The sequence below is a fragment of the Sus scrofa genome, chromosome 2 (genome assembly GCF_000003025.6).
Source record: "Sus scrofa isolate TJ Tabasco breed Duroc chromosome 2, Sscrofa11.1, whole genome shotgun sequence".
Lineage (NCBI taxonomy): Eukaryota > Metazoa > Chordata > Mammalia > Artiodactyla > Suidae > Sus > Sus scrofa.
The window spans coordinates 66,640,004-66,783,369 of record NC_010444.4 but is presented as its reverse complement, the minus strand read 5'-3'; the positions used below and the strand labels follow the sequence as shown (position 1 = coordinate 66,783,369).

The 143,366-nt window shown below is 41.4% G+C and overlaps 2 protein-coding genes and 1 pseudogene across 5 annotated transcripts; 1 reads left to right on the top strand and 2 right to left on the bottom strand.

The window, feature by feature from the left end:
* Nucleotides 13,393-26,315, bottom strand: LOC110255283 (zinc finger protein 709-like). The gene is made up of 4 exons (XM_021083745.1): nucleotides 26,127-26,315; nucleotides 17,959-18,085; nucleotides 17,694-17,754; nucleotides 13,393-16,831 (listed from the first exon to the last, which is right to left on the bottom strand). Exons 1-4 carry the CDS (start codon nucleotides 26,127-26,129, stop codon nucleotides 15,697-15,699), a joined length of 1,326 nt encoding a protein of 441 aa, XP_020939404.1. The 5' UTR covers nucleotides 26,130-26,315; the 3' UTR covers nucleotides 13,393-15,696.
* Nucleotides 48,281-65,075, bottom strand: LOC100517213 (annotated as a pseudogene).
* LOC106508100 (zinc finger protein 791-like) lies at nucleotides 72,022-132,927 on the top strand. 4 transcript variants are annotated; one of them, XM_021083744.1, is made up of 5 exons: nucleotides 72,022-72,191; nucleotides 84,798-84,929; nucleotides 130,211-130,337; nucleotides 130,544-130,604; nucleotides 130,957-132,927. In XM_021083744.1, exons 3-5 carry the CDS (start codon nucleotides 130,304-130,306, stop codon nucleotides 132,281-132,283), a joined length of 1,422 nt encoding a protein of 473 aa, XP_020939403.1. In that variant the 5' UTR covers nucleotides 72,022-72,191; nucleotides 84,798-84,929; nucleotides 130,211-130,303; the 3' UTR covers nucleotides 132,284-132,927. The 4 variants fall into 4 exon arrangements, with proteins under 4 accessions (XP_020939403.1, XP_020939400.1, XP_020939402.1 ...); XM_021083741.1 differs by lacking the exons at nucleotides 72,022-72,191; nucleotides 84,798-84,929 and adding exons at nucleotides 108,669-108,869; nucleotides 109,760-109,853; XM_021083742.1 differs by lacking the exons at nucleotides 72,022-72,191; nucleotides 84,798-84,929 and adding exons at nucleotides 108,928-109,215; nucleotides 109,760-109,853.

Here is a 143,366-nt window from a genome sequence, read left to right as displayed (position 1 = left end):
GCTCAATGCCAACAAAGACCTTCTCAGTTTATGATTCCCTGACCAGGAAAGTTGAGAACATAGTGTTTTCAGCCTTCAGATTGGTGGTGTAGGACACTGCCTAAGAGACTCACTAGCCAGGTTCGTGACCTGCTGAGCCACCATGGGAATTCAGGAAACAAGAATTTTTAAGACAATCAAGTAATTCTAGACTATTTTCTTTTTTTCTGATATTCACCTATGTCCTGCCTCTTGGGAAATATTTTATACTATCTTTCAAGCTCTAATGATTATATAAATTTTAAACCTTTGAAAATTGAAGCTCAAAGAAGTGAGTAAATCTTTTCAAAGTAACAAACCCAAGGAGGCGCAGTGCTGGCAGGACAGATCACTAAGGAACATTTCCAAAGAAGCAGCTTCACCCAAAGGACTTCTCACAGGATGTCTGTGCCCAGAAAAAATCTTAGGGGAAGAGGCACAAGCATTTCATACACGTAGCTCCAGGTGGTTATTTCTGCTTTCCCTATTTGGTAGGATATCCAAACACAAAAAAATTAGTCTTGTAAAAAGAGCTATCTGTTACTCTGTGGGAAAAGGATAATCTATATGTGTGTGTATATATATGTATGTGTGTGTGTGTATATATATATATATTTATTTATTTATTTATTTTGCTTTTCAGGGCCACACTCTCGGCATATGGAGGTTCCCAGGCTAGGGGTCCAATTGGAGCTACAGCTGCTGGCCTACACCACAGCCACAGCAACCTGGAATCCAAGCTGAGTCTTCAACCTACACCACAGCTCACAGCAATGCTGGATCTTTAACCCACTGAGTGAGGCCAGGGATTGAACACACAACCATGGTTCCTAGTTGGATTTGTTTCCCCATGTGCCACAACAGGAACTCCAGGATAAGCAATATATTAAATCTGTTTGAAACTTGTCACGGAGGATAAATATTTGATAGGCACTGTGACGCAGAGAGGGGATGCTGGCGTTTAGGAATGCGGGAAAGTTCCAGATATTTAGGAATTTATTCCCAGCCTTAGATTTGAGGCACTGTTCCCCAAACATTTGGACAACTCAGGAGAAAAAGGCGCCCCCCACCCGCACCCCCGGGGGAAAAAGGAGAGACTGGGCATCCCACACAGACCTCAGAGCGTCTAACGCAGGAACCAGGGACACCCAGTCAGGATTAACCTTTGAAGACCCTCCCTGTGCTCACCGCACAATCTGGAGCAGACACACCTGCTAACAGTGAGCAAAGAGGCCGCCCAGGGTCCCCGCTGCACACCAAGACCCCATGCTTCCAGGGGCTACAGACTCCGGAGCTGACCACCTGAGGCCGGGGTCCCGCCACTGCTTGTTCCTACCAACCCCCTGGTCTGTCCTGGGACACCTGGCCTGGCACATGCTCCCCTGCACACTCACCGTTTCCCTATGACCTCTGCAATGGTGCAGGTCACAGCGTGATCGAGGCTCCAGCAGAAACACCTGAGCCCCTTAAGTGTGACCACCAGATCTGGCTTCCACCAGATAAGAAGTGTGGAAAGCAGAGTTCAAGTGATTCCAGAGCGTAGCCCCACCCACCTGCCCCAGATGCACTTCATTAGGCGCAAAACTCGCCCCACCTTTTCCCAGTTACAGCCGTGCACGAGGCCCCATTATTGAGCAGAACCAGCTTTGGCCACAGGGTGGGCACGAGTCCCCTCCGGGTATTTTTTTTCTTTTTTCTTTTTTTTCTTTAGATTCCCCTCACCCACTGGCCCACCCCCACATATGGAAGTTCCCAGGCTACGGGTGGAATTAGAGCTAAGGCTGCAGGCCTAAGCCACAGCTACCCAAGCAGTGTCTGGGGCCTACACCACAGGGCGGAGGCAACACCAGATTCCCAATCCACCCAGTGAGGCCAGGGATGGAACCCGCATCCTCATGGATACTAGTTGGATGTATTTCCATTGCAGCCACAAGGGGAACTCCTCCAGGGAAATTTTCTTTAAAACAAAACTTGTTACTGGTCCTAGACAGGCACTGGTGTTCTCCTGCAGCTCCTTCCAAGCTCAGGAGCACAGGTGTGTGAGGGAAATTCCAGAGTCAGTTTCTAGATGGTGCCATGACCTTGTCAAAAACAGGAAGGTGCCCAAATCAGACCAACTGGGACAAGAGGGTCTGAGGTCCTCCCCGGTCAAGGGTTGGCACAGGCAGCCACTCACAGAACTCTGACCTTTGTTACAAACACCCCTCAAACGACCTCAGCGTGAAGTTCCTGCTGTGGTTCAGCAGCTTAAGAACTCTGTGAGGATGCAGGTTCAATCTCTGGCCTCACTCAGTGGGTTAACGATCTGGCAGTGCCCCACGCCGCAGCCAGATATCTCTCCAATCTGGTGTTGCTGGGGCTGTGGTGTAGGCCGGCAGCTGCAGCTCCAAATCAGCCCCTAGGCTGTGAACTTCCATATGCTGCAGGTGCTATGAAAAAAAAAAAAAAAAAAAGACATACAATGATTAATTATACAATAAAAATACATTAAAATTAGATCTATATTAATTTCACTCAATGTTTTGTAGATTTCAGAGTTTGGGTTTCTCTTTTGTTAATGTTAAATATTTTACTCCTTTTGATACTTTTGTAAATTGATTTTTCTTAACTTCATTTTTAGATTGTGCATTGCAAATACGTAGACATACAATTGATTTTTATGTGTTGATATTGTAACCTACAACTTTGCTGAATTCCACTATCAGTTCTGATAGTTTGGGGTTGGGTTTGTTTGTGTGTGGATTTCTTAGAACTTTCTATACACAAGATATGTCATTTGCAGGTAGAGATTTACAGTATCCTATCCAATCTGAATTAATTTTATAAGGACAGTGTCAGAAATGGTAAAAACAGACATCCTGTATTCTTCCTGATATTCAGGGGAAAGCACCTGGTTCCAACATTAAATATAACATCAGCTGTGGTTTTTTTCACTGATTTTCATTTTCACATGAAGGAGGTTTTCATCCATACCTAGTTTGTGGATGGTTTTCTATCATGAAAAGGGTGTTGGATCTTGTCAAATACTTTCTGTGGGTTTACTGAGATGACCATGCTCTTTATTTTTTTGGCTGTGCCCGAGGTGTGTGGAAGTTCCTGGGCCAGAGACTGAACTCACGCCGCAGCAGTGACCCAAGCTGCTGCAGTGACAATGCTGGATGCTTAACCAGCTGTGTAACAACAGAACTACTATTTCTGCTTATTATTCTAGTAATACGTTGTATTGCATCAGTTAATTTTAAGATATGGACCAGACCTAGCATCCCTGCAACTAAGTCATCATGCCTATTTGTTTTAAGATGTCGCTGGATTAGGTTTTCTATTATTGATGATTTTTTTTGCATCCATTATCATAAATGAAATTGGTCTCGATTTTTAAAAATTTTTTGTCTTTTCGCCTTTTCTAGGGCCGCTCCCACGGCATATGGAGGTTCCCAGGCTAGGGGTCTAATCAGAGCTGTAGCCACCGGCCTACGCCAGAGCCACAGCAACACAGGATCCAAGCTGCGTCTGCAACCTACACCACAGCTCACAGTAACACTGAGCAAGGCCAGGGATCGAACCCGCAACCTCATGGTTCCTAGTCGGATTTGTTAATCACTGTGCCATGATGGGAACTCCGATCTCTTGATTTTTTTATGACAGTTTTTCTGGTTTTGGAATCAGAGTAATACTGGTCCCAAAGAATGAGTTTGAAGTGTTGTGTTCATTCTGTTTTTGAGGAGAATTTCTGAAGAGTTATATTAAACCTTTGAATGTTTTGGAGAATTATGTGGTGAAGCAGTCTGGGTCAGGGTTGGGTTTTTTTTTTTGGTTAGTAATTCAATCACATCACTTCACTTGTTATAGTCAGATTTTCTTTTTTCTTGAGTTAATTTCAGTAGCTTGTTTTTTTTAGGGGTCCAAGTTATCTAATTTGTCATACAGATAGCTATTCATTATATTCCTTTATAATCCTTTTTATTGCTATGAAGTCAGGAGCAATAGTTGCTCTGATTTTAGAAATTTGAGTCTTCCCTTTTTCTCTACATTAATCTAAAGCTTTGTCAATTTTGTTGATCTTTTCATAGAATCATTTTTTGACTTGACTGATGTTCTTATGATGTTTCTATTCTCTCAATAATTCTTTCATCTTATTTTGGGTTTCATTGCTCCTTGTCAAGTGTGTAGGATGGAAAGTGAGGTTATTGATTTGAAATCTTTCTTCTTTATAAGTATAGGCAGTTATACCTATAAATGTTCCTCTAAGTAGCATTTCTGATGCAGCAAGACACACTTGTATATATTGTGTCCTCAATTCCTTTAACACAAACAATTTTCCTCATTTCTATATTGACATCTTCTTCGACACATTAATTAGGAGTGTGTTGTTTAATCTTCTGATATTTGTGAATTTCTCTAGTTTTTCCTAAGTTTGATTTCTTTACTTTTTTTTTTTTTTAATCCTACAGGTTCTGCTGATTCTCTCATTCAGCGGCAGGGCTCAAGTCATTGTTAGAGAATTTTATTTTATTTTTTACTATTATATTTTTTAAAATTCTGTTTTTCTTTTCTTTTTTTTTTTTTTTTTGTCTTTTTGTCTTTTTAGGGCACACCTGCGGCACATGGGGATTCCCAGGCTAGGAGTCGAATTAGAGCTGCAGCTGCCAGCCTACACCACAGCTACAGCAATGCCAGATAAGAGCCACGTCTATGACCTAAACCACAGCCCACGGCAACGCCAGATCCCCAACCCACTGAGCAAGGCCAGGGATCCAACATGAAACCTCATGGTTCCTAGTCGGGTTCATTAACCACTGAGCCACGATGGGAACTGCCTAAGTTTGATTTCTAATTTCATTCTATTGTTATCACAAACTGTTGATTGTTTTTATTCCTAGTGTTTTGTTTCTTTGTTTTTGTTTTGCTTTTTAGGGCCACACCTGTGGCATATGGAAGTTCCCAGGCTAGGGGTCTAATTAGAGCAGCAACTGCTGGCCTACACCACAGCCACAGAAACGTGGGATCCAAACTGCATTTGTAACCTACACCACAACTTGCGACAACGCTGGATCCTTAACCCACTGATTGAGGCCAGGGATCAAACCTGCATCCTCATGGACACTAGTCAGGTTCTTAAACTGCTGAGCCACAATGGGAACTCCCCCTAGTGTTTTAAATGTAATGAAGCTTATATTTTAGCATTTGTTCTACCCTAAAGAAAGTTCCAGGTCCACTTGCAAAGAGTATATATTCTTTGTTGTTGTTGGGTGGAACATTCTGTAGCTATATTAGGTGTACTACACAGTACACAGTAAGAAACGTTTGAATGTTGGAGCTCCCGTCGTGGCGCAGTGGTTAACGAATCCGACTAGGAACCATGAGGTTGCGGGTTCGGTCCCTGCCCTTGCTCAGTGGGTTAACGATCCGGCGTTGCCGTAAGCTGTGGTATAGGTCGCAGACGCGGCTCGGATCCCGCGTTGCTGTGGCTCTGGGGAAGGCTAGTGCTACAGCTCCAATTAGACTCCTAGCCTGGGAACCTCCATATGCTACGGGAGCGGCCCAAGAAATAGCAAAAAGACAAAAAAAAAAAAAAAAAAAAAAAAGTTTGAATGTTTAGATAGTAAGTGAGAAGGAAAAACAGCACTGGCTAACCGGGAGCTGCCTTCCACTTACCAGTAGGGCAATTCCTATATGTTGAAGAGAAAAAGGTCACATACTTCCACCATCAGGCAATGCTGTTTGGCAACCATGATGGATCATAACAAGATCAAGGGAACTCTGTAATCATGTCTGTCAAAATGGTAAAAGAGATCAGAGTCCAAGCCACCAAAATGACCAACTATTCCAAAAGATTATGGTTACTAATCACAGAATTACATTTAACTCCTCACAATGCCCCAAAGACAGCAAGGTCTTGCTTTATTAAATGACAATAAAATCACCTAACACCAAATTCTATATGGAGTCTTTTAGCACGTACTTTTTTTTTTTTTTTTTAGGGTCACACCTTCAGCAATACGGAGGTTCCCAGGCTAGGGGTCAAATCAAAGCTGTAGCTGCCGGCCCATGCCACAGCCACAGCAACTCAGGATCTGAGCTGTGTCCACAAGCTACACTGCAGCTCATGGCAATGCCAGATCCTTGCACTGAGTGAGGCAAAGGATCAAAACCGCACCCTCATGGATGCTAGTCGGGTTCGTCACTGCTGAGCCACGATGGGAATTCCACTTAGAGCATACTTTTACTGATACACCCACAGTCATTTATCACTTACAGTCATGCTTATTACTTCAGGTCAATATACCACTCTTTATGACTACAGGTATGTCGTATGGCCTTTGGCAAGAGTGTATTGAGACAAGCATGATTTAAGGTTTTGGTATTATAAGTGAATAAGTTAGTTTTATGAAAAAAAATTTAAATTAAAAAAAGACACTAAATTTGCCCTAATATAAATTTCCCCAAATTTCTGTGACTTGCTAGTATAATTTCAGAATGTACAGATTAAACGGAGTAAATGACAAAGTGGATCTGCAAATATAGGCATCTCTTGGAAATACTGTGGGTTCAATTCCAGAGGAGAGGCAGAGAGAAGGGGTAACACCTAGTCGGTGGAGCAGTCAGAATACACATATTTATCTGTTAAGTTTGTCATCCTATATGGGCACAGTTCGTGACACCCCAAAACAATTACAATAGTAACATCGAAGATCACCAGTCACACAGGTAACCATTAACAAATATACTAAAAATGAAAAAGTTCGAAATATTGCGACAATTATCAAAACGTAACCAACACAAAGTGAACAGATGCCATTATAAAACTGGCACCAATAAGTTTTCTTGCGGCACAAAAGGTTGTAGATCAGGCACTTTCTCTGTAGCAGTTTGGGTTGCTGCTGTGTTGTGGCACAGGTTTGATCCCTGGCCCCAGTCAAAAAAAAAAAAAAAAATGGCACCAATAAAATTGTTCCACTCAGGGCTGGCACAAACTTTCAATTTGTAAAAAAAATGGCATGTCTGCAAAACACAATAAAATGAAGCACAATAAAACATATGCCTGTACATAACTGAAAAGGAATATTTTATTGGCCACACCCATGATATGCAGAAGTTCCCAGGTCAGGTATCAAACCTGCACCACAGCAGTTAAAATGTTGGATCCTTAACCTGCTGAACCACCAGGGAACTTGAAAAGGATTTTTTTTTTTCCCCCAAGGGCCGCACCCATAGCATATGGAAGTTCCCAGGCCAGGAATCAAATACAACCCACAGCTGTGACCTATGCCACAACTCTGGCAATGCCGGGTCCTTTAGCCCACTGTGCCCAGCCAGGAATCTAACACACACCACCACAGAGACAACACCAGATCCCTAACCTTCTGTAAAGCAGCGAGAACTCCAAAAAGGAGTATTTTAATGTATGCTTTCAGTAAGGGAAAAATAAAGACAATATTTATACTAGTCGTTTGAAAATACAGCTAATAGGAGGAGTCCTCATTGTGACTCAGCGGTAACGAACCCATCCATGAGGATGTGGAATCCCTGACCTAGCTCAGCGGGTTAAGGATCCAGCATTGCCATGGGCTCTGGTGTAGGTCTCAGAAGAGTCTCAGATCCAGCCTTGCTGTGGCTATGGTTAAGGCTGGCAGCTATAGCTCCTATTAGACCCCTAGCCTGGGAACTTCCATATGCCACAGATGCAGCCCTAAAAAGAAAACAAAAATGAAAATAGAGCTAATAGGATATTTCTAAGAAACATCCACATAAAGTTGCACATTGTTGTTTCTTATAAGAGGTTAAATTCAATTATTCTTAAGGATTTTGAATTTTGTCCTTTTTAAAAAAAAATTTATGGCCATACTCAAGGCATATGGAAGTTCCTGGGCCAGGGAGTGAATTGGAGCCACAGCTGCAGCAACATCAGATCCTCTTTAACCCTCTACACCAAGCTGGGGATCAAACCGGCATCTCCACATTGACTGGAGGCACTGCAGTCTCGGTTCTTAACTCACTACACCACATTGGGAACTCCTGAATTTTGCCCTATGTTTTTATTTTTGCAGTTTATCTGTTTAGTGTTTGAAGCATAAAGAAACACATTTTTTCTTCAAATGTGGATGTTCATATAAAGATAACTGTTCTTAATGCTCTCAAATACAACACTTCATTGTTTTCAGCTTGAATTTCCCAAAGATTGGCTAATACCTGACCAGGGACCTTATGACTATGGAAAATATCCAAATTGCTTATGGTTTAAGGAAAAGTGAAACTGAAACAACAACTTTAACCAAAAACTGAAAACAGAGAGCACACAAGTGACTTCATTTCCACATATTTGTGGGTTTTGTTGTTGTTGCTTTTTAGGGCCACACCCGAGGCACATGGAGGGTCCCAGGATAGGGGTTGAATCGGAGCTGCAGCTGCCAGCCTACACCACAGCCACAGCAACTCGGGATCTAAGTCAAGTCTGTGACCTATACCACAGCTCCTGGCCACGCTGCATTCTTAACACACTGAGCGAGGCCAGGGATCAAACCCACACCCTCACAGATCCTAGTTGGGTTCATTAACTACTGAGCCACGACGCGAACTCCCATGTTTGTGATTTGTTTTATCACAGTAAGATTTGCGGTAAATAGACCTTTAGCGTGACATTTCGTGTATTCTTGAACAGGAGTTAGACTGTGTTCAATGTTTGCTGTAGGTGTCAGGGGCTTCAATATCCTCCAGGATACTTGTGTGTGTCTGAATATCCTCAGAAACTCATTAGTAAGTAGAATATCTTCCATTTCTCTGTTAATCCACTGTTTCTTTACTGGAGTCCTGTTGATATGGTGATAGGTATTTAGATGGAAAAAAGCTCTTATGTTATAATTAAACCTGTATATCACCGTGGTTTGTTCACATCAGGTGCACTGGCCAGTTGCTAAGCGGCCATGGCAGAGAAGGGATGGCTCATGAATTCTGCCTACCATTGAGGTTAGAGGCCTCCAAATGCTTATGGATTGTGGGGGCTCACAGGGCCAAGGTAATACCATCAGATCCCAGGTGAGAGTGTGGTCAGAAATTCAAGTCAGTTGATTGCCCTGTACATTGAAATGAGCCTCTGCAGACTGCAGTTTAATACATGGGCAGAGTAAGGACTGGCATTGATTTGTCCTTGGATATTGTGAGGCAAATACCTCAGCGTTCTTATGCCAAAGGGGGCAACCCTGGAAAGGAGCTATTAGTGGAAAAGTCACCTGGATCTTGGCAATGGCCAAAGGACCTATAAATATGCGGGTGAGTTCAACTGGTAGCAGCGCTACCACCTTTGCCTGGAGCTGGATTAATCCCTCTAATGCTTGGGTACAATCTCTCATCCCAGGTGGCCTGCTTGATTTAGGGACAGAATGCAGCACCTCTGCAGTGGACCCTATCAGGGGTGGTAGCAGCACCCTTTACATAAACTATGTGAACTCCGTGGTCTCCCATGTGATCCAAGTGACTCCTCACGTGGCAATGTTTCCAGAAAGAAGGGACCTACTACAGAAGGTTCCTCCAGTAAGTGGGATGTGACAGAGGGACCAATTTTTGCTCTATGCTTCAAGTACCAATGCTTTTTTTTTTTCTTTCTTTCTTGGCTGCACTGATATATGGAATTTCCTGGGCCAGGGATCAAATCCCAAGGCTGGATCCTTAACCCACTGTGCCACAGTGGAAACTCCACCAATGCCTTTTTAATGGGGAGGTCTCTGGGTTAGCAAAACTGGGTTAGCATAACCCAAGGAGAAATGGGAAGTTGGCTGGGGAGGCTCAACTCAGGCCATGGGAGGGACTCCATTTACACAATGACACTTCTCTAATTGTACGCAGTAACAGCTGAGACTAGTTTCCAGTCCAATAATGTCTTGGCCCACTTACGGTCACCATGGGTGGTTTAGAAATACTTGGATGCATAATGGAGACTGTTAAAGCCTCTATGGAAAAGGGGTGGGAGGAGGGAGATAATATTGGAGTAACTATTACTCAAATTATAGAGCATTTGATTTCCCCATGCAAACTCAGTAAAAATTAAAGTATTGTGTGAATTAACAAGCAAGCATATTTGATAAACACGATACAGGAGTTCCCGCTGTGGCACAGTGGGCTAAGAATCAGACTGCAGCAGCTTGGACTGCTGTGGCAGTTTGGGTTTGATCCCTGGCCTGGCACGGTGGGCTAAAGGATCCCATGTTGCCTCAGCTATGGCTTGGATTCAGTTCCTGGCCTGAGAACTTCCATATGCTGCAGGTGTGGCCATAAAAATAAATAAACAAACAAATAAATAAATAAGATGGCTACAGTTTCTGTGGCTGATGGAATGTGCCCATGATATAGGTTCTTCCAACTCATTCTGTCTCCCTTTCAATTCACAGTCACTGTTGTTGCTTCAGAAAATGTTCCAGAGTGGGCTATGCACAGATTATAAAGATGTTTCCAAATTAGCAGGTAAACAGTAGGCTTGAGAGCTGGAGATGGTCTAAGGATGGCCATGGAAAGAAACAATGCTGATTTACATGAAAGACAAATGTCCCCAGATCCCACTTGGGATCCACCTTCACATTTCAGAACTATAGTGTTTCAGTACATCTGTCCGAGGAAGCTGACAAAGTGTCAAAGATGAGTTCCCCTTGTGGTTCAGTGGAAATGAACCCGACTAGTATCCATGAGGATGTGGCTTTGATCCCTGGCCTTGCTCAGTGAGTTAAGGATCTGGTGTTGCTGTGAGCTGTGGTGTAGGTTGCAGACCTGGCTCAGATCCCACACTGCTGTGGATGTGGCATAGGCCGGCAGCTGCAGCTCTGATTCAACCCCTAGCCTCAGAATATCCATATGCTGCAGGTACAGCCCTAAAAACAAACAAACAAAAAGCGTCAGAGAGATCTGGGAGCCTTCTCACTTCCCTCCTAGTTATGGGACCAGATGAGGGCAGGGGCAGCCCTAGAGGGTGTTTTCTCAATGAAGACAGGGTGACAAAAAGGGCCTCTTGGGAACTGAATTCTTCCCTATCCTTCAGTTCTTCCTAAGAAGGACCCCACAGTTGTGGAAAGAAATGCTGAACCCCCAAAAATCAAGGTTCCAGATAGTTTAATGTTCTCCTAGCAAGTGAAAGCTTTTGTTATTCATTTTCTATGAAATACATATGCCCATTTGTGTTAATTCAAGCGTAATTTTGAGTTCTAACATATGTATAATGATACTGCCATTGAAGATGGTAAACATGCCATGACCCAGGAGAGAACACTCTTATGGCGCCCCTTTAAATAAAATCCCTCCAGAAGTTTACTGAACGCTGAAAAACAGAAAAGATTTCATTTCCTGTGCTTGTTAACAAAAATTGAAGTTGTTACTTTTATTTTCCAGTCTTCAGGAAAATCTGCTGGAAGTCTAAGCATACAGAAACGAAACCTATGAACAGCAAAGTGCGCTATGGGCTTTGTGGAACATGGAAACAAAAGGCTTCCAGCTCCTCCTGTTAGAAAAAACATTAAATGTTTTCCATCTTTCCTCTTATTATTATTCAAAATGACACAAAGTACCTGAACTTATAGGCCTCGGCTGAGTCAAAAAAGGAGACGATAAAGTGATCACATCATATACTAAGCAGAAAAAATATATTTTTTTAATATAAAAAATTGTATTTTTTTTAGTCGTGCCCATGGTTTGTGCAAGTTCCCAGGCCAGTCTCTGAACCTGTGCCACAGCTGGGACCCAGGCCATTGCAGTGACAATGCAGAATCCTTAACCCACTGTGCCACAAGGAAACTCCCCAGAAAATTTATATATTTTTAACTAAGGTACTTAATTGTACCTCAGGAAATATATACAGTGTTCAGATAACAAGCAGGAAAGACAAGAGCTGTTGCCTTCAGCTCCTTCAGTTCAGAACTGAACTGCAAGGCCAAGTCTTTTTCTACTGAAGAGAGAAATGCTGCACACCAAACATACTTGGTGACCATGATGGACAAAAACATCTATAGCGACATTTTATAACACTATCTCAAAAAACGGGAAAATATAAAAATGATCAGTATTTTCCTTTTCTTACTAAGATGACGGACTGGAATGTCCTACAAATTAAATTTAGCTTCTATATTCGTTTTGGCCTTCTAGAAAACAACAATTATGATCACCAATGTGAGGATTAAGTTTATCTCCTAAGGCATTCAATACAGAAGAGTGTTTTGCTTGCTGAACTGGCCGTCATATCCTCTACAAAAAGGCAAAATCCAATAAGAAATCCACTTCAGCATCCTGTTTCTCTTTTTTGTTTGTTTTTTTGTCTTTTTAGGCATACGGAGGTTCCCAGGCTAGGGGTCAAATTGAGCTATAGCTGCCAGCCTACGCCAGAGCCACAGCAATGCCAGATCCGAGCCCCATGTGCGACTTATACCACAGCTCATGGCAATGCCGGATCCTTAACCCACTGAACGAGGCCAGGGATAGAACCCATATCCTCATGGATCCTAGTCAGGTTTGTTAACCACTGAGTCATGATGGGAACTCCAGCATCCTGTTTCTATTACACTGCACAGTCCTTTATGGTCAGAGGTTATTCTTACTAACATTCATTGCACTCTCCTCTGACTATTGGTGCAATCCTGTGGGTCAATTCCAAGAGGGCGCTGAAAAAAATTGACTTTTAGGGAGCTCCCTGGTGGTTTAGTGCTTAGGATTCAGCACTTTCACCACTGCAGCCTGGGTTCAATCCCTGGCCTGGGAACTGAGGTCCCATATCAAGCCTCTGTATGCTGTAGCCAAAAATAATAATAAATTTAAGTGTTTGGCATTAAGAGTGAATGAAAAACCCCCTTGTGACATGGCAGGTTAAGGATCTGGCGTTGTCACTGCAGCAGCCAGGGTGCCTACTATGGCGCAGGTTAGATTCCTGATCTGGGAACTTCTACAAGCAGCAGGCATGGTCAAAAAATAAATAGTGAGTGAAAAATTAGATTCATGACAAAAATGATAACTAAAGAAGCATAAAAAGTAAAATTTACCTGAGGGGGGGAAAAAAAACTTTTACACACATAGTATTACTGACTCATAATACATAATGAACATGTGAAGAAAATTGCAAGATTTATCTGAATATCCATAATTATAATGGTTATTTTAATAAATTCTGAGGAAATAAAAACATAATATGAAAGCTTAGAAAAGAGCTGATAAAATACTCTAAAGAAAAAAAGCAGCTTTTGTTTCACAAAAAAAAAAAAAATGAACAAACTTTTGGAATTTTGTTTTCTTTTTTTGTCTTTTCAGGGCCGCAGTGTAGGCTGGCGGCTACAGCTCCGACTAGACCCCTAGGTTGGGAATCTCCATATGCCTCAGGTGTGGCCCTGGAAAAGACAAAAAACAAAAAACTTTTTTTTTAAATGAACATACTTTTAATCACATACAAGCAAACATAATTGAAAGCATATTTAGGGATTATATTCTGCCAAGCAACAGGAAACACAGTCTTCCTGCTATGAAGAAGCAGCTTATTATCATATGGAAACAATGGGTCAAGGCAGCCACTGCCCAATACACCAGAGAAACAAACTCCCATGTCATTTTTTTTTTTTTTAATCCCACACCCATGTGGAAGTTCCGAGGCCAGGGATCATACCTGCGCCAGAACACGAACCCAAGCCAATGCAGTGACAATGCCAATGCCAGATCCTTAACTAGTTGCGTCACAAGAGATCTCCCCATGTCATTCTTTTTGGCTGCACCATTGTGAATTTCATGGTAAACCAGGGAAACATACTCACTAGCGCTGTTAATTGTTAAAGGTGTTTCCTATATATACTGGACATCATATAACCTGCAGAAGATGGTAATTAGACAATACTCCCAACCATGAAAATCTGAATGACTTTCCAACGGGAGGTATTATAGAAAAACTCAAAAAATTCTGACAGATTTTGATGTTGAATTTGTGAAGCTATCAGGGGAAAACTACACTTCTAAGAAAGTGCGTGTCAAACATTTGTTGGTGGTGTTGAGGATACTTTTGACTACAAGGGCACAGAATCTGGAAAAGAAGCTGAAAGACTGTGTCCTCAAACCTCCTATGCACCTGTCCCTCTCCCAGTGTGGTGGATCCAAACACATACATTCTGAAGAATTTATTCTTTGTACTGCCTTTTAATCCGGTTCAAGTGATGCAACTGATGAATTCTAACACAGAATCATGAAGGGTGTGGACTCTGGAAAATCTAGAAGCTAACATTAATCACAGACAAGATATCCCAAATCTACATTTTTTGTGCCATCACAAGTCTCATTTCTTTCTTTTTTTTGGGGGGTGCCAGGTATATGGGGTTCCCAGGCCAGGGATCAGATGTGAGTTGCAATTTGTGATCTACACAGCAGCTGTGGCACTGCCAGATCCTTACCCCACTGTGCCAGGGTAAACATCTGTGCCAGACCAGGGATCAAACTTGCGTCCCAGCACTAGAGACCCACCACTGATCCCACTGAGCCACAGTGGGAACTCCCACCAGTCTCTTTTCCTAATTTAAATTCTATTCACCAAATACCAGTCAGAAGGGAAGACAAAAAGCAAACCGGAAAATCACAATTAACAAAAGTGTACTCAAGACAACTCTACCATACACAAAAATTCATTCTAAGTGTTTAATAGAATGGAAAATGGAAAAACCCACCACCTCCAAAAAAGGATCTTTCTCTGTAAAAACAGTACAATATATGTCACAGATTAGGGACATCTGGGACCTGCCACCCAAAGGCCAATAGGAAAATTCCAACAAATACCAAATTGCTATTTTCCAATGGCCCTTTCAAAAAGAACAGAATATTATAAAAGTTTAAGCCTAACTACACATTAGAAATATACTTTAGGAGTTCCCCTGTGACGCGGTGGGTTAAGGATCCAGTGTTGTCACTGTAGCAACTCAGGTTGTTGCTGTGGTGAGGGTTCAATCCCTGGCCCAGGAACTAGAAGGAAGGAAGGAAGGAAGGAAGGAAGGAAGGGAGGAAGGAAGGAACTTTAATTCACCCATAGATCCAAAAGACTTCAAAATGAAAAGAAAAAAAAAATCATCATTTGATTAAATGAAAAACCACCAACTTTTAACCTTATGAACTATTGTTGAAAGACAACTTACAGAATTAACACAAATTAATACTCATTTCTGAAAATAGTAGAACTCCATGATCCAAGAATACACTTTAAGAAAGATCCTTAGTCTAATGCTGTCACTGTAGTGGCTCTGGTCGCTGCTATGGCATGGGCTTGGTCCCTGGCTTGAGAACTTCTGCATGCTACAGGCACAGCCAGAAAAAAAAAAAAAAAAAAAGACAGAAAAATCTTTAGTAAATACAATATATTTATAAACTTTTAAAACAACTTTTCCATATTGAAGGTTTTTCTGGAACATTATGCAGAGATTACTTTCCATCAAGTTATCTAGTGCTACTTACATTTACACTGCTCCTCCATGGGAGTTTTCACATCTAAGGATGTGGGCCAACTGATGTCTTTCCCAAGAGTTTACAAATAAGAATCTCTGGAGTTCCCTGGGGGGCTCAGTGGGTTAAGGATCTGGTGTTGTCATTGCTGTGGCTTGCGTTGCTGCTGTGATGCAGGTTCCATCCCTGGCACAGGAAATTCCCCATGCCACAGGCACGGCCAAAATAAATAAAACCAAGAGGTTTTATCTAGTGAGTCCTTTCATGCTTTCGTAAAGTACTGAGATCAGAGAAGCCCTTCCCACATTCTTTACATATATACAGTTTCTGTTCAGTGTGCAGTCTCATGTGTCTTCGAATGCTTGAGAGACAAACGTAGGCTTTCCCACATTCCTGACACTCATAGGGCTTCTCTCCAGTGTGAGTTCTTTCATGCACTTGAATATAAGAGGAAGTGAAGGTTTTCCCACAAATTTTACATTCATAGCGTTTTTCTTCAGCATGCAACCTTTCATGTTTTTGAAGATATTTGGGGAAACTAAATGCTTTAGAACATATTTTACACTCATATGGTTTCGCTCTAGTGTGAATCCTTTCATGCTTTTGAAGAGAAATGTGATATCTGAAGGCTTTCTCACAGTGTTGACACTGATAAGGTTTCTCTCCCGTGTGAATTCTCTCATGTATTTGAACACTTTCATGACGTCTAAAGGCTTTTCCACACTGTTTACATTCATAAGGTTTCTCTCCAGTGTGAGTTCTTCCATGTGCTTGTAAGGAGTAGTAATAACTGAAGGCTTTGCCACATTGTTTACATTGATAGGGTTTCTCTCCAGTGTGACTCCTTTCATGTATTTTAAGAGAACTGGGATTAATGAATATTTTCTCACATTCCTTACATTTATAAGGTCCATCTCCAGTGTGTGTTATCATGTGTTTTTGAAAGGTTATGAGCCATGTGAAGGCTTCCCCACATTCCTTACACTCATAGGGTTTTACTAAAGTGTGGGTTCTTTGATGATCTCGAAGAGAACTGGGAGAACTCAATGCTTTAGAACATGTTTTACATTCATACAGTTTCTTTCCAGTGTGGCATCTTTTGTGCATTAGGAAGGAAGTGTAATGATTAAAGGCTTTATCACAGTGCTTACATTTATACAACTTGTCACCACAGTTTTGAAACTCTTCCAGTTTGTGTTCACTGTGATGTCTCGTGTGTCTTTTAAGGGATGAGCGATCCATGAAGACTATTCCACATGCACTGCATCCCCATTGCTTTAACCCAGGAGTTTTCTTGTCCAGATTGAGATTTGGAACAAGGCTGAAGTTTTCTCCACACAGACTATTGTCTTTATACTCAGAGAATCCCTCTTCCAAATGACTTCTGTAAAAAATGAGAAACACATTTCTAATGGTTTCTTTTTTATTTTTTCATTTTTTTGCTTTTTAGGGCCACACTCAGAGCATATGGAGGTTCCCAGGCTAGAGGTCTAATTGGAGCTGTAGCTGCTGGCCTACACCACAGCCACAGCAACATCAGATCTGAGCCACGTCTACGACCTACACCACAGCTCATGGCAATGCCAGATCCTTAACCCACTGAGCAAGCCAGGGATCAAACCAGCAACGTTATGGTTCCTAGTCAGATTAGTTTCCTCTGCACCACAGCAGGAATTTCTTTTATGGTTTCTTTATTGATCTTATATTCATTCTATTTATTATGATTTCTAGGAATACTATAAATCATAATAAATAAGTTTTCCACCTTGTGTAAATTGTTAGGCATTGAAATACTGAATATTCTGCAAGAATATTTCACCCTTTCCACTATTAGAAAGTAATATTCAAATATGGGTTTTTCTTTTATTTATATATTGTTTTTTTTTTTGGTCATGCCCATGGCATGTAGAAGTTCCTGGGCCAGAGACTGAACCTGTGCTACAGCAGCAACCCAAGTCACTGCAGTGAAAATATCAGATCCTTAACCTGTTGCACCACAGGCGAACTACGGGGTTTTGTTTGCTTTTTTAAAAATACAGGGTTTATTAACATTGTTCATTGCAAGGAATTATTTTGCAACCAACTAACATTTATGTCACATTTAAGAAAATGTTTTTTGTAGAAAGTTTCTAAGAAGAACTGAATTTGAAGTAGGTGCTCTTTGTTTTGTTTGCATGTTTTTAATATTTCATAATATACCAGGATTCTCATATGAGATGATGCTTTCTGGTATGGGTGTGACTTACCTTAGTTTTCTCCCCTGGTTTTTGTACTGATCTCCAATGTCGTGATCTTCCCATGTTTTTCCTAAAATGCAGACCCAGAAAAATTATTCCAAATATCAGAAATTATATAAAAATGATTTGATTCTATGTCCTCTGTTGAATATGACTGAATCCAGTTTATATACCAACATCCTCTCTTCCTCAATTCCACATCTTAGAACAAAGTCAATTAGCATGGAGCATTTGTTCTCTAATTGATGAAGTGAAGGAAAGTCATTATCCTTACCTAGTGAGGCCAGGTTCCTAAAGGTTTCCTCCATCACATCTCTGTAGAGTTTCTTCTGTGAAGGATCTAGTAAAGCCCATTCCTCTAGAGTGAAGTTCACGGCCACATCCTCAATGGCCAGCAAGTCCTGAAATACCCAAAATACATGTACAGTAAGATGCATGAATCTGACAACTAGACATATAAACTCCACTTTACAGGAAGGTTATTATGATTCTGTCGTCTGCAAACATTCTATGACTTGATCATGAGAAATTCACTCTCCACACCCGTCCTCATAAATTGAACAGCATCATGAACACATGTAAATTACTGACACATTATTTCTGTGACCACATTATACCATATACCTCATTAATGACAGAGGTCAGAGATTGTTGGGAACTGAAAGAAATGCTACACAAATGAAACAAATTTCACTTTAACATTGATTCCATGAGAGGAAACTTGTTTCATCTTCTTCCTTGTTATCCACCATTTACAGTACTCCAGGAGGCAGGTGGTTAAGGCTGCATGAGATTCCAATGACTGAGTCTCCTGAGAAGACCCAGAACTTTTTTTTATCTAGTCCTACCACCAAACATGAGAGTCCTGGGAGCCTGTAGCTATCCTTTTTTTTTTTTTTTTTTTTTGGCTGTGCCCATGCCATACAAAAGTTCCCCAGCCAGGGATCAAACTCGCACCACAGCAATGGCCTGAGCCACAGCACTGACAATGCCAAATCCTTCACTTCTAAGCCATCAAGGAATTTCAGAAATCAAACTTTTAACAAAGCTCAGCTGACCACACTATTCCGAAGTCCTCCAGGTCAGTAGAAATTATCAGATACACTATTATTGTGAGCAAGCACTGCTTTTAAATTGTGTAATAAGGAGTTCCTGTTGTGGCTCAGTGGGTTAAGAACCTGACATAGTGTCCTATGAGGATGCAAATTCAATCCCTGGTCTCACTCAGTGGGTTAAGGATCTGGTGTTGCTGCAAGCTGCGGTGTAGGCTGCACATGCTGCTCTGATCTGGTGTTGCTGTAGCTGTGGCATAGGCTGGGAGCTGCAGGTCCAATTGGACCAATAGCCTAGGAACTTCCATATGCTACAGGTGAGGGCTTAAAAAGAAAAAAAAATTGTGAAATAATTATCATAGACCCGGTTCTTCTGTTCCCTCTAGATATAATTGCATGGAGCTAGAAAGTTATTCTAAACTTAGAGCTCAGACTCAAGGAAAAATGGAACAACAACTTAGATCACAAAATACCTACACTCAGGGCTTCTTCCAACCAAGTTTTAGAACACACAGTGAGATAATGTTCCAGAATAGCTCTTTCAGGCCAAACTCTGTTCCCTTGAGAAACAGGTTAAGAGCTACAGCTACAAATGCAGGGCAAGTCCATATATGCTGATGGTGAATTTGTCCATGATTAAAAATTATGCAATGGTTTCAACAGTGGTCTCCAAAAACAACATTCAGTCTCCATTTTGCCAACTTCAGAACTTAGTGTTTCATGAGCAGTGACCTTAGCTGTTGCCTGGCCAACTTCCAGTCTAAAATTTATGAAGTTAGCAGCTTTGACTCCCAGTCTCATAAGAAAAGAAAGAAACAATTCAAAATAAATCCTTCTAGAGCCATGAGAGTACTGACTTCAGAGGGGAAACTGATGCCTCCAAAACTGGGAAAGAGAAAATAAAGACGTTTTATGGAGCTCCCATTAAGGCTTAGCAGATTAAGAACCTGACATAGATTCCCTGAGGATGAGGGTTCAATCCCTGGTCTCATTCAGCACGTTAAGGAACCGACAATGCCGCAAGATGCAGTGTAGGCCAAAAAAAAAAAAAAAAATTACCATGCTGAAACTAATGAAGAGAAAGCTGGCACTGGTATATGAATTTCAGACAATACAGATTTCAGACCAGGGAAAACTCAGAGCTAAACACGGGCTTTAAAAATAAATAAATAAAATATCTTAAAGATATGGGAAAAAATAAAAATATAAATAAATAAATAAATAATATGGGCTTTACATAATGACAAAAAGGTCCATTCTCCAAGGAGCCATACGAATCCTTCATGTGTACACACATAGCAACAAAGGGACAAAATACATAAAGCAAGACATGGAAGATGCAAGGAGAAATACATGAACCCATTATTATATCAATATTCTCTTATCACAAGCTATAAAATTCAACAGGCATAAAATCAGAAAGAATAAAGTTGAGCTTAACAAGTACTATTAAACATTTCAATGTAACTGCTACCTGTGGAATGCTTTATGCAACAAGGGTAGAATGCACATTTTTCTCAAGTTCACATGGAACATTCGCCAAGCCAGAACACATTTTAGGATATCAAACATACCTTAACAAATCTGAACAAAAATCATATAAACTATGCTCTTAGACTTCAAAGACATTAATCTAGATGTCAATAATAGCAAGAGAATTGGAAAATACACCACTACATGAAGATTCAACAAGATACTTCTAAGTAATACATAAGGTCAAAGAACTCTGAAGAAAAATAAAATTTATTTTGAACTAAATGAAATGTATCAAAGGATGTGAGATGCAGCAAAAGCAGTGCCTGGAGGGAAATTTATGCCATCAAGTACATACACCAAGATGTATAAGCAGTAACGTTAAGTACCTACCTTAAGAAATGATAAAAAGAGCATAAAAAATGCAAACCAAGAGAATAAAAGAAGTAATAAAAATTAGGATAAAAACTGATGTAATTATGGAATATCAATGGAGAAAAATATTTTAATTCTTGCTCTTTAACAAGATTAATAATACTGATAAATATCTAGCAAGATAACTAAGAAAAGATAGAAGACAAAAAGTACTAATATTCCTGTCGTGGATCAGCAGTAACGAACCCGACTAGTATCATGAGGATGTGCGTTCAATTCCTGGCCTCACTCAGTGGGTCAGGGATCCGGTGTTGCCATGAGCTGTGGTGTAGGTCACAGATGCGGCTCAGATCCTGCATTGCTGTGGTGTAGGCCTGCAGCTGTAGCTCCAATTTAACCCTTAGCCTGGGAACTACCAAATGCTGCAGGTGGGGCACTAAGAAGCCAAAAAAAAAAAAAAAAAGAAAGAAAGAAAGGAAGAAAGAAAGAAAGAAAGAAAGAAAGAAAAGAAAAAGAAAGTACTACTATCAGAAAGGAACAGAGGGGGGGAAATGAAAATTAAAAAGGATTTGATAAAACCCAACATCCCTTTATGAAAACAAACTAGTTACAGAGGGATCTTTCACTTTTTTTTTTCTTTTCAGGGCCACACCCGCAGCATGTGGAAGTTTCCCGGCTAGGGATGGAAGTGGAGCTACAGCTGCTGGCCTATACCACAGCCACAGCAACTGGGAACCAAGCGGAGTATGCTACTACTTGTACCAGGGCTCAGGGCAACACCAGATCCCTAACCCACTGAGTGAGGCCAAGGATTACACCTACATCCTCATGGATCCTAGTCGGGTTTGTTAACCGCAGAGCCACTAAGGGAACTCCCTCTTTCACTTCTTGAGAATGAACATCTTCATGAATCCTGTAGCTAAATCTATAACATTTGTTTACATAACATGATTATCCCTGTGAAACCTCCAAAAGAATCCACAATGACAGAGATTACTCCTGGAATTAGTAAGAGACTGAGATTAAAGGTTAATGAAGTACTTTCCTATAGACCCACACGAATGTACTCAACTGAACTGGACAAAGGAAAAGCAATTCCAGTGAAAAGGAAATCTTTTAAACAAACAGTGCTAGAAATAATGGATAACCACATAAAACACATGCACACACACAGACACACAACTGTAGACAGAGGCCTTACACATTACACAGAAAAAAATTCAAAACACATCACAGACCTCAATGTGAAATGCAAAAGTAATAAACTCCGGAATCAATATAGGAGTAAACGTAGGTGACTCTGGACACACTGATGAATTTTCAAACGTTAACAACAAATGCAATGTCTGAACAAGGAAAAAAAAAGGGTAATTTCACCTCATTGAAATGAGCAAAACCCTGCTCTGAGAAAGACTGATAAGAGAATGAAAAGAAGGAGTCCCTCTGTGGTGCAATGGAATTGATGGTGTCTCTGCAGAGGCAGGAATGCAGGTTCAATTCCTGGCCCGGCACAGTTGGTTAAAGATCTAGTGTTTCCACAGCCGCAGTGTAGATTGCAGCTCCGGTTCAGATTTGATCCCTGGCCCAGGAACTCCGTATGCTGCAGGGCAGCCAAAACAGGAGGGATAAAAGAGAGAGAGCGAGGGAGAGGAAGAATGAAAACCCAAGTCAGAGAGTTGGAGAAAATCATTGCAAAACACTAATCTGATAAATGACCAGCATCTGACAGATGCAAAGAACTCTTAAAGCTCAAGAATAAGAAGAAAAAAAACAACCTACTTAAAAATGGGCAAAATATCTAAACAAATAGCTCGCCAAGGAAGATATACTTGAAAAGAAACAGGCTCTGTGAAAACATACTCAATATCAAATGTCAACGGGAAGTAGAAAATAAAACAACAAAGAGGTATCACTACATACTTTTAAAATTCAGAACACCAAATATTGGTGCAGACATGAAGATAATCCTCATTCATTGCTGAGGAGAAAGGAACTTGGTATCCCAACAATGAGCTCCCAACAGGAGCTTTCTTCCAAAAAAAATATATTCTATATATAGTAAGATCCAGCCATCACAAGCCTTGTTTTTTGTCCACACGAGTTGAAAGGTAGGGAATTTCCTGGTGGCCTAGGGGTCAGGCCTCAGGGCTTTCTCTGCTGTGGCCTGGGTTCAACCTCTGGTCTGGGAACAGAGAAGTGAGATCGCACATCAATGCCAGGGCCCAATTAAAAAAAAAATCCTATGTGGACAGAAAACCAGTACACACATATCTGTAGAGGCTTTATTCATAATTGGGAAGAGTTAAGAGTTAAGCAAGCTATCCTCAACAGTCCAGATAAATAAACAATTAGTGGTACATCTACACACTGAAATATTAAGCAGGGATAAAACAAATGAGATATGAAGCCATAAAACCACATGCAGGAAGCTTAAAACAATATTGCGAAGTAAAAGATGACAATCTAACAAGGTTATATATGGTATGATTCCAAGGACATGATGTTCTGGAAAAGACAAAAGCATGAGACAGTAAGATGATCTTTGGTTTTTTTGGAGGTTTTTTTTTGGTCTTTTTAAGGGCTGAACCCTCAGCACATGGAGGTTCCCAGGCTAGGGGTCTAATCAGAGCTACGGCTGCCAGCCTGTGCCACGGCCACAGCAGTGTCAGACCCGAGCTGCATCTGCGACTTACACCACAGCTCACGGCAACGCTGAATCCTTAACCCACTGAGCGAGGCCAGGGATAGAACCCTGGATTTAAGCTCGAGTTCCTTAAATGTCATGAAAAGGCCTCTGACCCTGCTGGCAGTGATTGCAGGCTCTGTGGAGGAGGGGCCTTAAGTTGTCTATAGGCTTCTAACGCAAGGCACTACCCTAGGTCTTTTCATGACATTTAAGGAACTGGATTCCTTTCTGCTGTGCCTCAACGGGAACTCCGATCTTTGGTTTTTGAAGGATTTGGAGAAAGATGAAACAAAAGGCAAAGTGCACAGTAATTTTAGGGAAGTAAAACTACACATAAAGGATGGACACATATAATACATTTGCCAAATCCGTACCTAATCCCTACATTATGTAATACAGAAAGTCCATGCTAATGCAGTCTGTGCACTTTAATGCATCAGTCTTGGTTCAGCAATTTTAACAAATGAACCAGTCCTACAAGATTTAAAGAACAGTGAATACTGTGGGAATGGAGAAGGGTTATGTGAAAACATGCTATAATTTCTGATGAATTTTTCTGTAAACTTAAAACTGCTCTAAAAGGAGTTCCCGTAGTGGCGCAGTGCTTAACGAATTCGACTGGGAACCATGAGGCTGTAGGTTCGATCCCTGCCCTCACTCAGCGGGTTAAGGATCTGGCGTTGCCGTGAGCTGTGGGGTAGGCCGAAGGTGAGGCTCAGATCCAAGTTGTTGTGGCTCTGGCTAGGCCGGTGGCTATAGCTCCGATTAGACCCCTAGCCTGGGAACCTCCATATGCCATGGGAAGCGGCCCAAGAAATGGCAAAAAAGACAAAAAAAAAATACTAAATTAATTAATTAATTTTTAAAAACTGCTCTAAAAAAGCTTGTCTATACCAAAAAAAAAAAAAAAAAAAAAAAAAAAAGAGAGAGAGAGAGAGAGACAGATCAGGACAACTCCCCTGAGAGGAAGGCCTGACTTTTTCCCTAGGTGTGGTGACCCTTGGGTTTGCTTCTTCATCAAGGATGTCCCAGTCAAGGGATAAAGAGCAGCAACTCTCCACTGAGCCCCATCATGTACCAGGCTGAACTGTCTCCTTGGTCGCTGTTCTCCCTACACCTGTGCCTTCAGTTAATCCCAAGCAAGTACCCAGGGAACCAAGGTGCAGGAGAAGGGTGGCTCCTCCAGCACCAGAGCATTTTTCAAAGGACAGAAGAAAGAAATGCCATCCCTCCACCTGGAGAAATAACCCACAGGCCAAGGTTTGGTTCTCTTGTAGCACAAGTAGATGTAAGGAGCTGAGCTGCTGCGCTGTGGTTTCCAGGACCAAAGTCATAATAGGCACCTCAGTGGAGGCCTCTATCTTTAAGCAATCTCAGAACTCCGGGGATAACAGCAGCTTAAATAACATGTTAATGAGAGACCTAGGGTAGTGCCTTGCGTTAGAAGCCTATAGACAACTTAAGGCCCCTCCTCCACAGAGCCTGCAATCACTGCCAGCAGGGTCAGAGGCCTTTTCATGACATTTAAGGAACTCGACCTTAAGCTGGGTTTGAACTAATTCCTTTGCTCTGCCAAATTGACAATGTGGGTCTTGTCCACTATAATTGAGAGGGTACAAATCTTTATTGCAATAGATGCCAGGTCAAAAGCCCCAGAGATGCTTAAAAGTTTTGGTGAGCCATCTAGAATCTCATCATGTACTGGCTGCCATTTTCTGTCCCTTTTCTTTCACAGTCTCTGAAATAACTGCACTTTAAGTAGTAACTATCTCTTGGGCTCTCCTCAGTCACGGGGTATAATCATTCTCCTACTCCCCTAATCATCCCCCACACTAATGTCTATGCAAACCCAGCCTCAGTCACACCTTCACTCTAAAGACAGGCTCCTGCTGGGACATCAACCCAGGACCACCGTTAGGAGGGCCCCCTTCTCATACTCCTGCTCCCAAAGGACAAGGAACTATGGAAACTGCCAAATCAGAGTCCTCTGTACATAGAACCCAGGCGTGGTGGGGTCACCGATGCCACACAGGGCAGCACAGCACAGGGCAGCACAGCGCAGGGCACAGGGAAAGCTCCCCAGCAAACATCTCACAGAGCAGGAGCCTCCAGGCTTTCTTATCAGCCTGTCCAAGTAAGAAGCACCAGGGAGAAAGGGAGGGGCCAGGCCTGACTTTTTAGCAGTCAAAACATTAAATACGTGGCTCCAAAATAATCGTTATATCACAAGGACAAAAACTGAACGAAAAATAGGCATTGGCACTGGGTTGTTTGTACATAAAGAAACAGTAAAAGCATGATGAAGTAGTACTCAAAACTGGCTATCTCAAGGTGGCTGGAGTTAAGAGCTGAGAAGTGGAGGAGGATGTGCGGGCAGGGAGTCTTGAGTTACTTTTCTCCTTCAGGAATTTATGTTTTTCTACAAAGGAAATTACTGCAAGATCTCATCCTTTAAACAGTAATGGATATTAAGTTGCAATCCATAAAAAATGAAATCCTTTCAAACTAAAAGGACAGGGGGCACTAAGTTTGTCCCAATACCACAGTAAACACAATTGTTCCCTAACGACCCTCCACGCGGTCAACAAACAACCTGGGAGAGACACGGTTGCAGAGCTGCACAGAGGCGCTCCGGGGTCGGGCTGAAAAAGCCAGTCGCGGGGACCAGACAGGAGGCCCAGCATCACAGCTACCGGCTCAGCCCCCAGGCTGCGAACCGGAGGAGACTGAGGTCCGCGCAGCGTCCCGGGTGGACCCGGGTCCGCAGACTCCAGAGTTGCCCCAGAGGAGGCCGCTTACGGCCGGTTCCAACCAGTGCCTCCGCTGGGTCTCCCCACCCCGGGGCAGCACACTCACCATTGCGAGGTTTCCTCGGCTTCTGCGTCCTTCCCTCGAGTCCACCGACCAATGCAAGTTAGAGCACGAAAGAAGAGACTGAAGCGCAACCGGGAACCCTAAAAGGTCAGCAACACACACCACCTGCGCGGTGGGAAAGAGAAAGGACGTCCACCCTTGTGCGGCGCGTCGCTCCGCCCACCTCCCTCAGCGGCGTCCTGGTTGGACAGCTTCCAATACCCCGCCCCCACGTGCCTGAGTGACAACCTACGGGAAGTGGGACTGGACCTAACCACCCCCCCACCCCCCCACCCCCCGCCTGGTCCTTTCGGTTTGTTATCAGAACTTTTTCCTGGACTGGGATTGCCTCTAATGTCTTCCATAACTCCTCGTGTTTGGGATTGCTGACTCATTTTCAAAATGGAGTAAATACAGGTAATGAGGAAGACGCAGGCCACACGTGCCTGGAGCAAGAGGGGCTCGTGTCCTCCAGGGGTCAAAGGCTTGGCATAAGCTTCTGTGGCCAATCCTGGAGCTGTGCTTCTTATTAAGAAATGGTGACACTAAGAGTTCCCGTCCTGGCGCAGTGGTTAATGAATCCGACTAGGAAACATGAGGTTGCAGGTTCGGTCCCTGGCCTTGCTCAGTGGGTTAAGGATCCGTTGTTGCCCATGAGTTGTGGTGTAGACAGAGCTCGGATCCTGCGTTGCTGTGACTCTGACTTAGGCCTGGCATCTACAGGTCCGATTAGACTCCTAGCCTGGGAACCTTCCGCATTCCGAGGGAGCGGCCCTAGAAAAGGCAAACACACACACACACAAAAGTGACACCAAAATGTGAACCCACCCTCTGTAATAAAGAGGCTGGCTCCATTTTCATCTTTGGTCCTTGGACCGCACTCAGCTTTCCTATAGGCCAAGGGGTCCAATCCGAGCTGCAGCTGCTAGCCACAGCCACAGCCACAGCCACAGCCACAGCAACACCAGATCCCAGTCGGCATTTGCAACCTACACCACAACTCTGGGCAACGCAGGATCCTCAACCCACTGAGCAAGGCCAGGGAATTAGCATCATCATAGATACTAGTCAGGTTCTTGAACCTGCTGAGCCACAAGGGGAACTTCTGCATTCACATGCTTTTAATCAAGGAAAGTTCCTGTTCCCATTGAGAGATGGAATAAAGTTGAAGTTTTCTCCATGGGGACTACTGTCTTTATGTCCAGAGAGTCTCTCTACCACATGATTTCTGAAAAATGAGAAGCATATTAGCATTTTGTATTAATTATTTTATATGAATTACATTTATAATTTATATGAATTGTGTGGTTTTGTACCTTTCGTGAACTGCTAAGAATGTTCTGCAAAGGAACTTATCCCTTTCTATTAAAAAGAGATACTCAAGGAGTTCCCGTCGTGGCGCAGTGGTTAACGAATCCGACTAGGAACCATGAGGTTGCGGGTTTGGTCCCTGCCCTTGCTCAGTGGGTTAACGATCCGGCATTGCCGTGAGCTGTGGTGTAGGTTGCAGACGCGGCTCGGATCCCGCGTTGCTGTGGCTCTGGCGTAGGCCAGTGGCTACAGCTCCGATTCAACCCCTAGCCTGGGAACCTCCATATGCCGCGGAAGCGGCCCAAGAGATAGCAACAACAACAACAACAACAAAAAGACAAAAGACAAAAAAAATAAATAAAAAAAAAATAAATAAATAAAAAAAATAAAATAAAAAAAATAAAAAGAGATACTCAAATACAGGGTTCATTTTAATTTTTTATGTAAATAAATATATGTATATTTATATTATATAGTTGATTTACAATGTTGTGCCAATTTCTGCTGTACAGCAAAGTGACCCAGTCATATATTTTTTTTCTCATATTATCTTCCATCATGTTCTATTCCATGAGACTGGATATAGTTCCCTGTGCCATACAGTAGGAACTCATCACTTATCCATTCTAAATGTAATAGTCTGCATCTACTAATCCTGAACTCCCAGTCCATCCCACTCCCAAGCACTTGGCAATCACAAGTCTTTTCTTTACAAATATAGGTTTATTAATACTGCCTGCAAGTACACTATTTTGCAAATACCATATGTTTGTATCGCATTTATTAATACATTTTTTGTAGAAATTTTCTAAGAATAAATAAATTAGAATAAAGAGTTATTTCTTTGGTTTGCTTCTTCCTCTTCTTTTTTTTTTTTTTTTTTTTTTTTTTGCCTTTCTAGGGCTGCATCTGCAGCATATGGAGGTTCCCAGGCTAAGGGTGGAAACAGAGCTGTAGCTGCGACCTGCACCATAGCTCACAGCAACACTGGACTCTTAACCCACTGAGCAAGGCCAGGGATCAAGCCCGTGTCCTCATGGATACTAGTCAGATTTGTTTCCACTGAGCCACAATGGGAACTTCTGGTTTGCTTCTTTTAAAAATTTCATAATAAACACTGTAAACCAGCTATAATGAAAAAAAAAACTTAAAAGAAAAAACAGTACAAACAACCATGAAAAAAAATATTTAATAATATACCAAGATTTTCATGAGTCAATGCTCTCTATTGTGTGGCTTACCTTAGTTTTCCACCCCGGTTTTTGCACTGCTCTTCAATGTCATGAGAGTCCCATTTTGTTCCTAAAAGGCAGACCCAGAGAAATGATTCCAAAGAATTGGAAATAAGAGAAACATTATTCAATTCCATGTACATTTTTAGCTATGACCATGCCCAGTCTATATACTATCATCCTCCCTCCCAACGTTCCACAATGTAGAAGAAGATCAATGAATGAAAAGGATTTGATCTTTACCTGACTAATGTCGTCCTCTCTACCTGAAGGAAAGGCATCATCCTTACTCACCGGGATCAAGTTCCTGAAGTTTTTCTGCATGACATCTCTGTAGTTTCTTCTGTCAAGGATCCAGTAAAGCCTAGTCCTCCAGGGTGAAGTTCATAGCCATATCCTCAGAGGTCACGGAGTCCTAGAATATCTCAAATATGTGTGTAGTAGGATAAGTGAGACTGACTGCGCTGGACATCTATACTCCACTTATGGGAAGGTTATGTATGATTTTATCATTTCCAAACATTTATTCTTTGATTTGAACATCAGAAACCTACCCTCTGTCCACACTGACTTCCTCATAAATTTATCGACAATAAACACATGGAAATTATTTACACATTTTACTGTGATCACATTCTAATGGCAGGTCCAGAGAACATTGGGAAATGACAGAAATGCTATGCAAATGAAATAAACATTATCATTTTAAAACCATCAGTTCCTCATGAGAAAAATTCTTTCATTTCTTTCCTTAGTACGCACCCATTCCAGCACCCCAAGGAGGCTGAGGGTCAAAGCTTCATGAAGTTTCAATGAGTAAAAACACAGTGAAGGCCTATACGCTTATTGTCCTCTTCCCATCACCAAGCATGGGACACAAGGAAGCCTGTGGCATGTAACTTTAACAATGTCCAGCTGGGAGTTCCCACTGTGGCTCAACAGGTTAAGAACCCAACTAGTATCCATGAGGATGCAGTTTCACTCCCTGGCCTAGCTCAGTGGGTTAAGGATCCCGCGTTGCCACAAGCTGCAGTGCAAGTCACAGAGGCACCTCAGATCCCAGGTTGTGTGGCTGTGGCATAGGCTGGTAGCTGCAGCTTCAATATAACCCCTAGCCTGGGAACTTCCATATGCCACAGGAGTGGCCCTAAAAAGACCAAAAAAAAAAAAAAAAAAAAAAGTTACTTGGAACATGAAACTCAGACAAAATAAAGAAGGCTTAACAACTTGAACCACAAGATCCCTATACTTCTGTACCTCAGGGCAGCTTATTGCTAGTTCTGGGCACAGAGAGGCACATACACTGCAATCACTAAATGTCGGAAGAGCCCTTTCTGGCACAACTGTAACTGTATACCCACATCTCTGCTGACATTGAAAAACAAGAGCTGCAGATTGCAAAGGAGCTCACTGAAGTCCACAATGTTTTTGACAGTGAATTTCCCCATGATTATAAAATAGTTAAATCTCTCCACAGTGTTTGCCACCAAAAGAACGTAAAATCACCATTCTCTAATCCCTGACCAGCCACTCTAGAAGCTGCCCTCCCTTCTTCTGCCATTGCCAAGCTCCCCTGGGGAGGAAAGGAGCATAACAGCTCAACCGCTAAGCATAGGAATCCCTCGGCTGATGACACTATACACTGCCAGTAAGCTATAAAAGGGTTAACTCCTCCAGAGTTAAGGTCTCTGGAGAGAGTAAGGCAGGCATCTCAGGAACACATAAAATGGCTTCAAAGAGCAAGGAAAGGGCATGGACTTTTTTTTTTAATTGACCTTTTGTGGAGGAATAAGGTGAAAGTTTACACCCAAAGGCAGAGCAGGTGTGGATTCAGCATTTGTTACAACAAATGTGGGAGCAAAGGCTCTTGAGTTTTTTCCACAATTTTTTAAAATTATAGTTGGTTTACAATGTTCTGTCAATTTCTACTGTACAGCAAAATGACCCAGTTATACATAAAATATATATACACATTCTTTTTTTTAAATTATTTTTTGGGAGTTCCCGTCGTGGCACAGTGGTTAACGAATCTGACTAGGAACCATGAGGTTGCGGGTTGGATCCCTGGCCTTGCTCAGTGGATTAACGATCCAGCATTGCCGGGAGCTGTGGGGTAGGTTGCAGGTGCAGCTCAGATCCCACGTTGCTGTGGCTCTGGTGTAGGCTGGCGGCTCAGCTCTGATTGGACCCCTAGCCTGGGAACCTCCATATGCCGCAGGATCAGCCCAAGAAATGGCAAAAAGACAAAATAAATAAATAAATAAAATTATTTTTTGCTTTTATGGGCCACACCCACAGCATATGGAGGTTCCCAGGCTAGGGGTCGAATCGGAGCTGTAGCCAGTGGCCTACACCACAGCCACAGCAACACAGGATCTGAGCCACATCTGCGAACTACACCACAGCTCACAGCAATGCTGGATCCTGAACCCACTGAGCAAGACCAGGGATCGAACCTGCGTGGATGCTAGTCAGATTTGTTAACCGCTTGGCCACGATGGGAACTCCTATATATACGCTTTTTTTTTTCTCACATTATCCTCCATCACATTCCATCAGAAGTGATTTGATACAGTTCCCTGTGCTATACAGCAGGATCTCATTGCTTATCCACTCCAAATGCTATAGTTCGCATATACTAACCCCAAATTCCCAGTCCATCCACTCCCTTGTTTTTTGTTTTTGTTTTTTGCCATACCTGCAGCATGTGGAAGTTCCCAGGCTAGAGACTGAATCTGAGCCACAGCTGCAGCATTGCCATATCCTTAATCCACTGTGCCACAGTGGTAACTCTGCAAAGGCATTCTTTTTTCCTTAGAAACAAGTGGTCACAAGGGGAAGAAGGAGGGTTGAGGCTCTAGAGCTATAAGCAGTGAATTGTCAAACTTTGGAGTCAGAGGCTTCCCTTCCTTGTCCGGCATTTAAAAACTTAGAAGCAATCATTTCTAACCTCTAAGGAAAAAAAGCAATCATTTCTAACCTCTAAGGAAAAAAAGCAAAATAACTTGATAATCAGAGCACTTACATCACAGGGAAACAGAGGATCTTTCAAATTAGGGAAGAGAATATAATATAAAACATTATATGAATAAGCCCCCAATACTCTGTTCTTACTATGGCCTGTACTCAAGAAATTCTATTTCAGCAGAGCCTAATGAAAAGACAAAGAAGAATGAAAAATACAGAACACAGGAGTTCCTGCTGTGGTGCAGCAGGTTAAGGATCCAATGTTGTCTCTGAGGCAGCACGGGTTCAATCTCCAGCCTGGTGCAGTGCGTTAAGGATCTGACATTGCTGCAGCTCTGGTGGAGGTCAGAGCTATGGCTTGGATTCAATGCCTGGCTCAGGAAATTCCATATGCCATGGGTGCAGCCAAAAAAGAAAAAGAGGAGTTCCCGTCGTGGCGCAGTGGTTAACGAATCCGACTAGGAACCATGAGGTTTCAGGTTTCCATCCCTGCCCTTGCTCAGTGGGTTAAGGACCCGGCGTTGTCATGAGCTGTGGCTCTGGCGTAGGCCGGCGGCTACAGCTCTGATTAGACCCCTAGCCTGGGAACCTCCATATGCCGTGAGAACGGCCCTAGAAAAGGTAAAAAGACAAAAACAAACAAACAAACAAAAACCTTTCTGTTGTGGCTCAGCGAAAACAAACCTGACTACTGTTCACGATGAAGGTTTGATACATGGCCTCACTCAGTGGGTTAAGGAGCCAACATTGCTGTGAGCTATGGTGTAGGCCAGCAGCTGCAGCTCCAATTTGTCCCTAGCCTGGGAACTCCCATATGCTGAGGGTGCAGCCCTACAAAGCAAAAAAAAAAGAAAAAGAAAAAAATATACTCCCAAGAGTCTTGTGTTCACACTAGACAAAAATCATGGACAAAGTGAAGATACTGAAAGAAGACAGAGGAAAAAATACCGAAGTTAGGAGTTCCCGTCGTGGCGCAGTGGTTAACGAATCCGACTAGGAACCATGAGGTTGCGGGTTCGGTCCCTGCCCTTGCTCAGTGGGTTAATGATCCGGCGTTGCCATGAGCTGTGGTGTAGGTCGCAGACGCGGCTCGGATCCCACACTGCTGTGGCTCTGACGTAGGCTGGCAGCTACAGCTCCGATTGGATCCCTAGCCTGGGAACCTCCCATATGCTGTGGGAGCGGCCCAAGAAATGGCAAAAAGACAAAAAAAAAAAAAAAAAAAAAAAAAAAAAAAAAAAAAAAAAAAAGATTAGAACTAAATCAGATTTCTTTTCAGAAGCCATGCAGGAAATAAAAGAGTGGAGTGAAATATTTGAAAGAGAAAAAACACTGTCCTAGAATTTTATATCAACCAAAATCATCTTCCAAAAATATAGGAGGTATGAGGACTTTCTCAGAAAAATTGAGAGACTTTGTCTTAGCACACATATTTGAAAGAAAAGTTCACAACCTCATCAGAAAGAATGTAAATAATGAAGATGGAAGATGAGAAAAAATATGAAAGTAAAGTATATGTTTATGTCATCATAATTAATATAACATAACCACCTTGTTTCAAATATTAGCTACAATGTATTTGGTAATTATAAACTTATGACTAAATAGAATAAATGACAGCTATGTGACAAGGGACAGAGATGGGGGAAGTTGGTATGAGGTACCTGCATGACCAGTGAAGTTGTATAGTGGTACCTGACAAATGATGTGGCTTAGTTGTAAATGAGTACCGAAAACTCAAGGGAAAGCACTAAAAAAGTGAAAAAAGAATCAGATAAAGTGCTCAATTAAAGCCAGAGATGGCAGAAAAAAGAGGAAAGAAAAAAGCAACTAAGGACAAGGGTAACAAATAGAAAGTAACAAAAGGTGTGGTAGATATTAATTCAATTGTGTCACCCATCACTTTAATCATCAATGGTTCTTTTTTTGTTTGTTTGTTTCTTGTTTTTAGGGCCACACCCATGGCATATGGAGGTTCTCAGTCTAGGGGTCCAATTGGAGCTACAGCTGCCAGCCCACACCACAGCCAAAGCAACACAGGATCCAAGCCACGTCTTCGACCTACACCACAGCTCACAGCAATGCCAGATCCTTAACCCACTGAGCAAGGCCAAGAATCAAACCTGAAACCTCATGGTTCCTAGTTGGATTTGTTTCCACTCCGCCATGACAGGAACGTCATCAGTGGTTCTAACACCACTGAAAGATACATACATTAATAACTGATTTTTTAAAAATCACACTTTATCATACATTGTCCACAAGAAATCCACTTAAAACATAAAGACATAGACAGATAAATGTTAAAGGGATGAAGAAAAATGTCCTATGACAAAGCCTGAGAGGGGCAAGGCTGACAGACCAACCAGCAAAGCTTCCAAAGAGGAACCTCAACTGACAGATTTTCAGATAGGATGTCTGTGCCCAGAAAAGATCCTGAGGCAGAGACACAAGCATTCAAACAATAGCTCCATGTGGTTATTCTTGGCTGTAAAATATTCAAAAGAAATATAAATATCTAAAAAGACTATGGCACAAGTGAACCTATATACAAAAGATAAACAGATTCACAGACATAGAAAACAGACTTAGAGTTGCCAAGGGGGATGAGCTGCTGCAGTGGCAATGCCGGGTCCTTAACCTGCTGAGCAACAACTCTCAGGTTGTTCTCAGAACTCCAGGGAACTGTTAACTGAAAGCACCTGCCCTGGCCAGAATAATCATGTGCATAAATTGTCTCACAACAGGATGTCCCAATCAGGAACACGGAACTAACAACCTGCCACCAAACACAACGGAAAAATTCAGGAGGGAGGGACCAAAAAGAGAGGACAGACATCAGCCCATGGTATGTCTTGCCAACCTCCCAGAAATCCTCACATTTAGAATCATTCTTGACTGAGGGATGCCAGCATCACCAGGAAGGGCCCTGAGTGGCACAATCAAGATGATTGGCTGGAGACAACTGGGAAAGCTAACCCCACTGCTGTAAAACCTGAGTCCATGAGCCTCAGGCAAAAGCAGTTGCCCTAGGTTCACTTACCCTACTACTTACTCTCTGCTTGAGTGGTTTGATGCATTTCAAAAGTCTTTTGTCTGTCAGTATGATAGGTCCCCAAGAGGATGGGGACAGACCCCCCTACCCACCTCTAATGTGGCTGTTCAACTTGGGAGACCAGCTGTAGACATGGATATGGCTGCGTGCAAGATTTACACCCTCTCCTGGAATGTGGATACTCAAGTTGGTCGGCAAAAAAGCAATGGTTTGTGGAAAACAACTGCCAGCATAGATTAACCACCTACAAAGACTAAATGCCCTCTGTCATGGGACTGGACCCCCTACCCCTCCCCTGACTTTCCCCTCCTTCTTCACTGTTTCCACAAGTTCCTGCCATAATAAACTCCTGCCACAGACCCAGTTGGCACTGGCACCATCTTGAGCTCAGCCCATCTTTCGAATGCCTTAATAAATCTCTCTTGCTTTACTGACCTGGCCTTGCACATTCCTCCCCTGGCAAACTTAACACAGTGCATATGTCTTCCCTAACAATTCGTTTCCAACTATGAGACAGGCCCCCACTCTTGGGCCCCAGAAGGGGTCCTTCTACAACACAACCATTTGGAAAACTCAGGAGCAAACGGGTCCCACTCTGGAAAGAAAAGCAGGGCTGGGGACTCCATGTAGCTTTTAATAGGCAGGAACCCCAGGGACTTAGTCAATATAGTCCCCTGATGCCCCTCCCCATGGTCACTGCACAGTGTGGGGGAGAAATGAGGCTGAGGTTGCAGAGCTGTCTAGAGGTTCGGGGTCAGGGCTGAAATGGCTGCGAAGAGTGAGGGGACAGGACACTCAAGGTCCCACTGTCAGCCATGCCCCCACACTGCCTGCAGGGGGAACTGAAGCATGAGCATCACTGTGGGAGGACTCAGGTCTACAGACTCCAAAGTTGACCACAGGGATGTATGGGTCATGCCTGGGCTGGTTTCCGCCAATTCCGACCAGTCTATCTGCAGCATCTTCATAACCCCAGGGAGGAACACTCACCACATCATTTTCCTGGGTCTCCTGGAGTCCCACCCATTTTGTGTGGAAGGCATCCACACAAAGGAAGAGTCTAGGTTTATTTTATGGGTGCTTTTTGTTTACCAACTCAACTACTTCACTTTCTATAGTTCTATTCTGATGACTCTATGAATGTGAATACTCCTTTCTCTCTAGATCCGCTTAGCTACAGATACGTCAATTTTGTTAATTTTTCCATTGAACTTGTAAGCAGAGAGGGTAAGGGATTCTTGGAGAAAGAAACCAGGCATGGTACTTTTTTTCCCCACTTGCTGTGTAGCTTCCTACAGAAGTTCCCAGGCCAGGGACTGAACCTATGCCAAAGCAGTGACCCAGCCACTGAAATGCCAACACTGGATCCTTAACCTTCTAGGCCATGAGGGAACCCCAGGCATGGCTCTCTTGATAGAAAATAGCCTAAGCCATTTTGTGACCTACCTGACAGCAATGCTTTCCCTTGAACAGGTCTCAGTAATTAATGATCTTGAAGTAAGTAAGGGAATGCAGAAACAAAGGAAGAGGAGTCAAGTAACAACAGGTCAGTGAGAAAACAGAGTCCTACTTTCTCCTCAAGGAGGATTGTCATGTATATATGACATGTATCATTTCCTCTCCTGATCTTTGGCTTTTTTTTTTTTTTGGTCTTTTGTCCTTTTAGGGCCGCACCCGAGGCATATGGAGGTTCCCAGGCTAGGGGTCTAATCGGAGCTATAGCTGCTGGCCTATACCACAGCCACAGCAACTCGGGATCCAAGCCGCATCTGCGAACTACACCACAACTCACGGCAATGCTGGATCCCTAACCCACTGAAGGAGGCCAGGGATTGAACTGGCAACCTCATGGGTTCTAGTTGGATTGATTTCTGCTGTGCCACAACGGGAACTCCTGATCTTTGGCTTAGATGTGTCTTTTGCTAAAATCCCACCAAGAGGAAAACCAAGTTTCCAGGTAACAAACTCACTTTTGGTTTCATTCTTCTATATGGTTTTACTATTTCCCATTTCATTCATTTCTACATTAGTTTTAATTATTTCCTTTTCTCCTTCTACTGGGTTTGGCTCCTCATCTTTAAAGTCTGTTAAGGGAAACTGGTTACTGACCTGAGATCTTCCTTCTTTGCTATTAGAGGTGAACCAAGAGGGAAGAGGGAAGGACACAATCTTTTTTAAAAAATAACATAGCCATTGAGAACGTGACAAAAACTCATTAAAACCGCTTAGGCCTAAGGTAGTGGAAGTTTTCGCTTCCGGTGGACCTTGGGCTCATTATCTGCACATTGTAATACATTAGCTAAATGGCACACCCTTCATGCATACTAGTTTGCATCTGCCAATTCTCTACTAATATATTTTGTTTTCTAGTCTGTTTTTCCTGATGTTTGTATAATCTCTCCAATTTTCATGTTGTGCTGTTCACAGATGTACTTATCACATGCTTTTAATCTGTTGGTATGTTTGCATTTAAAGTGCACTTCTGGAGTTCCCTGGCAGCAAGTTAAGGGTCCAGTATTGTCACTCTGTGGCTTGGGTTACAGTGATGGAGTGGGTTCAAACCCTGGCCCCAGAATTTCTGCATACCATGGTGTGGCCAATAAAGTATGCTTCTTCTACATAGAACATATTTAGATCATAGGTTGTTTAATCTGAGGTGACAATCTCTTCCTCCTGTTTGGATCATGAAATCCATTCACATCTAGTATTACTGAGATAGCTAGAATTACATATGCCATTTTTTATAATGATTTTTATTTTTTCCATTATAGCTGGTTTACAGTATTCTACCAATTTTCTACTGTCAGCAAGGTGACCCACTTACACATACATGTATACATTCTTTTTTCTCACATTATCATGCTCTATCATGATATCGTAACTATATCATATCACTAGATATAGTTTCCAGTGCTATACAGCAGAATCTCATTGCTTATCCATTCCAAAGGCAATAGTTTGCATCTATTAACCCCAAATTCCCAGTCCCTCCCACTCCCTCCCCCTCCCCCTTGGCAACCACAAGTCTGTTCTTCATGTCCATGATTTTCTTTTCTGTGGAAAGTTTCATTTGTGCCATATGTTAGATTCCATATATAAGTGATATCATATACACATGTCATTTTACTTTTAGTTTTCTACAATTCTCATGTGTTTTGTTTTGGTTTTTGGCCATATTCTGCAGCATGCAGAAATTCCTGGGCCATGGATCGAACCTGAGCCACAGCAGTGACAAATCAAATCCTTAACTGCTGGGCTACTAGGAAAATTCCATTCTCATGTTAAGTACTGAGTCCTCCTTTATAACTTTCTTTGGCATTAAATAAAGATTTTCAAGAATAATACTTTCATTTTTAAATGACTTTGACATTGTATATTCTTTAAAAATATTGGAAGTTGTTCTTTGAACATATACACATTAAATTACTAAAATGAGACTCAGATTTATAACTAGTTTAATTCCAGTGATGCATGAAAACATTATTCATATAAAGCTCTATTCCAATTTGCCTTTTTTTTTTTTTTTTTTGTCTTTTTTTGCTTTTTCTATGGCCGATCCTGCGGCATATGGAGGTTCCCAGGCTAGAGGTCTAATTGGAGCTGTAGCCACCAGCCTACACCACAGCCACAGCAACACAGGATCCAAGCTGCGTCTGCGACCTACACCACAGCTCATGGCAACGCTGGATCCTTAACCCACTGAGCAAGGGCAGGGATCGAACCCGCAACCTCAGGGTTCCTAGTCGGTTTCGTTAACCACTGAGCCACGACGGGAACTCCCAATTTGCCATTTTTGTATTATTTTTGTTATACAGATTATATCAACTGAAGAAATGACCCCCTAAGTATTTTCATACACCTTTTTTTTTTTTTTTTTTTTTTTTTTAACCATCTGTGGTCATTTCCTTAGCCTAGCAGTTTTATTCCAATCTTCTTTGGCTTTTTATTTTATTTTATTTTATTTTTGTCTTTTTGCCATTTCTTGGGCCGCTCCCACGGCATATGGAGGTTCCCAGGCTAGGGGTCCAATCGGACCTTAGTTGCTGGCCTACGCCAGAGCCACAGCAATGCAGGGTCCAAGCAGCGTCGGCGACCTACACCACAGCTCACGGCAACGCCGGATCATTAACCCACTGAGCAAGGGCAGGGATCGAACCTGCAACCTCATGGTTCCTAGTCGGATTTGTTAACCACTGCGCCACGACTGGGACTCCCTTCTTTGGCTTTTTAATGGCAAATGTACAACACAAATATTACATTGCTATATGTTATAATCTAGTAACAGGTTATAAACATAGGATTTATATATTTTCCTTGACATCACTTAAAAGAAGAACAGAAAGGAGTTCTTTTGCTGTGGCACAATGGGATCGGTGGCATCTCTGCAGCACCAGAATACAGGTCCGATGCCCAGACCAGCATGGTGGGTTAAAGGATCCAGCCTTGACAAAGTATGCCCTAGCTGGAGCTCAGATCTGACCCCTGGCCCAGGAACTCCATATGCCACTGGGTGGCCAAAAAAAAGAAGAAAAGGAGAAAATATTTGTATTGATCCTACTTTTTCTACTTACAGAATTACTTGCAGGGTTATTTTTCTTTCCTTTTTCTCCCATCCTTCCTTTCTCCTTTCCTTCCTTCCTTTCTTTCTGGCAGGACCTGTGCCATGTGAAAGTTCCCTGGCCAGGCACTGAACCCCCACATCAGTGACCTCATCTGCTACAGTGACAATTTAATCCTCTATGCCACAAGAGAACTTCATTTTTCTCTCTTTATGTTACCTTCTGCAATCCCTTGCTTATAGCCTGAAAAAGTCCTTCAGTAATTCCTGTGAGGCAGATAGCTCTCAATATACTCTTTCAGTTTTTGTTGATCTAAGAGATTCCTTAGATTTTTTTCCTTCATTTTTTTCCCCGAAGGTAGTTTTGGCGAATATAGGGTTGTTGTTGACAGATTTTTTGTTTTTTGTTGTTTTTTTTTTTTTTTTTTTTTTTGCTTTTTAAGCCCACATATGCAGATATGGAAGTTCCCAGGCTAGGGGTCTATTTGGAGCTGTAGCTGCTGGCCCACACCACAGCTCACAGCAACACCAGATCCCCAACACACCCACAGCATATGGAGGTTCCCAGACTAGGGGTCAAATGGGAGCTACAGCTGCCAGCCTAAGCCACAGCCAGCCAGATCCAAGCCACATCTGCGACCTACACCACAGTTCATGGCAAAGCCAGATCTTTTAACCCATTGAGCAAGGCCAGGGATTGAACCCGCAACTTCATGGTTCCTAGTAGGATTCATTTCCGCTGTGCCATGATAGTAATTCCTCAGTTGTGTTTTAGTACCCATTCAATCAGTGCATGTCTTTTGGTTGGAGTACTTAACCCCTTTATATTTAAAGTAGTTGTCGATATGTATATTCTTATTGCCAATTTGTTCATTATTTTGCATTTGTTTTTGTAGGTCTTTTTTCTTCCTTCCTGTTTTGTTCTCCTGTGTTCATGTTTAGTGTTGTGTTTGGACTGCTTTTTCTTATTTGCATGTGTATCTATCATAGGTTTTTGGTTTGCAGTTACCTTGGGTTTTTGATATAGCAGTCTCTCTCTCTTTCCATATATATATATATATATATATATACACACACATATATATGTATATATACACATATATACATGTGTGTGTGTGTGTGTGTGTGTGTGTGTGTGTGTGTGTGTGTGTGTGTATATATACACACACAAGATTGTTTTAAATTGCTGGTTTCTTAATATCAAATGCCTCCCCAATAGCCTACATTCACTTTCTCCTCTTCTCATGATTGCTGGTTTTGATATCATATTTGTGTGTGGATGATTTCCTACTTTTACTACATGTTTGCCATTACCAATGAGCTATCCCATTCACAATTTTCTTGTTTCTAGTTGTGGCCTTTTTTTTTTCTGCTTAGAAAAGTTTTTTTTGCTTTTGTTTTAAAGCTGGTTTGGTGGTGCTGAGTTCTCTTAGGTTTTGCTTGTCTGTAAAGCTTTTTTTTTTTTTTTTCCTGTCTTTTTGTCTTTTCCAAGGCTGCACCCACGGCATATGGAGATTCCCAGGCTAGGGGTGTAATCGGAGCTGTACCCACCATCCTATACTACAGCCGCAGCAACACAGGATCCGAGCTGTGTCTGCAACACCAGACCCTTAACCCACTGAGCAAGGCCAGGGATCAAACCCGCAACCACATGGCTCCGAGTTAGATTTGTTAACCACTAAGCCGTGACGGGAACTCCTACTTTAATCATTAAATACACAATCTACTCCTAGCTGATTTTCATCATATTTTCCACTTTTTTGCTAGTGTCCTTTGAAGTTCATTTTTCACATCTTAAGAGGTCACATCAATACTTTGGAAAGATAGTCAGAAGTTGCTTGCCCCCCACCCACTCAGCTCCCTGTACTCAGGAAAAATCTCTGTGCCAATCCTGGAACTGTTTGGGGGGCAATAAGAAGCCTGTCAGTATGAAAATCCCAATTAAAGAGCTGAGTGCTCAGTGGAGGGAGGTGGCAGCCTGTGGCCCACTTGATTGTATCTTCTGGCACCTCAGGAATGACTTATGATACAGCCACCTCGTCTACTAGGAAACAGACAATCAACACCCTGTATTGCCAGTGCCCACTCCAAAGGCATTACCTCTGTTCTATGTGTGGGGAATACAAGAAAGGTGTCCCAGCCGTGCAAGCAAAGTCACCCAGTATGTATCAACCCTCAGCAAGATGTAGGAAGGGGTGGGTTTGAAAAGCTGGAAGTCCTATACTTCCCAGGAAGACAGCACTCTGAGTGGGAGCTGGGGTAACAGGGTGCCATGTGTTCTAGGCCACAGTAGCCTAAAGTGAAATCTTCAGCAAACTGAGCTGGGAGGAGCCAGAGAGTATGTAAAATAAAATTTGTATTTTATAGCAAGACAAGAAGAGTTTGAACATAAATTCTTCCCTGCTCTTTGGCCTCCTCTCTCCCCTCACTATGCATTGCGCATCTGTATTATGCATCATCTATACCTCTCCAATCAGCAGAAATACCTGCTCAGCTATAAAGAGCAACAATTTCCTTGGGTCAGCATGATGACTCTTTTTTTTTTAGGTCTGAACCCGTGGCATATGGAGGTTCCCAGGCTAGGAGTCGCATCAGAGCTGTAGCCACCAGCCTATGCCAGAGCCAAAGTAAAACCAGGTCTGAGCCTCGTCTGCAACATACACCACAGCTTGTGGCAACACTGGATCCGTAATCCACTGAACAAGGCCAGGGATCGAACCTGCATCCTCATGGATACTAGTCAGATTCGTTTCCACTGAGCCACGATGGGGACTCCTCAAGACGACTCCTTAAAAGATAACATTCCTTCTTGATTTCTAGGGGTCTCACGACTCACCAGGATTATGCTTACATCTGAACTATGTAAACTGTCAATACTACATCATTTGATGTACAGTCCTCTATCTCGAAAAACTTCCATGTCTGTGCCTTGACTTCTAATGGGTGCAATAGTTCTCAGAGCTTTCTGAAATGCTCTTCCTGGGTTATAATCCTCAAATTGGGCTCAAATAAAATTGTCGAAATTTTTCTTACATCAACAGATTAATTTTTTGACAAGAGGGAGTACTCTTGATTCAAATAACACAGATCACATTTCCTACAAATCTTCATGAGTTTTTTTCTTCTTCTAGTTTTATTGAGATGTATTGCATATAGCACAGTATACATTCTGTGAAATGATTATCACATCAAGTTTAGTAAGCATCCATAATCTCCTATAGACACAAAATTAAGAAATAGAAATGTTTTTTCCTTGTGATGAGAACCATTAGGATTTACTCTCTCAACTACTACCATAAGAACACATATAGCACTGCTAATTTTAATTATCATGTTGTTCATTACATCCCTAGTACTTATTTATCTTTCAACTGGAGTTTGGACCTTTTGACTGCATTCATTCAATTCCCCACTCCACTTCCTGCCTCTGGTAACAACAAATTTCTTTTCTTTTCCTATGAGTTTGTTTTTGAAATATAACTGACCTATACACTGTTAGTTCCTCTTAAACAACAGAATGATTTGATATTTCTACACATTTCAAAATGATCACCATGCTAAGTCCAGTTACCAACAATCACCTTATAAAGATATTACATGGTTACTGACCCTTTCCTAGATTTTTGTGAACAAATGTTCTCCACCTATTATTTTCCTTTAAGACCATTTTCAGCAGCTTGAAATGTCTGTTATTATAACGATTCTCCCCAGCTTTATTGCGGAGAGAGTCAGCAGACTTCCTCACACTGGGCAACCCAATGTATTTAGTATGAAGCCCATTACAATGAACAGAGGATGAAAGCGAAAGCTTTAAAATCACTTGTCATTTTAATATGTGATCAAAATTGAGAAATTCTGGGAGTTCCCATCATTGCTCAGTGGTAAGGAACCCAACTATATCCATGAGTACACAGGTTCAATCCCTGGCCTCTCTCAATGGGTTAAAGATCTGGCATTGCTGTGAGCTATGATGTAGGTTGCATTTGTGGCTTGGATCTGGCATTGCTGTGTCTGTAGTGTAGGCTGACAGCTATAGCTCTGATTTGATCCCTAACCTGGGAACTTTCATATGCTGTGGGTATGGCCCTAAAAAGACAAAAAAAATTTTTTTTGAGAAATTTTATTTTTTATGATTTCCAAAGAGACACTGAACTTTTCACAAAATTCACTGTATAGGAGATTACACAGAAGAAATGGCTTCTCATTTATAAGGCATTATTTGATTTCTAATAGATAAAAATTAAAATATGATGTTAGTCATGATTCTTCACAGACACAGAACCATCATGATACAGGAGGGTAAGTGTTTATACATATACATTACTATTCCTTTACTTTTTTCCTTTTTAAGAAAGTAGCTCATGTGATTATAGAGGAATGGCTAAATAAAAAATATGCAATTTCACATTGTAAATCAACTATACTTGAGTAAAATTAAAACAAACAAACCCATGCAATCTAAATGGACACATTGAAAGCCCAAGGGAATAATTGTAGCTCAAGTCCAAGAACACTCTAGTGCCAGAATTCTTCTGGCTCAGGGAAGATCAGTTTTTGTATTATCAAGAATTACAAGAGTTCCCATTGTGGCTCAGCAGATTAAGAACCCAACTGGTGGAGTTCCCGTCGTGGCGCAGTGGTTAACGAATCCGACTAGGAACCATGAGGTTGCGGGTTTGATCCCTGCCCTTGCTCAGTGGGTTAACGATCCGGCGTTGCTGTGAGCTGTGGTGTAGGTCGCAGACGCGGCTCGGATCCCGTGTTGCTGTGGCTCTGGCGTAGGCCGGCAGCTACAGCTCCAATTGGACCCCTAGCCTGGGAACCTCCATATGCCGTGGGAGCGGCCCAAGAAATGGCAAAAAGACAAAAAAAAAAAAAAAAAAAAAAAAAAAAAAAAGAAGAGCCCAACTGGTATCCATGAGGATGTGGATTTGATCCCTGGGCTTACCCATTAGGTTGAGTATCTGGCATTGCTTCAAGCTTCAGTGTAGGTCGTGGATGAGGCTCAGCTCTGGCATTGCTGTGGCTATGGCCTAGGCCAGCAGCTGTTGCTCCAATTTGACCCCTACCCTAGGAACTTTATGCCACAGCTGTGGCTCTAAAAAAAAAAAAAAAAAAAAAAAAATATATATATATATATATATACACACACACACACACACATATATATATAATTGAAGTTGTACAAGAATTTGTATATAAAGCTTATGATAAAAACCTATGTTGAAAACTAAAAGAAAAAAATCCTACATTAATTAGGTGAGGTGCACCCTCACTAAAGAAAGTAATCAGATTTACTCAACTCCATCCCTTAAAATGGTAATCTTATGCGAAAAACTCTACAGAAAAACATCCAGTAGAATGTTCCACTGGGTACTACGGCTAAGCCAAGAGGTAGTGGCTTGTTTATTTCTTGGACAGTGATGTCTTATATTAGGGAGATCTTGGTCTTGCAAACCGAGTTTGTTTGAGAGCATTCCTTGCACTGCTAGTTTCTGAAATACTTTTTAAAACACTGACATTAATTTTTTGAATTTTTCATTGTTATTTCTTTTGGCCTGTACAGGTATTCTATTTTTAAATTAATCATAGGCCACAAAAGCAGCCTTAGAAATTTTAAAAATTCAAAACATGTCAAACATCTTTCTTTTTGCTTTTTAGGGCTGCACCCGTGGCATATGGAAGTTCCCAGGCTAGGTGTCTAATCGGAGATACAGGAGTTCCCATCGTGGCATAGCAGAAATGAATCCAACTAGGAACCATGAGGTTTCGGGTTCAATACCTGGCCTCACTCAGTGGGTTAAGGATGCAGCATTGCTGTGGGCTGTGGTGTAGGTAGATGATGTGGCTCAGATCTGGCGTTGCTGTGGCTGTGGTGTAGGCTGGCAGCTGTAGCTTCAATTAGACCCCTAGCCTAGGAAATTCCATATGCCACAGGTGTGGCCCTAAAAAGAAAAAAAAAAAATCTGAGCCACAGCTGCCAGCCTATATAAACCACAGCCACAACAACGTGGGATCTGAGCAGAGTCTGTGACCTACACCACAGCTCATGGCAACACCAGATCCCCAACCCACTAAGCAAGGCCAGGGATCAAACCTGCATCCTCATGGATACTAGTCAGATTTGTTTCTACTGAGCCACAATGGGAATTCTTCAAGTATCTTTTCTAACCACAATACTGAGACTGGAAATCAAGAGCAAAACTTCAAAAAACACAAAACACATGGAGGCAAAACAATATGCTACTAAGAAACCAATGAGTCACTGAAGAAATCAAAGCAGAAAGGATAAAATTCCTGGAGACAAGTGAAAATGAGAACACAATGATCTAAGACCTATAGGACACAGAAAAAGCAGTTCTAAGAGAGAAATTTACAGCAATACAAACTTACCCTGGAAAAAAAGAAAAATCACAAATAAACAACATAACCTTAAACCTAAAGAGACTATAAAGCGAAGAACAAACAAAAAATTCAAAGTTAGCACAAGGAAGGAAATCATAAAAATGAGAGCAGAAATAAATGAAATAAAAACAAAACAAAAAAAAAGAATGAAAGACAGAAAAAGAAAATACCAATGAACATAAAAGCTGGTTCTTTGAAAAGATAAAAATATTACTAAACCTTTAGCCTGACTCACCAAGAAAAACAGAGGGCCCAAATCAATAAAATCAGAATGAAGAAAGGGAAAGTTAGAACCAATACCACAGAAATACAAAAGATCACAAAAGACTAGAATGAATAACTATATGTTCATTAAATGGACAACCTAGAAGAAATGAGAAAATTCTTAAAACTGTACAAATGCCCAAGACTGAGTGGAGAATATGGAAAATATAAATAGACCAATTACTGATACTTATATTAGCAATAATTTTAAAACTCCCACTAAACAAAAGATAGGACCATGTGGCTTCACAGGTGAATTGTACTAAAACCGAGAGAAAAGTTAACAGCTATCCTTCTCAAACTATTCCAAAAAAATTGCAAAAGAAGGAATGCTTCTGAATTCATGCTGGGGGGGGCGGGGCTGGTATCATGCTAATAATGAAGCCATACAGAGATATACGCCCCCCCCCAAAAAGAACATATATGCAAAATAACTCAAAAAAATCTTAGCAAACCAAATCCAACAATACACTGAAAGGATTGTATAACATGATAAAGAAGGATTTATCCAAGAGATGCAGGGATTTATCAGCATCTGCAACTCATCAACATGATATACCTGATTAACAAACTGAAGAATAAAACCACATAATGAACTCAATATATGAGAAAAGCTTTTGACAAAATTCAACACCTATTTATGATAAACTCTCCGTAAAGGAAGTTCCCTTGTGGCATAGCAGGATAAGGATCTGGTGTTGTCAGTGCAGCAGCTCAGGTTGCTGTGTGGCACAGGTTCAATTCCTGGCCTAGGAATTCTTACATGCCATGCACCAACCAAAACAACAACAGCAACAACAAAAAAGTCCTCTCCACAAAGTATGTATAGATCCACATAATAAAGGCCATGTATGACAAACACACAAGTAACACAGTCAAGAGTAAAAAGCTAAAAGTATATCTTCTAAGACCAGGAAAAAGTCAAAGATACTCACACTCTTCATGTTTATTCAAAATAATATTGGGGGTCTCACCCACAGTAATTAGACAAGAAAGAAAAGAAATTCACATTGAAAAGGAAAAAGTAAAATTGCCACGACTTGCAGATGATACTACACATACCAAATCATAAAGATACCAAGAAAAACTACTATAGCTCATCAATGAATTTGGTAAAGCTAAGATAAAAAATATATACACAAATCCATTGAGTTACTCTACACTAACAACAGGAATTCCCTTGTGGCAGGTTAAGGATCAGGCATTGTCACTACAGCAGCTTGGGTCACTGCTGTGGTGCATGTTCAGTCCCTGGCCCAGGAATTTACACATAAATTCAGTGTGGCCAAAATGAACAAGCAAACAAAACAAGAAACAAAAAACTATACACTAAACAACAAACTATTGGAAAGATAAATTTAGGAAATAATCCCATTTACCATTACATCAAAAAGAATAAAATAGCTATGAATAAATCTATATAAGTAGCTAAAAGACTTGTACTCAGGAAACTAAAAGAACCTATGAAAGACACTGAACAGAATATACACAGATGCAAACTTATACCATATTCATGAATTGGAAGAATTAATACTGTTAAAATGACCATATTCAAGTTCCCTAGAGGCCTAGCAGTTAAGGATCTGGCACTGTCACTGCTGTGGCTCAGGTTACTGTTGTGGCTAGGTTTCAACCCCTGGCCTGGGAATTTCTGTATGCCATGGGCATAGCTAAAAAAGGAAAAAAAAGAAAAAAAGAAAAAAGACCATATTACACAAGACAATCTACAGATTCAATGCAATTCCTTTCAATATACCAATGTCATACTTCACGGAACCAAAATAAATAATTCTAAAATTTGCATGGATATACAAAAGGCCCCAATAGCCAAATCAATCTTCAGAAGGAAGACCAGAGCTGGAAGAATCATAGTCCCTCAGTTCAGACTATAATACAAAGCTACTGTCATCAAAGTAAAAGGAGTTCCCAAAGTGCCTCAGTGGTTAATGAATCCAACTAGGAACCATGAGGTTGCAGGTTCGATCCCTGGCCTTGCCCAGTGGGTTAAGAATTCAGCATTGCCGTGAGCTGTGGTGTAGGCTGCAGACGTGACTTGGATCCCAAGTTGCTGTGGCTCTGGTGTAGGCCAGCAGCTACAGCTCCAATCAGACCCCTAGCCTGGGAACTCCATATGCTAAGAGTGGCCCTAGAAAAGGCAAAAAGACAAAAAAAAAAAAAAAAGTAATATAGTACTGGCACAAACACATTCACCAAGATCAATGGAACAGAACAGAGAGCCCAGAGAAAAACACATTCACTTATGGTCAATTAATCTACAACAAAACATATTCACTTATGGTCAATTAATCTACAACAAAAGAACAAGAATATACAATGGAGAGTAGTTTCTGTTGTGGTACAGTGGGTTAAGAATCCAACTGCAGTGGCTCAGGTTGCTGTGGAGGCATGGGTTAGATCCCCAGCCTGGTGCAGTGGGTTAAATGGGTTGCCACAGCTGCAGTATGAGTCACAGCTGTGGCTCAGATTAGACAAGGATTACTTTCCATCAAGTTATCTCATGTTACTTTCATTTATACTCCTTCATGGGAGTTTTCATACATAATGATACTGGTCAATAGAAGTGTTTCCCGGGCTGTTTACAAACAAGAGGTTTTAATCTAGTAAATTCATGCTCTCAAAAACTGCTGAGATCAGAGTAGGCTTTCTCACATTCTTCACATTTCATATGGCTTCTGACTAGCGTGCAGTCTCATGTGTCTTCGAATGCTTGAGGGACAAATGTAGGCTTTCCCACATTCCTGACATTGATATGGTTTCTCTCCAGTGTGACTCCTTTCATGTATCTTAAGTGAACTGGGATTAATGAATACTTTTTCACATTCTTTGCATTTATAAGGTCCATCTTTAGTGTGTGTTATCATGTGATACTGCAAGTTATTATACCATGTGTAGGCTTTCCCACATTCCTTACACTCATAGGGTTTTTTTCCAGTGTGGATTCTTTCATGATTTCGAAGAGAACTGGAAGTACTCAACACTTTAGAACATGTTTTACATTCATAGGGTGTCTCCCCTCTGTGATGTCTTTTGTGCACTTGGAAAGAAGTAAAATAATTGAAGGCCTTTCCACACTCATTACATTCATAGGGTTTCTCTCCTCTGTGAATTCTTTCATGTAATCGAATACTTTTAGAACATTTAAAGGCTTTTCCACATTGTTTACATTGATAGGGTTTCTCTCCAGTGTGGCTCCTTTCATGCAGTCTAAGAGAACAGGGATAAATGAATGCTTTCTCACATTTCTTACATTTATAAAGTCCATCTCCAGTGTGTGTTGCCATGTGTTTTCGAAAGCTTGTGTACCACATGAAGGCTTTCCCACATTCCTTGCAGTCATAGGGTTTCTCTCCTGTGTGAGTTCTTTTGTGTGTTTGAAAGCTTTTTTGATATATAAAGGCTTTTCCACATTGTAGACATTCATAGGGTTTCTCTCCAGTGTGAGTCCTTTGATGTGTTCTAAGAAAACTGCGATAAATGAATGCTTTCCCACATTCTTCACATTTATGTACCTTCTCACCATACTTTTGATACTCTTGTGCATTGTGTTCAATGTGACATTTCATATGTCTATTAAGTGATGAATGATGCATGAAGACTTTTCCACATACACTGCATTTCCATGGTTTTAATCTAGGAGTCTTCTTCTTCAGCTTAAGAATTGGAAAAGTGTTGAAGTTTTCTCCACATGAATTACTATCTTTACTTTCAGAGAGTCTCTCTACCATAGCACTTCTGTAAAGAATGTGAAGAAAATTATTAATGATTTCTTTATTAATCATTTATACTTACTGTATTTATTATGATTTATAGGAATAGTTTCTACCTTGTGTGAATTGTTACAAATTAAATATACTTACTTCACCCTCTTTATTAAAAAGTGGTATTCAAATACACCATGTATTAATACTGATTACAAGTGAACTATAAAAACTGAACATTTATATCATATTTAAGAAAACATAATAAAAATAAAAATAAACCAATAGGACCTAATCCAACTTACAAGCTTTTGCACCAGCAAAGGAAACCATTAAAAAAAAAAACCTATGGAATGGGAGAAAATAGTTTCAAATGATGCAACCAACAAAGGCTTAATCTCTCAAATATACAAACAATTCATACAACTCAACAGCAAAAAAACAAACAACCCAATTGAAAAATGGGCAGAAGAACTGAATAGACATTTCTCCAAAGAAAACATACAGATTGCCAACAGGCACATGAAAAAAAATGCTCAATATCACTAGTTATTAGAGAAATGCAAATCAAAACTACAATAAGGTACCACTTCACACTGGTCAGAATGACCATCATTAATAAGTATACAAATAACAAATAATGGAGAGGATGTGGAGAAAAGGGAACCCTCCTTCATTGCTGGTGGGAATGTAAATTGGTACAAACACTATGGAAAACAGTATGGAGGTGTCTCAGAAAACTAAATACAGATCTACCATATGATCCAGCAATCCCACTTCTGGTCATATATCTGGACAACACTTTCATTGAAAAAGATACATGCACCCTTTGTTTTTGTTTTGTTTTGTTTTGTTTTTTTGTCTTTTTGCCATTTTCTTGGGCTGCTCCTGTGGCATATGGAGGTTCCCAGGCTAGGGGTCTAATTAGAGCTGTAGCCACTGGCCCACACCAGAGCCACAGCAACCTGGATCTGAGCCGTGTCTGCAACCTACACCACAGCTCATGGCAACGCCGGATCCTTAACCCACTGAGCAAGGCCAGGGATCGAACCTGCAACCTCATGGTTCCTAATTGGATTCGCTAACCACTGAGCCACGACGGAAACTCCATGCACCCTTATGTTCATTGTAGCACTATTCACAATAGCCAAGACATGGAAACAATCTAAATGTCCATCAACAGGTGAATGGATTAAGATGAGGTACATGTATACAATGGACTACTACTCAGCCACAAAAAAGAACAAAATAATGCCATTTGCAGCAAAATGAATAGAACTACAGATTCTCATATTAAGTGAAATAGGTCAGAAAGAGAATAACAAATACCATATGATATCACTTATATCTGGAATTGAATATATGGCACAAATGAACTTATCTACAGAAAAGGAACAAACTCATGGATGTGGAGAACAGACTTGTGGTTGCCAAGGGGGAGAGGGAGAGAGTGGGACAGACTGGGAGTTTGGAGTAGTAGATTAGTTGATGCAAACTATTGCATTTGGAGAGGATAAGCAATGAGATCCTATTGTATAGCATAGTAAACTATATTCAACCACTGTGACGGAACATGATAGAAGATAATATGAGAAAAAGAATGTATATATACATATAACTGGGTCACTTTGCTATACAGCAGAAATTGACAGAACACTGTAAATCAACTATAATAAAAATTTTTTTAAAGGAAAACATTGTAGACATTTTCAAAGAATATCTAATTTTGAAAATGAGGCAATTTGTTTTGTTTGCTTCTTTTAAAAATTTCATAACATACCACAATTCCTACATGAGACAATGCTTTGTATTGTGAGTGTGACTCACCTTAATTCTTTCCCCTGGTTTTTGTACTGATCATCAATGACATGGTCTTCCTGTTGTGATTCTGAAATGCAGACCCAGAAAAATGATCCCAAAGTATTAGAAATACTAGAAAAATTACTTGATTCTAGGTCCATGATGAGCTTTGACCATACCTAGTTTATTTATCAACATCTATCCTTTTCCACAGTCCACATCTTGCAACAATACCAACAGGTAAGAAACACTTGTTCTCTAACTGACAAAATGAGGGAATCCTTCATTCTTACCTACTAAGACCAGGTTCCTGAAGTTTTCCCGCATTACATCTCTGTAGAGTTTTCTCTGTGAAGGATCCAGTAAAACCCATTCCTCCAGGGTGAAGTTCACAGCCACATCCTCAAAGACCAGTGAATACTAAAAGACCCAAAATCAGTGTACAGTAAGATGCATGAGACTGTGAGCAACAGAATCGTATGTAACCTTCCTATAAATGATGTGTGGATGATTAGTTCTGTCAAAAAGTGATTCTATGACTTGATCACAGGAAGTTTACTCTCTACACTTCCTCAATAATTTAATAGCATCATGAAAAAAATGAAACGTATTTACACATTATTTCTGTGGTCACAGTATTGCTTATATCATAATGGCAGAGCCCAGAGAATACAGGGAAATGAAAATAATGCTATACAAATTAAACAAATATCATTTTAAGGACATTTATTTCTTGAGGAAAAAAAATTCCTTCGTCTTCTTTCTCATGACCCTCCATTTATAGCACTTCATGAGGCAGAGGATCAAGTCTGCATGACGTTTCAATGAATACAGTAAAGAATGGGCACCTTTTCTCTTGTCCTATCACCTAATAGCAGAGTCCAGCTAGCCACATTGTCTCAAAGTCCTCCAGGCCTTTAGAAAAAATGACATGCAGTTGCCTGAATATCAGTATTCTGAGGAAGCTTTGCCTTTAAGTTGTGTAATAATTATCACAGGTTCTGTTTTTCTTTTCTCTACATATAAAATTTAATGCAGGTAGAAGGTTATTTGAAACTCAGACATGGGGAAAAAGGAATAATACCTTAGACCACAAAATTCCTGGGCTCATGTACCTCGGGGCTGCTTCCAGACAATTTTAGACATGAAGTGCACTTACATGCCAGAAAATCTCTTTTTCATCAGACCATAACAGTATATTATCCTGGGCTTTACTGCCCTTGAACAACAGGTTAAGAGCTACAGTTTACAAGAGAGTTCACCAAAGTCCGTAACAGTTTGATGGTGAGTGTTCCTATTGTGAACTTAAGTTTGGCACTTGCCATTAGCCTCTACATGGATTAAATCATGAGCCACGGCAGCTGCCTACCCACAACACCCCCTGAGCAGAGCTCAGGGTGAAAATCAGGAGGCACTCTGTGCTCTGGGAAAACTGGAAGAACAGGTCTTCAGGCAGCTATTTTTAGGAGAAGTTTTATGTGCCCAGTTCTTGCATCTCCTCAAAGCTAGAAAAACACTATAAAGTCCTTCATGGGGATGTCTGCTCCTTGTGACTGGTGGTAACCTTCAGTAGATCAGCAACAAACTTTTGTAAAATGTGTGATGCTTCATGCACCTCCCCCTCACCTTTATCAAATCCTGATATTCCCCCTTTTCCTCCTGGGTAGGATTTCAGCCTGGTCTGTAGTTAAGGATAAAACAAAGAATGTCACAGTCATCAGTGAATGCAGTCACCTCCAATGGTGAGAGCTGGTGAGTCTTGCAGGCTGTGAAAACTCAGGATACTGGCCCTGATAGTGGAGGTGCATATCAAAGGAATGATTTCAGTGAGCTCAGGCCTTTTTTGTTCCTGTTCCCTGCCCTTTGGTGCAAAAACTCCAATATATCCTAGCTCCTCCCTCACCACCTTGGAGCGGTTTCTCAGGGCTGCCTGAGATACTGTCTCCTGGGTTTAAGTCCTAATTTTGCACCAAATAAAACTTAAGTCTCAACTTTCAGGCTGCAACATTTTTTTAAGTTGACACTATGATTACAAAATATGTAGAAGTTTCATCAGAGGTTCCTTCAAAAGAACGTAAATCTCTAATCTGCAACTTTGGTAACAAGTGTTCGCCAAGCAGCCACTACAGTTACCGTCAAGTGAAAATCTAGTCTGGGATGTATGAATTGAGACGCTGTGATTCTTAATCTCACAAGAAGAGAATGAAAACACATGGCCAGAGCCATGACAGCACTTACTTCAAAAGGCAAACTGGGGCGTTTCCTTGTGGCTCAGTGGATAAAGAATCTGGAGTTGTTATTTCAGCAGCTTGTGCCGCTGCTGTGGTGTGGGTTCAATCCCTGACCCAGGAACTTCTACATGCCTGTACCCAAAAAACTGTTCCACCAGAGTTTAACACAAAGACAAAAAAGAGCAAAATAATAGGTGAATATTCACAATATCCATGAACCCTGGCATGACCTTCTTCGACACATGATTTAAGGTACATATAATAAAAATAACTGAAGGAAAAGAAAGACAGAAAACAATAGAAGATATAAGTAACAACTAAGATTTTCCTCAAATTAATGATAGACAAAACCTGCAGATCCATTACGTTCAGTGTACAATAAACATGAAAACACCTAAAATGGAGACCAAAATACATCATATTCAAAGTAGAGAAAAAAAAGGCTAAATCTAACAAAAAATGATACAAAAGAACTTACAGGAGTTCCTGTTATGGCTCAGTGGAAAAGAACCTGACTGGTATCCATGAAGATGCAGGTTCGATACCTGATCTCATTCAGCAGGTTAAGGATCTGGTGCTGCCACAAGCTGCAGTGTAGGTTGTAGAGGCAGTTCAGATCTGGCGTTGCTGTGGCACATGCTGGCAGCTGTAGCTTCAATTCAACCCCTAGCCCAGGAACTTCCATACACTGCAGGTGTGGCCCTAAAAGAACAAAAACCCAAAAAAACAAACAAGCAAAAAAAAGAACTTACAAAGAAGAAACAGACAGAAAGATTCTGAAATCAAATTCATGGTTACCAAAGGAGGTAGGGATAAATTAGGGGGTTGGGATTGACATATACACACTACTATATATAAAATAGATAGGTGTCAAAGACCTACTGTATAGCACAAGGTAATCTACTTAATACTGTGTAATAACCTATATGTGAAAAGAATCTGAAAAGAAACAGATATATGGAAGTTCCCATCGTGGCTCAGCAGTTAACGGATCCGACTAGGAACCATGAGGTTGTGGGTTCCATCCCTGACCTTGCTCAGTGGGTTAAGGATCCAGCGTTGCCGTGACCTGTGGTGTAGGTGGCAGACACGGCTCGGATCCCACATTGCTGTGGCTGTAGTATATGTAGGCTGGCGGCTACAGCTCCAATTGGACCCCTAGCCTGGGAACCTCCATATGCCTCAGGAGTGGTCCTAGAAAAGGCAAAAAGACCAAAAAAAAAAAAAAAAAATCAGATATATGTATATGTATAACTGACTTCTTTGCTACACACCTGCAACTAACACTACTTTCTAAGTCGACTATACTCTTAACACAATTTATCTTAAAAAAAAAACAAAAAACAAAGGCAAAGAGAATATAAGAACATCAAGGGAAAAATATACTTCCAGTATAGAGAAACAAAGACAAAAAGCAAATAAGACTTCTTTTTCAGGAAAAAAAAAAAGTGCAATTATCCTATAAAATTAAGAAAGTAGGACTTTTTTTTGAGACAAAAATTGAGGGCATGTCATTAACATGCCAACTTTGAAAGGAATGTTTAAAAATTTATCAGAGAGAATAGAAATTAGGAAGGAGGATTAAAAGAGGAATAAATAAAGGTAATTATTTTTTATCTCTTTTTTTTTTTTTTGGCCACACCTGTGGCATGCAAATTTCCTGGGCCAGGGATTGAACCCAGGCCACAGTAGTGACAACACTGTATCCTTAACCCATTGAGCCAGGAGGGAACTCCTCTTTTACATTTCTTATATAACAGATGACACTCTGTGTAAAATAATATTAGTAACAATGACATTGGTAATAACTTTGTGGTTAAGTGAAATAAATGATAGCCATGTAAGAAAGGGACAGAGGAGAGCAACTGAGAACTGTGTGGTATGAGGTACCTGTACAATCACTGAAGAGGTACAGTGTTTCTTAACAGAAGATGTGGGTTAGTTCTAAATGCAGACTGAAAACTCAAGGGTAACCACTAAAAATTTTTTTTAATTTAAAAATGTGTAATTAGGAGTCCCCATTGTGGCTCAACAGGTCAGCAGCATATTGGGAGCCCTGGAATGCAGGTTCAAACCCCAGCCTGGCATGATCCAATGTTGCCACAGCTGCAGCTTAGGTCACTCAGATCTGATCCCTGGCCTAGGAACTCCATATGCTGTGAGGAGGCCAAAAAAAGGAGAGTGTAATTGATAAACTAAGAGAGACTAAAATGAACAATCAGGTAAAATGCTCAAAGCCAGAGAAGGTAGGGAAAACAAATGAAATAAATAATGGCAACAAACAGAATGGTAAAGGATGTGGTAGATATTAATCTAACTGTATTCATCACCACTTCAATCATCAATGATCACAATACAACTCACAGACAACTACAGTACCACTAGACATTAGAAATTGTGACTGTACGTTGCTTTTAAAAAGACCCAGTTTTGGAGTTCACGTCGTGGCGCAGTGGTTAACAAATCCGACTAGGAACTATGAGGTTGCGGGTTTGGCCCCTGGCCTCGCTCAATGGGTTAAGGATCCAGACTTGCCGTGAGCTGTGGTGTAGGCTGCATATGAGGCTCGGATCCCAAGTTGCTGTGGCTCTGGTGTAGGCCGGTGGCTACAGCTCCAATTAGACCCCTAGCCTGGGAACCTCCATATGCCGTGGGAGTGGCCCTAGAAAAGGTAAAAAAAGACAAAAAAAAAAAAAAAAAAAAAAAAAAAAAGACACAGTTTTAAATATGAAGACACAGGTAGATGAAAGGTAAAGGGATGGAGAAAAAAGCACCATTCCCAGGGAGTTATTCACTACTTCAGTCATCAGTGGTCTCATGATAACTGAAAGACAAATACAGTAATATCAGAAGTTAAAAATTATATTTTTAGGGAATTCCCACTGTGGCTCAGTGGTGACGAACCTGACTAGTATCCATGAGGATGCAGGTTTGATCCCAGGCCTTGCTCAGTGGGTTAAGGATCCGGCATTGCCAGGAACTGTGTTGCAGGTCACAGGTGTAGTTTGGATCCGGTGTTGCTGTGGCTGCAGCAGAGGCCAGCAGCTACAGCTCAGATTTGACCCCTAGCTTGGGAAGTTCCATGTGCCTTGGGTGCGGCCCTAAAAAAGACCAAAAAAAAAAAAATTATATTTTTGGAGTTCCTGCTGTCGTGAAACAGGATCAGTGGTATCTCGGGAGTGTTGGGACACAGGTTCGATCCCCGGCCCAGCAAGGTGGGTTAAGGATCTGGCACTGCTGCAGAGGCAGCATAGGTTGCAGCTATGGCTTGGATCTGATCCCTGGCCCAGGAACTCCATATGCCTCAGGGTGGCCAAAAAAAAAAATTATAGTTTCATGTTGCCTACAAAAAAAACACTTTTAAATATGAAGACACAGGTAGATGAAAGGTAAAGGGATGGGGGAAAATACACCATGCCAAAACTAAGGAAAAGACAGCTGGCACTGGTATAAGAATTTCAGACAATGCAGATTTCCTACCATGGAAAACTAAGAGGTAAAAATGGACTTTACACATAATGACAAAAGGTCCATTTGCCAAGGAGGCATAAGAATCTTTCATGTGTATGTACAAAGCAACAAAGGGGCAAAATACATAAAGCAAGATGAGAGGAGAAATACACAAATCCATTATTATCTTACATCAACTCCTCATCACAAGCTATAAATTCCAGCAGGTAGAAAATCAGGAAAGAGTTGAACTGAACAAGAAACCATTAAAAAACTTGATTTAACTGTAATCTATGGAATGCTTTATGCAACGAGGGCAGAACTCACACTCTTATCAAGCTCACATGAAACATACACTAAGTCGGAACACATTCTGGGATATAAGATGTATCTTAACAAGTCTGAAAAAAATGAAAATGATAAAAACTATGCTTTTAGACCTCAAAGGCCTTAATCTAGATGTCAATAATAGCAAGAGTTGGAAAACACCCCTTTATTTTGAGATGCAGTATGACATTTCTAAATAACAAATAAGATCAAAGAAGTCTCAAGAAAAATAAAATTTGTTTTGAACTAAATGAAATGAAAACACAATGTATCAAAGGGTCTGGGATGCAGCAAAAGCAGTGCCTAGACGGAAATTCATGCCATCAAACAAAAACACTGGAAAAACACCAAAATGTATGTATAAACAATAACATAAGCATCTACTTTAGGAAATGACAGAAAGAAAGAACGAAAGAAAGAAAGAAAGAAAAAGAAGAAGATATAAAGTGCAAAGTAAGGGAGTTCCTGTTGTGACTCAGAGGTAATGAACCCAACTAGTACCCATGAAGATGTGGGTTTGATCCTTGGCCTTGCTTGGTGGGTTAAGGATCAGTTGTAGCCACAAGCTGTGGTGTTGGTCACGGATGCGGCCAGGATCTAGTGTTGATGCGGCTGGTGGCTGTGGCTGTGGCAGACAGCTGCTGCTCTGATTCTACCTCTAGCCTGGGAACTTCTATAAGCTGCAGGTGTGACCCAATGGGGGGGGGGGGGGAGAAAGAAAAAGCAAAGGCGGCAGGATAAAAGAAATAGTAAAAATTAGGAAAAACTAGTGTAACTGCAGGATATGGATGGAGAAAAAAAAATTCTTTTTAGTCTTTTTAGATTCCCAGGCTAGGGGTCTAATCAAGGCTGTAGCTACACAACCCCTTCCTAAACCACAGCCACAGCAACTCAGAATCTGAGCCACTTCCGTGACCTACACCACAGCTCATGGGAACACTGGATCCTTAACCTACTGAGCAATGCCAGGGATCAAACCCATGTCCTCATGGATACCAGTCAGGTTCGGTTCCGCTGAACCATGATGGGAACTCAAAGAAAAAAATTTTAATTCTTGTTCTTTGACAAGATTAATAACACTGATAAATATCAAGTCAAGATAATAAGATAAGAGGGAAGAGAGAAAGTACTAATGACAGAGAGGAACAGAGTGGGACATGAACCTAAAAAGGATTTGATAAAATCCAACATTCACTTATGAAAACAAACTAATAAAAAGGGAACTTTCACTTCTTGAGAATGAACATCTTCATGAATTCTGTAGCTAAATCTAGAACATTTGTTTGTATAATATGATTATCCCTATGAAACCTCTGAACAAATCTACAATCACACAGATAACTCTTGGATTTAATAAGAGACTGAGATTGAAGGTTAATCAATTGCTGCTTCCCTAGAGACCCACACAAATATATTCAGCTGAACTGGGACAAGGAAGAAAAGACAATTCTAATGAAAAGGAAGTCCTTTAAACAAACAGTGCTGGAAATAATGGGTAACCACGTAAAACACATGCACACACACAGACACACAACGAATGCAGAAAAAGGCCTTACATTTTTCACAAAAAAATTACTCAAAACACATCACAGATCTAAATGTAAAATGCAAAAGTAATAAACTCCTAGAAATTAATACAGAAGGAAATGTAGGTGACTCTAGGTTTACTGAGAATTTGCAACCATAACACCAAACTCAAGGTCTGTTAAATAATAGAAGCTATAATTTAACCTCATCAAAATGAAAAAAACCCACTCTAAGAAAAACAGTGTTAAGAGAACAAAAAGACAGAGAGTAGGAAAAAATCTTAAACACTAACATGGTAAATGACTGGTATCCAACAGATACAAAGAACTATTAAAGCTCAACAGTAAGAAGAAAAACAACCTAATTAAAAATGGGCAAAGAATCTGAACAAATAGCTCCCCTAAGATGATATACCAAAAAGAAATAGGTTAGGAGTTCCCATTGTGGCTAAGAGGGTTAAGAACCTGACATGGTGTCCGTGACGATGCAGGTTCGAACCCTGGTCTCACTCAGTGGGTTAAGGGTCCCACACTGCCCTGCAGATGTGGCTTGGATCTGGTGTTGCCAGGGATGTGGTATAGGTCTCAGCTGCAGCTCCAGTTCGACTCCTAGCCCAGGTCTTCCATATGCCACAGGTGCAGCACTAGAAAGGAAAAAAAAAAAAAAAAAGAAATAGTTACATGAGAATATAGGCAACATTAAAGGACAGGGGAAGCACAACAAAGAGAAAGGGAATCTGTCTAAAAGGTCACATTTGCAGCCTTGAGCACCTACTCAGATCATTATCAAACCCTTTAGGATGCTTCTGCTTGCATGACAGAAATCACAAATTTAACTTAAGAAACTGATATTAGAGAAAGTTCTGGCAGATACAGAAAATGCAGTTTTATTTGAGAAGCAGGAGTAGACACTGCATTTTTATTTAAAAAGTACAATTGATATCCTCTTAATTGATACTATATACTTTCATTTCAATTTTCTTTTTCTTTTTTCTTTCTTTTTTTTTTTTTTTGTCTTTTTAGGACCATACCCAAGGCATATATGGAGGTTCCCAAGCTAGGGGTAGAATTAGAGCTGCAGCCCCGGACTACGCCATAGCCACAGCAACTCAGGATCTGAGCCGCATCCACACCACAGCTCATGACAACATGGGATCCTTAACCGCTGAGGGAGGCCAGGGATCAAACCTGCATCCACATGGATGCTAGCTGGGTTTGTTAACTGCTGAGCCACAACAGGAACTCCCTATTTCAATTTTCTATCCTATACAAAAAAGAAAATAAAATCTGAGTCAAAAAGGAAAAAAAAAAAAAAAAGAGAGAGAGAGAGAGGAATTCCTGCTGTGGCACAGTAGGTTAAGAATCTGACCATAGCAGCTCAGGTCACTGAGGAGGTGTGGGTTCAATTCCCAGCCCAGCACAGTGGGTTAAAGATCTGGCATTGCTGCAACTGTGGGGTAGGTTGCAGCTGCAGCTTAGATTCCATCCCTGGCCTGGGAACATCTACATGCTGAGGGTGGGACCATTAAAAAAAACAACAACTCAACATCAAACGTCAATGGGAAATGAAGAAAAAAAAATAAGATATCACTAAACATTTATAAATGGGTAAAGAACATCAAATATTAGTGTCAATGTTAAGATAATCCTCATTCATTGCTGGGGGGAAAGGAACTTGCTACTCCAACAATGGAAGACAGGAATGTTCTTTAAAAATATATACTCTTAGCATTTTAGGTAAGATTCAGCCATCACACTCATTGCTATTTGTTCAGATTAACTGAAATCTTATGTTCACAGAAAGCCTGTACACTAGTATCTGTAGGGGTTTGATTCATAACTGGGAAGAGTGAGTGTTAAGCAAGTTATCCTTCAATAGTCCAATAAATAAACAATTAGTGGTTTATTCATCACAAGATGAAGTATTATTCAGGAATAAAACGAAATGAGGTATCAAGCCATGCAAACACATGGAGGAAGCTTAAAACCATATTGCTACGTAAAAGAAGCCAGACTAACAAGGTTATACATTGTATGATTCCAAAGATATGTTCTGGAAAAGACAAAAATGTGAGACAGTAAAAAGAGCTCCGGTTTTGGAGTTGCTGTCGTGGCTCAGTGGGTTAAGAACCCAACTAGTATCCATGAGGACATGGATTCAATTCCTGGCCTTGCTCAGTGGGTTAAGGATCCAGCGTGTGGTGAGCTGCAGTGTAGACTGCAGACGAGGCTCAGATCTAGCACTGCTGTGGCTGTGGTGCAGGCTGACAGCTATAGCTCTGATTCAAACCCTAGCATGGGAACCTCCATGTGCTGCAGGTACAGCCCTAAAAAGCACCCCCCCCCAAAAAAATCTCTGGTTTTGAAGGATTTGGGGGGTTGGAGAAAAACATGAATCCAAACCAACTATAATGGAAAAATAAAATTCATTAAAAAAGAGAGAGAGAGATGAATCCATAGATGAAGCACAGATATTTTGGGGGAAGTAAAACTACTCTAAATGTGGATAAAGGATGGACACATACTATACATTTGCCAAAGTGATACTTTATCACTACATTATACAATACAGCAAGTCCATGCCAAGGTAGTCTATTTGTATTAATGCATCAGTATTGGTGTAGCAATTCTAACAAATGTACGAGTCCTGCAAGAGTGGAAAAATAGTGAATACTGTGTGGAGGAGAATGGTTACGTGAGCGTCTCTATAATTTCTGATGAATTCTTCTATAAACCTAAAACTGCTCTAAAAAAGCTGAACTCTTAAAAGTTCCCTGGTTGCAAAGGGGCTTAAGGTTCTGGTGTTGTCACAGTCGTGGCTCTGGTTACTGCTGTGGCATATGTTTGATCCCTGGCCTGGCAACTTCCACATGCCCTGGGGGTGGTCAAAAACAAACAAACAAACACCTGATATCTATACCAAAAAAAAAAAAAAAAAAAGATGGGAGTTCTGTGGCACAGGTTAAAGATCCTATATTGTCACTGCAGCAGCTTGAGTCACTGCTGTGATGTTGGTTCTATCCCTGGCCCAGTAACTTCCACATGCTGCAGGCACAGCCAAAAAAAAAATGAAGACAGACCAATACAACTCGCCCCTGAGGACAGTCTGATTTTTCCCTATGTGTGATTTTTTCCCTTGGGTTTGCTTCTTCATTAAGGATGTTCCAGTTAAGGGATGAAAGGCAGCAACTATCCACTGAGCCCATCACGCACCAGGCTAAACTGTCATCCTTAGTCTCTGTTCTCCCCACATCTGTGCCTTCACTTAATCCCAAGCAAGTACCCAGGGAACCAAGGTGTAGAAGGGTGGCTCCTCTAGCACCAGAGCATCTTTCAAAGGACCGAAAAAAGAAATACCATCTCTCCACCAGGAGAAATAGCCTGAAGAGCCAAGGTTTGGTTCCATCATATCATAAGTAGGTGTAAGAAGCTGAGCTGAGGTGTTGAGACGCTGTTTCAGGACCAGAGCCATAAGAGGCACGTCAGTGGAAGGCCATATGACCACTGCTTATGAGACAGCACTATTGCATAGAAAACCCAGTGCATGGAGACAATTATAACTTTAATGATATACTAATGTGGGACCTAGGGTCGTGCCTGCATCAGAAGCCAATGGACAACTTAAGGTCCCTCCTCCACAAAGCCTCCAATCACTGCCAACAGGGTCAGAAACCTCTTCATGACAATGACTGCTTTAGAGAATTTAAGGAACTTGAGCTTAAACTGGGTCTGAACTAATCTCTAAGCTGTGCCAGATAGACACTGTGGATGTTGGCCATTATAATCCAGAGGATAAGGATCTTTGTTGCAATTGATACAGGGCCAACAGCCTCAGAGTTACTTAAAAGTTTTGGTGAGCCTTCTGCAATCTCACCACCTATTGGCTGCCTTACTCTGTCTCTTCTCTTCCTCTCAAGTAACTGCCCTTTAAGTAATGACTATCCGAGTTTCTATTGCGTCTCAACAGTGAAGAACCCGATTAGTATCCATGACGATTTGGGTTCAGTGACTGGCCTTGTTCAGTGGGTTAAGGATCCAGCTTTGCCATGAGCTGTGGTGTAGGTCACAGGTGCAGCTTCGATCTGGCTTTGCTATGGCTGTGGTGTAGCCTGGCAGCTGCAGCTTCCATCCAACTCCTAGCCTGGGAACTTCCATATGAGGCAGGTTCAGATCCAAAGGGGAAAAAAAAAAGTACTATTTTTTGGGCTGACCTAATTCACAGGGTATAATCATCTCCCAATGCCCAGTCCCCGCCCTGACACACACACACACACACACACACACACAAATGTCTGGGCAAACCCAGCCTCAGTCACACCTTCACTCTAAACACAAATAGATTCCTGCTCAGACATTAACCCAGACCACTGTTAGGAGGGCCCCATTCCCATACTCCTGCTCCCAAAGGACAAAGAATTACAGAAACTGCCAACTTGGAGTCCTCTGATATAGAACCTAGGCATGGTGTGGTCACCAGTGCCACACAGGGCAGCAGAGGGCATAGAAAGCTCCCCAGCAAACAGCAGCTCACAGAGCAGGAGCCTCTAGGCTTTCTTACCAGTCTGTGAACTTAAGAAGCACTAGGGCAAAAGGGAGGGTTACAGATGAACTTTTAGTAGTCAAACATCAAGCACGAGGATCCCAAACAATCATTATATCACAAGGACAAAAACTGTATGAAAAATGGGCATTGGCACTGGGTTGTTCGTATATAAAGAAACAATAAAAGGATAATGAAGCAGTACTCAAAACTGGCTATCTCAGGGTGGCTGGAGTTAAGAGCTGAGAAGTGGCAGAGGATGTGCAGGCAGGGAGTCTCGAGTTAACTTTCCTCCCTCAGGAATTTGAACATTTCCACAAAGGAAACTACTGCAAGATAAGATCCTTTACGGGGTGCAGGGAAGGATAAATTAGGAGGTTGGGATTAACAAATACACACTGCTATATATAAAACAGATAACCAACAAAGACCTACTTATGGCACACAGAACTATACTCAATGTTTTGTAATAAGCTATATGAAAAAGAATTTGAAAAGATATCATATACTATTATATATACATATATATGTCTGAATCACTGTGCTGTACACCTGAAACTAACAATATTATAAACCAACTATAATTTTAAACATTTAAAAAATAAAAATAAAATAAGCAATTCCTGCTGTGGTGCAGCAGGTCACTGCGGTGCAGAGGGTTTCGTCCCTGGCTCAGGAACTTCCACATGCCCCGCACGTCAAAAATAAAACTAAAAATAATAAAATAAAATAAATAAAGAGGGAAAATAACCTCTTAAACCAGAGGTTTTGGTGAGCTTCGGCACTGGTGAACACATGATGGCGCTGGGAAGGTCAAAGGTCTAGGGAAGGCATAGAAGCTCTGCCCTCTTCCCCCAAACTTTGCCCTACACCTACATCTCTTCCAGCTGGCTGCTCACTTGTATCCTTCGAAATATCCTTTGTAATAAATCAATAACAGTAATTTAAAAAAATCTTATCCTTGATTTGATCCCATAAAAACTGCAATCCAGAAAAAGAGAAAACCTCCTTTTCAAAATAAAAGGACAGGGGCACAATAGTTTGTCCCGCTGCGATAGTAAACACTATTGTTCCGGGATGACCCTCCACGTGGTCAACCCATAACCTGGGGCGGACTCAGGGCTGCGGGTGCAGAGCTGCCCAGAGAGGCTGTAGGGTCAGGCTGAAGTCGCCACCCTCAGTGACCCGACAAGACGCCCGGGGTCCCGGCTGCCGGCTCAGCCCCCAGGCTGCGAACCGGAGGAGACTGAGGTCCGCGCAACCGGGTGGACCCGGGTCCGCAGACTCTGGAGTTGCCCCAGAGGAGGCCGCTTCCGGCCAGTTCCAACCAGTGCCTCCGTTGGGTCTCCCCACCCCGGGCAGCACACTCACCATTGCGAGGTTTCCTCGGCTTCTGCGTCCTTCCCTCGATTCCACCGACCAGTGCAAGTCAGAGCACGAAAGGAGAGACTGAAGCACAAGAAGGAACCCTGAAGGATCAGCAACACGCACCACCTGCGCGGTGGGAAGGAGAAAGGACGTCCACGCCTGTGCTGCGGGTTGCCCACCTCCCTCAGCGGCCTCCTGGTTGGACAGTTTCCAATGCCCCGCCCCCTCGTGCCTGAGTGACAACCTGTGGGAGGTGGGATAGGACCTGTCCCCGCCCGGCACTTTTGGTTAGGAATAGAACTTTTTTCCTGGCAGGGGATTGTCCCTGCTGTCTTCCGCAGCTCCTCGTGCGCTGAGATTGCTAATTAGTTTCAAAATGGAGAAGATACAGGTTAAGAGGATGGCCTAGGCCAGACCTGCCTGAAGCAGGAGGGTCTGATGTCCTCCAGGGAATTAAGGGCTTGTTGTAAGGCTCTGTGGCCACTCTTGGAACTGAGCCTCTTTTTAAGAAACGCAGACACTTAAATGTGGAACTCACTGTCTGTAATGAAGAGGCTGGCTCCGTTTTCATCTTTGGTCCTTGACAGCACAGAGCTTTCCACCCATCCTTGCCCCATCCCCAGTCAGTACATAATACTTAAGCTAAAGAATCTCGGAGCACTTGGCTGTGGGAGGAAGTCTGCATCAGTCAGTCCTAGCCGGGTGTTAGGACAAATCTCAGTCAAATCCCAAGCTGTGAGGTTTGCTTATTAACTTTTCAGCTGTACATTTTATGCTAGAAGGAAATTTATTCTTGATCAGTGTTCCCTGTGTGCCTAGAAAACCTTGAAACGTCAAGAGCTGTAACATCTCTAAGGCAATCATGTTACTATTTCCACTGATAGAAGAAAATAATTGTTTTGTAAAATTGGAATGCACCTGAACTCTTCCCACCCCATGTTCCCAACTGTAATGTAGTATAACTGACAAAATTGCATTTAAAGATTAACAGATGATAATCTGATACACTTATACTGTATCATATAATTGAACTTTTCTAAGAGACTGAATCTTAGGCATTCTGACCCTACAAACAAAAATAAACTGAGCGAAGACTGGGTGTATTAAGTAACATGGAAACTCTTATAACCCCAGGAGACTGCATTGCAAAACTCTTTTATGTTGTAAAACACTTCATGCATTTTTTATAACAGCTTTATTGAGATATATTACACATATTGTGGAGGGCACCCTTTAAGTGTACATTTGAAAGATTTCAGTATATTTGTAGATATGTGCAATCATCACCACAGTCAATTTTTGAAGATTTTTGTCAATTCAAAGTAACTCCTCTGGGAGTTCCTGTTGTGGCCCAGCAGAAATGAATCTGACTAGCATCCATGAGGACACAGGTTCCATCCCAGGCCTCACTCAGCAGGTTAAGGATCCATCATTGAGGTGAGCTGTGGCATAGGCCCCTAACCTGGGAACCTCTATATGCCTCAGGTGAGGCCCTAAAAAGACCAAAAAAAAAAAAAGTAACTCCTCTGCTCTTTAGCTGTGACAGTTAATCTTCCCATCCTCCCCCTCCAATCTTTAGCCTTAGAAAACCACTAATCCATTTTCTAGTTCCCTATTCTGATCTTTTGTGTGAAAAGAATTATGTATAGAAGTTCCCTTGTGGCTCAGTGGTTTGAGGATCCAGCATTGCCGCAGCTTCGGCACAACTGTGGCACGGTTTCAGTCCCTGGCCCAGGAACTTCCATATGCCACGGGTGCAGCCAAAAAATAAATAATTATATGCTGTGTTTTGTTTTTTTTTTTAAATGGTCTGTACCCGTGGCATATGGAAGTTCCCTGGCCAGAGATTGAATCCCAGTGGAATTTGAGACCTCTGCGGCAGCGCTGGATCCTTACCCACTCTGCTGGGCAGGAGATTGAACCCGCGCCCCAGCACTCCACAGAGGCTGCTCATCCCATTGTGCCACAGTGAGATCTCTTACATTTTTACCATTTTAAGTGTATAGTTCAGTACTATGAAATATATTGCTATTGGGAAAGCAATCTGCAGAACTATTTGCATCTTTCAAAACCAAAACTCTATACCCATGTTGACCTGAACAAATGGACTGTCAGTTGTTTCTCCAGCAAAATATGGGTTTATCCAGGATTAGCAAAGAATTGCACATCGAGGTCTGTAATCTTGGCAAGCCATGGCAAGTTCCCCTGCAGCAAGAAGAGGAGGATTCTTTTTTTTTTTAATTTTATTCAGATATAGTTGATTTTCAAAGTTGTGTTAATTTTTGCTGTACAGCAAAGTGATTCGGTTATACATATATATTCTTTTTCATATTCTTTTCCATGATGGTTTATCACAGGATTTTTTTTTTTTTTTTTTTTTTGGTTGCACCCACAGCATATGGAAGTTCCCAGGTCAGGGGTCGAATCGGAGCTACAGCTGCCGGCCTACACCAAAGCCACAGCAACAGCAACTCAGGATCTGAACCATGTCTGCGACCTATACTGCAGCTCACGGCAGCACAGGATCCTTAACCCACTGATAGAGGCCAGGGGTGGAACCCTCATTCTCCTGGCTAGCCAGGTTCGTAACCCGCTGAGCTGCAATAGGAACTCCCTAACACAGGATATTGAATATGCAAGACCTTGTTGGGAAAGGAGAATTCTTTTAAAGAAGGGAAAGAATGTTGGGAGGACTATAGTAATCAAAGAGTGATCTGAAGAATTGAGAGTTCAAAGTATAGTGGATTGGAGTTCCCATCTTGGCACAGTGGTTAATGAATCTGACTAGGAACCATGAGGTTGCAGGTTCAATCCCTGGCCTCGCCCAGTGGGTTAAGGATCTGGCATTGCCGTGAGCTGTGGTGTAGGTCCCAGACATGGCTTGGATCCCACGTTGCTGCTGCTCTGGTGTAGGCTGGCGGCTACAGCTCCGATTCAATCCCTAGCCTGGGAACCTCCGTATGCCACAGGTGCGGCCCTAGAAAAGACAAAAAAATCAAAATAAAATAATAATAATAAAGCAAACAAACAAACAAACAAACAAAGTACAGTGGATTTTCACTAGTGGAGTTATGACAGTTTCTCTTTGGCCAAGGTCTTGAAACCAGAGAAAAGAGTCTTCTTCCCTTTGGGTGCAGCTATTTTTCTAGGCTGTGAGCACTCCCTCTTCTGGTCTCTCAACTCTATTTAATTGAGGTTTCTGGTTTTTTTGTTTTGTTTTTTTAGAACCATTATACAAGTGCTCTTACTCCCAATGCCCAGCCCCTGGCAAAAACCATTCTACTTCTTGTCTATAGGAATTTAACTACTGTAGGTGCCTAATACCGATAGAATCATATGATGTTTGACAGGCTGATTTCACTTAACATAATGTCCTAAGGTTCATCCATGTTGTGCCACGTGTTAGATTTTCTTCTTTTTTTACGGCTAAGTAATACAATGTATGTACCATGTTTTTGATCCAGTCAACTGTAGGTGAACTTTTGAGTTACTCTCATCTTTTGGTTACTATAAATAATGCAAATATGAACACATATATCTGTTTAGATATGTGTATGTTTGAGTCACTGCTTGCTTGCTTGCTTTTTTGGCTTGGCCCTTTACCCACCGCACCAGGCTAGGGGTCAAACCTATGTCCTGACGCTGCAGAGACAACACTGATCCCCTTGGGCCACAATGGGAACTCCCTGAGTCACTGCTTTCAGTTGTACTTCAATTGACATAAGTTGAATTGCTAAATCAACTGGTAAACTCATTTTGCAATTTTTTGAGGAATTGCCATTTTTTTATACCATCAACATGATTTGGTTTTATTTTATATTTTCAGATTCTTATTCCTTTTATGATTTTAATTTTATTGAATTATAGTTGATTTACAATGTTGTTTCAACATGGTTTTATATTCCAAGCAATAGCAAACAAGGATTCCAAAGGATGTTTCCACTTTCTTGATAGTTTCCTTTGAAGTACAAAAGTCATTAAATGTCCAAATTACTTTTTTTTCAGCTTCTGTTTTTGGTGTATTATCTAAAAATTCTTTCCAAATCCAAGGTCAGCATTTTTTTTTAGGCTGCACCCACAGCATGTGGAAGTTCCCACACCAGGGATCAAACCTGTGCCGAAGTAGTGACTTGAGCCACAGGAGTGACAATGCCAAATCCTTAATTGCTAGGCCACCAGGGAACTCCAAAACAGACTATTTTAATTAGCATAAAATTCAAATTAACTCATGTTTAAGCCAGAATGACTTTCCCATATCTCAATATGTGAAAATTTCTTTTATTACCATTAACGGATGAGTAGATAAACACAACATGTTTTATTCAATCGATGGAATATTATTCCACCAAAAAATGAAGGAAATATTTAGTCATAAATGACCCTTGAAAAAATTATTTGAGTCATTCAAAAGACCATATATTTATAATTCTTTTCATTTGAAAGACAAGGATAGGGAAATAGAAAGTAGATCAGCCCAGCAATCTCACTCCTGGGCATATATCTGGACAAAATTTTCATTGAAAAAGATACATGCATCCCTATGTTCATGCAGCACTATTCACAATCGTCAAGACATGAAAACAACCTAAATGACCATCAACAGATGAATGGATTAACAAGATGTGGTATATATACACAATAGATTACTACTCACCCATAAAAAAATAACAAAATAATGCCATTTGCAGCAACATGGATGGAACTAGAGACTCTAATACTAAGTGAAGCAAGTCAGAATGAGAAAGACAAAAGAAAAATACCATATGATATCACTCATATCTGGAATCTAATATATGGCACAAATGAACCTATCTACAGAAAAGAAACAAACTCATGGACATGGAGAACAGACTTGTGGCTGCCAAGGGGGAGGGAAAGGGAGTGGGATGGACTGGGACTTTGGGGTTAGTAGATACAAACTATTGCATTTGGAGTGGATAAGCAATGAGATCCTGCTGTATAGCACAGGGAACTATATCTAGTCACTTGTGATGGAACATGATGGAGGATAATGTGAGAAAAAGAATGTATATATATATATATATATATAACTGGGTCACTTTGCTGTACATCAGAAATTGACAGAACATTATAAATCAACTATAATAGAAAACATACAAATCTTTTTTAAAAAAGAAAGTAGACCAGTGGTTTATTAAGGCCAGGGTTTAGAGGAAGAGGTCAGGAAGATTAGAGTGACAGCTGAAGGGTAGAGGAATTTTTTTTTTTTTTGTCTTTTGCCTTTTCTAGGGCCGCACCTGTGGCATATGGAGATTCCCAGGCTAGGGGTCTAATTCCAGCTGTAGCCGCCGACCACTGCCACAGCCACAGCCACAGCAACACAGGATCCGAGCCACATCTGCAACCTACACCACAGCCCACATCAATGCCGGATCCTTAACCCACTGAGCAAGGCCAGGGATTGAACCTGCAACCTCATGGTTTCTAGTTGGATTCATTAACCACTGAGCCAAGACAGGAATTTCAGGAATTTTATTTTGAAGTGACCAAAAACTTCAAAAATTGCATGTGGTGATGATTGCATGTATCTACAATTATACTGAGACCATGAAAATGTACATATAACGTATGCTGTCATGTGCAATACAGCTTAATAAAGCTGTTTGAATAAATCAATGCATGAGGTGTTTTACAACGTAAAAGAGTTGCAATGTAATCTCCTGGGAGTACAACATTCCAGGTTAATTCACATCCATCACCTCACTTAGTATCCTACATATTTATGCGTGTGTGTGTGTGTGTGTGTGTCTCTCTCTCTCTTATATATATATATATATACACACACATACATGTATTTTTTATTTTATTTTATTTGTCTTTTTAGGGCCGCAATTATGGCATATGGAGGTTCCCAGGCCAGGGATCGAATCGCAGCTATAGCCGCCAGTCTTCACCACAGCTACAGCAATGCAGGATCCTTAACCCACTGAGCAAGACCAGGGATCAAACCTGCATCCTCATGGATACTAGCCAGATTCGTTTCCGCTGAACCAAGAAAGGAACTCCAGTATCCTATATTTTTGTTTGTGAGATCAGAATGCTTTTGATCCACTCTCTTAGCAAATTTCAGTTGAACAATACAGTATCTGTGTATCAGATTATCATCCATTAATCTTTAAATGAAATTGTATTGTCTGTTACATTTCATTAAAGCTGAGGGAGGCAGGAAGAATTTCTAGGTGCATTCCAATTTTACATTCTAATTATTGTTTTTCTTCTATCAGTATAAATCGTTATATGATTGCCTTAGATATAGCTGTTGACATTGCAAGGCCACAGGAAATTTAGATAAACTTCCTTCCAGGGTAAAATATACACTTGAGAAGTTAATGAACATCTCACAGGAGTTTCTGTTGTAGCTCAGTGGGTTAAGCACCCATCAGTATCCATGAATATGTGGGTTCCATACCTGGCCTCACTTAGTGGGTTAAGGATCTGCCCTTGCGGTGAACTGTGGTGTAGGTCACAGATGCCACTCAGATCCTGTGTTGCGGTGGCTGTGGCGCTGGCCAGCAGCTGCAGCTCCGATTTGACCCCTAACCCTGGAATGCTGCAGATGAAGCTCTGAAAAGAAAACAAAAGCAAAAAAACCGCGTCAGAGTTGGGGTTTGGCACCCAGCTAAGGCTGACTGATGTAGACTTCATACCAGAGCCACTTGTTCTGAGGTTAAGTACCCCGTGACTGGGGATAGGTCAGGGTGGAAGCCTCAGCGCTGTCTAGGACCAACTTTGAAAATGGAGCCAGCTTCTTTATTAGAGACGGTGAGTTCACATTTAAGTGCCTTTCTTAACAAGAAGCCCAGTTCCATGAGTGGCACAGAGCCTTACACCAAGCCCTTTACCCTTGAAGGATATCAGGCCCTCTCGGTCCAGGCAGGTCTGGCCTGGGCCATCCTCTTAATCATCTGTATCTTCTCCATCTTGAAACCCAATCAGGAATCCTAGTGCAGGAGGAGCTGCGGAAGACAGCGGAGGCAATCCCAAGTCTAGAAAAAGTTCTGCAATTCGAAAGTGCCTGGTGGGGAAAGGTCCCATTCGAACTCCCACAGGTTGTCACTCAGGCACGAGAGGGCGGGATATTGGAAACTACTCAACCAGGAGGCGGCTGAGGCAGGTGGGCGGGGCGGTCGCCGCGCACGGAGTGGACGCGCCCTTTTTCCATCCCACCGCTCAGGTGCGCGTTGCTTATCCTTAATGGTCTCTGGTTGCTTGTTAGCCTCTTTTGTCCTGCCTTGACCTGCCCTGGTCGTTGGAGTAGAGGGAAGGACGCAGAACCCGAGGAAACCTCGCGATGGTGAGTATGCTGCGGCCGGGGTGCGGAGAAGCAGCGGAGGGACCGAACGGATCCCCGCGGGATCCGGCCTTTTGGGACCCGGCCTCCTAGTTAGTGCTGGAGTCTGCGGATAAGCATGGGTCTGGGGCGCGGTGAGGACCTTGGTCCCTTCTGGCCCGCGGCGTTGGGGTTGGCCCGGCAGCCAGGACCCCAAGCATCCTGTTGCGTCACTCGCGCAAGAACTTTGGGCCCTGGAGTCTCTGGGCAGCTCTGTGCCTGCGGGCCCTCTTCTCCCCTAGATTGATGGTCTTTATCTTAGAGACAGTTGTGACTGGTTCTCTAAGGTTCAGGCATGGAATTAGCTGTAGCCTGAGGGGTCCCAGCCCATCCTTTCTGCCCAGGGGCCACCATTTTTTCCTCTAAGTTTGTCAGATGCTTGGGAAGCAGAGTCTCAAATCCAAGACCCTGGCCCCCCAAAGCAGCGCTTTGTAGGGCTGGCAATAAATCATTAAATTTCCAGATCATTCCCCGCATTCCCAGTCAGCTTCCCGACTCTGAGTCACATTATCTGTCATTCATGGTGCATTTAAAACAAGCCCAATCAATTTTTTTTTTTTTTTTTTTTTTTTTTTTTGCTATTTCTTTGGGCCGCTCCGGCGGCATATGGAGGTTCCCAGGCTAGGGGTTGAATCGGAGCTGTAGCCCCCGGCCTATGCCAGAGCCACAGCAACGCAGGATCCGAGCCGCATCTGCAACCTACACCACAGCTCACGGCAACGCCGGATCGTTAACCCACTGAGCAAGGGCAGGGACCGAACCCGCAACCTCATGGTTCCTAGTCGGATTCGTTAACCACTGCGCCACGACGGGAACTCCCCAATCAATATTTTAATTGTTTATCCTCTTTGCATAAGAGTTATAGATGGCTTTTTTTTTTTTTTTTTTTTTGAGGGAGGTGAGTCTGTGGATATTTACCTGAATAACCACTGAGACCCTTGAATAACCACTGAGAAAGGTTGCATGAAGTCCTTTCTCCTTCTGATTTTTCTTTCTGGGAACAGACGTTCTGTAGGAAGTCCTTTTGTGGTAGTTTTTTGGGGAAACTTTCATGGACAGTCTGCCCTTGACCACTGCCCTTCCCTGGTTAATCCTATGAAAAGATTTATTCGCTTAACTTTCTTTTTTCAATACTGTAAAATGTATTTAATTAATAAAGCTTGGAAGACCATATAGATACATTCAGAAGACGTATGAGATGTGAATTTAAGGGGGAGTAATTCCAGTATTAAATTATGTTTGTTAAGACTTTTTAAATTTAATTTTTATTTTATATTAGAGTATACTTGACTTACTGTGTTGTGCTAGTTTCAAGTGTACAGCAGAGTGATCAGTTATACATACACATATATCCATTCCTTACCAGATTATTTTTCCATGTAGGTTATTACAGAATATTAAGTAGATTTTCCTGTGCTTATACAGTGGCTCCTTGTTACCTATCTATTTTATATATAATAGTGTGTATGTTAATCCCATCTTCTTCATTTATCGCTCTCCCCTACCTTTGCACTTTGGTAACCATAAGTTTGTTTACAAAGCCTGTGACTCTGTTTCTGTTTTGTAAATAATTCATTTGTATCTTTTTTTTCTTTTTTAGATTCTGCATATAAGTGATACATTATGTTTGTTTTTCTCTGGTTTACTTAGTATAATCTCTAGGTCCATCCATGTTGCTGCAAATGACATTATTTCAAGTTTTTTGTGTTTTTTTTTTAATGTCTAGTGGCCCATTGTGTTTATGTACCGCATCTTCTTTGTTCATTCCTTTGTCTTGGACATTTAGGTTGCTTCCACATCTTGGCTATGTTAAATAGTGCTTCACTGAACACTGGGGTGCATTATCTTTTCGAATTAAAGTTTTCTCTGGGTATATGCCCAGGACATTTGTTAAGAATTTTCGTTTCACATTTTGTCATTCCCTGAGTTAGTGGTAAATTTTTGCAGATGCTCCTTCACTTTTGGTTGCTTTCAAATGAAATTCCAAGATTTAGATTTGCAGACAAAGAGTATGAAAGAACAATTAATTATGTGATAAATAACCTTGCCTGGGAAATAATAATTGACTGACATTTTTCTCTGAAAAGAATAGATACTTGGGATTTTCCGGGTAAACTGGTAAAGTGGTTTATAATTTCATTCTTTAATTTCCACATAAACACTGGGTTCGAGTGATTTTTGCTCAGTTGTTTAAACAAGATTTGTGTATTTAAAATATCAGTGTTGGTCAAGAGTGACTATAATGGGGAGCAGAGTGTGAGGTGAGTGTCTTCAAGCTAAGGCCCCTTTTGACCTGCAAAGGGAGGTACTCGAAGGCCCAGTTGGCTCTTCCTGGACAGCCTCCCCCTGCCTGCTTCTACCTGTTCACACCCACCTCAAGTTGTCTTTATACTGCAAGAAGCTGCAGAGCCCTGAAATCTGGGGGTGCAAGGGCACAGGGGTGTGGGGTGATGTACTTTCTGGGTTGTAATCATGATTTCCTTTGGCCTAGACATTTTATTTTATTTAAAAAAAAATTTTTAAGAGTTCTTGTCATGGTGCAGCAGTTAACGAATCCGACTAGGAACCATGAGGTTGAGGGTTCAATCCCTGGCCTCACCCAGTGGGTTAAGGATCTGGCATTGCCGTGAGCTGTGGTGTAAGTTGCAGACAAGGCTCATATCCCGAGTTGCTGTGGCTCTGGCGTAGGCCAGTGGCTACAGCTCCGATTAAACCCCTAGCCTGGGAACTTCCATATGCCGTGGGAGGGGCCCTAGAAAAGGCAAAAAGACAAAAAAAAATTCTTTTTAGGGCTGAACGTGCAGCCTAGTTCCCAGGCTAGGGGCCTAAGCTACAGCCGCAGCAATGCCAGATCTGAGCCGCACCTGTGACCTACACCAAAGCTCACAGCAACACCAGAGTCTCCTGACGTGTGATAATGGAAGCCTGGGAGAGGGAGAGTTCCTTGCTTACAGGATGGGGGAGGGTATGGGAAGCTCTCAGAGATTATTCCTGTGGCTGCTTGGGTGGCCCTGCCCTCATTTAGGGACTGACCCTTCACAGGGTCATTCATTTTTTTGTGGTTTGCAATTTTACATCCATTACTGTTTAAAGAATCAAATCTTGCTGTGATTTCCTGTGTAGAAAAGCTAAAATTCAACTCCAAAGAAAGGAAAAGTAACTTAAGAAGACTGCCAACGTATCTTGCTCTACTCCTCTGCTCTAAACTCCAGCCATCCTCGGATAATCAGTTTAGATCAAGCCTTCATCATCCTCATAGTATTTCTTTGTGTACAGACAACTCCATGCAGATGCCTCTTTTGCTTACAGTTTATATTGTTGTAATGATTATTTGGGATCCACCTATTTGATGTTTGACTACTGAAAGTTCATCCGTACCCCTCCCTTTTGCCCTGGTGCTTCTTTCCTGGACAGGCTGGTGAGAAAGCCTAGAGGCTCCTGCTCTGTGAGCTGCTGTTTGCTGGGGAGCTTTCCTTGTGCCCTGTGCTGTGCTGCCCTGTGTGGCAGTGGTGACCCCACCATGCCTGCATTCTATGTACAGAGTAGGCAGTTTGTTAATTCCTGGTACTTTGGGAGCAGGAGTATAAGAAGGGGGCCCTCTTAACTGTGGTCCTGGGTTGATGTCTGAGCAGGAACCTACCTGAGTTTAGAATGAAGGTGTGACTGAGGCCAGCTTTGCCCAGACATTGTTAGATGTAGGGGGATTGGTGACTAGAAGGATGATTCTAGTCACCAATGAATGACTAGAATGAGGTCAACCCAAAAGATAGTCACTACTTTTTTGGCTATGCCTGTGGCATTCAGAAGTTCCCAAGGCAGGGATCAAACCTGAGCCCCAGCAGTGACAATGCTGGATCCTTCAACTCCAGCCACTACTTTTTTTTTGGTTTTTTTAGGGTCACACCTACACCATATGGACATTCCCAGGCTAGGAGTCAAATCAGAACTCTAGCCGCCGGCTTACCCCACAGCCACAGCAGTGCCACCAGATCCCAGCCTCGTCTGCAGCCTACACCACAGCTCACAGCAATGCCAGATCCTTAACCCACTGAGCAAGGCCAGGGATCAAACCTGCTTCCTCGTGGTTTCTAGTTGGGTTTGTTACCAATGAGCCACAACAGAACTCCCTCCAGCCATTACTTTAAAGAGAGCAGTTATTTCAGAGGAAGTTAAAGAAAAGACAGGGAATGGCAGCTAGTAGGTGGTGAGATTGCAGAAGGCTCACCAAAACTTTTCAGTAGTTCTGGAGCTGTTGGTCCTGCATCTTTTGCAACAAAGATCCTTCCCTGCTGGGTTATGAGGTACAACACCCACAGTCTCAGTTTGGCACAGCAGTATATTCAAACCCAACTTAAGCTGAGATTCCTTAAGATCTCTAAAGCAATCAGTGTTCCGAGGAGGCCTTTAACCCTGCTGGCAGTGATTGCAGGCTCTGTGGAAGAGGGTCTTGAGTTGTCCATGGGCTTCTGATGCAACGCACTGCCCTAGGTCCCACATTGATATACCTTTAAAGCTGCAACTATGCCCACATACTGGGATCTCTTGACAAGAGAGGCTTCCACAGAGGTGCCTGTTATGACATTGGTCCTGGAAATATCAGCTACTGACACCTGCTTATGATATGAGGAGCCAAACCTTGGCCCTCGGGTTATTTCTCCCAGTGGAGAGATGGTATTTCTTTTTTCAGTCCTTTGAAAGATGCTCTGGTGCTAGAGGAGCCACCCTTCTACACCTTGGTTCCCTGGGTAGTTGCTTGGGATTAAGTGAAGGCACAGATGTGGGGAGAGCAGAGACTAAGGATGACAGTTCAGCCTGGTGCATGATGGGCTCAGTGGAGAGTTGCTGCCTTTCATCCCTTGACTGGGACATCCTTGATGAGGAACCCAACCCAATGGTCATCACATGTAGTGAAGCATCAGGAAGTCATCAGGGTGGATTGTAACAAGCGATTCTTTTTTTTTTTTTTTTTTTTTTTTGTCTTTTTTTGTCTTTTTAGGGCCATACACAGCATGTGGAAGTTCCCAGGCTAGGGTTCGAATCGGAGCTCATTTGCCAACCTATACCGCAGCCACAGCAACACCAGATCCAAGCTGCATCCTCGACCTACTCCACAGCTCATAGCAATGCTGGATACTTAACCTACTGAGCGAGACCAAGGATCAAACCTGCATCTTCATGGATGCTGGTCGGGTTTGTTATCACTGAGCCACAGTGGGAACTCCTTTTTTTTTTTTTTTAAACAGACTTCAGCTTTTTTTGGAGCAGTTTTAAGTTTACAGAGAAACTGACCAGCAATTATAGAGTTCCCACATAACACCTCTGCATCCACACAGTAATCACTACTTTTTAAATCTTTTGCATGACCAGTCTGTTTGTTACAATTGCTGCACCAATACTGATGCATTCAGGTGCACAGATTACATTCTATTGACTTTTTGTGGTACAAAAGGTATGGATTTGGCAAATGTATAATAACATGTGTTCATCATTTCTGCACATGTAGTGTAATTTTACTTCCCTAAACTTTCTCAGTTCTCCACCTGTTGATTCATCTCCTCCTTTAATCCTTTAATTCCTCTAATCCCCAAGTCTTTCAGAACCAAAAGATCATTTTCCAGAACCTCACTTAACTTGGAATCATACAGGATATGGCTTTGTCACATTGCCTTCTTTCTTTGCCATATACTTTTAAGCTTCCCCCGTGTGTTTTCATAGCTTGATACCTCATTTCTTTTTATCGGTAAACAGTATTTCATCCTATGGATATACCTCTGATTATTTGCTTACCTGTAACTCATGCCAGTTATGACTAAAGCCTGTACAGATATTTGTGGATGGGTTTTGTGTGAACTTAAGCGTTGAGCTTGTTTGGACAAATAACCAGGAGTAAGATTGCTGGATCTTATCATACACAGTAAAAATATATGTTGTTTTGAAAGAAAGTTCCTGTCTTCCATGTAGAGGCACCAAATTCCATTCCCCCAGCAATGAATGAGGATTATCTTCACATCTCCACCAATATTTGGTGTTCTGAGTGTTTTGCGTTTTAGCCATTAAGGCAGTGTGTAGTAAGTACTAGCTCATTGTTTTATTTGCAGTTTCTCATTAATGTTTGATGTTGAGTCTGTTTTCATATTTCTTCTTTCCCTTCTTTATATCTTCTATGGGAAACTGTCCAAATCTTTTCCCATTTTTAATTAGGCTATCTTCTTACTGTTGAGGTTTTTTGCTGTTTTGTTTTTTTTTTTTTCCTTTTTAAGGCCACACCTGAAGCATGTGGAATTTCCCAGTTCTCTAGGTGTTTTGAATATCAGTCATTTACCACAAAACTGTTTTGCAAAGATTTTCTCTTTTTTATTCTCTTAACATAGTCTTTCTTAGAAGAGGCATTTTTCATTTTAATAAAATAAAATTATACTTTTTTCTTTTATAAACCTTGCATTTATTGTTATATTTGAAAATTCATCACCAACCTGAGTGTGACCTATATTTCCTCCTATGAGATTTTCTAGGAGTTTACTACTTTTGCATTTTACATTTAAATCTGTTATGTGTTTTGAGACTTTTTTGGGGGGGGGGTAAAATGTGTAAGTCCCATGTCTACATTTGTTTTGTTTGTGTCTGAGTTTGTATGTGAATATCCATTATATTCAGCACTGTTTGTTTAAAAAATTTCCTTTTCATTTGAATTGCCTTTCCTTCTTTGTCCAAGTTCTGTGTGAGTCTATAGAAAAATAATCGATTATCTTTCAGTCTTGGTATGTGTCTTATTAACTCCAAGGGCTATCTGTTGTTGGAGAATCTTTCAGATGTTTCACAGAGATAATTACGTCCTAGACAGCAAAGGTCTGGATTTACCTAGAGGATTCATGAATATGTATGTTCTTTGTCAGGAAGTAGAAGTCCCCTCTGTTTCTTGTTTGTGATCATAAGTGGAAGTTAGATTTTATCAAATCCTTTTCTATTTTCATATTCCATCTATTCCTTTCTGGTATTGGTAATGTCTGTCTTCCCTTCTAATAATTTTGACTAGATGTTTTTCAATGTTATTCACCTTGTCAAAGAACTAGCTTAAAAATGTTTTCTCCTTCATTTTCCCACAATTTGTTAATTTATTTTCTGATTATCATAATTTTATTCTCCTTACTTTGTAATTACATCTTTTTTTAAAAAAATTGTTTCCTAAGGTAGACGCTTGTATTATTGTTTACAGCTCTTTGTTTTTTCCCCAGTGTGTTTGCTTGATGGTATAAATTCTGTAGGTGCTGCTTTTGCTGCATCCCGCTCTTTAGCTCAAAATTAGTTTTAATTTCTTTCCGAAACTACTTTGATCCCATGTATTATTTAGAAATGTGTGTGGAGGAGTTCCCATTGTAGCGCAGCAGGAACAAATCCAAGTAGGAACCATGAGGTTGCGGGTTCGATCCCTGGCCTCGCTCAGTGGGTTAAGGATCCAGTGTTGCCGTGAGCTGTGATGTAGGTCACAGACAAGGCTTGGATCTGGTGTTGCTGTGGCTGTGGTGTAGGCTGCTGTAGCTCCAATTAGACCCCTAGCCTGGGAAATTCCATATGCTGCAGGTGCGGCCCTAAAAAGAAAAAAAAAAGAGAGAGAGAGAGAGAGAAAGAAAGAAAAAGAAATGTGTGTGGAATCTGCATATTTGGGACTTTTCCAACTCTCTTGCTTTATTGATGGCTAGGTTAATGCTTTTGAGATTTAAGAGCATTGTTTGTGTGATTTTTGTCCTTTCAGTTTTTTTTTTTTTTTTTTTTTTTTGGCTTTTTGCCATTTCTAGGGCCGATCCTGTGGCATATGGAATTTCCCAGGCTAGGTATATAATTGGAGCTGTAGCCGCCGGCCTACACCAGAGCCACAGCAACACGGGATCCAAGCCACGTCTGCAACCTACTCCACACCTCACAGCAACACCAGATCCTCAACCCACTGAGCAAGGCCAGGGATCAGACCTGCAACCTCATTGTTCCTAGTCGGATTCGTTAAATACTGTACCGTGACAGGAACTCCTGTTCTTTCAGATTAAGGTTGTTTTATGTCCCTGAAAGTTTTCTGTCTCCTTGAATGTTCCAAGTAAACTTGGGAAGAATGTGTATTCTACCCTTGTTTCATGAAGTATTCCATGGCTTACAATCAAATTGAATTGTTTCAGTGCTGTTCAGTTCAAATTTTTCTTGATATTTGGCCTGCTGTCATGTATAGCTTTTGATAAGGAGGTGTTGAAGAGTTCCTGTTGTGGCTCAACCTGTTAAGAACCCATGCGTTAGCAACATGGATGGACCTAGAAACTATCACGCTAAGTGAAGTCAGCCATACAATGAGACACCAACATCAAATGCTTTCACCGACATGTGGAATCTGAAAAAAGGATGGACTGAACTTCTTTGCAGAACAGATGCTGACTCACAGACATTGAAAAACTTATGGTCTCCGGAGGAGACAATTGAGGGGTGGGGGGATGTGCTTGGGCTGTTGGATGGTAATCCTGTGAAATCAGATTGCTATGATCATTATACAACTACAGATGTGATAAATTCATTTGAGTAATTTAAAAAATAAAGATAAAAATAAAAAAGAACCCATGAGGATGCAGGTTTGATCCTTGGCCTTGCTCAGTGGGTTAAGGATCCAGCGTTGCCGTAAACTGTGGTATAGGTTGCAGATGCAGCTTGGATCCCATGTTGCTGTGGCTGTGGTGTGAGCTGGCAGCTATAGCTCCAATTGGACCCCTAGCCTGGGAACCTCCATGTACAGCGGGTGCAGCCCTGAAAAGACAATAAATAAATAAATAAATACTGACATGAACAAACAAAACCTGTACAAAAAAAATCCCTAATCACATATCACTTTGAAACAGTAATCTTGAGAGACATTATTGCCTAGGACCCCCTCTTTCTCTTCCTCGTCCTCAGCCTCTTCCTGTAATAACTTCTCTTTCTTAGATTTCACCTTCGGTTCAATATCCACGAGAAGTGTATCCAGAGGTAAGCTGTCTGGCAGAGTAAAATATCGAATGTTATTTCCTGGAATACTCAGTGTTTGCAGCTGCACAGATTCCCTGTTCTTCAGGGTCATTTTCACACCTTTAAGATATGTATTCTTATTTATTTATTTATTTATTTTTTGTCTTTTGTATTTTTTAGGGCCACACCTGCAGCATATGGACGTTCCCAGGCTAGGAGTCAAATAGGAGCTGTAGCTGCCAGCCTACACCACAGCCACAGCAGCTTAGGACCCGAGCCCCATCTGTGACCTATACCACAACTCATGGCAATGCCGAATCCTTAACCCATGGAGCGAGGCCAGGGATAGAACCCGAGTCCTTATGGATACTAGTCGGGTTCATTAACCACTGCGCCACAATGGAACTCCAAGATGTGTGTTCATGTTGACATCTACACCTGTGATATTTCTGTGGACTTGTGTTCCATTCTTTAATTAGTGGTTACAATTTCATGCCTCAATTTCATGTAAAATCTCACCAGCTTCATCCCAATGGTACAGTCACCCTCTTGGTACAGTAGTGCTCAAAACCAGACAATGGAGGCCAGCCTGCAGAAGGTATGAATGGTGGAAACCAACTGTATCTTGATTCCAACAAAATGGCTTAGTTTTTCCAAATTCTGCCTTTTATGTGATGAATCCTTCATTGTGCCTTTCTTAGTGCTTGTCTGCATTTGCTCAACATTACATTTTTCTGTGTCTTCATATTTAAATCAAGTTTTTTGTAGACAATATATAATTACAATTTTAAAATATGATATTACTCAGCTGTGGTGTGGGTTCAATCCCTGGCCCTGGAACTCTCACATGCCACAAAAAAAATGATATTACTGTATTTGTCTTTCAGATATTGTATTGGATTGTATTGAGACCACTGATGATTAAAGTGGTGATGAATATAGTTGGATTAATATTTACCACACCTTGTACTGTTTCTGTTTGTTGCCTTTGTTCTAGGAAAGTAGTTTTTTAATTTCGAAACTTTTTCTTTCTTTTTAGGGCCACACCCACGGCACATGGAAGTTCCCAGGCTGGGAGTCAAATCAGAGCTGCAGCTGCTGGCCTATGTCACAACTACAGCAATGCCAGGTCCTTAACCCACTGAGCAAGGCCAGGACTTGACCCCCATCCTCATGGATACTGGCAGGGTTCATTACCACTGAGCCATGATGGAAACTCCCTTAATTTAAAAACTTTATTTCAGTCCACTCAGTTCTTGCTTCTTCTCTCTCTCTTTTTTTTTTTGCTTCTGTTTCTGAAAAGAATCCAATTTGATTCTAATCTATGTTTCTCTATACCTAAAGTGTATTTTCCCCTTCTGTCTTCTTACAATGTATTCTCTTTACCTTTGTTTTTTTTCTTTAGATTGAATGTGATATGCCTTGGTCTCCATTTTAGGAGTTTTCTTATTTAGTATTTGTTGAGCTTCATGGATCTACAGTTGTCTAGAAAAATCTCAGTGATTGTTAACATATATCTTCTATTTCTGTATTTTTCCTTCAGTTATTTTTATTATATGTATTTTATTTTATTATTATTATTTTTTGCTTTTTAGGGCCACACCTGTGGCATGTGGAAGTTCCCAGGCTAGGAGTCTAATCAGAGCTACAGCTGCCGGCCTACACCACAGCCACAGCTACATGAGATCCGTGCTGCACCTGCAACCTACATCATAGCGCATGGCAATGGCAGATCCTTAACCCGCTGAGCGAGGCCAGGGATCAAATCTTCATCCTTACGGATGCTAGTCAGATTCATTAACTGCTGAGCCACAACAGGAACTCTGAAAGAGATTTTTTTGAGCACAGGCTTTAAGAAAAGATAGTTTGGGGCATATTTGTAAAACATGTTTATTTTTCTTTCCTAGTGTCAGAGACATCAGTTTGCCCTTTGAAGTCTGTGTTCTTATGGCTCTGGGAATACTTATTTGTTTCAGACTTTTTCATTTTCTTCTTGTGAGATTAAAAGTCACAGCTTCTAAATTCATAAATTACATACTAGATTTTGTGCTGAAGCAGCTATAGTGGCTGCTTGGGAAAGACTTGTTCTGGAAACTGCAGGAGACTTGATATTAGTTTGCAGAAGACCACTGATAAAAACTTTATATATTTCATAATCATGGGAAAATTCACCATCACACCATTGTGGACTTCTTTGAACTCCCTTCCAAACCATAGCTCTTAACCTGTTCCTCCAGTATAGTAAGCCCAGGGTATACTGTTAAGTTTTGATGAAAAAAGAGTTTCTTGCACCGTGTGTCTAAAACTTGGCTGGAAGCAGCCCTGAGGCACATGGGCACAGTGATTTTGTGGTCCAAGTTATTCTTCCCCATGTTAGAGCTCTAAGTTTCAAATAACTCTCTGGTTGCATCAAATTATGTATATAGAGAAAGGAAAAACAGAGTCTGATTAATTGTTACCAATCTTGAAGGCAATATTTCCCCTCCAAATTTTTATATTTGGGTAGCTGCATCCAAACTCTTTTAAAAGGCCTGGATGACTTTGGACAATGTTGCCACCTAGGCTTTGTGAAACGTGTGATTTCTACAGGCCTCCTGGACTCTCACGTTAGGTGGTGGGACTAGGGGAAAAAAAAAACTTCCAGGAGTTCCCTTTGTGACTGAGTGGTTAGCAAACCCAACTAGTATCCATGAGGACTGGGGTTCAATCCCTGGCCCTGCTCAGTGGGTTAAAGATCTGGCATTGTTGTGAGCTGTGGTGTAGGTTGCAGGCATGTCTGGGATCTCGCATTGCTGTGGCTGTGGTGTAGGCTGGCAGCTATAGCTCCAATTCAGTCCCTAGCCTGGGAATCTCCTTATGCTATGGGTGCCCTAAGAAGACAAAAATGAAGGCGTTCCCTGGCGCAGTGGTTAACGAATCCGACTAGGAACCACGAGGTTGCAAGTTCGGTCCCTGCCCTTGCTCAGTGGTTTAACGATCCGGCATTGCCGTGAGCTGTGGTGTAGGTTGCAGACGCAGCTTGGATCCCAAGTTGCTGTGGCTCTGGCGTAGGCCAGTGGCTACAGCTCTAGCTCTGATTCAACCCCTAGCCTGGGAACCTCCATATGCCACGGGAGCGGCCCAAAGAAATAGCAAAGACAAAAAAAAAAAAAAAAAAGACAAAAATGAAAAACAAAAAACAAACCAAAACTTTTAGTTCTTCACTGTGTTTTTATTCATTTATTTCTCATAGAGTCCTGAACCTCTACCTCATGGAGTCCTGTAAATGTTGCATCATAAGGAAGAAAATAAAGGAATTTTTTCATAAGAATATGTTCTTAAAACATATGTTTCATTGGTATAGCATTTCTGTCGTTTTCCAAAGTTCTGTGGGCCCTGCCAATAATAAGATATAACCTATAATGTGATCAGAACAATTTTCATTTGTTCATGATGCTCTTAAGTTATTAAGGAAGTGTGGAAAGTAAGTTTCTCATGATCAAGTCATAGAATAACTCTTTGTAAAGAACAGAATCACGTGTAACCATCCAATAAAGGGAGCGTGAATATTAGTTCTGTAAGTCTTATGATACATCATACTTTACATGTTTCCAGTGTTTCGGACTCAGTGACCATTGAAGATGTGGTCGTGAACTTCACCCTGGAGGAATGGGCTTTACTGCATCTTTCACAGAGGAAACTACAGAGATGTGCTGCAGGAAACCTTCAGGAACCTGGCCTCAATAGGTAAGAATGAGATATCAATTAGAAAACAAGTGTTTCTTAGCTATTAATATTGTTCCAAAATATGGAATATAGGGAAGGATAGACATTGGTAAATAAGCTAGGTGTGGTCAGAGCTCAATATGGACCTAGGATCTAAAATTTTTTTATAATTTCTAATTTTTCTGGGTCTGAATTTCTTTTCTTTTTCTTTCTTTTTTTTTCTTTTACTTTCTTTCTTTCTTTCTTTTTTTTCTTTTGTCTTTTGTCTTTTGTCTTTTGTCTTTTTAGGGCCACACCTGCGGCATATGGAAGTTCCCAGGCTAGGGGCCCAATTGGAGCTGTTGCTGCCAGCCTACACCGGAGCCACAGCAATGCCAGATCCAAGCCTTGTCTGCAACCTATACCACAGCCCATGGCAACGCTGGATCCTTAACCCACTGAGCAAGGCCAGGGATCGAACTGGCAACCTCATGGTTCCTAGTCAGATTGGTTTCTGCTGTGCCGCAATGGGAACTCCTGGATCTGCATTTCAGAAACACAACAGAAAGATCATAGCATTGAAGATCAGGACAAAAACCAGGGGAGAAAATTAAAGTGAGGCACACTTACAAGACAAAGCATTTGTCTCATGAGAATTGTGGTATATTATGAAAATGTTAAAAGAAGCAAACAAAACAAACAGCCTCATTTTCAAATTTAGTTATTCTTAGAAAATGTCTACCAACAATATTTTCTTAAATGTGATATAAATGTTCACTGTCTGCAAAATAGTTCAACTTGCAATCATTATTAAACTCTATATTTTAATACCAGTTTTTAAGAAAAGTGTGAAGTCAGTATATTAAATTTCTAACAATTCACACAGATAGAAAACCATACTATTCCTATAAATCATAATAAATACAATTAGTTTATAATGATTAATAAAGAAATCATTAATAATATTTCTCACTCTCTCTATTTTATTTTATTTTATTTTTTGTCTTTTTAGGGCTGTACCTTTGGCAAATGGAGGTTCCCAGGCTAGGGGTCTAATCAGAGCTACAACTGCCAGCCTACACCACAGCCACAGCAATGTGGGATCCTAGCCACATCTTCGACCTACACCACAACTCATGGCAACACTGGATCTTTAACCCACTGAGTGAGGCCAGGGATTGAACCTTCATTCTCATGGATACTAGTTAGGTTCGTTAACCACTGAACCACAACAGGGACTCCCTCTTCTGATTGTTTACAGAAGTGCTATGGTAGAGAGATTCTCTGAAAGTAAAAACAATAGTTCATGTGGAGAAAAGTTCAGCATTTTTTCCAACTCTCAATCCAAACAAGAAAACTACTGGATTAAAATCATGAGGATGCAGTGCATGTGGAACAGTCTTTATGGGTCATTCATCCTTCATAGACATATGAGATGTCACATTGAACACAAACCATGAGACTACCAAAAATACAGTGGGAAGCTATATAAAGGCAAGAAATGTGGGAAAGCCCTCAGTTCTCCAACTTCTCTTCAAATACATACTGGAGAGAAAAAAAGAATTCATACTGGAGAGAAATCCCGTGGAAATAAGAAATGTGGGAAGGCCTACAGATATTCCGATTCCTTACAAACATATTAAAGAATTCACACAGGAGAGAAACCCTATGAATTTGAAAAATGTGGTAAGAGATACAGTTCACAAACAGATTTCCAAATCTGAAAAAATCCACCCGAGAGAAAAACTCTTTGAATGTAAGGAATGTAGGAAAGCTTTCACATGGCTCCCACCTTTTTGAAAACACATGATAACACACACCTGAGATGTACCTTATAAATGTAAAGATTGTGGGGAAACATTCATTTATCCCAGTTCTCTTCAAACACATCAAGTGAGTCGCACTGGAAAGAAACTCTATGAATGTAAACAGTGTGGGAAAGCCTTTCTATATCAAGAAACCTTCTGAACACACAGAAGAAATCACATAGGAGAGAAATCCTATCAGTGAAAGCAATGTGGTAAAAGGTTCAGTTCTCAAAACTGTTTCCAAATACATGAAAGAAATCACACTGGGGAAAACTCCTATGAATATAGGGAATGTGGGAAAGGTTTCATGTGGCACACAAGCTTTCAAAAACACAGAAACACACATTGGAGATGGACTTTATAGATGTAAGAAATGTAAGAAATGTGAGGAAGCATTCCTTGTTCTCTTCCAATACCGGAAACAAGTAACAATGGAAAGAAACTCTGTCAATGTAAACAATGTGAAAAAGTCTTTAAATGTCCAAAAACTATTCAAATACATCAATCCACAGGGGAGAGAAACTATGAATGTAAGCAGGGTGGTAAAGACTTCAGTTATTTCGATTCCTTCTGGGAACACAGGAGAGAAACCATATGAATGTAAAACATGTTCTAACGCATTGAGTACTCTCGGTTCTCTTCAAAGTCATGAAAGAATCCACGCTGGAGAAAAACCCTATGCTGTAAAGAATGTGGCATACACATGGCAAAGAAAAAAAAAACCTTCTTTTTAAAATTATTTTTTCATTTTTTGGTCTTTAGGATTGCATATCTTATATGTGGGGAAACCTTCACTTCCACTTATGTTCAAGTGCACGAAAGAAACTCACACTGGAAAGCCCTATGGATGTTAGGAATATGGGAAAGCCTACATTTGTCTCTCAAGCATTCAAAGACACATGAGACCACACACTGGAGGGAAACCATAAAAATGTGAAGAATGCGGGGAAAGGCTTCTCTTATCATAGTAATTTAAGAAGGCATGAAAATATACACTAGATAAAACCTCCTATTTGTAGAGAGCTTGGGAAAGACTTCAATTGGTCCACATCCTTAGATGTGAAAACTCACATCAAAGACATAGAAATGTAAGTAACATGAGATTACTTGATGGAAAGTAATCTATGCAAATATTCCAGAAAGTCTTTGATTTGAAAGAACTGTTTTTAAAATGTTGTGTTTACTAAGGATCTTAAAGTATATTCTTGCATCTTGGAGTTCTACTGTTTTCAGAATTGAATATTAATTTGAGTTAATTCTATAAGTTGTCTTTCACAACATAAAAGGTGGTGATTTTTCATTTAATCAAATAATGATTTTTAGTTTTTTCATTTTGAAGTTTCTTGGATCCATGGTTAAATTGTATTTCTAATATGCGATTAGGCTTAAATTTTTATGATATGCTATTCATTCTTCTTTAAAGTGCCATTGAAAATAGCAGTTTGGGGAGTTCCCATTGTGGATCAGCAGGTTAAGAATCTGACAGTGTCTGTGAGGATGTGGATTTGATCCCTGGCCTCCCTCAGTGGTTAAGGATCCAGCGACTGTCACTGCAGTGTCTTGGGTCTCTGCTTTGCTGTAGGTTTGACCCTGTCCCAGGAACTTTCATGTGCTGTGGGCATGACCAAAAAACAAAAACACAATGGTGCAGCCAAAAAGAAAGGCACGACAATTTGTTTCTCTGCCTCATTAGGCAGTAGCATCCTTGAACCATTGTTTATATGGTTCATATGAGAATAAACACCATCCTTCTGTTAGGAAATCTGTGGGTGTTTCCTGTTACGTGTAGGTAGCAAAATATATAATCTCTCATTATGTTTTATATCATAGTTGGTTGCATGTAGTTAAAACTGTGTATTTTTTGTGAAACAATAGTTTATCATTTCAGAGCAATATTTTACCAACTCTTTTTGAAGATTTTGTTTTTTTATTTATTACTCAATGAACTTTATTACATTTATAATTGTACAACCATCATCACAACCCAATTTTATAGCATTTCTATCCCAAACCCCCAGCACATCCCCCCACTGCCCAACCTGTCTCATTTGAAACCTTAAGTTTTTCAAAGTCTGTGAGTCAGTGTCTTCTGTAAAGAAGTTCATCGTGTCCTTTTTTTAGATTCCACATGTAAGTGATTGCATATGATGTTGGTGTCTCACTGTCTAACTTCACTCAGCATGATAATTTCTAGGTCCATCCATGTTGCTGTAAATGCTGTTATTTCTTCCCTTTTAATGGCTGATATTCCATTGTGCATATGTACCACATCTTCCTTATCCACTCCTCTGTTGATGGACATTTAGGTTATTTCCATGTCTTGGCTATTGAAAATAGTGCTGCAATGAACATTGGAATACATGTGTCTTTTTGAGTCATGGTTTTCTCTCGATAGATGACCAGGAATGGATTGCTGGATTAAATGATAGTTCTATTTTTACTTTTCTGAGGAATCTCCATATTGTTTTCCACAGTGGTTGCACCAATTTACATTCCCATCAGCAGTGTAATAGGGTTCCGTTTTCTCCACACTCTCTCCAGTACTTATTGTTTGTAGACTTTTTGATGATGGACATTCTGGCCAGTATAAGGTGGTATCCCATAGTGTCCTGTTCCACTGATCTATATTTCTGTCTTTGTGCAAGTACCGTATGGTTTTGATGACTGTAGCTTTGTAGTATAGCCTGAAGTCAGGGAGCCTGATTTCTCCAGCTCCATTTTTCATTCTCAGGATGGCTCTGGCTATTCTGGGTCTTTTGTTCTTCCAAAAAAACTTTAAGATATTTTGCTCCAGTTATGTGAAAAATGTCTTTGGTAATTTGATAGGGATTACATTGAATCTGTAGATTGTCTTGGGTAGTATAGTCATTTTGATAATATTGATTCTTCCAATTCAACAGTATGGTATGTCTTTCCATCTGTTTGTGTCATCTTTTGTTTCTTTCGTCAGTGTCTTATAGTTTTCAGAGTACAGGTCGTTTGTCTCCTTAGGTAGGTTTATTCCTAAGTATTTTATTCTTTTTGAGATGGTAAATGGGATTGTTTCCCTAATTTCTCTTTCTGATCTTTTGTTGTTAGTATATAGAAATGCAGTTGATTTCTGTGTATTACTTTTGTAATCCTGTAATTTTGCCAAATTCATGGATGATCTCTAACAGTTTTCTGGTAGTGTCTTTAGGATTTTCTAGGTATAGTATCATGTCATCTGCAAATAGTTTTAGTTTTACTAATAGTGATAGTTTTACTTCTCCCTTTCCAATTTGGATTCCTTTTATTTCTTTTTCTTCTGTGATTGCCATGGCTAGGACTTCCAAAACTATGTTGAATAGTAGTGGCGAGAGTGGATATCCTTGTCTTTTTCCTGATCTCAGCGGGAATTCTTTCAGCTTTGCACCATTGAGAATGATGTTAGCTGGGGGTTTGTCATATATGGCCTTTATTATATTGAGGTAGGTTTCTTCTATGCCCACTTTCTGAAGGGTTTTTATCAGAAGTGGGTGTTGGATTTTGTCAAAGGCTTTTTCTGCATCTTTTGAGAGGATCATATGGTTTTTATTCTTCAGTTTATTAATGTGATGTATCTGATTGATTTGAGGATATTGGAGAATCCTTGCATCCCTGGGATAAATCCCACTTGATCATGATGTATAATCCTTTTAATGTATTGTTGGATGCTGTTTGCTAGTATTTTGTTGAGGATTTTTGCATTTATGTTCATCAATAAAATTGGCCTGTAGTTTTCTTTTTTATGGTATCTTTGTCTGGTTTTGGTATCAGAGTGATCGTGGCCTCATAGAATGAGTTTGGGTGTGTTCCTTCCTCTGCAATTTTTTGGAACAGTTTCAGAGGGATAGGTGTTAGGTCTTCTCTGAATGTTTGATAGAATTCACCTGTGAAGCCATCTGGTCCTGGGCTTTTGTTTGTTGGAAGTTTTTTATTTTTTTTTTTTTAATTTTTATTTTATTTTATTTTATTTTTATTTTATTTTATTTATTTTATTTTATTTTATTTTATTATTTTATCTTTCTGCCTTTTCTAGGGCTGCTCCCGCAGCATATGGAGGTTCCCAGGTTAGGGGTCTAATCAGATATGTTGCCCCCAGCCTATGCCAGAGCCACAGCAATGCAGGATCCGAGCCACATCTGCGACCTACACCACAGCTCACGGCAATGCCGGATCCTTAACCCAATGAGCAAGGCCAGGGATCCTAATTGGATTCGTTAACCACTGAGCCACAACGGGAACTCCTGTTGGAAGTTTTTAAATCAGTTTCAATTTCAGTTCTTGTGATTGGTCCGTTCATCTTTTCTATTTCATCTTGGTTTAGTCTTGGAAGATTGTACTTTTCAAATAATTTATCCATTTTTTCTAGGTTTTCCGTTTTATTGGCATATATTTGCATGTAGTAGTCTCTTATGATCCTTTGTATTTCTGTGATGTCCGTTGTAATTTCCCTTTTTGTCATTTCTAATTTTATTGATTTGAGTCCTCAGTCTTTTTTTCTTGATAAGTCTGGCTAAGGGTTTCTCAATTTTGTTGATCTTTTCAAAGAACCAGCTTTTCATTTCATTGATCTTTTCTATGGTTTTCTTCATTCTATTTCATTGATTTCTGCTCTGATCTTTATGATTTCTTTCCTTCTGCTAACTTTAGGTTTTGTCTGTTCTTCTCTCTCTAGTTGCTTTAGGTGTAAAGTTAGGTTGTTTGAGCTTTTTCTTGTTTCCTGAGGTGGGCTTGTATTGCTATAAACTTTCCTCTTAGAACTGCTTTTGCTGCATCCCATACATTTTGGAGTGTCGTATCTTTGTTGTCATTTGCTTCTAGGTATTTTTTAATTTCCTCAGTGATCCATTGGTTGTTTAGTAGCATGTTGTTCAGTCTCTATGTGTTTGTGTTTTTTGCAGTTTTTTCTTGTTGTTAATTTCCGGTCATATAGCCTTATGGTCAGAAAAGACACTTGATATGATTTCAGTTTTCTTAAAGTTACTGAGGCTTGATTTGTGGCCCAGAATGTGATCAATCCTAAAGAATGTTCCATGTGCACTTGAGAAGAATGTGTATTCTACTGCTTTTTGTGAAATGTCCTATAAATATCTATTCAGTCCTTCTGGTCTAATGCTTCATTCAGGGCCTGTGTTTCCTTATTGATTTTCTGTCTGGATGATCTGTCCATTGCTGTAAGTGGAGTGTTAAAGTCTCCCACTATTATTGTATTATTGTTAATTTCTCCTTTTAATGTTGTTAGCAGTTTCCTTATATATTGAGGTGATCCTATGTTGGGTGCATATATATTTACAATTGTTATATCTTCTTCTTGGATTGACCCTTCATTATGCAATGTCTTTCTTTGTTTCTTATAATATTCTTTATTTTAAGGTCTATTTTGTCTGATATGAATATTGCTACTCCTGCTTTCTTTTGATTCCTGTTTGCATGGAATATTTTCTTCCATTCTTTCACTTTCATGTAGAAGTCCCTAGAAGCGAATTGGGTCTCCTGAAGACAGCATATATATGGGTCTTATTTTTGTATCCATTCAGCCAGCCTATGTCTTTTGGTTGGGGCATTTAGTCCATTTACATTTAAGGTAATTATTGATGTGTGTGTTCTTATTGCCATTTTATTAACTATTTGGGGTTTGTTTTCATTGCTCTTATTTCTTCCCTTCTTCTCTTGTTCTTGCCTCTTATGGTTTGATGACTATCTTTAGTGTTGTATTTGAGCTGTAGATTTTTGGTTTGCAATTACCCTGAAGTTTTGATATAGGAGTCTCTATATATACAAGATTGTTTTAAGTCGTCAGTCTCTTAACTGCAAATGCATCCTCAGTGTCCTGAATTTGCATCCTCCTCTTCTCATGATTTCTGATTTTGTTAACATATTTGTGCATGGATGATTTCCTTCCTTTACTGAAAATATGCCTTTACTGGTGAGCCTTGCCATTTGTAATATTTTTGTTTCTACTTGTGGCTTTTTCTTTTCTGCCTAGAGAAGTTCCTTTAGTATTTGTTGTAAAGCTGGTTTAGTGTTGCTGAATTCTCTCAGCTTTTGAATATCTGTAAAGCTTTTGATTTCTCCTTCAGTTCTGAATGAGAGCCTTGCTGGGTAGAGCAATCTTGGTGGGAGGTTTTTTCCTTTCATCACTTTAAGTATATTGTGCCATTCCCTTGTGGCCTGTAGAGTTTCTGCTGGAAAATCTGCTGATAACCTTTTGGGGTTCCCTTGTATATTGTTTGTTTCTTCTCCCTAGCTGCTTTCAATATTTACTCTGTCTTTAATTTTGGTCAGTTTGATTAATATGTTTCTTTGGTTGTTCCTCCTTTGATTTATTTTATATGGTACTTGTGCTTCCTGGATTTGAATGAGTGGTTCCTTTCCCATGTTAGGGAATTTTTTGGCTATTATCTCTTCAAATATTTTTTCTGTCTCTTTCTCTCTCTCTTCTCCTTCTGGCACCTCTATAATACGGATGTTGGTGCATTTAATGTTGTCCCAGAGTTCTCTTACACTGTCTTCATATCTTTTCAGTCTTTTTTTCTCTTTTCTGTTCTGCATCAGCCATTTCCACTAGTCTGTCCTCCACCTCACTTATTTGTTCTTCTTCCTCCTGTATTCTGCTGTAGGTTGCTTCTAGTGAATTTTTTATTTCAGTTGTTGTATTTTGCATCTCTGCTTGCTTAAGTTTTAAATCTTATATTTCTTTGCTCAGTGTTTGCTGTAAAAGATCAATCTTTGCCTCAGTTTATTTCCAAAGTCCTGAATCATCTTTGCTATCATCCCCAGTCTAAAGTCTTTTTCCTAGAGGCTGATAATCTCCAAAGCACTTAGCTGTTTTTCTGGGGATTTTTCTTACTCCCTTATCTGAGTTATAGTTCTCTGCCTTTTCATTTTGTATAGATTTTTGGTGTGATCTCCTTTTTGCAGACAATACAGTTTGTAGCCTCTCTTGCTTCTGATGTCTTACCCCTTGTGTCTGAATTTGGGTACAGGAGATTGCTGAAGCCTTCCTGATGGGAGGGACTAGTGCCTGCCCACTGGTAGGTGGAGCTGATTCTTATTCCTCTGGTGGGTGGGGCTTTGTCTCTGGGTGAGATTAGAGGTTGTACCTGGGGAGTCTTTAGGCAGACTCTTTACTGCTGGGTGGGGCTGTGATCCCACCTGGATTATTGTTTGACCTGGGGCTTCTCAGCACTGGTGGGTGGGGCCAGATTTTCCCAAAATAGCCACCTCTAGAGGAATACATGCTGATGAATATTCCTGAGACCTTTGCCTCCAATGTCCTTCCCCTACAATGAGCCACAGTCACCCCCTTATTTCCCAAGAGATCCTCCAAGAACTTCAGTCAGGTCCGACCCAGGTTCCTATGAGGTTTCTGCTTTGTCCTGAGATCCAGTGCACATGAAAACCTGTGTGCCCCTTTTAAGAATGGGGTCTCTGTTTCCTCCAGTCTTGTGGAGCTCCTGCACACAAGCCCCACTGGCCTTCAATGCCAGATGCTCCAGGGGCTCTTTCTACCAATGCCAGATTCCCAGACATGGGGACCTGACATGGGGCTCAGAACTCTCACTCCCATAGGTGAGTCTCAGTGATATAGTTATTTTCCAGTCTGTGGGCTGCCTACCCAGTAGGTATGGATTTATTTATATCATGTAATTGCCCCTCCTACCATCTTTATGTGGCCTCCTCTTTGTCTTCTAGAGTAGGATATCTTTTTTGAAAGTTTCCTGTCCATTTGGTTTAAGGTTGTTCAGCATTTGGTTGTAATTTTGTTGTTTTCATGAGAAAAGGTGAGCTCCAATCCTTCTATTCTGCCATCTTAATCCCATCTCTTGAAGCTTTTGTGTGCTACCAAGTATTAGGGCTTTCATTTCCTCAGAGAATATTTTAAAATTTCCATTATACTTATGAATATTCAGATAAACCTTACAGTTTTCTTCATTTAATTATTGTAAAATATTAGTCAATTTTATCTTGTGCATAAAAATTAGTCTATTTTTTTACTCAGCCATTTTCTTAAGTTCTAATTTTTGTCATGAAACTAATTCCTTACAAATTCTTAACTGCAAAAGGTTAAACTGGAGTTCCCGTCGTGGCGCATTGGTTAACGAATCCGACTAGGAACCATGAGGTTGAGGGTTCGATCCCTGGCCTTGCTCATTGGGTTAAGGATCTGGTGTTGCCGTGAGCTATGGTGTAGGTCACAGACATGGCTCAGATCCTGTGTTGCTGTGGCTCTGGCGTAGGCCGGTGGCTACAGCTCTGATTAGACCCGTAGCCTGGGAACCTCCATATGCCACAGGAGTGGCCCAAGAAATGGCCAAAAAAAGACAAAAAAAAAAACGGTTAAACTGATTTTTTCAGTGCCATCATGCCAGTGACCCTCAGGATCACACCTCTAGTCAAATACTGGGGTATAAAGAATTCAGTTAATACAGAGTGCCCATTGTGGCTCTGTAGGTTAATAACCCGACTTAGTGTCCATGAGGATGCAGGTTTGATCCGTGGCCTCATTCAGTGGCTTAAGTATCTGGCGTTGCCACAGACAGTGACATATGTAGCAGATGCGGCTCAGTTTCGGCATTGCTATGGCTGTGTGCAGCCTCGCAGCTGTAGCTCCAATTTAACCCCTAGCCTGGGAACTTCCATATGCCTCAGGTGTGGCCCTAAAAAGAAAAAGTAAAGAAGGGAAAAAAAAGAGAGAATTCTATTAATAATGATTACAAAGCATGAAAGACTGGTGTATAGGAGTAACAGGGTGCTGAAAATGGGTTCTTACAGGATTTTCACTTGTGTTAGAGAATTTGCTGTTCAGGGTAGCAAGATATTTTTCTTTATTGGATGATTTCAGGCAATAAACTTTATTCTCTCATTGGCGATCATAATCATTTTCTTGAAGGCAAAAACAATGTCATGAAGCTAAACTTAATTACTAAGAAGCTTCATTCAATTATATTAGTAAGAAGAGAGAACTATTGTTTATTTTTACAATTTCAAATTTTATCTTTTACCATTGTTATTGATGGAGTTATAAAATACATAAATTTACTTTTTAGCGTGCTAGGTAATGTTTTGAAAATCTTCTTTATGACCTAACTTAGGCCTATAAAATTTGGTTAATTGTGGCTCAATACAAATCTAGCACAAGAGGAAGATAGGACTACTTTGCTGGTGAACCCCCTCTGAATGACTATTCTTGATGTTAGGGTTTCAACATCTGTCCTTGTCATATGCTTTAGATCAGTGTACCCAATTTAGCACAAAGAAGGCACTGTAGGATTTGGATGTACTGGTGTGAAATAGGTTTTTACGGTGATAGTGTTTGTATTTTCGTGGGAAAAAGAAGTGGTTAACAGAGTTCCTGTTGTGGCTCAGTTGATTAAGGCCTGATGTTATCTCTGTGAGGATGTGGGTTTGGTCCCTGGCCTCGCTCAGTGGACTAGGGATCTGGTGTTGCCACAAGCTGTGGCACAGGTCGTAATGCAGCTTGGATCTGATACTGCTGTGGCTGTGGTTTAGACCCGCAGCTGCAGCTCCGATTTGACCCCTGGCCCAGGAACTTCCATATGCCACAAGAGTGGCCATTTAAAAAAAAAAAAAGAGTCCCCTCCTGGCTCAGTGGTAACAAACCAGACTAGTATCTATGAGAACGCAGGTTTGATCCCTCGCTCAGAGGGTTAAGGATCTGATTTTGCTGTGATCTGAGGTGTAGCTAGCTTGCAAACAAGGCTCAGATCCTGTGTTGCCATGGCTGTGGTGTAGGCTGGCAGCTGCAGCTCCAATTCAACCCCTAGCCTTGGTACCTCCATATGGCACAGGTGTGGCACTAAAAATAAAATAAAAATAAATTAAAAAAAGAAATGGTTAAGAAATAATATTCCTTTGGTTTATGTGACGGACTTTTTGTTTTTTCTTTCTTTCTTTCTTCCTTTTTTTTTTTTTTTTTTTTTTTTTTTTTTTTTTTTTTTACCATCCTCATGGCATGTGGAAGTTCCTGGGCCAGGGATCAAACCTGTGCCACAGCAGTGAACCAAGTCACAGCAGTGACAGTGCCATATGCTTTAACTCTTAGGCCACCAGGGAACTCCAATAAGGACTTTCAAGGAAAGTAGAAGAAATGTTAGATATATAGGGAAGCTGGGGTGTGTGTGTGTGTATTTTCTATGAAGGCAGGAGCTTCAATGAGTGAGGGTGTCATTTTTACTTTTTCACCTGAGAATTGAGACATCTTGTTGATTTTGGCCAGATACGTGTGGTTTCTGTTGTGTTTAGTGTCACAGGGGAGGATATATGACAGGATTTGACATTTTCATCTTGCTGCTGAGTGTACGATATGTACATTGAAAACTTCATTCCTCCCATTTAGAGAAACAGGAGTGTCATCTGCATCACTCCAGCCCATTTAGATTCTGTCTCTGCAGCACTGTGATTTCCCAATAGAAAACCAAAGATTTTCTTTGGATGTTTAGAGGCAGTCATGCAAGGATAATTGAGATGAACTGCAGAAAGAGGGCATCATTTTGAATAATATCCTAAATGAGAATAAAGGGAGAAATGGCAAATTTTCAATTGCTTTTCATCAAGGATGGCTGGAAGTCCCCCCCACCCCTTAGGTCCACATCTGCAGCATATGGAAGTTCCCAGGCTAGGGGTTGAATCACAGCTGCAGCTGCTGGGCACAGGCACAGCCACAGCAATGTCAGATCTGATCTGTTTCTGCAACCTACATCACAGCCCTAGGCAACGCCAGATCTTTAACCCACTGAGCAAAGCCAGAAATTGAACCTCCATCCTCATGGACATTAGTCAGGTTCATAACCTGGTGAGCCACAGTGAGAACTCCCTGGCTGGAAGTCTTTTGTTTCACTGATTTACAAGGCCCTATACCCTATTTTTGCTGTTCCCAATTTCATGTCCATATGCTTAGAGTTGCAGGCGTGGTGTGGAGAAGTGGGAAGCAACAGTAACAGCATGGAGAATTTTGTTGTTTTGTTTTTTTGTTGCACCCAAGGCATGTAGAAGTTCCATGGCCAGGGATCAAACTCACGTTATAGCAGTGACTCTCTACCTTCAAGATTCCTCTTTGACAAATCAGGAGGAATCAATGATAAGAAACTTATGGTGTTTCTTGTCCCAAATTTCTGTCCCACCAAAACAGAACAGGTTTAATCATAAAAGAACATTTTCTTTCTTTCTTTCTTCCTTCCTTCCTTTCTTTTGTCTTTTTAGTTCCCAGGCTAGGGGTTGAATCAGAGCTGCAGCTGCTGGCCTACACCACAACCACAGCAATGCCAGATCCAAGCTGCATTGGCGACCTACACTACAGCTCACAGCAACACCAGATCCTTAACCCACTGAGCAAGGCCAGGGATCGAACCTGTGTCCTCATGGATCCTAGTCAGGTTCGTTTCCACTGAGCCACAACAGGGACTCCAGAGAGAACATTTTCAACAAAAACACCTTTGTACCATAACAGCAGGGCTCTAATATTAAAATATATATTAAAAACACTGTACTTCAGGTAGAGTTTCTATGGATAACGACCACAAATGGTAAGTAATTGTAAGAAAATAGATAGGAGGATTATATCATAAATTGATATAATCTGCATAACACTTAAAAAATGGCAAAAGAGAATAGAGCTTAATATAAGTAATGTTTCCATGTATCACTGGAATTAAGCTAGTATGAATCTGAGTCTCATTTTAATAAAATAGTATATATATATATATATATATTTTGGCTTTTTGCCATTTCTAGGGCCACTCCCTCGGCATATGGAGGTTCCCAGGCTGGGGTCTAATCAGAGCTGTAGCCGCCTACGCCAGAGCCACAGCAATGCAGGATCCAAGCCGCGTCTGCAACCTACACCACAGCTCATGGCAACGCCAGATCCTTAACCCACTGAGCAAGGCCAGGGATCGAACCCACAATCTCATGGTTCCTAGTTGGATTCGCTAACCACTGAGCCACAACGGGAGCTCCGTGAGTATATGGTTAAAGAGCAGCCTCTAAAATTTTTTTTAAATGTATAATACAGAAATCTTTTAAAAATGGAAGTATTACACTTGGAAATATTCAGGTAATGCAAAAGAAAGTTATAATGGAGGACTAAGAACTAAAAACAACATAAGAATTGTAGAGGAGTTCCTGTCGTGGCGCAGTGGTTAACGAATCCGACTAGGAACCATGAGGTTGCGGGTTCGGTCCCTGCCCTTGCTCAGTGGGTTAACGATCCGGCGTTGCCGTGAGCTGTGGTGTAGGTTGCAGGCGCGGCTCGGATCCCGTGTTGCTGTGGCTCTGGCGTAGGCCGGTGGCTACAGCTCCAATTCAACCCCTAGCCTGGGAACCTCCGTATGCCGCGGGAGCGGCCCAAGAAATAGCAACAACAACAACAAAAGACAAAAGACAAAAGACAAAAAAAAAAAAAAGAATTGTAGAAAACAAAAAGCAAAATGGTAAGTGTAATTACAACTACATCAATAATACTAAATGTGAGTGGATTACATGATCCAAAAAGGAGAAATAGATTATCACCCCAGAATAAACAAAGATTGGAATTCCCGCTGTGGCACAGTGGGTTAAGAATCCGACTGCAGCAACTTGAATCGCTGTGGAGGTGTGTGTTCGATCCCCAGCCTGGTTCAGTGGGTTAAAGATTCCAGCTTTGGCACAGCTGTGGCATGGGTTGCAATTGTGGTTCAGATTCAATCCTTGGCCCAAGAACTTCCATACGCCTTGGTGCAGCCATATAATTAAAAACAAAAAAAAAGAATCCAGTGAGTTCTCGTTGTGGCAAAGGTAGTGGTGTAGGTCACAGATGGAGCTTGGATCCAAAGTTGCTATGGCTGTGGTGTAGGCCAGGGGCTACAGCTCCCATTCGACCACTAGCCTAGGAACTTCCACATGCCATGGGCACGGCCCTAAAAAGCTAAAATAATAATAACTAATAATCCAACTGTAGTGGCTTGGGGTCACAGCAAAGGTTCAGGTTTAATCCCCTGCCCTGGAAGTTCCATATGCCAAGTGCTACCATTAAAAAAATAATAATTTTTAGCTCAATGTTAACCCATTAATGATCCAGTGTTACCATTGTGGTGAGCTGTGTGTAGCCAGCAGCTATAGCTTCAATTTGACCCTAGTCTGGGAACTTCCATATGCCACAGGTGAGGCCCTAAAAAAACCAAAAAAAAAAAAAAAAAAAACTATGACCTAAATATATTTCACATATTGTTGCAAAAAAACACCAGATCCTTAACCCACTGAGCGGGGCCAGGGATTGAACCCGCATCCTCATAGATACTACTCAGGTGCCTTAGTGCTGAGCCACAACGGGAACTCCTGTTGCAAATATTTTAAACAAAATGTTTATCTGTTACATTAAATATGGTGAGAAATATGAAGGATATTTTATCTTCATTTTTTTCTCTAACCCTGCATCTTCAGTGTTTGCATTCTTTCTGATGAGTTTTTTTTCATGTCTTTTCCAAAGTACATGTACTAAGACAGAGTCTCAATTTTTATCTCAGAAAGTCTTTATTCCTCCTTTATTTTCGGAAGACAGTTTTGCTTGACACAAAATTCTAGGACAGCATTTTTAATTTCAAACATTAAATGTTTTTAGGGGGCTACGCCTACAGCATGTGAAATTTCCTGGGCCAGGGATTGAGCCTGTGCCACAACTGCAACCCAAGCCACTGCAGTGACAGTGCCAGATCCTTAACCCTCCGAACCACATGGGAACTCCAAAATATTAAATCTTTTACTCCACTCTTATTTTTTTTCATTGCATTGTTTCTGAAAAGAAGTCTGATTTTCTTTTCTTTTCTTTTTCTTTCTTTCTTTTTTTTTTCTGTCTTTTTAGGGCCACACCAGGGCCATATGGAGGTTCCAAGACTAGGGGTCAAATCAGATCTGTAGCTGCTGGCCTAGGCTTGCAGCAACACTGGATCCTTAACCCATTGAGCAAGGCTAGGGATCAAACCTGTGTCCTTATGGATACTAGCTGGGTTTGTTACTGCTGAGCCACAACAGGAATGCCTATAAATCTTCATTTTAAGACGAATTATCTTGGGGTTCATGAATATTGTGTTCTGTTGTTGTGTTTCCATTAGAATATGCTGAAATAGAATTTTTCAGTACAGGCCATGTTGAGAACAGATTATTTGGCTCTTTGTCACACTGAGTTGGGCAGGTGCAGCCAAGGCTACTTTGCAGCAGATTCAGGCCCAGCCTTTCCTCCAGCAGCCAGAGTGAATCTCAGACCGACCATGGGCCTGAGGAATTTGTGCCAGTTTCTGTGATGCAGTGGCCTGAGTTCTAAGTGCAGGAGATGAGTATACATGAACATTTCTAGAAGAAAATGTACATTGTCACCTCTCTGGAAAAGCTCAGGAAGTACCGCTAGCCATCTACACTGTCATCAGAATAAAAATCCTCCTGGACTCAAATGAGACACCAAGCTAGATCCAGATCATCACCCTCCTGGAGAGTTAGAAGGCTGTCCCTATGAGTGACCTCATATTGAGGATTTCCAGGGCTTACTCAGGCTCCAGAAGCAGATGACATCACAAAGTAGACAGCTTTACCCAAGATCTCAGATCAAAAACTTTGTCTCCATATATCGTTCCTTAAAGCCTCTCCCCTCCCTGACCTGGAAAATTCTCTGACCAAGTTTATTATTTTAAATTAAAAAAATTTTTTTTCTTTTTTACAGCCACACCGGTGGCATGTGGAAGTTCCTGGGCTAGGGGTTGGATCAGAGCTGCAGCTGCCAGCCTGCACCACAGCCATGGTAAAACACAGGATCCAAGCCCCTCCTGTGACCTGCTGAGCTTGTGGCAACATGGGATCCTTAACCCACTGAGCAAGGCCAGGGATCAAACTGGCATCCTTATGCATACTTTGTTGGGTTCTTAAGCCGCTAAGCCACAACGGGAACTCCAGCACTGAAAAGTTTAAACAAAACTCTTCTCTTTCAATTATAGAAAGATTGGCTGGAGATGGCTTTTCTTAACCTATCCTCCCTCTGTTCCTTCACTATGGGCTCCCTTTCAAATTTTGTCTTGCTTCAGCTAACTTTTGGTACTGAAGTTCCCATTGTGGCTCAGTGGTTAACAAACCCGACTAGTATCCACGAGGATGGGAGTTCCATCCCTGGCCTCACTCAGTGAGTTAAGGATCTGGTGTTGCCTCGAGCTGTGGCATATAGGTCGCATGTGTGGCTCGGATCCCGTGTTGCTGTGGCTGTGGCATAGGCCGGCTGCTACAGCTCTGATTTGATCCCTAGCATGGGAACCTCCATATGCCACAAGTGTGGCCCTAAAAAGACAAAAAAAATAAAAAAACGCTTACTGCTTTTTCAACAATTTTAGCACAGCCCCAATATCCACTCATAGCAGTCTTCCAAACCATGGCCACCTTAACTAATCAGCTTGATTGCTGGTTATGCCATTATCTAAATAACACACGGGAACCTGAACTAAGTTTTGTTCCTGCCAGTGCAAGCACCTGGCAGACCCATTCTGGACACTTTACTTCCTCCTACAGTAGAGTGATTTGGCATTGGGGAACCCCCGTGGAAGCTCAAGTTCTGTCCTTCACTCAAATGGCACCTTCAAACCTTCTACAGGGAGTGGTATCACAGATGGTGGAGGAGGGAGTTCCTGTTGAGGTGCGGTGGAAATTAATCTGACTAGTATCCATGAGGATGCAGGTTCGATCCCTGGACTCTCTCAGTGGGTCAGCGATCTGGCATTGTCATGAGTTGCCCTGTAGGTTGCGGGATGCGGCTCAGATCCCACATTGCTGTGGCTGTGGCATAGGCTGGCAGCTGCAGCTCTGATTTGACCCCTAGCTTGGGAACTTCCATATGCCAAGGGTAGGGCCATAAAAAGACAAAATAAAATAAAATAATTTGTAGCCTAGAATACCCAGCAAATTATCATTTAAAAGAGAAAGAGGAAGCATTTCTCCAACAAACAAAAAGAATACAGCAATACTAAACCCATTCTAAAAAATACTGAAAGGACTCCTCTAGATAGGAAAGAAGTAAGAAGATATAGGATGGAGGAAATCACAATTGGAAAGTAATCACTTAAGCCAGTATACAGATCTAAAAGGAAAAAAAGTCCTCCACAGATGTTATAAATGAAGTCAAGACTGATTGTCATGATATAAGTGTTTGCCTAGTCACTGGACAGTATCCCTGGATTACAGGCCATATAAATGGGACTTGGTTGGCCTGCCCAATACCACAGGCTACAAAGAGGTCAACCAGAATTCTGGAATGACCTGGGAAGGTAGTGATACCTAACTCTAGAGCTGCCCCAACCAGACTTAAGGTCTTCTCTACCAGGTATTTTGCAACCTGTTTTGATCTTATAGCTTGACAGAGGTACACGGGAAATGGAGATGTACAGATGGCAATTAACTAATGACAGAGTCTACCCTGGACACTGAACTCCAGCCTGGTGGGTCACGGGTTCCACCCTCAACCTTGGCTGTGAACACCTCTAGTCTGTTTACTTTTCTGTAGGAATAAGGTAAAGTTTCCATCTAAATGATCAGGGCAATGTGGACATGGATACCTGACATCTTCCCTCACTAAGTATCCCATATATTGCCAGCCAGATTACAAACCTGGGCTCCTTCAGGCATAAAGTAGCACCACGTAGATGCGCCCAAACAGACCTCATAGGCAAGCCGCTCATTTATTGAAATACTGATTCAGCAAGGACCCCTTTTCCAAGTCTGAGAACTTCTGATCCAGAAGAAGCAATTCTCTCGCTCACTGCCCGTCCCCCTTTTAAGAATATATATTTCCCCGGGGCCAGAGATCCGATCCAAGCTGCTGTAGATCCCATTGTGCCACAGCAGGAACTCCTAAAAAAGCATTTCTGAATATTTCCAAAGTAATGGAACAAAGATTCACTGCTGCCTCCCAGACCTTGAAAGCATGTCAATCATGGGATAGCAGTTTTACCACTATGCTTTGAAATCTCCATCTCCTGGTGACAGAGACTGCCCAATAAGGAGCACAGTGCCCTGTTGTTGGCAGACAATACTGTTTGTGTGTAAATGATGCATCAACATATTATATACTACAGAAGTATCCACTTAAAAGTGGTGAAAATGAAAATTTTATGGTATGTGTATATTAGCACAATAAAAAGTAAACATTTTAGGAGATTCCCCTTGTGATTCAGGGGGTTAAGAACCTGACACAGTGTCTGTGAGGATGCTGGTTCTATCCCTGGTCTTGCTCAGTGGGTTTAGGATCTGGCCTTGCTGCAAGCATAGGTCAGTAGCTGGAGCTCTGATTCAGCTCCGATTCAGCTCCTAGCCAAGGAACTTCCATATGCCGCAAATGCGGCCATAAGAAAAACATAAATTTTTTTAAAAAAAAAGTAAACAGGGAGTTCCCATAGTGGCACAGCGGAAACGAATCCAACTAGGAACCATGAGGTTGCGGGTTCGATCCCTGGCCTTGCTCAGTGGGTTAAGGATCCAGTGTTGCTGTGAGCTGTGGTGTAGGTCGCAGACGCAGCTTGGATCTGGTGTTGATGTGGCTGTGTCATAGGCCGGCAGCTGTAGCTCCAATTAGACCCCTAGCCTGGAACCCTCCATATGCTGAGGGTGTGGCCCTAAAAAGACAAAAGACAAAAAAAATAAGTAAATATTTTGGGGCAAGAGAGTAAAAACACAACCTATGGAATAGATGAAAAATTTTCAAATCAAGCATCGAAAAGGAACTTGTATTAAAAATATTTAAGGACCCTGTAACATAATTATAAAAAGTCAAGAAATTCAGGGAGTTCCTGTTGTGGCTCAGCAGTTTCGAACCTAACTAGTATCCATGAGGATGCAGGTTCAATCCCTGGCCTCACTCAGTGGATTAAGGATCTGGTGTTGCAGTGAGCTGTGGTGTATATCATAGACTTGGCTTGGATCCCAAGTTGCTGTAGCTGTGAGATAAGCCAGCAGCTGTAGCTCCTATTCCACCCCTAGCCTGAGAACTTCCATATGCTGCAAGTATAGCCCTAAAAAGAAAAAAGAAAAGTCAAGTAACTCAAATTAAATATGCAAATATTCTGAATAACATTTTTCCAAATAAAATACACAGATGGTCAAGGGCATATGAAGATTCTTGACATGAATAGTTATCAAGGAGATGCAAATCAAAACCCCAAGGACATTCCACTGGAACGAGGATGACAGAATGTGAGCTAGTAACTTTTATGGAGGATATATGGAGAAATTTGAACTCTCATAAGGGTGGAACAAAGATAAAATGGCAGAGCTACTCTAGAAAAAGGTCTGAGAGTTCCTCCAATATTAAACCTAGAATTATATGACCTATCAACCCCATTTCTAGATATATGCCCAAGAAAATGAAACACATGTTGGAATTTCTGCTGCAGTACAGTGGGATAAGAATCCCACCTGTGGAGGCAAGGGCCAATTTCCCACCCACTGCAGTGGGTTAAAGGATCCTGAGTTGCCACAGGTCACAGCTGCAGCTCAGATTCAGTCCCTGGCCTGGGAACTTCCATTTGCCATGGGTGCAGCCATTTGAAAAAAAAAAAGAAAGAAAAGCAGAAGAAAACACATTTCGCTAAAACTTATACATGAGCTTTATAGTAATCATAGAAACCAAAAGATAGAAACATCTAAATGTCCATGAAAGGATGAATAGATAAACAACGTGTATTTATCCAATCAATGGAATAGTGTTCTGACATACAAAGAAGGAAATTTTTTTTTTTTTTTTGGCTTTTTGTCTTTTGTCTTTTGTTGTTGTTGTTGCTATTTCTTGGGCCGCTCCCGCGGCATACGGAGGTTCCCAGGCTAGGGGTTGAATCGGAGCTGTAGCCACCGGCCTACGCCAGAGCCACAGCAACGCGGGATCCGAGCCGCGTCTGCAACCTACACCACAGCTCACGGCAACGCCGGATCATTAACCCACTGAGCAAGGGCAGGGACCGAACCCTCAACCTCATGGTTCCTAGTCGGATTCGTTAACCACTGCGCCACGACGGGAACTCCAGAAGGAAATATTGATTCCTAACTTCCCCGTGAAAAAAACCATGCTGTCATTCTTTTTTTTTTTTTTTTTTCCAGAAATTATCTTTTTTTTTTTTTTTTTTTTGGTCTTTTTGCCATTTCTTGGGCCACTCCCGCGGCATATGGAGGTTCCCAGGCTAGAGGTCCAATCAGAGCTGTAGCCGCCAACCTACACCACAGCCACAGCAACTCAAGATCTGAGCAGTGTCTGCAACCTACACCACAGCTCACGGCAACGCCGGATCCTTAACCCACTGAGCAAGGCCAGGGATCGAACCCGAAACCTCATGGTTCCTAGTTGGATTCGTTAACCACTGAGCCATGACAGGAACTACAGATTAGCAGTTTTTTACAGCTGAAAGTAGAAGAGTTTCTCTTTGAAGTGAAAAAAAATTTTCAAAAATTGTGGTGATTGTATGTATCTTCAAATATACTAAAAGCATAAAAAATGTATACTTAAATGAGTGCCTTAGAGGTATGAAAAATACGTTTAAATAAAGCTGTTCAAATAAATCAATGCATGAATTGTTTTGCAATGGAAAAGTTTTTAATTCAGATCCTGAGAGTTTAAGAATTTCTAGGTTAACTACCACCCATCACCTTACTTAGTTAAGCTTTATTTTTGTGTGGTGAAAATGCTTAAGAGCCACCTTTTTATTTTCTTTATTTATTTTCTATGTATTTCTTCCCTTTCTCTTGCTCTCTTTTTTCCTTCTTTTTTTTTAGAGCCACTCCTGCAGCATATGGAAGTTCCCAGGCTAGAGGTCGAATCAGAGCTGCAGCACAGCTACAGCAATGCAGGATCTGAGCCCAGTCTGCAACCTACACCACAGCTCATGGCAGTGCTGGATCCTTGCCCCACTGAGCAAGGCCAGGGATCGAACCTGCATCTTCATGGATACTAGTCATATATGTCATGGCTGAGCCAAGACATGAACTGCTACATCAGCACTTTTTTTTCCACAAACTTTCATCTTACTGACTCAGAGCCCCTTGCAGTCCACTTTTGGAGGGCTCTCAACCCTATCGCTCCCCTAAATCCAGCCAGACTGAAAGGGACTAACACACTTTTCCAGTTTCCTTCTGTGCTGACCAGTCATGGCTATTCATTCTGTCTGGACTAAATAGAACTTCCATCCCTGGCTCCTTTTCCCCAGATCTACAGAGAACATAACCAGTGCACTTACAGAATTGAGAGAACTGTAACAAGACAGAGAGACATTGAACATGAATACATTTGAACTGAGAGATTGATATTTACACAATTCTGATAACAGACCACTGTGGTTTCTGCCATTCTCCATTAAAATGTTTTTTTAGGATTTCCTTTGGGGAAAAATTCCACTTTCGTGCCAAATTTTAATTATATAATACAACATAAGTGTATCAGGTCATCATGTTTTATTTTATTTTATTTTATTTTTTTAATAGAAGTTCCCAGACTCGGGGTCAAAGGGGTGCTGCAGCTGAGGCCTACACCACAGCCATGGCAACAGTGGATCTGAGGCACATCAGAGACCTATACCACAGCTTGAGATCTTTAACCCACTGAGCCACAGCAGGAACTCTTTTGGGGGATTGCGGGGGAGGCCTGCCTTTAGTACTCCGAAGTTCCTGGGCAGGAATTGAATGCTAGCCACAGCAGTGACAGGGCGGGATCCTAGGCCGTCAGGTAACTGCATCAGGTAATTACCAGTTAATCTAATAATGCATTTTTATTAGTGATAGCTCAATAAAGCTGGGGGCATTCTAATTTTTTTTTATAAAATTTCACATCGTTTACAATTTTTGTAATAACTTACTGTTTTTCTTCTATCGGTGGAAAGAGTAATACAATTTCCTTAGCTATATTATCGCTGTTGACATTGCAACATTTTCTAGTACACAGGGAACACTGATCTGGGATAAATTTCCTTCTAGTATACACCTGAGAAGCTAGTGAACACACCTCACAGCTTGGAGTTTGACCAAGATTTATCCTGGCACCCAGCTAGGGCTGACTGAGGCAGACTTCCTTCCACAGCCAAGTGCTCTGGGATTCTTTAGCTTAAGTACCTAATGAGTGGGAATGGATGGAAGGCTCAGTGCTGTAAAGGACCAAAGTTGAAAATGGAGCCAGCATCTTTATTATAACGGTGAGTTCACATTTGAGTGTCGGCATTTCTTTTTCTTTCTGTCTTTTTTTCTTTTTTCTTTTTTGTCTTTTTAGGGCTGCACCTGTGGCATATGGAAGTTCCCATGCTCTGGGTTGAATAAGAGCTGCAGTTGCCCGCCTATACCACAGCTACAGCCACTCAGGATCTGAGCAGAGTCTGCAAACTACACCACAGCTCATGGCAATACCAGATCCTTAACCCACTGAGCAAGGCCAGGGGTCGAACCCACATCCTAATGGATACTAGTTGGGTTCGTTACCGCTGATCACAACGGGGAACTTACCGGGGTTTTTTTGGCCGACCCATTGGCATATGAAAGTTCCCTAGCCTGTGCCACAGAAGCGACCCAAGCCATAACAGTGACAACGCAGAATTCTTAATCTGCTGAGCCACCAGGGAACTCATCAAATGTCTGCTTTCTTAAGAAGAAGCCCAGTTCAATGAATGGCCACAGAGCGTTACACCAAGCCCTTGTCCCCTGGAGTACCTAAAACCCTCTTGTTCCAGGCAGATCTGGCCTGGGCCATCCTCTTAATCTGTACTTGCTCCATCTTGAAGCTGAATAAGGAATCCCAGGGCAGAAGGGGCTGCGGAAGACAGCAGAGGCAACCCTAGGCGTGGAATAAGTTATGTTGCAAACGAAAGTGCCAGGCGGCGACCGGTCCCATCCCACTCGCAGAAAGTAATTCCGTGGAGCCAGACTTCCTCCTACAGATTGTCACTCAGACGCAAGGAGGCGGGGTATTGGGATCTGTCCAACCGGGAAGCCGTTGAAGCAGGTGGGTGGGGCGACGCGCAGCATCAGCGAGGACTTCCTCCTTTTCTCCCACCGCGTACAAGGTCGCCTCCCGTGTAGAGTTCTCTGGTTCTGGTTACTCTGCGATATCTTTGTTCCCCTGTGATCTGCACTGGTCGTTGGAGTCGTTAGGAGGTACTCAGACCCAGGAAACGTAATGGTGAGTGTGCTGCCCCGGACGTAGAGATGTAGCGGAGGGGCTGGTCAGAGCCGGCCAAACCGGTTTTCATTTGACCCGGCCTCCTCGTCACCGCTGGAGTCAGCGGATACGCGTGGGTCTGGGGTGCGGCGCGGATCTCAGTCCGCTCCTGTTTGCAGTTGCGCGGCGGGGCTTGGCCGGGCAGCCGGGACCCCGAGCGTCCTGTTGCGTCACTTCGCGCAGGAACTTCGGCCCCGGAACCTCTTTGGGCAGCTCTACTGTCGCATCCCCTCTTCTAGCCTAGATTGTGCGGTGACAACCGGCACGGTTTTCAGCTGACAGTTGTGACGCGCTCTCCAGGGTTTGGGTATGGGATTAGCTATCGTCTGACGGGTCTCAGCTCGTCCTTTCTGCCCTGGGGCCACCATTTTTCTTCTTGAGTTTTCCAAAAGCTTGGGAAGCGGGGTGTCAAGTCGAAGTCCCTGGCCCCCCTGGGGCTTTGTACGGCTGGCAATAAATCATAAAATTTCCAGATCGCTACCTATATTCCCAAAGTCAGTTTTCCCACTTCTATTTACATCATCTATCAACTATTCTCTTCCGTGGTGCATTTATAACAAAGCCAGTATTTTAAATGTTTATTTTGTTTGCGTAGAGTGGTGGATGGCATTGGGGAGGATGGTCTGTGGATATTTTATGGGAGAGGCAAGCGTTGAATAACTACTTCTAAGTAGGTTGTATGAAATCCTTTCTCCTCCATTATTATTATTTTTTTTTTTCTGGAAACAAACATTCTATGAGAAGTCTTGTGGAGTGTTGCTAAAATTCAGCCTTTGTCCTCTGATGCCAAATAGAAACACAGAGACAGTTTCAGGTGAAGGAGAAAAAAAAGGGCCTTATTGCTTTGCCAGGCAAAGGAGACCACAGAAGGCTAAGACCCTAAAGACTATGCCCTCTCCTGGAGAAGAGTTTTTTAGGACCATAAGGAGAAAAACGGGGTTCCAGGTAAGAATCTGGCTTGGCGCAAACACACATTCTTCTTTCTTTCATGAATCTTAATTATCCAAGCTGGTGTCAGGGGTCCAATGCAGGTGGTGGTTATTGCGTCTTGACTTTTTCTAGAATAACACTACTTGCAAAAAGGGCATATTGATCAGAGATTAGACAAACTAGCAAAGTACCTGAAAAGCACCATGTGCTTATTATTAGCACAGTCTTTTAACTCAGGGGCAGTTGTGCCCAGAGTGTCTTATCTTTAGCTCACAGGTGATTGTGTTTAGAATTCAGTCCAGCTAGAGAGAAAGGCAAAAAACAGCTCCAAGCTATTCATTTTTAAGCTGTTCATTCCTTAAACTGTAAGGAATGTAATCTTTTCTTTTAGGTGTCCAAGATACCTACATCTTTACGAGTATCCCTTGAGAGGAAACCAGGACTCTGCCCCAAGGGTGCACTGTTGTTTTTTGATGGTTCCTTCCTTGTCTTTTGCATCCCCTCCCTTCCTGGATTAGCAGCTGTTTGAACCTGCCCTTTGAAACTCTTGGGAAGGTCTTGGAGGCTCTGTCCTAAAAACTGGAATTGGGAGGCCACAAAAAGGCATTTGTGCCCAGGAGCCCCACAGGGTACTGCTTGATTTCAGGAGGTTTTTGGGACACATTTCTGAACAATCTGCCCTGTGACCAGTTCCCATCCTTGGGTTAGTGCCCTTCAAAATATTTACTCAGTTAAGTTTATTTTTTCAATAGTATGAAATGTATTAAATTAATAGTACTTGAAAGACCATATGGAATATGTAAAAGTAAAAGAGGTGAATTTTAGGGGAAAAAATATTATGGTGTTTTCATTTATTAAGACATTTTCCCCCTTCTTTTTTGGCCGCTGTGTGGCATATGGAGTTCCCAGGCCAGGGGCCAGATCTGAGCTGTGGTTTTGACCTATGCCACAGTGGTCACAATGCCAGATCCTTTAACCTACTGCTGCCAGAAAGATATTACCTGAATTCGGGTTCTTGTTCACGGAGCCGAAGAATGAACTTGGACAACACATAGGCAGCAAGCAAGCAAAAGTCTTTATTACAAGAAAGCAAATAGCTCCCAGCACAGACACTGGGAGGGAGAGGAAGAGGTTTCCCCCCCCCGCCCCTTGCTATTGTTCTGTGGAGGTTTTTATTTGTTAAAGACAAGGAGTACGTGGGCTCCAGATTATCCGTTCTTTTTCCCTTTGGCCTTTGGCCTTCCGCAGTGTACCTGTATCAGCCCTCAGCAATAGGGAGTTAGGGTATGCTCCGTAAGTTTTATGATCCTTTTGCTCTTCTTTCTCCTAGACTTAGAGTCACCACTCTTTACATTCTTTAGCAAGCAGTCAAATGTTTAGGTCAGGGGTTAACTCCCATGTTGATGTAAATCAAATGTACTTTCTTTTTTTTTGTTTTTTGTTTTTTTGGTTTTTTTTTTGTCTTTTCTAGGGCCACACCCATTGCATATGGAGGTTCCCAGGCTAGGGGTCTAATCGGAGCTGTAGCCGTGGGCCTTCTCCACAGCCACAGCAACACCAGATCCGAGCCACGTCTGCGATTTACACCACAGCTCACGACAACGCCGGATCCTTAACCCACTGAGCAAGGCCAGGGCTCAAACCCGCAACCTCATGGTTCCTAGTCAGATTCGTTAACCACTGAGCCACCATAGGAACTCCTCAAGTGTACTTTCAATAGTTAATCTTCCAATAAGCAAGGCTGGTTTGTCTTGATTAGTTTTTACAAATTTTTTTTTTTTTTTTTTTTTTTTTTTTGTCTTTTTGTCTTTTTGCCTTTTCTAGAGCCGTACCCACAGCACATGGAGGTTCCCGGGCTAGGGGTCCAGTCGGAGCTGCAGCCACCATCCTACAGCAGAGCCACGGCAACATGGGATCCAAGCTGCGTCTGCGACCTACACCACAGCTCATGGCAACGCCAGATCCTTAACCCACTGAGCAAGGCCAGGGATCGAACCTGAAACCTCATGGTTCCTAGTTGGATTCATTAACCACTGAACCATGATAGGAACTCCTAGTTTTTACAAATCTTAAACCATGAACATCAATCAGGGAATATATTGAAGCCCATATTCCTACACTAACTACCTGAATTATTATTCTGCCTCACTACTGTGCTGGGCAGAGGATCAAACCTTCCTGGCACTGCAGAGACGTTGCCAGTCCTCTTGGGCCATAGCAGGAACTCCATTTTAAAAAAATTTTTGTTTCACTTTTTTTTCATTCCCTATGATGAGTTCTATGGACTCTGCTGTTGGTTAATTTCAAATGAAATTCCAGGATTTAGACTTGCAGAATAAAAGTATTCAAGTATGATTATGTAGTAAATAAACTTGCCTTGGAAATAATAATTGACCTATTTTTTTCAGAAAGGAATAGATATTTGGGGTTTTCTAAGTGAATTACTGAAAGTGGCTTATGATTTTCTTCTCTCATTTCTACATAAACACTGGTTTGAGTGATTTTGCTGAATTGTTCAAACAGGGTTTGTATATTTAAAATATCAGTGGTAGGAGTTCCTGTCATGGTGCAGTGGGTTAGGAATCCAACTGCAGCGGCCAGGTGCTGCTGAGGTGCAGGTTCTATCCCTTGCCTGGCACAGCAGGTTAAAGAATCTAGAGTTGCCACAGCTGTGGCTCAGATTCAGTCCCCTGGCCTGGGACCTTCCATATGCCGCAAGTATGGCCATAAGTGTGTGTGTGTGTGTATATATATATACACATATATACACACATATATATATCAGTGGTGCTAATCATATTTAAAGACTTGTTCCACTCTCACCGCACTGATTTTAGGACAGACATTTCCATCACTCCCAAAGTGAAACTCATGACCATTAGCATCTTCAGGCCTAGGAAATGACTAATCTGCTTTCTGACTCTATTTTTGCCTTTCTGGATATTTCCTATAAAGTATCTTGGTGGTCGGGAGCACCTGTAATGGGTGGCAGAGCCTGAGGTCAATGTCTTCAAGCTCAGTTCCCGTTTGACCTGTGAAAGGAGGTGCTCGAAGGTCCAGTTGGCTCTTCCTGAAGAGCTCCCCGCCTTCCACTTGCTCCTACCTGCTCACACCCACCGCTGAAGTTCTCCTTATACTGTGCGAAGCTGCAGACCCCTGAAATCTGGGGGTGCAAGGGCACAAAGGTGTGGGGTGACACCATTTCTGGGTTGTGATTGTGATTTCCTTTGACCCAGACATTTTATTTGTTTGTTTTATGGCCATGAGTGTGGCATGTAGAAGTTCCTTAGCCAGAGATTGAATGCCAGCCATAGCTGCAAACTGTGCCACAGCTGCACCAACGCCAGATCCTTTAACCCACTGCATCAGGCTGGGGATTGAACCCTTGCCTCTTTGGCAACTGAGCCACTGCAGTCGGATTCTTAACCCACTGTGCCGCAGTGGGAACTCCTGTCCTAGGCATTTTATTTTATTTTATTTTATTTGGCATTTTAAATGTTATATTTGAGTGTGGCCTCCATGATATAGGTGCACTCAGTGTAATTTTTGCACATCGAGAAATCTGTAAGGATGAGCTGTTCTGTCCTGGGGACAGGGTCTGCGAATTTGGGAGTCCATTTGGATCAGAACTTTAACCTGAATCTGGCTTAGAGTTTGCAGACATGTGGTAATGGAAGACTTGGGGGATGGAGAGCATCCCTGCTTACAGGGTGTGTGGAGGGGGGTATGGGAAGCTCTCAGAGATTATTCTCGTCGCCGCTCGGGTGTCCCTTGACAGGGCTTCTAGCTCAATCCAGTTTATCTAGACTCTCAAGTCTGGAAAGATGTTCAACTCCACCCCCTCCCCCCACCCCACCCCACTCCCATCCCGGGTCACACTAGGTATTAAACCAGCTGTAGCTGCCTACACCACAGCCACAGCAACACCAGTTCTGAGCTGCCTTTGTGACCTACACTGCAGCTTGCAGTAATGCCGATCTTTAACACATTGAGCAAGGCCAGGGATCAAACCCACATCCTCATGGACATGATGTCTGATTCCTTCTGCTAAGCCACAACCAGAACTCCTCAACTTTCTGAAAATGGACTTTTTTTTCTGAATTGTAGGGACACAGTCTATTTATATGTTTTGATTCCAATATTTGTGTTTCTTTTCTTGGATTCCTTTCTTCATTCTAGATTACAGTGCCTTGATTCTAGTTACCATTAACATTTGGGCTTTTAAATTTATGTTGAAGAGTTCCTGTCATGGCTCAGTGGTTAATGAATCTGACTAGCAACCATAGGGACTCAGGTTCGATCCCTGGCCTCCCTCAGTGGGTTAAGGATCCCAAATTGCTGTGAGCTGTGGTGTAGGCCAAGACTTGGTAGATTCCCACGCTGCTGTGGTGTAGGCCATTAGCTACAGCTCCGATTCGACCCCTAGCCTGGGAACCTCCATATGCCGAGGGTGTGGCCCTAAAAAGCAAAAATAAATAAATAAATAAAAATAAAGTTTGATGTTGATTGACAAATGCCATTTAAGGAAAGAAAATTGGGAAGTTAATTAGAATTTTTGTTTCATTTACACAAGAGAAACCGCAGACCAGAGATGGGAGTGCATTTAAGTTTTCAGGTGCTTTTACATTTGTTTATAGGTACCTGTCCCTATGAGGCAGAATATTATCTCAGGTAGTTAGTGTAGGAGCAAGGGCTCCATACATTCCTTTGATATGGCTATTGATTAACATTTGCAGCTTAAGGGCTCTAGGCAGTAACACCTCCACAGGCCTTGTTTTATTATGGGAAATGCAAATTCCCCACAGACTTTGTTTACTGTAGGAAGTGCGAATCTCTAGTCCACTCCTCAACTGATAAAAAAGGGATGAGAGGAATGGTGACTTAATCTAAGAAAAAAAAAAAGGACAAAGAAACCACAAAACTTAAAAGGGACTTTTCCAACCCTAAAACCCCTGTTGGACAAGGACTGATACAGGTAATTGAGCAAGGCCAATGGGAGAAAATCACATCTTTCTGGACCCCACGTTGGTACCCCTCCCCACCTTTACGAGATAAAAACCCCTAAAGGGCAATAGGAAAGCCGGGCTCTTCTCCCCGCTCCCAGCCTGTCCTGGGAGCTATTTGCTTTTCTTTAACAAAGACTTTGCTTGCTTGCTGCCTGTGTGTTCACGGTGTTCATTCTTCAACCGCTGACCACTGTGAACAAGAACCCAGATTCCAGTACCATCTTTCCGGTATCACTTTGACATCTAAAAGGCCTCTGCTGTTTTTTTTTTTTTTTCCTGGCTATATCTCTAGCATGTTGAAGTTCCTGGACCAGGAATCGAATCAAACCCACACCACAGCAGAGGTCCAAACTACCTCAGTAACAGTGCCAAATCATTAACCTGCTGCACCACCAGGGAACTCTAGGCCTCTACTGTTCTTAAAACAAATGAATTTCTATTTTAATAGATGTGGGGGGACTGAATGGAATTCTTTTTTCTTTCTTTCTTCTTCTTTTTTTTTTTTTTTTTTTTGTCTTTTTGCCTATTCTAGGTCTGCCCCGCAGCATATGGAGGTTCCCAGGCTAGGGGTCTAATCGGAGCTGTAGCTGCCGGCCTACACCACACCCACCCCGAGCCACGTCTGCGACCTATACCACAGTTCACGGCAATGCCAGATCCTCAACCCACTGAGCAAGGCCAGGGATCGAATCTCCAACCTCATGGTTCCTAGTCAGATTCGTTAACCACTGCTCCACGACAGGAACTCCTTGAATTCTATTTTAATTGAAACACTTCAGTTTATGTAAATTTTTCAAATTCCTAGCCCATTCAAAGGCTTAATTTGCAAACCTCAAATGTAGTGTGATATCGTTCTTATTCCTGAAAGTATCTCCAATGTTAACTATAGTGGAGAGAAAACCTATAATATCCCTTGTGCCTTTAGTTAGAAAGGGGGTTTTCATTTTTTTGTGCTTTGCAGTCTTCTATCTGTTTAAAGAATCAAATTTTGCAGTGGTTTCCTATGTAGAAAAGCTAAAATTAAACTAAGAAGGAAAAGTAGCTTAAGATGCACTGCGCATATATTTTGCTTCATTCCTCTGCTCTGAACTCCAGCCCCCCTCAGATCACCAATTTAGATTCAGCCTTCATCCATTTAGTGTTTCTTTATATACAAACAATCCAGTGCTGAAAACCTGAGCAATAAAACATTGTCTGCCTTATCAGTAAACAAAGGATTTCACAGTCTTGCAGGATTGTAGCCACCACTTACAGTGAGCTGATGAGCTCTGAGGGCACTCAGGAAGGACGAAACTAGGAGTGCCAGCTTCTAGCAGCCCACAGACTGCAGCCACTCCCAGTGGTGAGTCCTGAGGAAACTCAGGGTGTTAAAAACAAAGACTAGGATCCTGGCCCCAGAGAGCTGAGGTGCGTATTTTAATGGCTGAGTAATATTCCACTTTGTATATGTACCACATCTTCTTGATCCAATCCTCTGTCGATGGACATTTAGGTTGTTTCCATGTATTGGCTATTGTAAATAGTGCTTCAATGAACATTGGAGTACATGTGTCTTTGTGAGTCTTGGTTTTCTCTGGATAGATGCCCAGGAGTGGGATTGCTGGACCTAGTTTTCTTTTGTTCCTAAACTCCTGTATATCCTAGTGTCCCCCTTCCCTCTTCTGAGCTATTTCTCAGAGCTCTCAAAAATTCTGGGAGTTCCCATCATGGTGCAATGGTTAACGAACCCGACTAGGAACCATGAGGTTTTCGGGTTCGATCCCTGCCTTTGCTCAGTGGGTTAAGGATCTGGCGTTGCCGTGAGTTGTGGTGTGGGTTGTAGACGTGGCTTGGATCTGGCGTTGCTGTGGTGTAGGCTGGTGGCTACAGCTCCAATTCGACCCCCAGCCTGGGAACCTCCATATGCCGAGGGAGCAGCCCTAGAAAAGGCAAAAAGACAAAAAAAGAAAGAAAGAAGGAAGGAAGGAAGGAAGGAAGGAAAGAAAGAAAGAAAGAAAGAAAGAAAGAAAGAAAGAAAGAAAGAAAGAAAGGAAGATAGAAAGAAAGAAAGAAAGAAAGATAGATTCTGCCTCCAGGGCTGTATTCCTCGTTTTGTTGTCGGAATTCAGTCTCCACCGGTGCTGAATTGAAACAAAGAGACAGAGTTTTGGGTAAAGGAGAAAAAAGAGCTTTATTGCTTTGCCAGGCAAAGGAGGGTCACACCAGGCTAACGCCCTCCCCCACCCCATTAGAAGGAATTGTGAGAGTTTTATAGTAAAAAGGAGAAAAATGGGTTTTCATGTAGGGCATACATGCATTCTTCTTTCTTTTGGGGGAATCTTAGTTGGGAGTCAGGCGATCTTGGTCCGTTCGTGATGGTAGTCTTCTGTGTTATTGCCTAGAATAACAATACTTGCAAAAAGGGCATATTGATCAGAGATTAGAAGAAACTAGGAAAGTTCCTGAAAAACATCATGTGTTAATAATCTTTAACCCACAGGCAGTTGTGCTCAGGGTGCCTAATCTTTAGCTTATGGGTGATTGTGTTTAGGGTGCCATCAAGTCAGGGAGAAGGAAAAAGAAGGACTCTTAAGCTTAAGTGTATAAGATGCCTATATTATTATGTGTATCCCTTGAGAGGGAACCGGGATTCTGCCCCAAGGTTGTACTATTGTTGCTTGACTGTCCCTCCCTTCCCTGATCATAACAGTCTGAACCTGTCCCTAGGAACTCAGGGAAGGTCATGGTGGCCGAATGAGGCCCATTTCCAAGTACAAGAAATGGGGGTCACAGAAAGACCCTTGTGCCCTGGAGCCCCCAGGGCCATGTCAGCTTTCAATTTTGTCCCTAATAAAATTTACAACTCCCATGTTGTCCTTTTTTAATTTTTTTTTTAAGTTGGCAGCCCATTTTTCTTAAGGTTTTTATTCTTGTAGTGGGTAGTCAGGATCCACATATTCGATGTTTGTCTACTCAAAGTCAGTCTCACCGCCTCCCTTTCCCCTGGTGCTTCTTACCTGCTGATAAGAAAGCCTGGAGGCTCCTGCTCTCTGAGCTGCTCTTTGCTGGGGAGCTTTCCCTGCACCCTGCGCTGTGCTGGCATGTATGGCATTGGTCGTTGCAGTCTCTGCACAAGGGTGGAAAAAGAATTTTGTGGATTTAAACCAAGGTGTACAAAAGACAAGTTTATTGAGGCAGGAAACACTGCTAACACAGCAGGCAGACTTCCTGATAATCAGGGAGAGCCAACCCTGGGTGCATGGGCATGTCTGTTTTTATAGCCCAAAGACAGAGGAGCGCAAGGAGTGGTCTTGCCATACACCTGTGGACCTGCTGATTGGTTGAGGAAGAATGGGGTCTTCCACTACACTTGCTGATTGGTTGGGGGCATATGTTGCCCCTGTAGGGGCGGGGTAAGGAGTGGGCTACATACCTTTTCTAGTAGTGGGCAGGAAGGAGTAGTCCAGGTTGATCAAGGGTAGGAAGTGAGGAGTGGGCCATATACCTTTCCTAGTAGGGGTAGGAAGGAGTAGGCCAAGTTGCTGGAGTGGGGAGGTCCTTAGGAACATTGTAACAACTACAGTGAGATAGGTGGGCGGATAAGGGTCTGGCATTTCTTATCTGGGCTTTTTGAGTTTTATCTTCTCGGAGAAGCCTTGAACTCCCACATTGGCGAGCCCACCACACCTGAGTTCTATACACAGTGGACCCAGAGTTGGCAGTTTGTTAATTCCTGGTACTCTGGGAGCAGGAGTATGAGAAGGGGGCCCTCCTAACAGTGGTTCTGGCTGATGTCTGAGCAGGAACCTACTTGTGTTTAGAGTGAAGGTGTGACTGAGGCTGGTTTTTTGGGTGTGGGGGGATTGGTGACTAGAAGCATGATTATACCCAGTGAATGAGGTCAGCCCAAAAGATACTTACTACTTTATTTATTTATATATGTATTTTTGTCTTTTTAGGGCCACACCCACAGCATATGGAAGTTCCCAGTCCAGGGGTCAAATTGGAGCTGTAGCCGCTGACCTATAATACCACAGCCACAGCCACACCACACCCAAGCTTTGTCTGTGACCTGTGCATCATAGCTCACAGCAACACCGGATCTTTTATCCACTGAGCAAGGCCAAGGATTGAACTTGTATCCTCATGGATCCTAGTCAGATTCATTTCCACTGAGCCAGGATGGGAACTCCAATAGTCACTACTTTAAAAAGAGTAGTTATTAGAGAGAAAGTAAAAGAGAAGAGACAGGAAAAGGTAGCCAATAGGTGGTGAGATTGCAGAAGACTCACCAAAACTTTTAAGTACCTCTGGAGCTATCAGTCCTTCATCTGTTGCATCAAAGACCCTTGTCCTCTGGGTTATGAAGGACAACACCCACAGTCTCAGTTTGGCACAGCAAGAGGTTCAAACCCAACTTAAGCTGGGGTTCCTTAAAACTCTATTTAAAAAATTTGGTGTCATGTGTGTTAGGATGGCAGAGTCAAGAGAAACAGGCTGGAGCAGTGAGATGTAAGCAGGTTATCGACCAAAAGAGTGGCCCGGAGCACTGGGCAGAGAGAACTCAGGCTCCCCGCTATTGGAGCAAGGGCTTTTTTAGAGTTAGGATTTTGCGTGATAGGTCAGGTAGTCTCAAGGAAAAAAGGGTAGGGGGCTTGGGAAACAAGAAGGAGGATTTAGGTCATTAAGTGTGAATTTTAACCATTCCTTTTGGTTCTGTTTATTTTGAGGTTTACCAGCTCCTTAAATTAGTTTGGTCCTGGGGCCTTCATCCGTGCTGGAGTCTGTTTCCTATTGATTTAGTCAGCTGAAATTGTGTCTGGAGCCTGGGTGGGATCTGGAGGGCATGGTTGTTTATGTCCTCCATTTGGTATTCTCCCTCCAGGTTATAGATACCACCTAACAATGTGGAGGCTTCTAACCCTTCTGGCGGTGATTGCACACTCTCTGGAAGTGGGGGGGGGGGGTCTTACACTGTCCATAAGCTTCTGATGTAAGGCACTGCCCTAGGTCCCATATGCCGTTAAAGCTGCAATCAGAAAAAGAAAAAGAAGGGGAAAAAAAGGCATTCCCATTGTGGCTCCACAGGTTAATAATCCAGCATAGTGACCCTGAGGATGCAGGTTCAACCCCTGGACTCACTCAGTGGCTTAAGGATTTGATGTTGCCGTGACTGTGACATAGGCTGGCAGCTACAGTCCTGATTCCATATGCCATGCATGTGGCCTAGCCCAAGAACTTCCACATGCCATGGGTGTGGCCCTTCAAAGAAATAAAAAATAGAGGCCTCCATTGAAGTGCTTATTATGACTTTGGTCCTGGAAACAGCAGACCAGCAGCCCAGCTCAGCTTCTGACCCCTTCTTGTGATATGAGGAGCCAAACCTTGGCCCTCGGGTTATTTCTCCCAGTGGAGAGATGGTATTTCTTTTTTCAGTCCTTTGAAAGATGCTCTGGTGCTAGAGGAGCCACCCTTCTACACCTTGGTTCCCTGGGTAGTTGCTTGGGATTAAGTGAAGGCACAGGTGTGGGAAGAACAGAGACTAAGGATGACAGTTCAGCCTGGTGCATGATGGGCTCAGTGGAGAGTTGCTGCCTTTCATCCCTTGACTGGGACATCCTTGATGAGGAACCCAACCCAATGGTCATCACATGTAGTGAAACATCAGGCAGTCATCAGGGTGGGTTGTAATGAGTCAATCCTTTTTTAAAAAAAAAAAAACAGGATTCGTTTTTTTGAGCATTTTTAAGTTTACAGAGAAACTGATCAGCAGTTACAGAGTTCCCATATAACCCTTCTGCATCCACACAGTAGTCACTATTTTTAAAATCTTGCATACTGCTCTGTTTGTTACAATTGCTGCACCAATACTGATGCATTAATGTGCACGGATTACATCAATGTAGACTTTTTGTGTTACATGACGTATGGATTTGGCAAATATATTTTTCTTTCTTTTTTACAGCTGTACCTGCAGCATATGAAAATTCCCAGGCTACAGGTCAAATCAGAGCCTGCGCCACAGCCACAACAACGTGAGATCCAAGCCACATCGTGCAACCTGTACCACTGCTCGTGACAACGCCGGATCTTTAACTGACTGAGTGAGGCCAGGGATCAAAACCTTATCCTCATGATGGATACTAGTCGGGCTGGTAACCCACTGAGCCACAACGAAAACTCCTCTCCATATGTTTTCATAGCTTAATACCCCATTTCTTTTTTTTTTTTTTTTTTTTTTTTTTTTTTGTCTTTTTGCTATTTCTTGGGCCGCTCCCGAGGCATGTGGAGGTTCCCAGGCTAGGGGTCTAATCAGAGCTGTAGCCGCTGGCCTACACCAGAGCCACTGCAACGCAGGATCCGAGCAGTGTCTGCAACCTATACCACAGCTCACGGCAATGCTAGATCTTTAACCAACTGAGCAAGGCCAGGGATCGAACCCGCAACCTCATGGTTCTTAGTCGGATTCGTTAACCAATGAGCCACGACGGGAACTCCCCCCATTTCTTTCTATCAGTGTTTCGTCTCATGGCTACACCACTGATTATTGGACTTTTTTTTTTGTTTTTTAAAGTTGTATTGAAGTATAGTTGATTTACAGTGTGATAATTTCTGCTGAACAACAGAGTGATTGACTTATATGTGTACACGCATCCATTCTCTTTCAGATTCTTTTCCCACATTATTTCCCACAGTTTATGACAGAATATTGGGTAGAGTTCCCTGTGCTACACAGCGGGTCCCCTTTGGCCAGTCATTCCATATACCTCACTGTGCATGTGCCAGTCCCAAACCCCAGTCCCTCCCTCCCCCCTGTTTATTTGATTCTTGAATGGTATCTTGCTTACCTATAACTCATGCCAGTTATGACTAAAGCCCGTAAATATGGGTTTTGTAAGCTTAACAGCTAAACTCATTTGGACAAATAACCAGGATTGTGATCTCAGGATCTTACTATATATAGTAAGAGTTTATTTTGTTTTAGAAGAACACTTGTCTTCCATTGTAGAGACACCCAATTCCATTCCCCTCAGCAGTGAATGAGGATTATCTTCACATCTTCACCAATATTTGGTGTTTTTGAGTGTTTTGCATTTTAACCATTAAGGAAGTGTGTAGTGATGTCTCTTTGGTTCATTTATAATTTCCTGCTAACATTTGATGTTGAGCCTGTTTTCATATTTCATCTTTGCCTTCTGTACGTCTTCCTTGGGAAGCTGCTTGTCCAGATATTTTGCCCATTTTTTATTGGGTTGTTTATCTTCTTACTGTTGAATTAGTTCTTTAGATATTTTGAATACCAGTCATTTTTCACATAAGTGTTTTGCAAAGATTTTCTCGTATTCTATGGCTTGTCCATTCATTCATTCTCTCAACATTCTCTCATTCTCTCAACTTTCTCAGAAGAGGCATTTTTTCATTTTAATGAAGTGAAATTATATGTTTTTTGTTTTATAAACCTTGTGTTGTTGGATTTGAAATTTCATCACCAAACCTAATGTGACCTAGATTTCTATCTATATTTTCTAGGAATTTATTTTTTATTTTATTTTTTATTAAGGTATAGTTGATTTACATTGTTGTGCCAAATTCTGCCATACATTTCCAGGAATTTATTATTTTTGCATTTTATACTTAGATCTGTGATGTGTTTCAAGGGTTTTATTGCAGAAATATGCAGGTCATGTGTCTACATCTGTCTTGTTTGTGTTTGTATTCCACCATTATTTGTTTAAAAGACTTCCTTTTCATTTGAACTGCCTTTCCTTCTCTGTCTAAGTTCAGTGGGGGTGTACACAATTGATTATCTTTCAGTGTTGGTATGTGTCTTATTAACACCAAGAGTTATCTTGTTGGAGAATCTTTCAGATGTTTCACAGAGATAATTATGTCCTAGAGAACAAATATTTGGATTTAGCTAGGGGATTCATGAATATGTGCTTTCTCAGGAAGTAGAAGTTCCCTATTTTACTTGTTTGTGATCATAAATAGAAGTTGGATTTTATTAAATCCTTTTAAATTTCTATTTCCCCCCTCTTCTTTTCTGATAATAGTAATTTCTGTCTTCCCTTCTAGTGATGTTAACTAGATATTTATCAGTGTTGTTACTCTTGTCAAAGAACTAGCTTAAAATCTTTTCTCCTCCAGTTTCCCACAATTACATTAGTTTCATTTCTGATTCTTATAATTTTATTCTGCTTACTTCATGATTATATCTTCTTTTTGTTGTTTCCAGGTAAGGTATTTGCGTTATTGTTTACAGATCTTTTTTCCCCTGCTGTATTTAATGATGGCATAAATTTCTTTGTAAATAAGACTTTTGCTGCATCCTACAATTTAGTTGAAAATATATTTTAATTTCTCTTAAGACTTATTTTTTATTTTTTAATTTAAAAAATTTTTTTGCTTTTCAGGGCTGCACCCAAGGCATATGGAAGTTCCCCAGGCTAGGGGTCGAACTGGGAGCTATAGCTACTAGTCTGCACCACAGCCACAGCCATGCAAGATCCAAGCCTCATCTGCAACCTACACCATAGCTCACAGCAACGCCGGATCCCTGACGCACTGATCAAGGCCCGGGTTCCAACCTGCATCCTCAGAGATCTTAGTCAGGTTCCTTTCCGCTGAGCCATGACGGGAACTCTGAGACTTCTTTGATTCCATGTATTGTTTAGAAGTGTGTTGTGGAATCTGTACTTATTAGGGGCTTTTCTAACTCTCTTGCTGTTACTCATTGCTAGATTAATGCCTCTGGGTTCTTTTTTTCTGTTTATTTGGCCACCCCTATGGCATGCACAAGTTCCCAGGCCAGGAATTGAACACTGCCACAGCAGTGACAATGTCGGATCCTTAACCCTTTGAACCACCATGTTATTCCACCTTCGACTTCTAAGAGCATGGTTTATATGATTTTAGTTCTTTCAGGTTTGTTAAGGTATGTTTTATGTCCCAGAAAGTGCGCTCTATCTTATTGAATGTTCCATGCAAACTTGAGAAGGTGTATTCTGCTCTTGTTGCACGAAATAGTCATAGATTAAAATTAAATTGAGGAGTTCCCATCGTGGCTTAGTGGTTAACAAATCCGACGAGGAACCATGAGGTTGTGGGTTTGATCCCTGGCCTTGCTCAGTGGGTTAAGGATCCGGCGTTGTCGTGAGCTGAGGTGTAGGCTGCAGTCTCGGCTCGGATCTGGCATTGCTGTGGCTGTGGCATAGGCCGGTGGCTACAGCTCCGATTAGACCCCTAGCCTGGGAATCTCCATATGCTGTGGGTGCAGCCCCAGAAAAGACAAAAAGACAAAAATTAATTAATTAATTAATTAATTAAATTTGAGTTGTTTCATAGCACTATTCAGTTCAATCTGTCCTTCTTGATTTTCTGCCTACTATAATATATATATATATATTCACATATAGCTTATGATGAGAGGGTGATGGTGTATGACTATAATAATAGATTCATGTATTCCACCCTGCATTCTTCTTGTTTTATGTATTTTGCCCCTTTAATGCTGTGTATGTGCACATGAAGGATTGTTATGTCTTCTTGGAGAATGTCATAATATAATGTCCCTTTTGACCTCTGAGCTCTCTTGATCCGAAATCTACATTGTCTGAAATTCAAATACCAATGCCAGCTATCTTTTGATTAGTTTTGGCATGGTGCCTTTTTCTCCATCCTTTTACCTTCATCCACCTGTGTCTTCATGTTTATATAGTTTGTGTTTGTTTGTTTTTGTTTTTTTTGTCTTTGAGGGCCACACCCAAGGCATGTGGAGGTTCCCAGGCTATGGGTCCAGTTGGAAATGTAGCCACTGGCCTAGCCACAGCTCACAGCAACACCAGATCCTTAACCCACTGAGCGAGGACAGGGATCAAACCCATGTCCTGATGGATGCTAGTCAGGTTTGCTAACCACTGAGCCACAACGGGAACTCCTGTATAGCTTTTTTTTTTTTTTTTTTTTTTTTCTTTTTTGGCCACCCCACAGCATATGGAGTTCCCGAGTCAGGGATCAGATCCAAGCCATAGTTGGAACCTAAGCCATATTTGTGGCAACATGGGATCCTTAACACACTGTGCCAAGCCTGGGATTGAATCTGTGTCCCAGCACTCCCAAGACACTGCCAGTCCTGTTGCACCACAGCAGGAACTCCATATTTAAAATAAGTTTTTTGTAGACAACACATGATTGTCATTTTAAAAATATAGTATTGCTGTATCAGAAAGGGAAAGTATAAAAACAATTCCTTTTAGGAGTTCCTGTCGTGGTTTAGTGGTTAACGAATCCGACTAGGAACCATGAGGTTGAGGGTTCGATCCCTGGCCTCGCTCAGTGGGTTAAGGATCCGGGGATGCCGTAAGCTGGGTTTAGTTTGCATACGTGGCTCGGATCCCACGTTGCTGTAGCTGTGGTGTAGGCCAGTGGCTACAGCTCCAACTCAACCCCTAGCCTGGGAACCTCCATATGCCACGGGTGCAGCCCTAGGAAAAAAAAAGACAAAAAGACCAAAAACAAAACAAAACAAAACAAAAAAACCCAAAACAAACAAACAAACAAAAAATCTCTTTTAAAATCTCATCAAGGGACTTCCCACAGTGGCACAGTGAGTTAATGATTTGATGTTGCTATAGCTATGGCTTGAATTCTGTCCCTGGCCAGGAACTTCCATATGCTGCGGGGGCTGCTGAAAAGGAAAAAAAAAAAAAAAGTCATCAAAAATAATAAAATATCTAGGAATAAACATGAACAGAGAGGTAAAAGACTTGGATGATGAGAACTATAAAACATTGATATACTAAATTGAAATTAATCAGTAGATGGCAAGCTATCCCATACTCTTGGATTGAAGGATTTAATTTTATTAAAATGGCCATATTACAAAATCATTCTTCAAATTTAATATAATCTCAATTAAATTAACCACATTTTTTCACAGAACTAGGACAAATAGTCCTAAAATTTATATGGAACTATAAAAGACATAGCAATTCTAAGGCAAAAGAACAAAGCTAGAATAATAGCCTTCCCAGACTTCAGACAATAATTCTAAGCTCTGGTAATGAAAACAGTGTGGCATTGGCACAAAAACAGACATATGGATCAGTAGAACAGGTCAGAGAGCCCAGAAATAAACCCACACACCTATGGACGTTTAATCCTTTTTTTTTTTTTCTTTGTCTTTTTAGGGCCACACTGGCAGCATATGGAGGTTCCCAGGCTAGAGGTTGAATCGGAGCTGTAGCCGCTGGCCTACACCACAGCCACAGCGATGCCAGATCTGAGCCACGTCTGCACCCTACACCACAGCTCACAGCAACACCGGATCCTTAACCCACTGAGAAAGGCTGGGAATCAAACCTGCGTCCTCATAGATACTAGTCAGATTTGTTTCTGCTGAGCCACGACGGGAACTCCTAGACATTTAATCTTTGACAAAGGAAGTAAGAATATATAATGGGGAAAGACAGTCTCTTGAGCAAGTGGTTTTAGGGAAAACTGAAGAGTTGCATGTAAATCAATCAAGTTAAAACACTCCCTTACACTATACACAAAACTAAACTCAAAAAATGCCTTCAGAACCTAAATATAAGACATGACACCATAAAACTCCTAGAAGAGAACATAAGCAAAATGGAAAGGGCGTGTAGAAAAGGGAATCCTCCTCCACTGTGGATGGGAATCCATGTTGGTACAGTCAAAATGGAAAACAATATGGAGCCTCCTTAAAAAATTAAAACTAGGAATTTCCATTGTGGCTCAGCAGGTTAAAACTCGACAGTGTCCGTGAGGATGCATTTTTGATCCCTGGCTCCACTCAGTGGGTTAAGGATCCAGCGTGGCTATGGCAGTGGCATAGGCCTGGATATGACCCGTAGCCTGGGAGTTTCCATATGCTGCAGGTGTGGCCATGAAAAGAAAAAAACAATTTAAAAATGTTTTTAAAAAACCTGAAAATAAATCTACCATGTGATCCAACAATCCCACCTCTGTGCATATATCCAGACAAATCTATAATTCGAAATGATTTAGGCACCCAGTGTTCCTAGCAGCAATATTAACAAAATAGCCAAGACATGGAAACAACCTAAATGTCCATCAACAGATGAATTGATTTAAAAAAAAGATGTAAAAGTGAAATAATGTCATTTGCAGCAACATGGATGGACCTACGGATTATCATACTAAGTGAAGAAAGTCAGAGAAAGACAAACACCACATCACTTATAGGGTATCTACAATATGACACAAATGAGCTTATTTACAAAATAAAAAGAGACTCACAGACAAAAAACAAACTTACACTTACCAAAGGGGAAAGGCAGTACTGGAGGGATAAATTTGGAGTTTGGGATTAGCAGATGTAAACTACTATATATAAAACAGTTTAGCATAGGGTACTAATGGGGAGTTCCTGCTGTGGTACAGGGGTTATGAACCTGCCCGCAGCAGCTTGGGTCACTGTGGAGGGGCAGGTTCAATCTCAGGCCTGGCACAGTGGGTTAAAGGATTTGGTTTAAGTCACAGCTGCTGCTTGGATTCAGTCCATGACCTGGGAACTTCCATGTGCCACAGGTGCAGCCATAATAATAATAATAATAATAATAATAATAATAATAACAGAAGAGGATATATATAAATGTGTTATATGTTTATGTACATATGTAAAATAATCTAAATAAATACATGGAATTCTTGTTGTGACTCATTGGGTTAAGTACCTGACTAGAATCCATGAGGATGTAGGTTCAATCCCTGGCGCTGCTCAGTGGGTTAAAGGCTCCAGCATTGCCATAAGCTGTGGTATAGGTTACAGATGCAACTCGGATCCCAAGTTGCTATAGCTGTGGTGTAGGCTGGCAGCTGCAGCTCCAATTCTACCCCTAGCCTGGGCACTTCCATGTACCATGGGTGCCACCCTAAAACAAACAGAGAAACAAATCTTTTTTGTCTTTTTAGGGCCTCACCTGCAGCATATGGAGGTTCCCAGGCTAGGGGTCGAATTGCAGCTGTAGCTGCCAGCCTATGCCACAGTCACAGCAACTTGGGATCCGAGCCACGACCTCAACCTGCACCACAGCTCACAGCAACACCAGATCCCTAACCTACTGAGGGAGGCCAAGAATCAAACCCACGTCCTCATGGTTGCTGGTTGCATTTGTTAACCACTGAGCCACGACAGGAACTCTGAATCACTTTCCACCAGACATACAACATTGTAAATCAGCTGTACTTCAATAAAGATACATAAATAAATAATCTGATATTAATATATTTTTCTCTCTTTTATAATGAGACCATTGATGATTGAGATGGTGGTTGATATAGTTAGATTAATATCACCCACATTTTTTACCATTACTATTCATTGTCCTTATTTCTTCATTTGTTTTCCCTCTCCTTTTAACTTCTCTGGATTTAATTGAGGATTTTACCTGATTCTTAGCCAACCAGTTATACATTTCAAAATCACTTTTTTAGTGGTTGTCCTTGAATTATCAGTATACATTTAGCAATGTGCCTCTATTATATAAGAAATATAAGAGATGTTTGCTTTTATTTAATTTTTTTCTTTTTAGGGCTGCACCTGCGGCAAATGGAAGTTCCCAAGCTAGGGCTCAAATCGGAGCTGCAGCTGCTGGCATATGCCACAGCCACAGCAACACTGGATACAAGCTGAATCTGTGACCTGTGCCACAACTTGCACAACGCCAGATCCTTAACCCACTGAACAAAGCCAGGGATCAACCCTGCATCCTTATAGATACTAATCAGGTTCTTAACCTGCTGAGCCACAGTGGGAACTCCTAATTGCACTTTCTAACAGAATTCTAGGAAAGTGGTATTCTAATTTTGAGACTTTAAATGTATCAATCCACCTGGTTCCTGCTTTGTTTGTTTTTCTGAAAAGAAGTCCTATTTGATTCTAATCTGTTTCTTTATACCTGAAATGAATTTTTTGCTCTGACTTCTTAGAATATATTCCTTTCTGCCTTTGTTTATTTCTCTAGTTTGAGTATGATATACTTTGGTCTCCATTTATGTGTTTTCATGTTTATTGTACAGTGAGCTTCATGAATCTACAGTTGTTGTCTATCATCAATTTTAATAAAATCTCAGTTACTTATATCTTCTATTTCTTTCTATCGAGGTTCTTTTCCCATTTTTTGATTGAATTGGTCTTTTTTTTTTTTTATTGAGCTGCAGGAGTTGTGTTGGAGATAAATCTCTTTGGGTTGCTTCATTTGCAAAGATTTTTCTCCCATTCTATGGGTGGTCTTTTCATTTTTTTTACAATGACTTCTTTTGTTACACAAAAGTTTCTTTCTTTTGGGGGGGCCGCCCCCCACCCTCCACCCCACCCCCAGCATATGGAGGTTCCCAGGCTAGGGGGGTTAGGGGTCTAATCGAAGCTGTTGCTCCCAGCCTACACCACAGCTCACAGCACTGCCAGATCCTTAATCCACTGAGCAGAGCCAGGGATTGAACCACAACCTCATGGTTCCTAGTCAGATTCATTTCTGCTTGCCAAGACGGGAACTCCTAATTTAATATCTTGCAGCTTTACTGATTTCATTGATGTGCTCTAGTAGTTTTCTGATAATATCTTTAGAATTTTCTCTGTGTAGTATCATGTCATTTGCAAACAGCAACAGTTTTACTTCTTTTCTAATTGGACTTATTTTATTTCGTTTTCTGCTCTGATGGCTATGGTAGGTAGGACTTCCAAAACCATGTTGAATAGTATTGCTGAGAGTGGACAGCCTTGTTTTGTTCCTGATCTTAGAGGAAATGCTTTCATCTTTTCACCACTGAGTGTAATATTAGCTGTGGATTTGTCATATATGGCTTTTATTTTTTTAATTTAATTTTTTTGGCCACATCCATTACATATAGAAGTTCCTGGGCCAGGGATCAAACTCAAGCCACAACAGTCACAACACTGAATCCTCAACCCCTAGGCCCCTGTGGAACTCCATGTTTCTCATGATCAAGTCATAGAATAACTCTTTGTAAAGAACAGAATCATATGTAATGATCCTGTAGATGCAGTGGGTGTTTAGTTATGTAAATCTTTTTTTTTTTTTTTTTGTCTTTTTAGGGCCACGCCCATGGCACATGGAGGTTCCCAGGCTAGGGATGGAATTGGAGTTGTAGCCACTGGCCTACGCCAGAGCCACAGCAACACGGGGTCCGAACCTCGTCTGCAACCTACGCCACAGCTCATGGCCATGCCGGATCCTTAACCCACTGAGCAAGGCCAGGGCTTGAACCCGCAGCCTCATGGTTCCTAGTCGGATTCATTAACCACTGAACCACGACGGGAACTCCTAGTTCTGTAAGTCTTATGATGCATCATACTTTACATATATTTTCGGTGTTTAGGACTCAGTGACCATTGATGATGTGGCTGTGAACTTCACCCTGGAGGAGTGGGCTTTATTGCATCCTTCACAGAGGAAACTCTACAGAGATGTGATGCAGGAAACCTTCAGGAACCTGTCTTTAATAGGTAAGAATGAATAAATTCCCACACTTTGTCAATTAGAGAGCCAGTGTTTCTCACCTGTCACTATTGTTCCAAGATGTGGACTGTGGAAAAGGATAGACATGGATAAAGGAACTAGGCATGGTCAGAGTTCATCATGGGCCTAGAATATAATAGTTTTTATATAATTTCTAGTTCTTTGGGATCATTTTTCTGGGTCTGAATTTCAGGAACCAAATGGAAAGATCATGACATTGAAGATCAGTACAAAAACCCAGGGAGGAAATTAAGGTGAGTCACACTCATTATACAAAACATTTGCCTCAAGAATTGTGGCGTAAAGAACAAACAAAACAAATAGCCTCATTTTCAAATTTAGTTATTCTTAGAAAATGTCTACCAAAAACATTTCCTTAAATGCGATATAAATGTTCACTGTTTGCAAAATAGTTCACTTGCAGTTAGTATTAATACCTAGTATATTTGAATACCAATTTTTAATATAAAGGGTAAAGTTAGTATATTTAGTTTCTAACAATGCACACAAGATAGAAAACCACACTATTTCTGTAAATCATAGTAAATATAATAAATGTATAATGATTACTAAAGAAATAATTAATAGTATTCTCATTATTTTCAGAAGTGCCATGGTAAAGAGACTTCCTGAAAGTAAAGACAGTAGTTCATGTGGAAAAAACTTCAACCTTATTCCAACTCTCAATCTAAACCAAAAAACTCCTGGATTGAAATCATGTAAATGCAGTACATGTGAAAAAGTCTTTATGGATCATTCATCCCTTCATAAACATATGAGATGTCACACTGAACACAAACCACAAGAGTATCAAAAATGCAATGAGAAGGTATCTAAATGTAAAGAATGTGGGAAAGCATTCATTTATCTCAGTTCTCTTAGAACACATGAAAGCAGTCACACTGGAGAGAAACCCTATGAATGTAAACAGTGTGGAAAAGCCTTTCTATATCAAAAAACCTTCCAGGCACACAGAAGAACTCACATAAGAGAAAAATCCTATGAATGCAGGCAATGTGGTAAAAAATTCAGATCTCAAAACCGTTTCCAAATACATGAAAGTAGTCACACTGGAAAAAAACACTATGAATGTAAGGAGTGTGGGAAAGCCTTCACATGGCAAACAAGCTTTCAAAAACACATGGTAACACATACTGGAGATGGACTTCATAAATGTAAGCAATGTGAGAAAGCATTCGTTTATCCCAGTTCTCTTAGAATACATGAAAGGAGTCACAATGGAGAGAAACCCTATCAGTGTAAACAATGTGGAAAAGCCTTTAAATGTGCTAAAACTATTCGAATTCATGAAAGAATTCACAGAGGAGAGAAACCCTATGGATGTAAGCAGTGTGGAAAAGCCTTCACTTATTTTAGTTCTTTACAAATACACAAAAGACAGCACATGGGAAGAAAAACATATGCCTGTAAAACATGTTCTAAAGAATTGAGTACTCCCAGTTCTCTTCGAAATCATGAAAGAATCCACACTGGAGAAAAACCCTATGAGTGTAAGGAATGTGGGAAAGCCTATGCCTGGTATAATAACTTACAATATCACATGATAACACACACTAAAGATGGACCTTATAAATGCAAAGAATGTGAGAAAGTATTCATTAATCCCAGTTCTCTTAAAATACATGAAAGGAGTCACTCTGAAGAGAATCCGTATCAGTGTAAAAAATGTGGTAAAAATTTAAGTTCTCAAAAAAGTTTCCGAATGCATGAAAGAACCCATACTGGAGAAAAGCCCTATAAATGTAAGATATGTGGGAAAACCTTCACTTCTACTTATGTTCATGTGCACGAAAGAATTCATACTGGACAGAAACCTTATCGATGTCATGAATGTGGGAAAGGCTTCATTTGTAGCTCAATCATTCGAAGACACATGAGAATGCACACTAGACAGAAACAATATAAAATGTAGAGAATGTGAGAAACCCTATTCTGATCTTATTTGTTTACAAAAGGATGACAAGATTCACTAGATAAAACCTCTTGTCAGTATACAGCCTGGGAAACAATTCAGTGGGCTCACATCTTTACATATGAAAACTCCCACAAATGAAGAAATAAAAATGTAACATAACTAGTTGGAAAGCAATCCATGCCTAATATTCCAGAAAACCTTCAATATGAAAGAGCTGTTTTAAAAGTTTATAAATATGTTGTGTCTACTAAGGATATTTCTTGAAGTGTATCCTTGGATGGTGGATTTCTACTAATTTCAGAAATGAACATTAATGTGAGATAGTCCTGTAAGTTGTCTTTCAACAGTAGTACATAAAGTTCAGTAACTTTTTGTTTAATCAAGCGATGATGTAATTAGGCTTGAATTTTTATAATGTGCTCTTCATTCTCCATTAAAGGTTCATTGAAAATAGCAGTTTGGTATTTGTTGGGGTTTTCTTCTTGGTCTTGGGTAGCAGTTCCTAGATATCTGTAATCTACTACATATATTGTACCTTTTTTTACTGAGAAAGAGCCTTTTGGGGGGCATGGTATTTACAGAAGCCTTTTTCTGTGACTTTCTTGTTCAACACTTGGAATAAAGTTTTATATATGGCAAGGTTGTCAATGAGTATAATTTTATGTCAGTTACAATTTTCCTGTTTGCTTTTTGTCTTTCCTTCTGACTGCTATTTGGTGAATGCTATTGGAATTAAGAAGAGAAACTTATGATAACAGAAAATCTAAAGCTGGAGGTATCTTGCCTCTGAGTAATGTTAGGACCTAGATTTTCCAAAATCCATCCCGTATGTGATTCAGTGTGTGGTTCAGTGTCAGAATTCACCAGTAGCATCACCTGTGAGTGATTTAAAAGCAGATGCAAAGAAGGCATTCTCCAGATTTTGCAGTCACTACACTAGGAGAGTGACAAATATATAACAACATAACAGCTTCAAGGACACCGTCTTCCAGCTTATTTTCCAGATTTCAGTCAAGAGTGTCCTCCAACTGCCACCAACTCTTTGATTTCTGTTTTCATAGAAATGTAGTTTTCCCCTGATGTTATCACAGCTTCCACATCAAAGATCCATGAGAATTTGAATTTTTTCCTATAAGGCCTCGTGAGTCCACCAGGGAAGTATTTCAGAATGCTTGGGAATATTCTGATGCCACTCTTCTCTAGGTTATGTCCGTATAGTGTCTAATTTGTGTAGGAAACACTTTATGCTATTAATAGTGGTAATGAGTGTTTACCTGATTCACCATGACATTCACAGTGGTGCAACCAAAAAGAAGACCATGGAAGTTTAACGGCTGCACCTGAGGTATATTACAAGTTTCTGGGCTAGGGGTCAAGTCAGAGCTGCAGCTGCTGGCCTATACTACTGCCACAGCAACACTGGATCCCAGCCACATCTGCAACATACCTCGAAGCTTGTGGCAATGCAGATCCTTAACCCACTGATGTTAACTCCATCATCAGGGATACTGCGTCAGGTTCTTAACCCACTGGGTCAAACATGAACTCCCAAGATCCCAAGATGTTTTTCTTTTCTTTTTTTTTTTTTTTGTCTTTTTGCTATTTCTTTGGGCCGCTCCCGAGACATATGGAGTTTCCCAGGCTAGGGGTCGAATCGGAGCTGTACCTCCCGCCTACACCAGAGCCACGGCAACATGGGATCCAAGCTGTGTCTGCAACGTACACCACAGCTCACGGCAACGCCGGATCGTTAACCCACTGAGCAAGGGCAGGGACCGAACCCTCAACTTCATGGTTCCTAGGTGGATTCATTAACCACTGTGCCATGACGGGAACTCCCCGAGAAGTTTTTCTTTATTGAATACGAATTGGTGAACTTTATTCTATCATTGGTGAATATAATCATTAAAGACAAAAAGAATGTCACGGAAGTAAACTTAACTAATAGGAAGCTACATTCGTTTATACTATTGTTCACTTTTCCAATTTCTAATTTTATCTTTTACCATTGTTAGCTATAGGGTTATAAAACCATAAATTCACTTCTTAGTATACCAGGTAATATTTTATTGAAGTATAGTTGATTTATGATGTGTTAATTTCTGCTGTATAGCAAATTGATGCAGTTTTGTCTGTGTGTGTTATTTACTGTTTACAAGTTACAGTACAATACTGTTTACAATTTACAATAGCCAACGTAATTCCCATCATGGCTCTGGTTAACGAATCCGACTAGGAACCATGAGGTTGTGGGTTCAATCCCTGGCCTCGCTCAGTGGGTTAAGGATCCAGCATTGCTGTGAGCTATGGTGTAGGTCGCAGATGCAGCTCAGATCCCAAATTGCTGTGGCTGTGGTGTAAGCCAGCAGCTATAGCTCTAATTTGACTCCTAGCCTGGGAACCTCCATATGCCACAGGAGCGGCCCTAAAAAAGAAAAAAAATTACAATAGCCAAGACATGAAAACAACCTAAATGCCCCACCAACAGATGAAGATGGGGGTGCGTGTATTTTTTTTGCATTTGAGCCCAGGAGTGGAATTTCTGGATCATATGGCACTCTGTTTTTAGCTCTTTTGAGGACCCTCCATATTATTCTCCATAATGGCTACACCAGTTTATTTTCCCACCAACAGTGTAGGAGAGGTCCCTTTTCTTCACACCCTCCACACCATTTATTATTTGTAGACATTTCAGTGATGGCCATTCTGACCAGTGTGATGTGGTACCTGATTGTAGTTTTGATTTATTTACGTAATGATTAGTGATGTTGGGCCTTGTTCATGTGCCTTTTGGCCATCTAAATGTTGTCTCCGGAGAAATGTCTGTTTAGTTTGAAAGACTATACCCTTGATGCTGATATTTCAGCATCTTTACCATGCATTTTAGAGTTAGTGTATCCAATTTAGCACAAAGAAGAAGGCACTGTAGGATTTGAAAGTACCGGTTTGAAGTAATCATGTTTTTATAGTAATAGTGTTTTTTGTGAGAAAAGAGATCACTAAGGAATGGTCTTTGCCTTATATGATAGAAATAAAGGGCGTTCAAGGAAAAAATAAATAAATGTGAACTGTAAGAAGGATGGGGTATGTATGTTTTCTATGAAGGCAGAAGCCTCAATGAGTGAGGATGTCATTGTGATCTTAACCTGGGAATTGAGACATTCTGTTGATTTAGGCCACATGTTTAGATACATGTGGTTTCTTTCTGTGTTTAATATCATAGGAGGTGATACTTTTTTTTTCTTCTTGCTTTTTAGGGCCAAATGTGCAGCATATGAAAGTTTCCAATCAGAGCTACAGCTGCTGACCTACACCACAACTGCAGCAACACAGGATCCGAGCCATTTCTGCAACCTACACCTTAGCTCACAGGCAACACTGGATCCTTAATCCACTGAGCAAGGCTAGGGATCGAACCCACATCCTCTTGGATACTAGTTGGGTTGATTTCCACTGAGCCGTAATGGGAACTCCATTTTAAAATAATTGAAAGTTTGACAGTATTTGGTGTTTTTATCTTTCTGTTGTATGGACTGAGTGTACAGTATGTACATTGAGAACTTCATTCCACCCATTTAGAGAAACAGAAGTGTCATCTGCATCACTCCAGCCCATGTAGATTTTGTTTCTGCAAGTGCACTGTGATTTCCCAGCAGCAAACCAAACAGGGCAATGGCTGTTTAGAGTCAATCATGCGGGGATAATCAAGATGAACTACAGAAAGAGGGCATCATTTTAAGTAGTATCCTAAATGACTATGAAAGAGAAATGGGGAGTTCTCATGGGTCAGGAGAAACGAACCTGACTAGTATCCATGAAGATGCAATTTTGGTCCCTGGCCTTGCTCAGTAGTTAAGAATCTGGCATTGCTGTGAGCTGTGGTGTAGGTCACAGACGTGGCTCGGATCCCACATTGCTGTGGCTGTGGTATAGGCCACCAGCTGCAGCTCTGATTCTACCTCTAGCCTGGAAATTTCCATATGCTAAAGGCACGGCCCTAAAAAAAAAAAAGAAAGAGAGAGAGAGAGAAATGGGGTGTCTTGAGAGCACTGGAACACAAGTTCGATCCCTGGCTCAGCACAGTGTGTTAAGGATCCAGCATTGCCAAAGCTTCGTCTTAGGTTGTGATTATAGCTTGGATCTGATCCCTGGCCTGGGAGCTCCATGTGCCTCAGGACTGCCAAAAATGAAAAATTTTTTTTCAACCTTTTTTTTTTTTTTTTTTAAGGCTGCACTTGCAACATATGGAAGTTCCGGGCTATGGGTTGAATTGGAGGTGCAGCTGCCAGCCTACACCGCAGACACAGCAATGCAGAATCCAGGCCACGTCTGTGATCTATGTTGCAGGTTGCAACAACACTGGATCCTTAACCCACTGAGTGAGGCCAGGTATTGAACCTGCATCCTCGTGGATACTAGTTGGGTTCATTACTGCTGAACCACAACTGGAACTCCTCAACACTTTTTCATCACAGGAGGGCTGAAAGTCTGTTTCACTCCTACAAAGCCCCACACCCCATTTTGCTGTTCACAGTTTCATATCCATACGCTTGGAGTTGGAGCACACTGTGTGGAGAAGTGGGAAGCAAAAGTAATAGCTTGGAGTTTTAAAGAGCAAAGAGGAGTTCCTGTTGTGGCTCAGTGGTTAACAAACCTAACTAGTATCCATGAGGACATGGGTTTGATCCTTGGTCTTGTTCAGTGGGTTAAGGATCTGGTGTTGCCTCGAGCTGCAGTGTAGGTCACAGACGCGACTTGGATCCAGCATGGCTGTGGTGTAGGCCAGCAGCCACGGTCCCAATTCGACCTCTAGCCTGGGAACCTCCATATGCCACGGGTGCAGCCCTAAAGACAAAAAAAAAATTTCAATCTTTTCTCCTTTTTTTGGGTGGGTAGTACAGTTCACTACATATTAGAGAGGTTTTGTTCAAATGGGCACCACAAAGCAATCCTGGGGGATAATGGTATGTTTTTCAGCTTTTATCTGCAGTATTACTGTACAGTTGTGGAAACTCATGAGGACGCAGTATTTTCTGTATGTATGTGCTTTGTATATATTTCTTTTTCTTTTTACAGCTGTATCCATGGCATATGGAAGTTCCCAGACTAGGGGTCGAATCGGAGCTGCAGCTGCTGGCCTACACCACAGCCACAGCAATGCAGAATCCAAGCCACATCTGCAACCTACACCACAGCTCACAGGCAACACTGGCTCCTTAACCCACTGAGTGAAGCCAGAGATCAAGCCTGCATCCTCATGGATACTAGTTGGGTTCTTTACCACTGAGCCACAAAGGGAACTCCCTGTTTTGTATATATTTCATTGTTAAAAATAACAGTCTCTTTCATATGTAGAAGAACGTTAAGGTCTCTTTAATATTGCTCTTTAAGTGTTCAGGGCTTCTTTACAGCACTGTGACATCTTTCTTTTCTTTCTTTCATTATTATTATTTTTTTTTGGTTGTTGTTGTTGTTTTAGGGGTTGCATCAGTGGCATATTGAAGTTCCCAGGCTAGGAGTCAAATCAGAGCTATAGCTGGCAGCCTACACCACAGCCAGAGCAACAGCGCCAGATCCAAGCCATGTCTGTAACCTACTCCACAGCTCACAGCAATGCCAGATCCTTAATCCACTGAGTAAGGCCAGGGATCGAACCTGGTCCTCATGGATGCTAGTCAGATTCCTTTCTACTGAGCCATGAGGGGAACTCCTCTTTTTTCTTTTTTAAAATGATTTTTATTTTTTCCATTATAGTTGGGGTTTTTTATTATGATTTTTATTTTTGTGTCATCTTTCTTAAGTTGAAGGGAAGACTGGGCAAGAAGCATCATTGGCCTACAGGCCTTTTTTACAACCCTGTCTTAACTGAGAAAACACCTTCTAGAGCTGTATCTGACTTCTTTTCATAAACATAACTAACTAGGAATAAAGGCTGAGGGCTTCCAAAATCTGAGTTGAAACCCAGTTCCCTAGCCAGATCTTTGGACATTCTATGGTTCCAAATCCTAAAAGTGTATCCCAAGTGCAGTCTGCCTAGGGACCTCCTTACTCATGTGCAGCAGCATGCTTGGACCATTTCTAGCTGTCAAGCCTGCTTACTTGGAAGCATCTTTAAAAATTCATGCATATCTGTAAAAAATTTCTGAGGCAACACCAGGGGACTGTGAGCTGAGGGTGTGACAGAAGCAATGGTAGAAATCCTCATCATGGGCACATTCCATTGGCCATAGAAACCACAGCCATCGCTTATTATAACATCTGCTTCCTTATTCATTCACCCAGCACTTAAAAACTCACTCTCTTTGAGTTGGGAAACAAATGGTTCTAGATGTTTTCAAAACTAGTCACTCCAGCTCCCTACTCACTTACCATAGAGGCCTTGCAGCCTCCAATTACAAAGCCTCTCAACTTCACATGGTGAACATAAATTACCAAGGGCATTTTTGTACCAAGAACTATTCACGGCCTGTATTGCACACAATTGAAGAAGCTGTGCTCACTCATGACAGTTTTTCGTAAATGGAGGACATCCCAGAGCCTGAATCCACAATCCTCCCTGACCACCTTCTCATTTTCCCTTGAGTCACAAATGCAGGACCCCCTCAGGCTTGCAAAACAGAGGCCTCCTCATTGAAGAGATACAGGTGCTGAGAGGGTAAAGCCAAAATGGCACCGTTGGCATATCCCAGAAAAGTAGGCAGTGTCTTCCTCTCTTCTCTGCCATATTCATTCTCAAGAGGGGTCACCTCCTAATTTTAGGTATGTTGACCACTTGTGGACTCACTTCAGAGGACAAGAGTAGCCAGGGTATTCATGTGCTTTATAGCCAGTGTGCTGTCACCATGGACCTGACAGAGTCCACTACAGAATACTGCGTTTTTTCCCCTAGATCCATCAGGCCACATCTGATCAAAGGTCGGACCTGAACATCAGATACAATAGTGTAACACTGGACAGACCTGCTAGCAATAGAATGTTCCCTGACTAGGGATCAGACTTCCTATTTTCACCAATGCTTTCCCCATCGCCAGTGATCTATCTGTCCGGTCCCCCAAACAGTGAGAATTCCTCGCTCAAGGTCACTTTCTGTGGCATCAAGAACTCTGGGAGTGTATTGCCAGGATGTCGGTAATACAAAGACACCACATGAAAAAATACTGAAAGCTTATTACCTCTCTTTCAACTTGGGTTTGGCCATAGTGCCCAGACATTTAGTGAAACTTTCTGCTCTAGGGTTTTTTTCTTGTAAGATTACTATTTTAACGCGTGGAGTTGAGTAAATCAGTCTATTCCCATTAGTGTGGGTATGCCTCATCCAATCAATTGCAGGGGTTTTGTGGTTTTTTTTGTTTTTTTTTTTTTGGTCTTTTGTTTTTTTAGGGCCGCACCCTCAGCATATGGAGGTTCCCAGGCTAGGGGTCTAATTGGAGCTGTAGCTGCTGGCCTATGCCAGAGCCACAGCAATGCCAGATCTAGCCGCGTCTGAACCACAGCTCACGGCAACGCCAGATCCTTAACCCACTGAATGAGGCCAGAAATTGAACCCGCAACCTCATGGTTCCTAGTCAGATTTGTTTCCACTGTGCCACGACAGGAAGTCCATTTTTTTCCCCTATTTTTTAAAAAAATTTTGACATAGCTGCAGCATGCAGAAGTCCCTGGGGCAGGGATCGAATCTGCACCACAGCAATGACAATGTCAGGTCCTTAACCCACTGAGTCACCAGGGAACTGCTCAAAGCTTTTTTTTTTTTTTTTCCTTTTTTCTTTTTCCTTTTTTTTTTTAGGGCTGCACCTGCAGTATATGGAAGTTCCCAGGCTAGGGTTCAAATTGGAGCTGCAGCTACCAGCCTACAGCTGGCACAGCCACAGCCACATCCACAGCCACAGCCACAGCCGCATTTGTGACCTACACTGCAGCTTGCAGCAACGCTGAATCCTTAACCCACCGAGCAAGGCCAGGGATTGAACCTGTGTCCTCATGGTTACTAGTAAGATTCATTTCCACTGAGCCACGGTGGGAACTGCCCTTTTTTTTTTTTTTTTTTTTTTTTTTTTTTTTAGTATCCTGTGTCCTCTTGGATACTACTTTGGTTCGTTAACCTGTGAGCCATGATAGGAATGCCCCAAAGTTGTTTTTGGTTGTTTTTTTGTTGTTTTTTTTTTTTTTTTTTTTTTTTTTTTGCTTTTTTAGGGCGAGAACTTCAGCATATGGCATATGAAGTTTCCCAGGCTAAAGGTCGAATTGAAGCTACGGCTGCCAGCCTACGCCACAACCACAGCAACGCCAGGTATGAGCCACGTCTGTGACCTACACCACAGCTCACAGCAACGCTAGATCCTTAACCCACTGAGCAAGGCCAGGGATCGAACCCACAACCTCCTGGTTCCTGATCGGATTCGTTTCTGTTGCACCATGATGGGAACTCCCTGAAAGATAATGTTTTTAATGATGAAAGTTTGGATGCTTTCGGAATTCCCGTTGTGGCACAGTGGTTAATGAATCCGACTAGGAACCATGAGGTTGAGGGTTCGGTCCCTGCCCTTGCTCAGTGGGTTAAGGATCTAGCGTTGCCGTGAGCTGTGGCAGACACGGCTCGGATCCCGTGTTGCTGTAGCTCTGGCGGAGGCTGGTGGCTACAGCTCCTATTGGACCCCTATCCTGGAAACCTCCACATGCCGCAGAAGCGGCCCCAGAAAAGGCAAAACGACAAAAAAAAAAAAAAGAAGAAGAAGAAAAGAAAAGAGAAAGAAAGAAAGTTTGGATGCTTTCACCTGAAGATAAGGAACAAAACAAGGATATGTGCTCTTGCCACTTTTATTTGAGAAGATACTGGAGATTTTAGCCAAAATCATTATACAGTAAAAGGCTATAAAATGCTTAAAGACAGGTTGGAAGATATAAAACATTTCTACTTCCATTTGAGATATCTTCTATTCAGAAGAATTTAAGGAATTCAATTAAAAAAAAAACCATTAGAACTCATATTTGAGTTCAGCAAAGTGATACTACTCAAGATCAATATACCAAAATTGTATTTCTATACACCTGCAATGAACAATTTGATAATGAAACTAAGAATGCAGTTTTAGTAAAATGAAAAGGAATGAAGTAATTGGGAGGACATTTAGCAAAACAAGTACATAATGTATATTCGGAAAACAACAAAACATGGTCAAAATAAATAAATGAATATATGAATGTGAAAACAGCCTAATTTCTTGGATTAGAATGTTTAACGTTGTTTTTTGTTTGTTTGTTTTTCTTTTTTTAGGGCTGTACCTGTAACATATGGAAGTTCCCAGGCTAGGGGTCAAACTGGATCTGCAGCTTCAGGCCACAGCCACAGCCACAGCAATACAAGATCTGAGCCACATCTGCAACCTCTGTGGGATCCTTAACCCACTGAACAAGGCCCGGGATCAAACCCGCATCCTCATGGGTACTAGAGAGGTTTGTAACCCACTGAGCCACAACAAGAACTCCCTAACATTGTTGAAATGGCTCTGTAGGATTTCACTAGTATGAGGTACCTAAAGTAGTTGAATTCGTAGAGACAAAAAGTAGAATGGTTCTTATCAGGGACTGGGGAATGGGAGAATGAGGACTTGTCTTACAGGTATGAAAAGAACTAATAAACAGGAAACTAATTTAAATACTCTCAGGAGACTAGAAGAAGAACTCTCGCACCATGTGAGGATAGTTGAGCCCAAGAGGAAGAAGGAAGACTTTCTTCTCTTGCTTCAATCCCTGGCCAAGGAGAAAAAGTTTCTTCATTCAGCCACTATATCTTGAACTCTCAACTGCTCTGCGGTTAATGAGCCAGACTAGATCCATGAGGACGAGGGTTCGAAACCTGGTCTCACTGAGTGGGTTATGGATCTGGCGTTGCCATGAGCTGTGGTGTAGGTTGCAGATGTGGCTCAAATCTTGTGTTGCTGTGGCTGTGGCATAGGCCGGTAGCTGTAGCTCCAATTCAACCCCTAGCCTAGGAACCTCCATATGCTGTGGGTGCAGCCCTAAAAAGTTTACAAAAAGGTCAAAAAAAAAAAAAAGTGAAAATGAAAATTTTATGGTATGTTTATATTACCCAACTAAAAGTAACTGTTTGAGGGCAAAAGCATGAAAACACAACACACAAAATGGAAGAAAATTTTGCAAAATGTATATCTGAAAAGGAATTTATATTAAAGACATCTAAGGATCTCATAAAAAGTCAAATAACCCAATTTAAATATCACAAAGAATCTGAATACACATTTTTCCAAATAAAATACACAAATGGTCAAAGGCATATGGAAAGCTTCTAGACATTGTTAATCACCAAGGAGATGCAAATCAAAACCACAAAGAGATTCCACTTGACAAGAACTAGGATGGCTAAAATCAGAACATGAGGTACTAAATTTATGGAGGATATATGCAGAAATTTGAACTCTCATAAGGGGTAAAAAAAAAGATAAAATTGTCCACAATGGAAAAAGCTCTGGGAAATCCTCCAATATTAAACCTAGCATTATTATATGACTCACTAGTCCCATTCCTAGGTATATACCCAAGAAAATAAAAATAAATATTTCACTAAAACTTACACATGAATTTTATAGTAATGTGATTCATGGTAGCCCAATAGAAACATCCAAAAGTCCATTAACAGATGAAAAATGTGTTTCAACCAATCAATAGTACATTATTCTGAAATAAAAGAATTGCTACATAATTGTTCCTTGAAAAAATTATACTGAGTGTATGAAGTCTTTCAAAATCCCATATATAAAACTTTCCATGTGAAAGACCAAAACGGGGAAACAGTAAAGTAGTGGTTTTCTAGACTAGGGGATTGGAGGAGGAGGAGGATGGGAAGATTAGCAGTCACAGCTAAAGGTAGAATAGTTTATTGACCTTCCTGGGCCGGTGATTGACCTGTGCCACAGCAGCGACCCGAACCACAGAGGTGACAGTGCTGCATCCTTAAGAGGTTCCTTGCCTTAGATATCACTGTTGACATTTCAAGGTTTCCTAGGCACACAGGGAACACTGATCTAGAATAAATTTCCTTCTAGCATAAAATGTACATCTG

Excerpts from the sequence above, each read along its gene's own strand:
- LOC110255283 (XM_021083745.1), bottom strand. Across the intron at positions 17,755-17,958 it reads TAGGAACCTGGCCTCACTAG|GAAAAACATGGGAAGATCAC; the intron begins GTAAGGATAATG and ends TCTGCATTTTAG. Across the intron at positions 16,832-17,693 it reads AACCAGGGGAGAAAACTAAG|AAGTCATTTGGAAGAGGGAT; the intron begins GTAAGTCACACC and ends CATTTTTTACAG.
- LOC106508100 (XM_021083741.1), top strand. The coding sequence starts at position 109,797 with ATGCCCTCTCCTGGAGAAGAGTTTTTTAGGACCATAAGGAGAAAAACG. Across the intron at positions 130,338-130,543 it reads CAGGAACCTGTCTTTAATAG|GAACCAAATGGAAAGATCAT; the intron begins GTAAGAATGAAT and ends TCTGAATTTCAG. Across the intron at positions 130,605-130,956 it reads AACCCAGGGAGGAAATTAAG|AAGTGCCATGGTAAAGAGAC; the intron begins GTGAGTCACACT and ends CATTATTTTCAG.